This window comes from Schistocerca cancellata, chromosome 6 (genome assembly GCF_023864275.1).
Source record: "Schistocerca cancellata isolate TAMUIC-IGC-003103 chromosome 6, iqSchCanc2.1, whole genome shotgun sequence".
Lineage (NCBI taxonomy): Eukaryota > Metazoa > Arthropoda > Insecta > Orthoptera > Acrididae > Schistocerca > Schistocerca cancellata.
In genome coordinates this window covers 367,130,440-367,257,226 of record NC_064631.1, presented here as the reverse complement: position 1 = coordinate 367,257,226, position 126,787 = coordinate 367,130,440, and the positions used below count along the sequence as shown (strand labels likewise).

At 40.2% G+C, this 126,787-nt stretch overlaps 2 protein-coding genes across 3 annotated transcripts; one reads left to right on the top strand and one right to left on the bottom strand.

Moving 5' to 3' along the window:
* Positions 1 to 7,939: 7,939 nt before the first annotated feature.
* Positions 7,940 to 9,666, bottom strand: LOC126190728 (modifier of protein aggregation 4). The gene is made up of 3 exons (XM_049931216.1): positions 9,514 to 9,666; positions 8,804 to 8,927; positions 7,940 to 8,487 (listed from the first exon to the last, which is right to left on the bottom strand). Exons 1-3 carry the CDS (start codon positions 9,518 to 9,520, stop codon positions 8,421 to 8,423), a joined length of 198 nt encoding a protein of 65 aa, XP_049787173.1. The 5' UTR covers positions 9,521 to 9,666; the 3' UTR covers positions 7,940 to 8,420.
* Positions 9,667 to 9,753: 87 nt separating this feature from the next.
* Positions 9,754 to 105,468, top strand: LOC126190727 (peroxisomal membrane protein 11B). Of its 2 annotated transcripts, XR_007538281.1 has the most exons (5): positions 9,754 to 10,011; positions 12,148 to 12,263; positions 24,335 to 24,885; positions 60,234 to 60,389; positions 105,379 to 105,468. XR_007538281.1 is itself a non-coding variant. In XM_049931215.1 (4 exons), the coding sequence occupies exons 1-3, from the start codon at positions 9,956 to 9,958 to the stop codon at positions 24,874 to 24,876; spliced, it is 714 nt and encodes a 237-aa protein (XP_049787172.1). In that variant the 5' UTR covers positions 9,755 to 9,955; the 3' UTR covers positions 24,877 to 24,885; positions 105,379 to 105,468. The 2 variants fall into 2 exon arrangements, 1 of the variants encoding a protein (XP_049787172.1); XM_049931215.1 differs by lacking the exon at positions 60,234 to 60,389 and having other exon boundaries at positions 9,755 to 10,011.
* Positions 105,469 to 126,787: the final 21,319 nt, after the last annotated feature.

Genomic DNA, 126,787 nt, shown 5'->3' with positions numbered 1-126,787 from the left:
GAAAAAGTAAAGACCAGGTGTAGTGAAGAAGCTGAGATATGAATTGTGATTTATTCATATCATGACTCACACTTGCAATACAACTGGTCTGCAACCAGGAGACATGTCAAACATTTATCTTACAATTACAATAATTGTTACACTAATAAATAGTATTATAACATTAAAATGAAATTTCAGTGAACATATTTATATATTTAATGGGATATGTAATAAGTTGTATCCCACTCAAATTACCAGTTCGTCCTGCATGAGTTCATCAGTGAGTAATAGCATTTCAGTACCTGTGCCTCGTGTGGCTTTCTTTTCGGAGGACGTGAATTCATCTCCATCAACTTGTTCCCTTTTAATTAATAATACATTTTCATTTCCTTTTATACAGTATGAGGTAGTGGGTGAGAAGCTCTTTCTTTGTTTCTTGTGTCAAGTATGTGAACAAAGTAGTTTCCCTCAAAAGCTTCCTGTTCTGTATACGAAAAGGTAACAGTCTCAATGCAAAATTGCTCAGTTTGTTAGCTAGGTACTCAAAGTGTGCCTGTCAGCTCAAATTTTTATCCATATGTAATCCTTAAAATTTGACCGAGTCTCTTTCTTCCTTATATTAGTTGCTCTGAATAATTATAATCTGCTTACTTTTTGACTGTTTGAGTGTGAATTATATCATGTTTAGATTCATCATGTGTTAGACTCAACCCATTCAGCTGAAATCAGGTTTATAAGGAACTAAGGATACTGTTCAATGATCCATAAATTTTTTTCTGCATTCTGATTTTCAATTAACACAGAAGTACTGTCTGAAAACAGTACTGATGCTTAGCTAATATTTGCTGGTAAATCATTCACAGAGAACAGAAATAGGACTGGGTCTAGTATGGAGCCTTGTGGAACACTGGGATGTTATTTTCCTCACTTACAATAATGCTGACTCTTTGCTTTATATTCCACAACTAGGATCTGAACAATTATAGGGCAATGCCCCTAGCACCATACTGGTCAAGTTTGAAAATAACCAAGGTAGGGTTTACAGAATTGTCAATGGCCTTGCCGCAATGATAATTGACAGGTCAGCTCACCAAAGTTAAGCAGTTAAGTGCTGTCGGGCTTGGCTAGCACTCAGATGGGTGCCCATCTGGGTCTGCCAAGCACTTTTGGAAAGTGGACTGCTCTCAGCCCTTGTGAGGCAAATTGAGGTGCTACTTGATTGAAAAGTAGCTGCTCTGGTCTCATAAACTGATAATGTTTCCCATCCAGATGTAAAAAGTTAATTACTGAATGATGCTGTACTTTCTGTCTTGGCAAAAACCATGTAGTACAGCTGGCTGAAGTAGCTGCCATAAACAAACTATTAATCAGAGTCATTATTGTTCTAGTTTTATGTAACAAGGGGTGGCACATGATTGTAACACCAGCTGGCAACAGCAACACCAGTCTTCAAACAGGGGAACTTATTGAATCATCTTCAAATAAGCCACCACCAATGCAAAATGTTTCACACTTCATAAAACCACTGGTAAATGTATAAAGAAGATAGTATTGCTTATATAAATTTCAAGCTATGACCAATCTAGTATGTGACTTGTCCAATGACGACATAAAAGAACATTGTCCAATATTCATTGACAAAATGTTTCTAAGTCAGCTCGATTTTAATGAATTTCAGGCTTCACAATAGTGGAACAATAAACAAAAACATTAAAGCAGAGTTGAATGTACTTGCCATTAATGAGGATATAAAAGAATACAGACACAGATGGAAACAACATGTGAATAGAATGAGAAATAAGAGACTAGCCAAGAAAATCCTTAACTACAGCCTGAAAGGAAAGAGGGGAATGGGTCAAACAAGGAAGAAAATGGATACACCCTTTGTGAAGACCAAACAGGCGGATGTGTAATCCCCCTATGTGTAAGATGACGATGTCAGTTGTGAAATCACAAAGGCACGTTTTTTGAGTAAATAAAAATAAAACAAATGGACATTTCTTAGCAATTTTATTTCTACATGGAAGCCTACATTTCAGTCTACTTTTCTACATAATCCCCATCAATATTGTCACTTACCATATCTTACAACCAGCTTTCAAATACCATTCTCATAGAAATATGCCACCTGGCATAACTTTCGATAATTGAAACATTGTGCAACAGTTGCACAAAGCACGCTTCATGACACTTATGAGTGATTGGATGGTATGAAAATAGGTGAGAGCTTTTAAAGATGACTGTGCAAGTGTGCACAGTGAGGAATGAAGTGGGAGAGCTTCAGTCATTACTGACAACTTGGTGTGGAAAGTTGGTGAAGAAGTGATAGTGAACATACCCTTTATGCTTTATGATTTCTACTTTGTGTGATAAGTTTCCTCAAGTGCCAAGAAGTTTGTTTCATGCAATTGAAGAACGTTCAAATTGTTGAAAGTTTTGCTCAGGCATAAGATTTCTACGAGGCTGGTATTCAAAGCTACTTGTATGATACAATAAGTGCCTTAATATGGGCAGTAATTATGTGGAAAAGAGCATTAAAGTAAAGCCTTTCATGTAAAAATAATATTGCTAAGAAAAGTCTACTTGTTTTATTTTTATTTCCAAGCAGTTGTTAGTTTAAAAAAACGTACTATGTTAAATTTGGGTCAGGAAATTTCTATGTTGATCAGTGGGAAATGGTATACAATGTATAAATGGTAGATATTTTATTCTCTTTTAAATATCCAAGCCTCCCAAGTTCATTCAAGTGTAGTAACATTACATTATGATAATGACAGTCTGTTAGTGCAATGAAAGAAAACTGTTGTTACCATGTGAAGATTGGTGTGATTTAGCTTCCTACACTAGTAAATCCCTTGCAAGTCCCTTCATGTCATCATACCTACTTGCATCTATTATTCAAGCTCCAGTCTCCTTCTACAATTCTAACCTCTTCCCTCTGTTACTGAATTGACTATTTCTTGGTGTCTGAAAGTGTGTCGTACCAGTCTATTCTTTCTTGTAGTCAGGTTGTGCAGTACATCTCTATTCTCACCAATTTGACTCAGTATCTCTTCATTAGTTACCTGGCCTATCAAACTACTCTTCAGCATTGATCCATACCATCACATTTCAAAATCTTACCTTCCATTCTGGTTGTACTGCTTATTGTCCACATTTCAGTTCAATAGAGGCTAAGCTTCAGATACATACGTCCCAAAAAGACATCTTAACATTTAAACTTAGGCGTGATGTTAACATGTCTCTTTTTTTCAGGTAAGCTTCTGCTATTGCCAATCTGCATTCAATATCCTTTTTACTTCTGCTGTTGCCAGTTACTTTGCGGTACAAGTAACTAAACTAATCTACTACTTACAGCATATCATTTCCTAATATGATTCTCCCAGTACCACCTGGCATAATTTGACTACACTATATTGCTCCCATTTTATTTATAATGATTTTCAGCTTATAGTCCCTTTTCAAGATGTTAGCCAACTGATCTTCCACGTCCTTTGCCATCTCTGACAGACTTACATCATCAAAACTTTTAAAGCTTTCATTTCTTCTCCATGAACTGCAATTCACTTTTCATATTCTCCTGTTTCTTTTATTGTTGACTCTACATGCAGACTAAATGACACAAGGGATCGACTACATCCTTGTCTCACAACACTCTCAGCTACCACCTCCCTTTCTTTCAAAAAAAAATGGTTAAAATGGCTCTGAGCACTATGGGACTCAACATCTGAGGTCATCAGTCCCCTAGAACTTAGAACTACTTAAACCTAACTAACCTAAGGACATCACACACATCCATGCCCGAGGCAGGATTCGAACCTGCGACTGTAGCAGTTACGCGGTTGCGGACTGAAGTGCCTAGAACCGCACGGCTGGCTCCCTTTCTTTCCTTTTGACTCTTATAACAGCAGTATGGTTTTTGTAAAAGATGTAAATATTCTTTTGCCACTGTATTTGTCATGACAAATTTGAGTTTTTGACAAAATAGTTTACAGTTCCAGTGGAATCAGGATTTTAACATTTTCATAAAAAGAGATTTGATGAAAACCATTTTGCACCCTTCTCACTTACTTAAAAGGATGTGATTCACACTGTCAAAACCTGTAACAAGTGAAACCATTATAATCTTTGGGCAAATAAATTAAGTAAATTTGTTGTATGTATAAACATGTTTTTATAATACTGAAATCCATGTCAAATCTAAATCGTGACATGGACAATACACTATTTGAGGTCAATATGTAAAATAAAGAAAAGGTAACCATTCACCTACAGCGGATCAATGCGTGGAGCAAAGTAACATAACAGAATTCACAGTCTAGCTTTTGAGTACCTGACCTTTTTCCAGCAATAGCACACAAACTCTCTCTCTCACACACACACACACAAAATCACACAGACACCCAAATGCCCACTCACGTGGCCAAGCCAAGACTTATCGTGGCCATTGGAGTGTGCATTTGGGTATCCCTGTTGTTGAATGAACTACTGCTAGAAAAATAGCTCAATAGCTAGAATGAATGCTGTTTGCTATGTGTGACTGTGCTCTACATATCGATCTGCTATAGGCGGGTGGTTGCCTTTCCCTTATTTTAGTATTGCTCTATCCAGAAAATCCAGTTTTTCTTAAATATTTGAGGTCAGATGGTTAAGCTTTTTCCTAAAGTTTTGAGAAAGATGGTTAAGTAAGAATGAATAGATTTTTATGGTGTTTCTTAATTCTTTTTCTTATACTAACAGTTAACTTTAACACATTTGAGACAATCATGGTGTTCCAGTGATAAATGACAGGTCAAGTAAATAATTTTGGATTTTATTAAATTATAAGAACATTTTTAATTAGCTTTGTTGATATAACAACTAGATTTTTTTTTTTTTTTTTTTTTTTAAAAAATTGGGAGATTTTCCACTGGTGACCTGAAAACTTTCAGTATTACAAGTGTTGTTTCCTGATCCACTATTGTGGCATACCATTCAAAGCATATTATTATTATTATTATTTATTCCCTCCTTCAGGCCACAATTTATTACAACAATGCCTAACCAATTGTGAGGAATGTACAAGAACAACTTTCTCCACAGTGTGCTGAATACCACTGATTCCATTTGTTCACATGACACATTACCCATTGAATATGCGTGAACGTTGTTGGTTGGAAACTTGTTCATCACATACCCCCAGCAACTGCTGTTTATGCTGTAGGGACTCAACATATAAACCATGTCAAGGAAAATATTTGGAACCTGTCTAAATAAAGAGTCAATTCAGTTTGTGTTGTGCTTGGACATAACTTTCAGTATTCGACTTCTAGACAAAAATGCCATCAATATTTTTGATCTTTCAAACTCCATTGTCTCACAGCACAATCTTGAATGAAAATGCAGATCATATCAATGATGCACTTAATAGTGAAAAACTAATAAACCATAAAATCAGTAGATTTGGTAATTGAACCTCCTGCAGAAGCATATTCAAGGACCTAAAGTCCATGCTGATACCTTAAAAAGTAAATGTTAATTGGGGCCTACAGAAAACTCTCATTTTAAATAAAATTCAACAGACAATATCAGTAGAAGATATAAAAATAATCTCTATGTGATCTCTGTTCTATTTTTGGGCAGAACAACATGCAAAGACATATGTTAGTCAAACCTGAATAAGATGCCTCTTTCAAGGATTGTTAACTGTGTGACAGACACTGGCATTGATTGTAAACATCCCTCTATTCTTATAGCATGTATACATCTGTTCAATAAGGCTGCTACAAACAGCATTCTGGTATTCATGGACATTTTTTAGAAAATGTCTACTCAGTGACTGGTCTCACTTAAACATGTGAACTATTAACAATACAACAATAGATTTAAATTTTCAGTGAGTAAAATATGAGTATCCATTGTAACACAAAATGGCACACAACATTCAAAGATGAGTAACAGCTGTGATGCCCAAAGGAGCCCATAAATGAGCAGGCAATTATGGGATAGCTCCCCTACAGCACACTTGTATTAGCAAATGATATGATGGTCTCTTAGTCAAGGCATAGTATCACTGGTCTACCATATAATGGACATCACAGCAGACACACACACTCACTAATCTTGCACTTAGAATGATGTCACGACTTACGACACTGAATGTGCAAATGTAAATGAACGTGAATATGCTAAAGTGTTACTTCAAGATGTCCAATGACAGAAAGTAAGTTGTACTGTACCCGATCCAACAGACAGACGATGTAAGTAATAGTAATGATAAAATTTGATGTAGTCATGCCAGCATCTTTCAAAATAGTGGTTACCTGCCATCACTTACCAGTTGTAACTTAGACATACATTATGCAATTTTTAAGCAGTTTTAGGGGGAACAGCAACTGATAAAGTACAACTGGAAAAAACCAACTGTTTTTTTGTAATACTATCAGCCATTTAGATACCAATATAGTATGAATGATCACTGTGGTTGTAACTATCTACCACACTTCATTCATGAATCCTCTACATCTGATCATGAAAGCAGAGTGGGTCGCAGTACATCTTAACACAGGGAAGCTAGTGTTAGAAAAATGCATAAACTCCTTGTGCTTACTCAAATTAAGGTTCACATCTAGAATTAGCAGGGAAGCCACTAATTTGAAAAATGTACTACTTTTATTACAAGAGTGCTCTTTCCTACTGCAGGTAATATAATACATGACCATACTAATGCGTACCATGAGCCTATGTGGAAGAATAGAAACCTGTTTATAGTGAATAAATTTGTCCCACAATTTATAAGTGTGTTACAGAAGGTAAGTTTTCAGTTTATTTTGGGCTTATACAGTTTCAGAATTTCACTATTCTTACATTACGTCTGACTGGAGTTTGCACATTTGCACCACAGTAAAGAAAACCTACAGACTTAATGTCTCAGTTTAATGAATTTGACTCTATACAGCTGTCCAGAATTTGAAGAACTGCATATTCTTTATCAGCTGTACAAATTTGTTATTCATTTCTACTGGTTTCAATTGTAGGAACTAGCTTCAAAAGAGGGGGAGGGGGACAAACCTGTACATTATATGGATATGCAATTCAACTTTTCACTGGATGAATTAAAAACAGTCTGAATCTGTAAATGTTTTGTAAATCTGATGGTTTTCAATTTGTCATCTGGAAAGTTGAACTGCATATCCATCCAATGCACGACTTTGTTTTCCTTCCTCTAAGATGACTGCTATGACGAAAACTGGTAGAAAATAAATAATGAATCTATACAACTTACATGTAGTTATTCAAATTATTTGTCTATTGGTTTATACTCTAACACATTCTGACACCTGCCTTTCTCAGTTTGTGTTATTTAACATTAAGTTTTATTCCAAGAATGACTACAAAAGCTAGTAGTTTTGGAAAGTTTATCACTTCACATTACAACATTATTACCTCTCTTAATCATTATTCTTACCAATAATACTTCATTATGCAAATATCACCGAGAATAAACATATGTCATAAAGAAACAAAAGTTTATAACAAATGGAGTTTTGCAAGGGCAAGGCTCTAGCAATATACAGAACATTCACAAGTTGCTTCTGCAGATTAAAACTGTCTTAAGAGCCCTTTTTCCTGGTATTTTGTGTGTCAAGCCTTTCCACATTCCTGCAATTTCATTGTAACAGTGCCTTCAGCTTATGCACGTCAATACATGAAAGTGTCACGAATTTAACATCATTATGCAATTCATTAGTTGAAGGAAACTGAAACAGTTCTCACAATTGATATTTCTTTGAAGTCACAAAACCTGAAATACCTAAAAAAAATTAAAAAACCTCCGTATCTGTTTATTTCCTACTTTTTAGGTCCTGTTAACTGTAAATGAATCATCCTTTCAGTTTGTAGTAGAGAAAGAAAATGCTCCCCACAAAAATCTGACTACTTTTTCTTACCATGGGTGGGTCGAAGTACAACAGTCATGTAACACTAATGAGATTTATTAATTTTTGGTACACTCACAATAAAAAGAATTTGTAAACAATATTAACAACATCCAACATTACAATAAAAATGAGAAGGGTATCTTACTTACACAAATGCATTTTTAAATCTACTGTTATCAAAGCATTTAAGGATGAACCCATTAGAAAAAAGATCTTTTACACTTATCCACATGTGCATATCTTTATTGAATTGGAATATTTCCTTACAGTTAAATATTTATTGAATTTACTGCACCTTGCACACAGAACAAAACAAATGTGTTTAGAGTCATATTTCTTTAGGCACTAATCCAATCTTTATTTCTTGACAGTCATTTTTATTATAAAAGTAGAACAAATGCGAATTTTCATCAATTGCCTCAGCATGCCAAATCACACTGGAAGAAGAGATCCTGCCATCAAATGTTAGTAAAAAATAATTTTTTGGTAATAATGTAGAAATGTCAGTAATAGTTATGTTTAACTGGCAGCAGCACCCTCCTTTTGAAGGGCTTTCATTTGTTTTTGGCGCATAAGTTCTGCATCCCTGTAACAGTGAAAGGTTTCTTTTATGAGCATTTTGAACCAATAAACATGTTTTCCTCAATATACAAATTGTCTTATTTGGAATGGAATGAAAGCGATCTGGTAACATTCCAACAGGGTGGCAAGTGTTCTCTGAAATCTCACCTGCCAAAAGGCAGTAGTAAGGATTGCCTGTCAAAAATTTTAATCGTTTGTTACAGATACTCTCATGACAGAAGTATCAAGTACTAGCATCAATGCCACGAGAAAAAAAAAAGGCATTAACATACATTACAATTTTCCTCGAGAATATTAAGTATTATTTTCAGGATACTAACCTTTGTTTGCGCTGTTCAAGTGACAGGCCTTTATTAGAATCTTTATCATTTGCACCTTTCTTCTTTTGTATTTCTTGCATTTTCTTCTGGTTCTTCAAACGTGCCAATTCACGCTGGTTGCCACCTTTTCGCGAACAGAAATATATTATAACAACTCATTTAAAATGACTAATAATAAAAAAAAATCCAACCTGAAGACTCTTTAAATCTTTATTACAATACAGGCGTTCATTTCCTACAATCCAATCTGCTTAGCGTCGTACCTCAGTAAACGAATCTATGCAATGCAGTTTACAAAGTTAACTTTATAGTAAAAAACTACGTTTAATAGTAATTTTCACAGCTCCAAAAATCAAAATCAGGATCTAGTGCCTCTTTCAGTAAACAACTCTAAAGAATGTGTAGCATTGACGTAGGACCTTGAACAACAACTTTCACAACATTAACAGTTATTTGTGAGAGAGTTACACGCAATCACGGCTTTCTATATAGAAGGTTATTTCACTTTTACTACACATTAAATCAAATCCTCACATTACAGATACAACTGAAAGCACAAGAATAATAGTATACTACCACAAACATTCCACGGAAGCTTTTGGTGGAAAGATCTAGCAAGACGTACTGCAGACATAGTCAAAGTTTCACAATTTACTAATTTTAAATTGAAAATTGATAGAAATATTAACAACAAGCAGAACTAGACTTACGGGTCATTTTTACTTGGTCTCCGACTATCAAGCAGTAATGAAAAAAAAACCAAATTAATGGCTGGAGGCCACCGACGTCAACTACGTTACTGTACTGGAAACACTACCCAAAGATAACGTTCGCGGCATCTAACGCCCAATAAATATATGTGCAAAGACGACAGTAGCGACCTCAATTCCGTTTGAAGTTGCTTCGTCGATATGCTGACGGTGGCTTGAGGTGGTATTATATCGTTGGTTTACAACTGTCAAAGATCTGTCCGATACGGATGAAAACCAAAATTGTGTAATGTAGCCGGCTAACCGAAGTTGAAAGTCCTGAGGTGATAAGATATTAAAACAGATTACTGTGGCCATATAAATAACGACAGTCGTGGATATTTTAGAAGCATCAGTTGTCTTTTTCGTCTGTTTATTTTTCATTTATAAAGTAGTGTACGCTATGGAGGTAATTGTTAAGCTAAATTCGCAAACAGCCGGCCGCGATAAACTTGTTAGGTGAGTTACACATTTAATTAAGCCCTATTTACGAATTTTATAACATTTGTCATTAATCAGTGTTACGAAAATAGTAAGAGCATAAGTAATTTCAAGTATGTAGATGTAGACAGTTGATGGTATTCATTATGACAACGGATTTCGAGCCCATGAAATCCAGTGAGGGAGGAATATATTGACACTCGAAAAATTACTGCTGAGCATGTGAAATACTGTTGCTTAGCAAAAGGTTTTTTTTTTTTAACTTTTGAAGTATGTGACTAGCTGATGGTGGTGTTTGTGCAAGTTACATAGCTTCATAGTATGAACTAAACTGTTAGATCAAAACTTTAGTCTCACGGTGCCTTTTATCAGTATGGGTGCATTGCACTAGTCGTAAATAGTTGAGGTTATACAGAAGTGGCCATATTATTATGATAAAGTTGCTTGAAGCCGAAATTTTATTGAAAATTATGATAAATTCAGTGTAAGTTTACAGTTAATATGTGTGGATTCCATTAGCCTGTATTAACATCTTGGCGCATTTAGGCATACTTCCTACTAATTTTATAGCCGTTTTAAACACCTGGGTCATGTAACCACATTTTTATCATGAATTCGGTCGAACCATCCTTTGTTGTGTCTTCCGTATTCTGATTTTCATCCTAACTGTTGTCCAGACATTTTCGGTTGTGTGCATGATGGGGGCTATTCCCAGGCCATGGGAGCACAGTGACACCATTTTCGTCCAAAAACATTCCCACACTCTGCTTTTTGGCATGGTGCTCGATCATGCATAAAAACAGTCTTCGCCATTAAACCATTCCCTACTCTGTTGCAGAAGTCTCTCTTTTAACACTTTGAAATATTGTCCTCGATTCATAGAACTTTTAACAATGAAAATGTGCAGGTTTCCTGTACCAGCCATGGGAGGGGGGGGGGCGGCACTCCAGACCATAATTGAAGAGGGGTGGGTTGCTTCATAGTGTGGTGTACAGTTTTGATGAAACTTCTGTGATTCCCTTCTCTTCACATACTGGCTGCTTTCCTCTGTGATGCAGAACATTGATTGGTAAATCACACCTAAAAGAAAATATTAAGCCTTTTATTACTACCACACCTTGTATCACTAAAAATTTTAAGTGACAGTCCTATTCATAGGCAAGTTTTGCTAGTTGTATAGTGTGTATCCACAAATGTTCAAGATCATCTGGCAATATCAGTAGTTCAATTCTGTGGGTATTTTCCTCAGTTTAACTGCTTTGAGGCCGTTCTTGGAGTGATCTTGGGCTTAGGTTGGGATGGGTGTACTGACAGGCCAGTGTTGTACAATTGTATCCTTCCAGTTCTAGGTGACACAGTCATTCCGTAATAATCCAGCTGCACAGAGAGTTGTGTACTTGTAGCTTTATGATTGGAAATGGTGATATTTTGTCAATTTTTACTGAGCTCTAGGGCTCAATGTTTGTTTTCTTCCACATCTGCCTGTGTGTTGCTGCTGATCAACAAAGTTTTTGGATTTATGTTTTTTAATATTGATCACGGTCTGATGTGAAATCCTAGTCTGAAAGCAATTTGATGCTGTGTGTTGCACCTTTCTGCTAAGTGTCCTAAGAGTAGTAGCTGTTGTGGATGAAATATTTATTCCTACACATAACGTCTAATTGTATGACTCCAAGTGAACGGAATTAAATCACTCACCTGGCCACTGATCTGTTACATGGATTTAATTCTAATTAGTTCACTGAAGTAATCAGCAATAGAACAACAGATGATGGCTAATATTCCCAACAATCATTCATTGTAACACTGAAAAAAATTCACCTTAGATAATGTAACTAGGGCTGCAAAAACACCTGGTTTTCAGCTGTCAGTCATTGTAGCCAACCTATATAATTAAACACTCTCTAAAAATGCTGAAACTTAGCGCCAGACACCCCACGTGCACATCTGAACAATTTCAAAACATGTTGATGCTACAGCTTCACCATAACAATTTGGCCACTATTGTATCCTACGGAAGTAGTCTACATGGGTCGTCCCTGCTATTTAAAGTGTAATGTGACTCATCCCACATCCCCAAAGACTGTTCTTCCTGATAGGATTAATAAAAGGCTATGTATGAATGAATGAATGAGTGACAGTGTAATTTTTCAGGTTACTGCAGTATACGAGCAAATTCGCTTGGCATTATATGCAGGAAAAGCAGCATAGCAAACAGTCAGTAGATCGATTAAAGGATCTGGAATACACATTTAGTTCTTTCAGAAAATGTAAGTATTTTTCACTTAGGTGTCCTAGATACCATGAAGCTCTCATTGTAATCATCAATAAACATAATCAAATGAATGGTGTTTGTAACAGGCTTGTGGAATCATTGTTTCACTGTAGAGCTTGTCATTTTTCAGTGATATTTGGTGATCATGTAATACCAGGTACTTGGTGATGTGGACCAGTGGTAGGACACTGGATTGTTGGTAAGGAGGACAGTGATGAAATATCTGTCCTGCCACCCACACTTTCGATGAACTTCATAAATCGTTTAAGGTAAATGACCGGATATTTCCTTTGAGAAGGGTATAGGCAAATTCCCCCCCCCCCCCCCCCCCCCCCGTGCATTTCTGAGTGCGCCCTTGCATACTAATAAAGTAATGTAGTGGAGGTGAAGGGCATGATCGAAAATTTTCAGTGTGGCTGGGAGTTGACAAAACCAATAATGTAATATCAAGAGATAAGTTGCTAAGGTGCATATTTTCTTAGGTATACTTAGTATAATATACTCCTCCATTTTCCTCAGAGTATCTGAAAACTTCCTTTACTAATGCTGAAAATAACTTTGTTGTTATGGAAGGTCTTTGTCTCAAGACACTTGTTTAAACTATGATTTTCTCACCACCGTGGTGTAATATTGTAGGCTGTGTTGCATGTTCTTCTGTATATGTGCTTAGGTTAAATCAGTGCTTTGTTTCTGAAAGGCTGTTAGTACAGATTTGACACTGAGTTGTAAGCATCCTCAAAGTCTTCAAATCTTGGACAGAGTAGTGATTTGTACTTGCTGCTCCAGTCTATAATTTATCTATTGAATAGCAATATAGGCTCTTGAGTTTCAAATTACAAATTTTACTAAAGAAAAACTATTTGCTAGTCAAAAGGTCTTTTTGGTAAATCTTTCCACAGTAACAAGTCTAGAGCAATACTAGATGTCCAGTTAATAGCTTCAGCTTCTAATGATATGATATGGGAGACCTTGAGGCTACTAGGATTGAATGTAATGTGAGTTTATAATATTATTGAACATGTGCCTTCCCATAATTATGATATAAAACTTGTCTTATATTTGATGTTCTCCGTAAAATGTGCTTCTTGTACAGGGCGCCACAAATAACTTACACTATCAATGATTCAATTAGTGCTAAGCAGAGTAGGTGTGGTATTAATGCTATCATCATCATCCATCCCCATTACGGTCGGAGGAAGGCAACGGCAAACCACCTCCATTAGGACCTTGCCTAGTAAGGCGGTGCGGGTCTCCTGCATCGTTCCCCTACGCTCTGTAAAGAAGCATGGGACTTCATTTCCATTTTTTTCTCTAATTATGTATTATGTTCTTAACTTTTTGCAGTTAAGCAGATTCAGCTCATTCGAGCTTATATAAAAGTTCTGGAGGGAAGGAAATTCTGAATATGACTCAGTTATTTCAGCTGTTTATCACCATTATCTTAACAATCATTAACAGTGTTTGAGCCATACATTAAAGACTATCAATGTGGTGTTAATCTTTTTTAATAACTCAGTTGTATACAAAATTTTCTCATCAAATATTCAGAAAATTTCAATCTGTCTGAGACATAGCATTTGTTTGACCCCGTATCCTGACTAAGTATTGTAAGACAGAGATTTCACCAACTTTGAGACCCAATACCTCGTGGTACTTTTTTATTTAGTTATTTTTTAAAGTTAGATAACTTGTACAACGTTTGGTGCTCTTTTTAATGATGATAATTATTTTTTCTGTGCTCACTGTAAGTTGAAAAATTGTCTGTCAGCCTAAAAAAATTGGCACTCTTAAAAAGTTCAGAGTTACATAGCTCCTTAAATAATTAATAGATGTCAAATACATAGTTCATCTACAAGTTGGTCTTTCAAAATTTATAATTTGATGTTGCTAGCTATTTTTGTAAAAAGGCTAAAAATTGGGTATTTTCAGTCCCATGTTGTACAAAAGTATCTGCTAGTGGCTCTCATTGACTAACACTAGCATTCAGCGTCAGAAAATGAGGGCCAAAGCTGGACAAGTCACAGAATCCCATGTGCAGTACCGGTTTTCTTGGCACCATGCCGCCGTGTTTGTTTACAAATAGCTATTATTTTGATCTCAAATGTTCTGTGTAGTCTGTTTTATTTGTTGTTTTTTTTTTTGTGGTGGTGGTCAACACCAATGTGCGCATCCATCGCGAATGTCAAACATAAATGAGTACATATGTAACCTAGTATACTGATTTTGTGATTCACATTAATATTAATTTGCTAATTAGCTTAATTCAAAATGGATGTCAATTAATAATGATTATCCTGTAGCTGAATACACTGTTGGGTGCAAATTGTCATCAAAATACCACCACAGCTCACATTATTTGAACAAAGTAAATTGTTGGTATTGTTTATTCGAACAAAATTGGACTCATTTCTGTTAGCCAGACTGGGATGTTCAGAAATCAATTTAATTCAAACAGTGCTTTCACACTGACATCAAAGCACTAGAAACTAGTATCTTAACAGTATAGGACCTAATTGAAAAACTCTCAAGCAACATTTGGAGGCTAACAGGCCATCATTTTGTTGCCAAACATCAAAATAATACTTCAAGTTAATGAAGACTGACTTAAAAGAAACAGAATTGATAGTTCTGATGGACTTTGCTGAATACTATTCATTTGTAGTCAAAGATGCTGCCCAGGGCTTTCATTGGGAAAATTCACAAGCCACAGTACATCCATTTGTTGCTTATTATGTTGATAATGTGGGCTCCTTGCAAGCTGTTAACTGCTGCATGATTTCCAATGAATTGCAACACTATGCAGTGTCCGTACATGTGCTTATTCAAAAGTTTATCGAATTTTTGGAGGCTTGAGCAAATGTTACTAAAATATACTACTTCACTGATGACTTGGTGGCACTATATAAAAACTACAAAAACTTTATGAAATTACCCAGCCAAAAAAATGATTTCAATATTGGGGCTGAATGGAACTTATTTAGTACAATCCATGGGAAATCTCCCTGTGATGGAGTTGATGGAACAACTTAATGGCTGGCTGCACAGGCAAGCCTCCCAAGACTTCATCTGAACAGATATTGATGTCAAAGGATCTCTTCAACTTCTGTGATCAGATTATAAATGGAATTTAATATACTTTTGTCACAAAAGCTGACATTGAAGTAAGCAGAGAGTTACAGGAAGGAAGATGACGAGAAAGCAGCACGATAGCTGGAGCTAGATAGCATGACAAATTTGTACCATTTGAGTCAAACTTAATTTGTGTTTGCAAAGTTTCCAATGATGTGATAAATTTTGTTGCCAGAATTTCTGACGCCACTAGTCTGTATTTTAAATTGCCTCAACTGTCCCCAGGTTGTTACGTTGCCTATATTTATGACAACAAATTGTGGATTGGCCATGTTGCTGAAGTTTTAGTTGTGGAAAACGATGTGGTGATAAAATTTATGCATCTGCTAGGTCCTGCGCATTTGTTTTATTGGCCAGAAAAGCAAGATACAGCTTTGCTTCCAGAGAAACACTTAATTTGCATGCTCCCTGTCCCTTCAGTCACATCGTATGGCCCCCTGTGTCAATTTCCAGAAACCCCACTGGAGTAAGTGGCTTGTAAATTTAATAGAATGTGAACAAAGATTACTATCAATCAAAATCAAGCCATGGTCATTGGCTAGGCAACCCTATAAGATACCCAATGTCGGCAAGAGAACCTAGGATAAGATGCTAAATCATTGGCTTGGGAACCAGGCAGACACCCACTTAAAGCCCTAGAATTCGAGTAAGAAACAAAATTATAGGCTTGGGACCTGGACTAAGAAACCCACCTGTGGCTGGTATTGCATTGGTAATGATGATGATGATGATGATGATGATGATGATGATGATGATGATGATGATGATGATGATGAGTTTGTGGGGCGCTCAACTGCACAGTTATCAGCACCCGTACAAATTCACAACCTTTCTTCAGTCCAGCCTCGCCACTTTCATGACTGATGATGAAATGATAACACAAACACCCTGTAATCTCGAGGTAGGTGAAAATCCCTGACCCCGCTGGGAATCAAACTCGGGACGCCGTGCTCTGGAAGTGAGAATGTGACCGCGAGACTACGAGCTGTGGACTGCAATGGTATTGGGCATGACCCCCACGGCGATGAGGATAGTATTTAAAGTTTTTGAGCTGGTAGACACAATGTCACCATAGACCAAAGCAGTAGAATACTGATAATTTCTAAATAAATAAAGCATTAAAAGAAGTCTGAACCAAAAAACATAGAATTTGAATTCTAAATAAATTTGTATGGAAATGCTCCTTACTTTTACAATGCCAGAGAAGGAAAGTTGCTACTCACCATATAGCATAGATGCTGGGTTGTGATAGGCACAATAAAAAGATTCACACAATTAAAGCTTTCGGCCGTTAAGGCATTTGTCAGCAGTAGACACACATACACACACACACATAAATGCAATTTCACACACGTCTGCAGTCTCAGAGCTGAGACCACATTTACTTTTACCCTTTTCTTAAGGCACTGTATGCCAGAGTTGATCAAAACCAATTTTATAGGAGGTTCAAAACATGCTCTTTCTAATGAGAGTGGTTTTAAAACATTTTAGAAGATACTTTTGTGCAACATTGGATTGAAAAATACCCAATTTTTAGACTTTTTACAGAAATTGTAAACTTTACACTATATTTGTAAAGTAACAAAAGGAGCTAGCAACATCAAATTATAAATTTTAAGAGAACAACTTGTACAAAAACTAAGCATAAAATTTGACATCTATTACTTAATTATTTAAGGAGCTTATATCACTTAGAAATTTTGACCTTTTTTAGTGTGCCAATTTTTTAGGCTGACTTTGACACAATTTATCTACTTAAGGTGCACACAAAAATAATTATTATTACCATTAAATAGACTGCTAAAAGTTGTACAAGGTAGCTAAGTTTCATGGTATTCAATCAAAGAGATATGTTGTTGTTGTTGTTGTTGTTGGTGGTGGTGGTGGTGGTGGTGGTGGTGGTGGTGGTGGTGGTGGTCTCCAGTCCTGAGACTGGTTTGATGCAGCTCTCCATGCTACTCTACCCTGTGCAAGCTTCATCATCTCCCAGTACCTACTGCAGCCTACATCCTTCTGAATCTGCTTAATGTATTCATCTCTTGGTCTCCCTCTACCATTTTTACCCTCCACGCTGCCCAACAATGCTAAATAGGTGATCCCTCGATGTCCCAGAACATGTCCTACCAACCGATCCCTTCTTCTAGTCAAGTTGTGCCACAAATTTCTCTTCTCCCAAATTCTATTCAGTACCTCCTCATTAGTTATGTGATCTACCCATCTAATCTTCAGCATTTTTCTGTAGCACCACATTTCGAAAGCTTCTATTCTCTTCTTGTCCAAACTATTTATCGTCCATGTTTCACTTCCATACATGGCTACACTCCATACAAATACTTTCAGAAAAGACTTCCTAACATTTAAATCTATACTCGATGTTAACAAATTTTTCTTCTTCAGAAACGCTTTCCTTGCCATTGCCAGTCTACATTTTATATCCTCTCTACTTCGACCATCATCAGTTATTTCGCTCCCCAAATAGCAAAACTCCTTTAGTACTTTAAGTGTCTCATTCCCTAATCTAATTCCCTCAGCATCAACCGAGTTAACTTGACTACATTCCATTATCCTTGTTTTGCTTTTGTTGATGTTAATCTTATACCCTCCTTTCAAGACTCTCTATTCTGTTCAACTGCTCTTCCAATTTCTTTACTGTCTGTGACAGAATTACGATGTCATCGGCGAACCTCAAAGTTTTTATTTCTTCTCCATGGATTTTAATACCTACTCCGAACTTTTCTTTTGTTTCCTTTATTGCTTACACAATATACAGATTGAATAACATCGGGGATAGGCTACAACCCTGTCTCACTCCCTTCCCAACCGCTGCTTGCTTTTCATACTCCTCGACTCTTATAACTGCCATCTGTTTTCTGTACAAATTGTAAATAGCCTTTCACTCCCTGTATTTTACCCCTACCATCATCAAAATTTGAAAGAGAGTATTCCAATCAACATTGTCAAAAGCTTTCTCTAAGTCTACAAATGCTAGAAACGTAGGTTTGCCTTTCCTTAATCTTTCTTCTACGATAAGTTGTAGGGTCAGTATCGCCTCACGTGTTCCAACACTTCTACGGAATCCAAACTGATCTTCCCCGAGGTTGGCTTCTATCAGTTTTTCCATTCGTCTGTAAAGAATTCGCATTAGTATTTTGCAGCTGTGACATATTAAACTGATAGTTTGGTAATTTTCACATCTGTCAACACCTGCTTTCTTTAGGATTGGAATTATTATATATTCTTTTTGAAGTCTGAGGGTATTTCACCTGTCTCGTACATCTTGCTCACCAGATAGTAGAGTTTTGTCAGGACTGCCTCTCCCTAGGCCGTCAGTGGTTCTAATGGAATGTTGTCTACTCCCGGGCCTTGTTTCGACTTAGGTCTTTCAGTGCTCTGTCAAACTCTTCATGCAGTATCTTATCTCCCATTTCAACTCTATCAGCTTCCATTTCCATAATATTGTCCTCAAGAACATCGCCCCTGTATAGACCCTCTATATACTTCTTCCACCTTTCTGCTTTCCCTTCTTTGCTTAGAACTGGGTTTCCATCAAAGCTCTTGATATTCATGCAAGTGGTTCTCCTTTCTCCAAAGGTCTCTTTAATTTTCCTGTAGGCAGTATCTATCTTGCCCCTAGTGAGATAAGCCTCTACATCCTTACATTTGTCCTCTAGCCATCCCTGCTTAGCCATTTTGCACTTCCTGTCGATATCATGTTTGAGACATTTGTATTCCTTTTTGCCTGCTTCATTTACTGCATTTTTATATATTTCTCCTTTCATCAATTAAATTCAATATTTCTTCTGTTACCCAAGGATTTCTACTAGCCCTCATCTTTTTACCTATTTGATCCTCTGCTGTCTTCACTATTTCATCCTTCAAAGCTACCCATTCTTCTTCTACTGCATTTCTTTCCCCCATTCCAGTCAATTGTTCCCTTATGTTGTCCCTGAAACTCTGTACAGTCTCTGGTTCTTTCAGTTTATCCAGGTCCGATCTCCTTAAATTCCCACCTTTTTGCTGTTTCTTCAGTTTTACTCTACAGTTCATAACCAGTAGATTGTGGTCAGATTCCACATCTGCCCCTGGAAATGTCTTACCATTACATAATCTGATACCTTTTAGTATCTCCAGGTTTCTTCCATGTATACAACCATCTTTCATGATTCTTAAACCAAGTGTTAGCTATGATTAAGTTATGCTCTGCGCAAAATTCTACCAGGCGGCTTCCTCTTTCATTTCTTAGCCCCAATCCGTATTCAGCTACTACGTTTCCTACTCTTGAATTCCAGTCACCCATGACAATTAAATTTTCGTCTCCCTTCACTATCTGAATAATTTCTTTTATTTCGTCATACATTTCATCAATTTCTTCGTCATCTGCAGAGCTAGTTGGCATATAAGCTTGTACTACTGTAGTAGGCGTGGGCTTCGTGTCTATTTTGGCCACAATAATGCGTTCATTATGCTGTTTGTAGTAGCTTACCTGTACTCCTATTTTTTTTATTCATTATTAAACCTACTCCTGCATTACCCCTATTTGATTTTGTATTTATAACCCTGCATTCACCTGACCAAAAGTCTTGTTCCTCCTGCCACCGAACTTCACTAATTCCCACTATATCTAACTTTAACCTATCCATTTCCCTTTTTAAATTTTCTAACCTACCTGCCCGATTAAGGGATCTGACATTCCATGCTCCGATCCGTAGAACACCAGTTTTCTTTCTCCTGATACCAACGTCCTCCTGAGTAGTCCCCACCCGGAGATCCGAATGGGGGACTATTTTACCTCCTGAATATTTTACCCAAGAGGACGCCATCATCATTTAATCATACAGTAAAGCTGCATGCCCTCGGGAAAAATTACGGCTGTAGTTGCCCCTTGCTTTCAGCCGTTCGCAGTACCAGAACAGCAAGGTCATTTTGGTTAGTGTTACAAGGCCAGATCAGTCAATCACCCAGACTGTTGCCCCTGCAACTACTGAAAAGGCTGCTGCCCTTCTTCAGAAACCACACATTTGTCTGGCCTCTCAACATATACCCTTCCGTTGTGGTTGCGCCTACGGTACGGCTATCTGTATTGTTGAGGCATGCAAGCCTCCCCAGCAATGGCAAGGTCCATGGTTCATTGAGGAGGGGGGGGGGCAGCAAAGAGATATATTAGGTCTGAAAGTTGATGAAATCCCAGTGGTCACAGTATGGACTCAAATGAGAAGCTGTATCTCAACAAGCAGTCCACAGGAGAACCTAAAACTTTGCCAATTCAGCTAAATCCAAGAAGGTAGAGTGAGGAGCCTAGACCACTTGATGTGGAGTGACATGTCTGTAACTTGTTCTGTCATCATCTTAGAATTTAACTTCACTCGTCATAATATTTTTGGACCAGAGGTTAGATGTTACAGACATCTGCTTGTGACTGTATATGTGTGGATGGATATGTGTGTGTGTGCGAGTGTATACCCGTCCTTTTTTCCCCACAAGGTAAGTCTTTCCGCTCCCGGGACTGGAATGACTCCTTACCCTCTCCCTTAAAACCCACATCCTTTCGTCTTTCCCTCTCCTTCCCTCTTTCCTGATGAGGCAACAGTTTGTTGCGAAAGCTTGAATTTTGTGTGTATGTTTGTGTTCGTTTGTGTGTCTGTCGACCTGCCAGCACTTTCATTTGGTAAGTCACATCATCTTTGTTTTTTAGGTATATTTTTCTTTCATGGAATGTTTCCTTCTATTATAATCAATATTATGTCAGTTTTCTAAAGCATGCTTTGTTATTGCTGATTGCTGAGGGTGAAGGTGAAAACATCTCTCATGTTCTACACAGAGCTGTTCAATAGTAGGCACACTCTAGCTGACAAAACTGTCCACACCTGCATGGTATTTTCTTTACTCTGAATTTTTGAGGTCTACATTCTCTCTCACAGGCTTCATGAGTTGTCGAATTTTTGCTGGAACTCTAGAGACGATTTTATGCTTGTTAGGATCCAGCTAATCTTTCCTGTTACTGAGCTACATAATGACAAAAATGCAGCCCTCTTTGAGTCCTCTTTGGGGTCCTTCTGTTTACATGTTTTTAGAAAGATGAGTTGTGAAATCTGGTGGTTGTTGTAGCTGTTTTCCTTGAATACTTTCTCTAAGTGGCTCAGTTCCTTTGCCAGATTTTCAGCATCAAAGATGCCATTTGCTTGATGCATCAAGATCCTCAGAACATAATGTTTTTGCAATGAATGATGATAGTTGTTAGCTTGCAGATACTGGTCTGTGTGATTTAGTTTCCTGTAAGGAAAACCTCGACTCTCAAGAAGTCTTCACTGGAAGAGTGCCATTAAAAATCTCCTCCCTTGGGCAACTTGGCCACCTACGTAATATCGCCTTCCAAATGTTCACAAGAACAACACATCTGTACATCCCATCATGAGCACAATTGAATTACCGACTCATGAAACATCTGGCCAGCCTCATTACTTCACATGTTAGTCACTGTGTGGGCCACACAAAGAACATGACCGACTTCATCGGTCAAATAAAATGCCTGTCTTGGATAAGGAGATACTATGATCAGCTTTGATGTGGTGTCATTATTCAAGCGCATTCCCTAGTAGATTCTCTATACCTGCTTTGTTATTTGACAGCACTGTTGTGGATTTATTTAAGTACATTCTGACGTCGTCGTTTGGAGACTATTTTCACCAGACAAATGGCGTAGCTCCAGTTATACCCAATTGTGTGTGGAATACTTCGAGGACATCGACTTGGACACAGCTCCTGTAAAGTGTAGATGCTTTTTATCATTACATCGATGACATGTTTGTTGGCTGCATTCATGAACATGAAAAGCTGGGAGAATTCTTGGACCATGTCAACAACATCCATGACAGCACCAAATTCAAGGAGGAGGTAGACAATTTGTGCCTTACCATTCCTTGATGTCATCATCTGCTGTAATGCAAATGGGTGCCTCAGCCACAATGTTATCACACAATGTTATTGCCACACAGGGGCAATACCTGCATGCTAACAGCTGTTACCATCTGTCACAGAAACATTCTTTTCTGAGGTCCTTGGTGCATCGAGTGGAAACCATGTCAGACACTGAAAACCTGGCGAAGGAACTGAGCCACTTATGGAAAGTATTCAAGGAAAACAACTTCAACAACCACCAGATTTTGCAAGCCATCATTCCAAAAACACTTAAGCAGGAGAACCATGAGGAGGACTCTAAGAAGGTAGCACTTTTGCACTCAATAAAAATTGACTTGGTCATCTATGTGTGTGTGTGTGTGTGTGTGTGTGTGTGTGTGTGTGTGTGTGTGTGTGTGTGTGTATTTTGTTGGACAGACTGCGTATGCTATTGTACAGAGCTGTGTAGAACATGTGAGATGCTTTCGCCTTGGGTTCCCTGAAATCAGTGAGAGCAGAACATACCACAAAAAACGGATATTGTATTACATTTGACAAGACATCCATCATTGCATGGGCTAGTGTAATAAAGAAAAGATAAAGAAGAAATTTGTGACCACACTCTTGTTAAAAATGGCAGTGTGAATCTAAGCACGGTTTAGGACCTGGCCATTGGAAGGTTGAAGCGGGCACAGCAGATGTGCAACAGAAACATAATCTTATGGTACTGGAGTGAGCATCACTGATGTCACAGAAGGCAGTGTGGTTGTATAAGAATGGAAGCAGTAGCCAAAAGACAGTCTATACTTGACAACGACCAGGGAGTACTCGGCTGAGAGCTTGTGGATTTTAAACCATTTGATGCAGCAGGAAGCTAGAGAGAATTTTATCGTTATTGTATAATGTACACTTGTCACTTGTTTATGTGTCTTTCCTTGTCATGTATGTATTTGATGAAACCTGTATCATGTACTATATCAATGGTTGATATATGAATATGAAAAGGATCACTATAAGATGTAGTTTCCAGGATACCACTCCATTTCCCATGGTATCTTCTCTTGGAGTAATGTTGAATGATATGGCCAATAGTCTGTTCTGATGCTCCAGTCACTTTTGGGGCTATTAACAATACCTCATTTGTTTCGGACAGCCACAATTCTGGCATGGTCCACTGACACCTTATCTTCCTGCATAGTTCATCCTCTGATAATTTTATCAGATCTTTATTGTTCCCATAAATGCCCATCATGTGATTTGCAAATACACCTATCAGATAATATGACCAGAACATGACTTGTACTTTATTTTACCACGGTAATGGGAATATAATTTTGTAGTCCAGGGAATTGAGGAATAAATATCCTTGCAACATGTAAGAAGTGTACCTCTAACTACATGCTAGTATGTCAGTCCCATAAAGCTAAAAAAGTCTCTCACTATGAACATTATTGCTGGCAATAGTAGCAGAATTTTCTAAATTAGTTTCAATACATTCAGACAGTGCCTAATGCCCTGTAAGGCTACTCTTTGAGCTTAGAGATGCAGGTGATTTATGGACTTCAGTTTTGTGTTTATGTGGGCTCAGGTTAGCTCAAAGTGACTTTCTATACAATTAAATATTAGCCACTAAACTATTAAGCATAGGTTGTTCAGTTACATTACAGCCATATGTGATACAATGTTATTGGTCTGACAGTACCTTATTTTGCTAGGGGTTTTATATGATCGTGTGATGAACGTAGGATTCATTTGCAATGCCTTGTGGTTAATATTTACAATATGTGATATTAATTGCATGTCATTTTATAACATAAATTTTAAATTTAATATTAAATTCTGGCATGTAAGTGTACACAGACTGGATGAAAGTCTAAAATTACTATTTTTTGTTTTCCTCTTTCCCTTTTGCCCCCCTCCCTCCCAGAGAATCTAGACTTTTGGAAACTAAATTATTTTCCATTTTGTAATAAACATGAATAGTCACCGAGGCTTTAAATTTATACCCATTGTTCTTGATTTTGTTTATTTTTTACTTTGCAGTGTTGCGTTTGGGCAGGTGTTTGGATGTGCTTTACGGGGCTTTGTCATCTGTGCAATATCCTGATTTGACCCTGAGGATAACTTGTACACTGTCCAGAATTGCTAATGCCTTGTACTTGTTGGCTGACCATATTCTTTGGTTTGGCAGAACAGGCGTGTTAAATATCAACAGTGCCAAATGGAATCAAGTTGCAAATAAGTATTGGCTGTACTCTATTGTCATGAATTTAGTGCGGGATGTTTATGAGATACTGCAGATTGTGAAATATGAGACTCATAACTGTATAGGACTTAAACGCATGGGTAGCCCTGATTACTACAGAAAGCCTGCAACAGATAAACTATCTGTAATTAAGTTTGTGCAAGAACACAAGGATGTTGTTATTGACACAGTGAAAAATGGTTGTGACTTCTTTATTCCAATGTCTGCTCTGGGCTATATCAGATTAAATCCTGGTACAGTTGGTGTACTTGGTGTGATTTCTTCAGTGGCAGCTATCATAAGTCTCGTCGATCCTTTCGCCCGGCTTTCACCAGCATAACTCAGTACGGTAAGTATTTTTATTTTCTGATGTACACAACAACTTGTTTGTAGATATGACAAATTTTACAACAAACATTTAACACATATAACTCCGTTAATGCTAGTTTGAGTGGATGATTGTCCTTACTTATCTCATAAACTGAATTCTTAAGTTCAGAAATAGTTTTCCTTTGTTTTACGTTTTCTGTCATTCCTTACCTGCTTCTATGTTGTTGTTGTTGTTGTTGTTGTTAATCTGTATGGCAGAAATACCTGGTGCAAGTTTTTCAGTTTGATCCCATGTTCTGACTGGAGAGTTTCTAACCTGCGTTAGTAATCCTACCACAATGAGGAGCCTAAAGTTTAATTTGGAATCCGAACCTTGTGTCATTATGGTAAATCTTCATGTAATTGAGAAGTGAAGTCTAAGTAAAAGGCAGACTGAAAATGCCATGTGGTATGACCAGAATTTGATATTGGGATTAGTTTGTTTTCATGCATATTTTGCCACTAGACCTCTAGGTCCAACGCAGAGGATATGCCATCAGTGATCGAATAGCATTGCTGCATGATAGTGGCAGACAGCACAGGGTGGGCAGGCTTGTGAGATAGTTCACCGCAGGCAGGGAAGATGTGATGAACAAGGCAGGGAAGATGTGATGAACAAATGTTTACTAATATTAAGTGCCAGGGAAAATGTATTAAACCCAATAATGTATTAGACCAATTTGGGAACATGCTATTCAGTAGGCACACAATTTCCACCCTAAACTTTTAGTGTGTAACCGGAAAGAATCGCACATTCTCCATTCACACTGGACTTCCATTGTAAGAAACATGTGGTAAGCTGATTTAGTGTGGACAGACTCTACGTACATGCTACAAAAATGATATTGCAAGTATCTTCTGAAACACCAGACAAATGTGTCTGATGACTCATAGAGAATACATCACAGTTAAGTACCAATGTAGTGTCATATAAAAAAATAATAGAAATTGCCATTCTGTTTATTTGCTTTAGTGGCACATCAGACTTACAATATGCTGAAGGATCTAGTTAAGGCTCCATCTTTAATAAATGAGATGTATGAGCTGATTCAGCAGAGTAGCAATAAATTGCCAGCTAAATTGGCCACACTATTTCAGAAGACATATTTGTGACAAGATATTGACATGTTTTTATTTATTGTGTGCAATGTACATTTTTTCCCCTAATTTCCATTTCTGCATATGATTATCAATGGCCCTTGAATTTTACTTATATGATGAACACTTTGCTTGAAATATCATCAATTAGAGCAAGGAAATACTTCATTAGGGCACTTGAACAGGGAGGGGGGGGGGGCTATGGAATTGCTACTACACAGATAGAAAATATTGACCTAGTATTTGTGTGGACCTGTGTAAACCATTTTGATGCTGTTAAGTATTTCCTTGCCTTAATTGATGATTAAGAGAAACATTCAGCATCACCTGAAATAAGTCAGACACATTACTAATCAGATTTGAGAAACTGTTGAAAGAAAAATGGGGTGGGGGAATGTGTATTCCACATATAGGTGTGTCAATGATGCTCCGAGAAATTTCGTTATGGTGGGAAGGATCTCTCATGAGAAAAGTTAAACATGTGCTGGAACAAAGTGGTGTTGCCAAAAGGAACAATCAGAGTAACTGAAAATTAAAGAAAGAGGGAAATAAGATTAGAGTTCAATAGTCTGAGTGCTTACTGTATAAGCCTTTGTGATTCTGGCAAGAAGCAGGTTTAGTAGCACTATATTTGTCCCAACAGACAGAAATGGGCCTAGAAATACATCAGTTTCATCCAAATATGGTATTGTGACAATCCGAAAGCCTTCAGATTACTTAAAACCCCACTGAAATTCCAACTCACCTCTGATAGTTCTAAGATTATTGGCAAACCTCAATTTTTACCACTTCTCCTTAAACTAAAATTCTCTTTTCTAATTTCTCCTCAGTTTCCTTCAGCACTTGCACAGGTTAAATGTCTGAGAGGCTACAACCCTTTCTCACTCCCTTCTCAACTCTTCCTAATCCTTTCCTGCCCTCTGACTCTTATAATTACAGCGTTATTTCTCTATAAGTGGTAGATAACATTTTTCTTCTGTATTTTACCCACTATAGCTTCAGAATTAGTGTGTATTCCAGTCAACACTGTCAAAACGGTTGTCTGAAGCTACAAATGCGGTAACTGTTGGTCCGCCTTTTTCCAGTCTATCCCCTGAGGTAACTAGTGGGGTCAGCATTGCCTTGCATGTTATGCATTTCTCTGGGACCCAGACTGATTGTTCCAGACACTGACATACCACAGAAATTTTCCCATTTATTCTGTAAATAATTCATGTTAGTATCTTGTAGTTGTAGCTTACTAAACTAATAATTAGGTAATATTCATAACCGTCAGCACATACCTTCTTTGTTATTGGTATTGCTAGCCCTCTTGAAGTCTGACAGTAGGTATTTAGAATGTCTTGTATACCAGGTCACAGTTTTGTCAAGGCTGGTACTGCCAAGCTCCAAGACTACTTCAGGGACTTTCTTTGACTTAAATCTTTCAATGCTCTGTCAAATTCTTCTCATAGTATTATCTCTCATTTCATATGACATCTGCAACACACTGTGTACCATCAGATCACATGGAATAAATAACTAAATCTAGTTTTTCTGTACATAATATTGCCCTTAAGTTTGTTTTCTTTTTATAGCTCTCTTATATATTTCCTCTGCCTTTCAGCCTGCCCTTCTATCCTTAGTACTGACTTGCCATTTGAGCTCCCACTATTCATAAAGCTGTTTCTTTTTGACCGAACGTTTCTTAACTTTTCCGACAGATGACATCTTTTGCCCATAACAAAGCATGCTTCCATAGCTTTCCTTTTCTTGTCTAGTCATTCCTCCTTTGCCATTTTGTACTTTATCAGTCTAATTTTCTAGGTGCCTACAGTCCTTCACGCTTGTTTCGTGTACGGTCTTTTTCCTTTTGTTAATTACATAAAAGATCTCGTGCATTTTCCAGAAACTGTTACTGCACTTTGTCTTTTTGCCTATTTGAGCCTCTGCTGCATTCACTATTTCACCTCTCAAAGTTATTCATTAATTTTCTGTTGTGTGAGAGGTAGTTGCAAAGTTTTGTGACCTCAGAAGAAAGGTTACATAATTGAATTTTTGTTGGCAGTTACTTGTTCACAGTTTTGGTAAATATTGAAGTCCTTGTGCCACAGTACCATGTTGCTCGAGGAACCAAAAAAATGTCGCGCATTTCACTGATACAGTTTAGTGTAGAAATTTTTTTTCTGCACTTGACGGGAATAACACTGGGACAATCCTTTCTGAGGTGATGGAAGTGTGTCTCAGTGATGCACCATTGTATGGCACAGTGGTTAGGTGGTATGGACATTTCTATTGTGGCTAAACTAGTCTGAAAGGTGCAAATAATAATAATAATTCCCGTGGAGGCCCAGGAAAAGAATAGGCCTCCGGTATGTTCTGCCAGTCGTAAAAGGCGACGAAAAGAACAAACCACTAATAGGGCTAACCCCCCTTTTAGTGTGATTACTTGGTTCAGGACAGAACTAAAGAAGCCTCGGACAAGCGCCATCATGGTCGGGGACGACGCTTGAACCCTATGCCCGCCCACAATGGTAACAACACTGCTAGCCAACTGGAAAATGATTTAAATCCAAATAGAGGTGTTTTACAGGATATGCTTCCAGCAACCACCCTAGAAGGAAAACAAAGACAGAGGATGAGATGGTCAGATGAAGTTAATCGACACCTCATGTTCTGTTATTACCAAGCAACAAACCTAGGAACCAACACAACTGGATACAGATCACAAGTATACACAACATTTATTACCAGATACCCGGAATTAAAATTTTTAACAGAACAACGACTAGCTGATCAGATCCGTGTAATAATAAAAAAATAACAGGACACCCCAGTCATAATTAGAAAACATCAAACAAGTACAACAAATACTGGAACAAAATAATGTGCAATAAGAAGAAGAAGAAGAAGAAGAAGAAAATACAGTAATAGACTCAAACATCCCAGAGCAAACAAAGAAAGACCAACACGCATCAATTAAACAATCAGAGGAAAACGAAATCTTAAGACAGCCGCCAGAACAAGCACAAATAGAACACGAAGAGACACACGTGTTAGATATAGAAGAGAAATTTCAGCTGACATATATAGAATACAAAGACACAAATACAGACATTAGACCATTCTTGCATAGACCGCCAAATAACCCACAAGTCGAAACAACAATAAAAACTATCAACACAATCATACACAACAAAATAAATGAAAATACAACTATGGAAGAGTTACAACTACTGATTTATATAGGAGCACTCACTACACTAAATATACACACTAGGCAGAGATCAGAACAAACCAACACACAGAAGAAACCCACAAAACCAGCATGGCAACACAGGCTACAGATCAGAATAGAAAAACTGAGAAAAGACATCAGACAGCTAACACAATTTATAAGAAATGAAATATCAGACAAAAAACGAAAAAGGTTACGTAAAATCTCACAACAAGAAGCAATAGAGCAATTAGATGAAAAGAAGCAGAAATTACAAGCATTGGCCAAACGACTTAGAAGATACAAAAAAAGTGAAAATAGAAGGAAACAAAACCAAACATTCAACACAAACCAAAAGAGATTTTACCAAACAATAGATAACACACACATTAAAATAGACAATCCACCAAACATAACAGACATGGAACACTTCTGGAGCAACATATGGTCAAACCCGGTACAACATAACAGGCATGCACGGCGGATACAAGCAGAAAGAGACACATACAAGATGATACCACAAATGCCTGAAGTGATAATTTTGCAACATGAAGTCACCCGAGCAATTAATTCTACACACAATTGGAAAGCCCCTGGAAATGATAAAATAGCAAATTACTGGCTAAAGAAGTTCACCTCAACACATTCACATCTAATTTGCAGCCGTTGGTTGCGAAAGCTAGAATTTTGTGTGTATGTTTGTGTTTGTTTGTGTGTCTATCGACCTGCCAGCGCTTTTGTTTGGTAAGTCTCATCATCTTTCTTTTCTTTTTAGATAAATTATTTAACAGTTACATTGCAGACCCATACACATTCCCTGATACACTTGCACATGGAATAACCTATCTGAAACCTAAAGATCAAGCAGACACAGCAAACCCAGCTAAATATCGCCCCATAACATGCCTACCAACAATATACAAAATATTAACTTCAGTCATCACACAGAAATTAATGACACATACAACACAGAACAAAATTATAAATGAAGAACAAAAAGGGTGCTGCAAAGGAGCACGAGGATGTAAAGAGCAACTGATAATAGATACAGAGGTGACATATCAAGCTAAAACTAAACAAAGGTCGCTACACTACGCATACATTGACTACCAAAAAGCCTTTGAAAGTGTACCGCACTCGTGGTTATTACAGATATTGGAAATATACAAAGTAGATCCTAAATTGATACAGTTTCTAAACATAGTAATGAAAAACTGGAAAACCACACTTAATATCCAAACAAATTCAGATAACATCACATCACAGCCAATACAGATTAAGCGTGGAATATACCAAGGAGACTCATTAAGTCCTTTCTGGTTCTGTCTTGCTCTGAACCCACTATCCAACATGCTAAATAATACAAATTATGGATATAATATTACTGGAACATATCCACACAAAATCACACATTTGCTATACATGGATGATCTAAAACTACTGGCAGCAACCAATCCACAACTCAACCAATTACTAAAGATAACAGAAGTATTCAGCAATGATATAAATATGGCTTTTGGAACAGACAAATGTAAGAAAAATAGCATAGTCAAGGGAAAACACACTAAACAAGAAGATTACATATTGAATAACCGCAGTGACTCCATAGAAGCGATGGAAAAAACAGATGCCTATAAATATCTAGGATACAGACAAAAAATAGGAATAGATAATACAAATATTAAAGAAGAACTAAAAGAAAAATATAGACAAAGACTAACAAAAATACTGAAAACAGAATTGACAGCAAGAAACAAGACAAAAGCTATAAATACTTATGCTATACCAATATTGACCTACTCATTTGGAGTAGTGAAATGGAGTAACACAGACCTAGAAGCACTCAATACACTTACACGTTCACAATGCCACAAATATAGAATACATCACATACATTCAGCAACAGAAAGATTCACATTAAGCAGAAAGGAAGGAGGAAGGGGATTCATTGACATAAAAAACCTACATTATGGACAGGTAGACAATTTAAGAAAATTCTTTCTAGAACGAGCAGAAACTAGCAAAATACACAAAGCAATCACTCATATAAATACATCGGCTACACCACTGCAATTTCATAACCACCTCTACAACCCTTTACATCACGTAACATCAACAGATACGAAGAAAGTAAATTGGAAAAAGAAAACACTACATGGCAAGCACCCGTATCATCTAACACAGCCACACATCGATCAAGACGCATCCAACACATGGCTAAGAAAAGGCAATATATACAGTGAGACGGAAGGATTCATGATTGCAATACAGGATCAAACAATAAACACCAGATATTACAGCAAGCATATTATTAAAGATCCCAATACCACAACAGATAAATGCAGACTTTGCAAACAACAAATAGAAACAGTAGATCACATCACAAGTGGATGTACAATACTAGCAAATACAGAATACCCCAGAAGACATGACAATGTAGCAAAAATAATACATCAACAACTTGCCTTACAACATAAACTTATAAAACAACACGTTCCCACATACAAGTATGCACCACAAAATGTACTGGAGAATGATGAATACAAATTATACTGGAACAGAACCATTATAACAGATAAAACAACACCACATCACAAACCTGACATCATACTCACCAATAAAAAGAAGAAATTAACACAACTAATAGAAATATCCATACCAAATACAACAAATATACAAAAGAAAACAGGAGAAAAAATTGAAAAATACATCCAACTGGCTGAGGAAGTCAAGGACATGTGGCATCAGGGTAAAGTTGACCTTATACCAATTATACTATCAACTACAGGAGTCATACCACACAATATCCACCAGTACATCAACGCAATACAGCTACATCCAAACTTATATATACAACTACAGAAATCTGTAATTATTGATACATGTTCAATTACCCGAAAGTTCCTAAATGCAATGTCACATATACCGTACAGTTAAAAGGAAGTGACGCTTGATCAAGGTCCGCGTCACTTTCCATTTTTAACCAGACATAACGTCTGAGAAAGGAAAATACACTCCTGGAAATGGAAAAAAGAACACCTTGACACCGGTGTGTCAGACCCACCATACTTGCTCCGGACACTGCAAGAGGGCTGTACAAGCAATGATCACACGCACGGCACAGCGGACACACCAGGAACCGCGGTGTTGGCCGTCGAATGGCGCTAGCTGCGCAGCATTTGTGCACCGCCACCGTCAGTGTCAGCCAGTTTGCCGTGGCATACGGAGCTCCATCGCAGTCTTTAACACTGGTAGCATGCCGCGACAGCGTGGACGTGAACCGTATGTGCAGTTGACGGACTTTGAGCGAGGGCGTATAGTGGGCATGCGGGAGGCTGGGTGGACGTACCGCCGAATTGCTCAACACGTGGGGCGTGAGGTCTCCACAGTACATCGATGTTGTCGCCAGTGGTCGGCGGAAGGTGCACGTGCCCGTCGACCTGGGACCGGACCGCAGCGACGCACGGATGCGCACCAAGACCGTAGGATCCTACGCAGTGCCGTAGGGGACCGCACCGCCACTTCCCAGCAAATTAGGGACACTGTTGCTCCTGGGGTATCGGCGAGGACCATTCGCAACCGTCTCCATGAAGCTGGGCTACGGTCCCGCACACCGTTAGGCCGTCTTCCGCTCACGCCCCAACATCGTGCAGCCCGCCTCCAGTGGTGTCGCGACAGGCGTGAATGGAGGGACGAATGGAGACGTGTCGTCTTCAGTGATGAGAGTCGCTTCTGCCTTGGTGCCAATGATGGTCGTATGCGTGTTTGGCGCCGTGCAGGTGAGTGCCACAATCAGGACTGCATACGACCGAGGCACACAGGGCCCACACCCGGCATCATGGTGTGGGGAGCGATCTCCTACACTGGCCGTACACCACTGGTGATCATCGAGGGGACACTGAATAGTGCACGGTACATCCAAACCGTCATCGAACCCATCGTTCTACCATTCCTAGACCGGCAAGGGAACTTGCTGTTCCAGCAGGACAATGCACGTCCGCATGTATCCCGTGCCACCCAACGTGCTCTAGAAGGTGTAAGTCAACTACCCTGGCCAGCAAGATCTCCGGATCTGTCCCCCATTGAGCATGTTTGGGACTGGATGAAGCGTCGTCTCACGCGGTCTGCACGTCCAGCACGAACGCTGGTCCAACTGAGGCGCCAGGTGGAAATGGCATGGCAAGCCGTTCCACAGGACTACATCCAGCATCTCTACGATCGTCTCCATGGGAGAATAGCAGCCTGCATTGCTGCGAAAGGTGGATATACACTGTACTAGTGCCGACATTGTGCATGCTCTGTTGCCTGTGTCTATGTGCCTGTGGTTCTGTCAGTGTGTTCATGTGATGTATCTGACCCCAGGAATGTGTCAATAAAGTTTCCCCTTCCTGGGACAATGAATTCACGGTGTTCTTATTTCAATTTCCAGGAGTGTAATAATATTAATCATGAAGTGGCAGAGCACCTCTCTCTGAACAAGTGGAAATAGGAAGAGGAATGAAGGCCCTGGTACTTAACGAATGGTTTATCACAATGCAGGCAGTAGTGAGGAAAGAAAAAGCAAGTCAAGGACTAGTCTTTATTATCTTCCACGACATTCTGAACACAATTGTCATCACTCATGAGTTTCCTCCCCTACCCCAACCACTCAAAAAGCCTGCCGAATTGCAGCAGTAGAGGAAATGTTACAGCTGTCAGGTCAAGCCAGATGACTTCTTTTCTTCCTAATCATAAAGGACAGCTGGGTGTGTCAGTATGACCCAGAGGTAAAGGTCCAAAGTAAGCAGTGGAAATTTGTGGATTCACCACCACTGAAAAAGGCGAAGGCAGAGTCATCTGGCAAGGTGATGCTGGTGCGATACCAACAGATTATGATTTTAAGGGACAAACTGTCACACAATCATACTGCCTAAAATACATGATGAGGTTATGGTACACATTAAGTGAAGCATTGTGAAAAGTTGTCCAAGAGAAAGTTTTTGCTGAATCCTTAGGTGACTGGGCTTTCTGCAGGACACAGTCATACATGCTGTTTCTTTGAGCTCTCAAATTTTTGCTTCACTCTATTGTACAGGTCAGTTTGTGACCCCTAGGGTGGCAGGCGGATTAGGCTGACTGTATGTCAGATTGTAGTGCAGTTACCCTACTGAGATGTGGACTGTGGTGGCAGTGGCAGGGGTTGAATTGTGGACCATCAAGAAAACATCCCTTATTAAGAAAGCCATTTATTCGTAAGTTAAAAGACAGTATAGAGCTGGAGAGACAACCATTTCCTTGCTGGGCCTGCTAGAATTTCCCAATGGCAGCACCCTTCTCCTTTAAGTCAACAGGTGGGACGCCAGGAACACTTTTGGGCTACTATGACTTCATCCATCCTGGTGTTCCTGTGTAGACAGCTCCTTTTGAGATCCTGCCTGGCATTGTGGATGTTACAGCCTTGCCTTTGATGTGCTGGCCTCTATATTCTGCAGCATCATCGCACTGAAATGAGTGGTAGGACGACATTCTGCTTAATGGACACAGTAGTAAATTTCTTCATTTGTGTGGCCATATTGTCTAGCACACGATGACTTCTTCCTCTTTCTTTGGATGAAGAAACATTGCATGACAGGCATTTACATAAAAAGATAGGAGATTTTGGAGATGGACTAGTTCCCAAACAACCAGAATTCAGGTTTCTGCTTCAAAAACTTTGCCTACTCATCCGTAGCTGGGAAAAATTTGTTTGCACAGAAGGTTGAATATGTCTTATTAATGCCATCACAAAATTTTATTTGACTTTCCCTCATATTTATGTCACCTGTTTTGGGTAATTGTTCCATAATTCTCCTTTTGAAAATCTCAGCAACCTTTGTTTCTTTTAAAGTTATCCAGGTCCTATCTCTTTAATTTACTACCAGTTGGCAATTTATTCAGTCACATTCTACAGTTTGTAATCATACATTATCAGTGTCCAAATCTGCCCCTGTAAGTGTTTTGCAGTTTAAAATTTGCTTTCAAAATATGTCAGTCTTACATGATCTAATCTGAAACCTTCTGGTTCCTCCATGCATATAACCTTCTTTCGTGCTTTTTAAATGAAGTGTGTTAGCATTGGTTAAACTGTACTCCGTGCAAAATTCTACCATGAATGGCCACCAGTTTGTTTGACATGTGGGAGAGTTTGACAGAGATGCCAAAGAAACTGAACAAATCAGATTTAAATGATGAATCTAGGAATAGGCAACAACTCCCTGTGTGTCACTCTCACAGGGCTCATGCGGACGAGGTTGCATAAACCCCTTTGACATACTTTGACGAGTCTGACTCATGTAACAAGTTTGGACCAAACATGAATATCTTGAGGCAGACTTGTGGAAACAATAGCATGCCAAACATAAACATTGGGAGTCTTTTGAGACAACTTGTCAGTTACAATTGTGGTTTAATTCTTACCACTAACCTGTGAGAATTTATAAAAATTTGTGAAATCTACATGTTTACACAACAAGCTTGCTAGTTGTTTTGTTTTTAATCTTTGAAGAAAAATTTATTAAACCCTTAAATAATATTAATAGAGGAGCATTTACATATACTTCGTGATGAAGAATCCAGCGATAGCCATTTGATTGTACAAAGTAGAAAGTGTGGCGATAGTGAAGAGGAAAATTCAATAACAAAATCATGTGTGTTTCGGATTTGATAGAAAGCAAGAACACACCAATCATTTGGAAAAATTTTGAGGCTCGTGGTATAAAAGCACCTGTTTCAAATTATCTAAGTGAACACCCAGGGTTATTATAACTGTTTTCTATTCTACATCTACATCTACATTTATACTCCGCAAGCCACCCAACGGTGTGTGGCGGAGGGCACTTCACGTGCCACTGTCATTATATCCCTTTCCTGTTCCAGTCGCGTATGGTTCGCGGGAAGAACGACTGTCTGAAAGCCTCTGTGCGCGCTCTAATCTCTCTAATTTTACATTCGTGATCTCCTCGGGAGGTATAAGTAGGGGGAAGCAATATATTCGATACCTCATCCAGAAACGCACCCTCTCGAAACCTGGCGAGCAAGCTACACCGCGATGCAGAGCGCCTCTCTTGCAGAGTCTGGCACTTGAGTTTGTTAAACATCTCCGTAACGCTATCACGGTTACCATATAACCCTGTGACGAAACGCGCCGCTCTTCTTTGGATCTTCTCTATCTCCTCCGTCAACCCGATCTGGTACGGATCCCACACTGATGAGCAATACTCAAGTATAGGTCGAACGAGTGTTTTGTAAGCCACCTCCTTTGTTGATGGACTACATTTTCTAAGGACTCTCCCAATGAATCTCAACCTGGTACCCGCCTTACCAACAATTAATTTTATATGATCATTCCACTTCAAATCGTTCCGCACGCATACTCTCAGATATTTTACAGAAGTAACTGCTACCAATGTTTGTTCCGCTATCATATAATCATACAATAAAGGATCCTTCTTTCTATGTATTCGCAATACATTACATTTGTCTATATTAAGGGTCAGTTGCCACTCCCTGCACCAAGTGCCTATCCGCTGCAGATCTTCCTGCATTTCGCTACAATTTTCTAATGCTGCAACTTCTCTGTATACTACAGCATCATCCGCAAAAAGCCGCATGGAACTTCCGACACTATCTACTAGGTCATTTATATATATTGTGAAAAGCAATGGTCCCATAACACTCCCCTGTGGCACGCCAGAGGTTACTTTAATGTCTGTAGACGTCTCTCCGTTGATAACAACATGCTGTGTTCTGTTTGCTAAAAACTCTTCAATCCAGCCACACAGCTGGTCTGATATTCCGTAGGCTCTTACTTTATCAGGCGACAGTGCGGAACTGTATCAAACGCCTTCCGGAAGTCAAGAAAAATAGCATCTACCTGGGAGCCTGTATCTAATATTTTCTGGGTCTCATGAACAAATAAAGCGAGTTGGGTTTCACACGATCGCTTTTTCCGGAATCCATGTTGATTCCTACATAGTAGATTCTGAGTTTCCAAAAACGACATGATACTCGAACAAAAGACATGTTCTAAAATTCTACAACAGATCGACGTCAGAGATATAGGTCTATAGTTTTGCGCATCTGCTCGACGACCCTTCTTGAAGACTGGGACTACCTGTGCTCTTTTCCAATCATTTGGAACCTTCTGTTCCTCTAGAGACTTGCGGTACACGGCTGTTAGAAGGGGGGCAAGTTCTTTCGCATACTCTGTGTAGAATCGAATTGGTATCCCGTCAGGTCCAGTGGACTTTCCTCTGTTGAGTGATTCCAGTTGCTTTTCTATTCCTTGGACACTTATTTCGATGTCAGCCATTTTTTCGTTGGTGCGAGGATTTAGAGAAGGAACTGCAGTGCGGTCTTCCTCTGTGAAACAGCTTTGGAAAAAGGTGTTTAGTATTTCAGCTTTACGCTTGTCATCCTCTGTTTCAATGCCATCATCATCCCGGAGAGTCTGGACATGATGTTTCGAGCCACTTACTGATTTAACGTAAGACCAGAACTTCCTAGGATTTTCTGTCAAGTCGGTACCTAGTATTTTACTTTCGAATTCACTGAACGCTTCACGCATAGCCCTCCTTACGCTAACTTTGACATCGTTTAGCTTCTGTTTGTCTGAGAGGTTTTGGCTGCGTTTAAACTTGGAGTGAAGCTCTCTTTGCTTTCGCAGTAGTTTCCTAACTTTGTTGTTGTACCACGGTGGGTTTTTCCCGTCCCTCACAGTTTTACTCGGCACGTACCTGTCTAAAACGCATTTTACGATTGCCTTGAACTTTTTCCATAAACACTCAACATTGTCAGTGTCGGAACAGAAATTTTCGTTTTGATCTGTTAGGTAGTCTGAAATCTGCCTTCTATTACTCTTGCTAAACAGATAAACCTTCCTCCCTTTCTTTATATTCCTATTAACTTCCATATTCAGGGATGCTGCAACGGCCTTATGATCACTGATTCCCTGTTCTGCACTTACAGAGTCGAAAAGTTCGGGTCTGTTTGTTATCAGTAGGTCCAAGATGTTATCTCCACGAGTCGGTTCTCTGTTTAATTGCTCGAGGTAATTTTCAGATAGTGCACTCAGTATAATGTCACTCGATGCTCTGTCCGTACCACCCGTCCTAAACATCTGAGTGTCCCAGTCTATATCTGGTAAATTGAAATCTCCACCTAAGACCATAACACGCTGAGAAAATTTATGTGAAATGTATTCCAAATTTTCTCTCAGTTGTTCTGCCACTAATGCTGCTGAGTCGGGGGGTCGGTAAAAGGAGCCAATTATTAACCTAGCTCGGTTGTAGAGTGTAACCTCCACCCATAATAATTCACAGGAACTATTCACTTCTACTTCACTACAGGATAAACTACTACTAACAGCGACGAACACTCCACCACCAGTTGCATGCAATCTATCCTTTCTAAACACCGTCTGTGCCTTTGTAAAAATTTCGGCAGAATTTATCTCTGGCTTCAGCCAGCTTTCTGTACCTATAACGATTTCAGCTTCGGTGCTTTCTATCAGAGCTTGAAGTTCCGGTACTTTACCAACGCAGCTTCGACAGTTTACAATTACAGTACAGATTGCTGCTTGGTCCCCGCATGTCCTGACTTTGCCCCGCACCCTTTGAGGCTGTTGTCCTTTCTGCACTTGCCCGAGGCCATCTAACCTAAACAACCGCCCAGCCCACGCCACACAACCCCTGCTACCCGTGTAGCCGCTTGTTGCGTGTAGTGGACTCCTGACCTATCCAGCGGAACCCGAAACCCCACCACCCTATGGCGCAAGTCGAGGAATCTGCAGCCCACATGGTTGCAGAACCGTCTCAGCCTCTGATTCAGACACTCCACTCGGCTCTGTACCAAAGGTCCACAGTCAGTCCTGTCAACGATGCTGCAGATGGTGAGCTCTGCTTTCATCCCGCTAGCGAGACTGGCAGTCTTCACCAAATCAGATAGCCGCCGGAAGCCAGAGAGGATTTCCTCCGATCCATAGCGACACACATCATTGGTGCCGACATGAGCGACCACCTGCAGATGGGTGCACCCTGTACCCTTCATGGCATCCGGAAGGACCCTTTCCACATCTGGAATGACTCCCTCCGGTATGCACACGGAGTGCACTTTGGTTTTCTTCCCCTCCCTTGCTGCCATATCCCTAAGGGGCCCCATTACGCGCCTGACGTTGGAGCTCCCAGCTACCAGTAAGCCCACCCTCTGCGACTGCCCGGATCGTGCAGACTGAGGGGCAACCTCTGGAACAGGACAAGCAGCCATGTCAGGCCGAAGATCAGTATCAGCCTGAGACAGAGCCTGAAACCGGTTCGTCAGACAACCTGGAGAGGCCTTCCGTTCAGCCCTCCGGAATGTCTTTCGCCCCCTGCCACACCTTGAGACGACCTCCCACTCTACCACAGGTGAGGGATCAGCCTCAATGCGGGCAGTATCCCGGGCAACCACAGTCGTAGTCCGATCGGGGGATGCGTGGGACGAGCTGGCCGTCCCCGACAAACCCCCATCCGGACCCCCACAGTGATGCCCATTGGCAACAGCCTCAAGCTGTGTGACCGAAGCCAACACTGCCTGAAGCTGGGAGCGAAGGGATGCCAACTCAGCCTGCATCCGAACACAGCAGTTGCAGTCCCTATCCATGCTAAAAACTGTTGTGCAAAGAACGTCTGAACTAATATACAGAGAGCGCAAACAAAATGACACAAAATTGAAACGGTTATTAAAATACAAGATTGCCTAGTAAATGCAGTAATGCTGCCACTTGTGCACTGCTGACACACTGCTCGGCGGCGGAAGGAGACTACGCGATTTAACACTATTCGAGTACTAAAACGCGATGCTACAACTCTCAAATACTATAATACGCCCGAAATTTATGAATTAAACAATGCAAGTACCAAAAACACGCAAAGAAATTAAGAATTAAACTATGTAACAAATGAGTGAGCTAGGAGTATACGACTTGCTGCTGCAGCTGCTTATCCAACGGCGGCAGGGAGCACATTTCTGAAAATACTTGTTATGGAAACAAACCTTTCTGCACGTTAGATAATAGAAAACAAATAGAAAAAACAGGAAGTGGTCGGTAATCTGTTGAAATGAACAAAGTGGAGACTGTGCATTTTGATGGCTCATCTCAGAAAACCAAATATCAAAGTGTATTGGTCTAAAAGACCAGTAGTAAAAATGCTGATATTTAAGAAAGTAATGCCTTTTGAAAGTTTGAAACAAGTTTTGAGATTACGAGGTCTGCCTAAAAAGTATTTGACCTCTGATTTTCCCGCGCAAAAGAGAGATGATAGTGTGGCGCCACTGTACACAGTAAAGGAGACCTTTATGCCCATACGTGAATTTTGTCCCTGCCTTCCAGCGCGTCAGTAGCTGCCTGTCGGTCGCTGAGTGAGGTCCTACACAACGTATTCGTCAGATTACCAATTCTTTAAAGATGACTAAACGTGTTGGGCAAAGACACTGCATCAAATTTTGTCAGGAGCTTGTTGATTCTCAAAGCAAAACAGTTTGTAAGATTCAGCAGGTGTTGGAGAAGATGCGATGGGTGTAACACAAATTAAGAAGTGGTTCAACCGATTCAAAAACGGCCGCACATCGGTAGAGAGGGACCAGTGTTCTGGCAGGTCCCAAACTGCTCGGGGTGCAGTTGTTGTTGAGAGATTGCAAAATTTGGTGATGGCAGATCGTCATTTGACCATGCGGGAGATTGCCCAAGAGGTTGGGGTGAGTAAAGATTCTGCACATGCAATTTTGCGTGATGATTTGTACATGCATCGAGTAGTTGCAAAATTCGTGCCCAAGTTGTTATCGCCGGAACAAAAAGACATGCATTTTGATGTTGCAAAGGACCTTCTGGACAGCATCAACACTGATCCAGTGACAACTGGAGATGAGTCATGGGTGTACAGGTATGACCCAGAAACAAAAAGACAGTCATCACAGTGGAAGCATCCTGAGTTCTCCAAGGCTGAAGAAAGTGTGGCAGGTGCAAAGAAAAATCAAGGTGATGCTGACTGTCTTCTTTGATGTCCATGGAATTGTGCGTCACGAATACGCACTGGAAGGACAAACAGTGACTATAAAGATGTTCTCCAGAGACTCTGTGACGCAGTTCGACACAAAAGACCAGACATGGACAGCAAAAAACTGTCAATTGCATCACGACAATGCCCCTGCACATTCATCCCACTTGACCCAAAATTTCTTGGCCAAACAGTCATTTGCCTACCTCCCTACTCTCCAGACATGGCTCCTTGTGACTTCTGGTTGTTTCCAAAATTGAAGATGCCACTGAAAGGATCCCATTTAGAGTAGAGAAGAGATAATGTGGAACATGATAACGGAGCTGAACACCATTCCAAAAGGCGACTTCCAGACGTGTTTCCAGCATCGGTGGGCTAAGTGTGTGCAAGCACAAGGGGCCTACTTTGGAGAAGGGGATTAGGGTCCCAATCCTGTCAGGGTTTGGAAATATTTTTGTGGCCAAAGGTCGGATACTTTATCTGGCCTAGCATATTTTAACAATAATGAAACTGCTGACAACACTGATCAGCTTCGAAAGATAAGACATATCATCAACATGTGGAATGAGAAATTTACACACAAGGTAAATGACGGTATAGATATGTGGTGTTGTCCAAAGAGCAAGGTGCCAAAGCAAGCTGCAGTGGCTGGAGGTGGACAGCTACCGTCCCATTAGTCTCACCAACGTTATTTGCAAGTTGCTTGAACGGATGGTGAGCCGGCGCTTAAATTGGGTGCTGGAGTCTCGGGGCCTTCTGGCTCCGTCTCAGGGTGGGTTCCGTAAAGGCCGCTCCACCACCGACAATCTGGTGAGCCTTGAGTCGGCCATCAGTACAGCCTTTGCCCGCCGTCAGCACCTGGTCGCTGTCTTTTTCGACATGCGGAAGGCGTACGATACGACATGGCGTCATCACATCCTTTCTACGCTTCATGGATGGGGTCTTCGGGGCCCTCTGCCGATCTTTATCAGAAATTTTCTGTCGTATCGTACCTTCCGCGTGCAAGTCGCGGCCTCGTATAGTTCCTCCCTCGTCCAGGAGAACGGGGTACCCCAGGGCTCTGTCCTCAGTGTCTGCCTGTTTTTAATTGCAATAAACGGTCTCGCTGTGGCAGTAGGAAATTCTGTCTCCGCTTCCCTGTATGCTGACGACTTCTGTCTTTACTATAGTTCTATTAGCATTGCAGCAGCTGAACGTCAGCTACAGGGCGTAATCCGCAAGGCGCAGTCTTGGGCTGTAGCGCGTGGTTTTCAGTTTTCGGCTGCCAAGACCCGCGTTATGCATTTCTGCCGGCGCCGAACGGTCCATCCTGAGCCGCGGCTTTATCTTGCCGACGAACTTCTTGCTGTGGTGGAGACCCACAGGTTTTTGGGTGTCCTTTTTGATGCCCGGTTGACTTGGCTGCCTCATATCCGGCAGCTTAAACAAGCGTGTTGGCGGCATCTCAGCGCCCTGCGTTGTTTGAGCCACACCCGCTGGGGCGCCGGCCGATCTACCCTGTTGCGGCTCTACCAGGCGTTAATCCAGTCTCGCCTGGATTATGGGTGCCTAGCTTATGGCTCAGCATCCCCATCTGCGTTGCGGGTGCTGGACCCAATTCTCCACAGCGGGATACGCCTTGCCACTGGTGCTTTCCGCACCAGCCCTGTGGACAGCGTCCTAGTGGAGGCAGGTGTACCTCCACTGCGGTTCCGACGCCAACGTTTGCTGGGCGCTTATGCTGCCCATGTTTTTAGCTTGCCCGGGCATCCAAATTATCGTGTCCTGTTCCCGCAGTCAGTCGTCCATCTGCCAGACCGTCGGCCCCGGTCGGGTTGTCCGATCGCCGTACGCATCAAGGAGCTTCTCTGCGGGCTTGGGTTTTTCCCCGTTCCACCTCCTTTCCGGGCGCCTCTGCGTACACCCCCGTGGTGTGTTCCTCGCCCTTGCCTTCGGCTCGACTTGGCACAGGGCTCGAAGGACTCGGTCCCTCCAGAGGCCTTCTGCCGCCGCTTTTATTCCATCCTGGCCACGTATCAGGGCTCTGGAATTGGTTACACCGATGGTTCGATGGTTGCTGGTCGTGTCGGGTATGCGCTAACTCTAGGGGACCATTCCGAACAACGGTCCTTGGCGGCTGGCTGCAGCGTTTACACTGCTGAGCTAGTCGCCATCTTTCGTGCCCTAGAGTATATCCGCTCCTGCTCAGGTGAGTCCTTCGTTATCTGTAGCGATTCCCTGAGCGGTTTACGAGCTCTCGACCAGTGTTTTCCTCGTTCTCGTCTGGTGATGGCTATCCATGAGTCCCTGCATACTCTAGCGTGTTGCGGCCGCTCTGTGGTCTTTGTGTGGACCCCCGGTCATGTCGGTATCCCGGGCAATGAACATGTTGACCGCCTGGCGAAAGAGGCCACGAGTAAACAGTCTCTGGACGTTGGCCTCCCAGAGACTGATTTGCGGGCAGTCCTCCGCCGAAACGTTTTTGCGCTTTGGGACGCTGAATGGCGCAATCGGATCATGCCCAATAAACTCCGTGCCATCAAGGAGACGACGACTGTGTGGCGGTCATCCCTGCGAGCCAACCGCAGTGACTCTGTCGTCCTTTGTCGGCTCCGCATTGGCCACTCCCACCTGACACACAGTTATTTACTGCGCCGGGAGGACCCTCCTGTATGTCGCTGCGGGGCGGCTTTGACAGTGGCCCACATTTTGTTGGCCTGCCCCCTTTTAGCTGTGGTCAGGCAGACATTTGCGCTGCCTGATACGCTCCCTGCCCTCTTATGTGATGACCCTGGTATGGCTGACTTAGTTTTCCGTTTTATTCGGGCAGGGGGTTTTTATTATTTACTCTGAGTGTTTGTTCTGTTCGTTTGTGTTGATTCTGGCCATTGGCCTACGATTTTACGCTGAGTTTTTAATTTGTTCTCGGTGGTTGGCTTTTCCTTTTTATCTCTATGGTCGGCCAACCACTGTCACACTCTGTGTGATTTTAATTTGTTTCGTCTGATCTCTGTAGGGGTATTTCTTGTCCTGTGTCGTCTGACGTCTTTCCTGTTGTTCGTTTTTTTTATTCTCTTTGGGTGGTTTTACTTTTTTTGGAAAAAGGGACCGATGACCGTCGCAGTCTGGTCCCTTTCCTCCCCCCCAAACCAACCAACCAAGCTGCAGTGGTTCTTCTACTTATGGCTGGGCATGGACCACTCAGCCCAGTCGGTGAACACCAGTAGCATTGTTTTCTAGTAGTCCAAGTGTGTGTTCTAAATATTAGGATGAAATCGGTGTGAAAGTTATTGTTAAAAGTACGCTGGAGTGAAGGGACTAGAAATGTGTATGTATTAAGTGATACATTAATGTTCAGAGACAGTTGTAAATAGTCATGATATTCCTATGGAAATGAATTGTAAAAATTTAAGTAATTTTTCTTATTGATATTGTAATAATGTAAACTAATATTTTGTGCGTTGTTTTATCCACTTGGTCTCCTCTCAGAGCAAGTAAAGAACCCACCATTGTCCAGTACCGCAAAATATAAAGTATATTTAGCATGTTGTTGTTGTTGTTGTTGTTGTTGTTGTTGTGGTGGTCTTCAGTCCTGAGACTGGTTTGATGCAGCTCTCCATGCTGCTCTATCCTGTGCAAGCTTCTTCATCTCCCAGTATCTACTGCAGCCTACATCCTTCTGAATCTGCTTAGTGTATTCATCTCTAGGTCTCCCTCTACGGTTTTTATCCTCCACGCTGCCCTCTAATACTAAATTGGTGATCCCTTGATGCCTCAGAACATGTCCTACCAACCGATCCCTTCTTCTAGTCAAGTTGTGCCACAAACTGCTCTTCTCCCCAATTCTGTTCAATACCTCCTCATTAGTTATGTGATCTACCCATCTAATCTTCAGCATTCTTCTGTAGCACCACATTGCGAAATCTTCTATTCTCTTCTTGTCCAAACTATTTATCGTCCATGTTTCACTTCCATACATGGCTACACTCCACACAAATACTTTAAGAAACGACTTCCTGATACTTCAATCTATACTCGATGTTAACAAATTTCTCTTCTTCAGAAATGCTTTCCTTGCCACTGCCAGTCTACATTTTATATCCTCTCTACTTCAACCATCATCAGTTACTTCGTTCCCCAAATAGCAAAACTCCTGTACTACTTTGTCTCATTTCCTAATCTAATTCCCTCAGCATCACCCAATTTAATTAGACTACATTCCATTATCCTTGTTTTGCTTTTGTTGATGTTCGTCTTATATCCTACTTTCAAGACGCTGTCCATTCCATTCAACTGCTCTTCCAAGTCCTTTGCTGTCTCTGACAGAATTACAATGTCATCGGCGAACCTCAAAGTTTTTATTTCTTCTCTATGGATTTTAATGCCTACTCCGAACTTTTCTTTTGTTTCCTTTACTGCTTGCTCAATATACAGATTGAATAACTGGGGATAGGCTACAACCCTGTCTCACTCACTTCCCAACCACTGCTTCCCTTTCATGTCCCTCGACTCTTGTAACTGCCATCTGGTTTCTGTACAAATTGTAAATAGCCTTTCGCTCCCTGTATTTTACCCCTGCCACCTTCAGAATTTGAAAGAGAGTATTCCAGGCAACATTGTCAAAAGCTTTATCTAAGTCTACAAATGCTAGAAACGTAGGTCTGCCTTTCCTTAATCTTTCTTCTATGATAAGTCGTAGGGTCAGTATTGCCTCAGGTGTGCCAACATTTCTACGGAATCCAAACTGATCTTCTCCGAGGTCAGCTTCTGCCAGTTTTTCCATTCGTATGTAAAGAATTTGTGTTAGTATTTTGCAGCCGTGGCTTATTAAACTGATAGTTTAGTAATTTTCGCATCTGTCAACACCTGCTTTCTTTGGGATTGGAGTTATTATTTTCTTCTTGAAGTCTGAGGGTACTTCGCCTGTCTCATACATTTTGCTCACCAGATGGTAGAGTTTTGTCAGGACTGGCTCTCCCAAGGCTGTCTGTAGTTCTAATGGAATGTTGTCTACTCCTGGGGCCTTGTTTCGACTTAGGTCTTTCAGTGCTCTGTCAAACTCTTCACGCAGTATCATATCTCCCATTTATATTTAGCATATAAACAACTTAATCCATTGAAGCGAGTTAGGTCTGGATTAAGAATTTACAAACAGAATGTTGTCATGGACTTTCCAAAATTTGTATTGAATGAGTGATCTACTTTGTTTCTTGGCAACAGGTTTTCCTCCCCCTTCCTCGTTTTAAAATTACACCAGGGAAACATGTGTTAGTGGGATAGTAAACGCCAAAAAAAAGTTAAAGAAAGGAGAATGTTTATGGAGAAGTTGTAATAATTTGTAGACACTGAGATAGACAAGTGTGATGTATATATGACATTAATGAAACACAGAAGTGTCAAGATGGTTGAACCTATCGACAATCTGATTAGAAAAACAATGAAGCCCAAATGCATCATCAAATACAGAAAGGGAATGGGTGAAATTGATCGTCAAGATCAGATGTTGGCCTGTTTCTGAATCATAAGAAAAAGTCTTCAAAGGATACAAAAAATGTGTTTTTAATAGGTTGGCTATGGATCTGTTCAAAGCATACATTATCTATATAAGAATATAGAATTAAAGGGAGGAAACAGTTGTTGATTATCAAGTAAATATAACAGAAGTGAATTTAAGAAGTGTCGAATTCCCAGACTATGAAAGGCCTAGAAAACATTCACTAGGTGAAACCTGTCTTAGACTCAAAGTGCAATATTGGGTCCATTGCCCATAAAATGTTTATCTGACAACTGAAAAAAACATGCAGTAAGGCTGTGCAAAATTTGCATAAAACACACAACATGAGCGAAATGACATGGGAATGCATGGAGGGTAAGTGGTTTTACATCTACCATAGTGCTTTGAAAACTACCACATTATACAGTACTACAAATTTTTGGAGTTGTAAGTACTTTCCTACTAGGAATTAATTCAAGGGCAGCATTTCTTCATGTAATTAAATTTTTTGTTGACAATATCTACTTTTAAGGAACAAGAATTAAATTAGTGTTCATAAAGAGCAGTATCATTTGAAACAAATGTGCACGGCTATGTAGTAACTATGCACATGTCAGCTTGTATTGCAGTTGTTTCGTGCATCACGCTGGCCCATTTAGTGAACATTATCTCCAACCGATGGGGCACAGATTTTGTCAAACTAAATGGTACGAGAAAGGTTTAATTACAGTTTACAGTGTGTACAGAGGCAAACAGTTATTTGTCATGCTCTCAGTGCGTGAAATAAATTGGAAGAAATCTTAACTGGTACCCTCTGCCATGCACTTCAGTGTTTTGCAGAATATGAATGCAGATGTAGAATCACATGTTAGTCAGGCCTCTCTACAGATGACTCTACAGTGTACAATCACATACTGTATGGCTATCTGTATCACTGAGGCATGCAAACTACACCACTATGGCATGGCATGGACAATGGCTAGTGCAGGAATTGGGATGCTAACCTCTCAAAATAATTATTCATGTTAACTGTTCTTTACCATAAACAACAGCATACTGAGTTATTGCTACAGTGTGCTATGGAAAACTACTGTAGCTAGTGTTAGCCTACTAAGGTGATGTGAGAAAATCATATAATGTTTCAATCAAACAATGGAAAATCCATGATGGAATAATGACAACATTATGGATAGGATAGATTGTCACTCACCATATTATAGGGATGTTGAGTCGCAGACAGGCACAACATTTATTGTGGTATTACGTGGTGCGTAGCAATGTATCGTTTTCATAAAGTTTAATTCAGAATGATCAAAACAGGAAATAAAAGTTAGCCCTCTTTAAATCTAGAATTTGATTTCTGCTCTGTTTGATTTGTAGTATTACAGCAAAAGGTAATGAATACTAATAGACTTCTCAAAAATAGCAATGTGTGTTACAAGAAATTCAGTTTGTGCTTCAATAAAAGGGCTGCTTCGTAAGAAAAGAGATCTTCTAGGGGATTGTGAGTTAGGATGACATTCTTATTTGATGGCTTATCTTCGTGATTAAAATGAAATGCCATGAAGGCATCTTGTTACTGTACAAACGAAAATAATGTTTACTTCATATATCAACTGTCTCTCAGACGATATTATTTTAAAGCAAGTAAGTAGCCAGACAACTTTAAGAGCTTTCCTCCAGTATCATTGTTGTCACTGTCTGGAGATCTTCGAATGTCTGTCCTCAAACAAATTACATTTAATTCCTCGGCCAGCTGTTTTTCAACCTGGGAAACAGTGCTGCAGTCAGATATTGAACATTTCAACACATTGAGAATGGTTTCAAACAGGCTAAGATAAGTGAAGTTGCCTTTGTCAGCTTAACAGCTCTCGAAAAAACTATCAGCCATAGAAAGTTGCTGAAGAAAATTTACCAGCTCACCAGTGGACACCAGCATCATCCCTCTTAGGCACTGTCCTGTCCTGTCCTGTAGAATAGGAGGTTATAGGTCTTTCTCCAGGGTAAGAAAAGTACATGACCTGTACAAAAGAACAGCTTACCTTAAGGCAGTGTTCTTGGTCAGTGATAAGTCAATTACTGAACATTCCGATCATATCAATTACGCTGATGATACAACACTTGCTGCCCAAGGAAAGACATCTGAAGAGGTAGAAGGAAAGTTGACTTTGTTTTTGGATATGCTTGGCCTTTACACTGCATGAACATTAAGCTGTATCTGGTGATTGAAACACAGAAAGATTTTCATCGTTAGGATTCAGCCACCAGAGGGAACGTAAAAGTCTAACCACACCACCAGATGGAAGAGCAAGCTGTTGCTGGATATCCCTGCAAAGGAAGAGCTAGCCCCAACCCCATTTGGAGATAATTGCCTTAGAGTGGGTGTCCTTCCCCTCCCCCTTGCAAGACCAACATGCAAAAATGGGTGATCCTTCCAGCTGATGAAGATGTGTACTGAGTGTGTTGAACAACCTAACATCTGTACTGAGTGTGTGGTACAATCTAACATCTGTGTCACTTGCTCATATGCGCTTTACTGGAACAACATTGAGCAACATAGAACTTGATTGAGGCAAATAACAAAGAGATTTCCACCCTGTGGGTCCGGGGGTAAGAGTAGACCCAAGGTATTCCTCCCTGTCGTAAGAGGCAACTAACAGGGGTTTCGCACATTTCGACCTTTATTTGATGACCCCCTGTAGGGTTTGAACTCCATTTTTCAAAATTTTCCCGAAAAGAAAGCAGTGAAGCTTATTCACCACGGTACCTCATATGTACGAGAGTTGTTGGGGAATCTTTCATGTCCATGAAGCCTCAGCTTTTTGTGGAGCATTTGGAGGACGAGTTGGGGAGTTTGAGGGCTTGTCCAAAATGTGCTCTGGGTCAGTTTTGATAGAAACAGCATCCTCTGCCCAGTCATGGGCATTACTCGCCTCTGGCAAGTTGGGGGATGTTTTGTTACCATCACGCCTCAAAAGTGCTTAAACATGGTCCAGGGTATCATATTTCACAGGGACCTTCTTTTGCAGTCTGACAATGAGCTGCGCGCCAATTTAGAGCGGCGAGATATTCATTTTATCCTGCGCGTCCGTCGGGGTCTCGGGGATAACCAGGTTGCCGCTGGTGCCTTCATCTTGGTCTTCGAGAGTGACACATCGCCCGAGAACATAAAGGTGATGGCCAACCACTGTGACATTGAGCCATATATACCTCCCCCAATGCGGTGATTTAAGTGCTGTAAGTCCGGCCCATGTGCCCCACCTCCCATATGTGTCAACTGCGGAGAGCATCATTCACCTTGCTTGCCAGACTGCAAGGTTTGACAGAAAGAGGAAAATCATGGAATATAAGACCTTGGACCAACTGACCTACACTGAGGCTAAGAGGAAATTTGAATGCCTACATCATGTGGCCATGACCACCTCACATGCCACCACTACGAGAACAGTTCTTGCCCCATCAGTTCGTCAAATTCCTGTTGCCTCTCAGAACCGGCAGACCCCCTTGATGGTGGGGGGTACTTCCCTCCCTGTTACTCCCACAGGACCTACTACAGGAGCAACACCCACCATCCCCGCCCGCCCCCCCCCTGCCCCCCCCCCCCCAACCATTGGGGATTTCAGTCCCCACTTCTGGGCCAGAGAAGCATAAGGCTTCTTCAGCTCCTCTCGCTAGGAAGGGGTCCCTTGAGTCACTCCCTTCCCAGGTTTCTGCTAGTGGGAAGGATGACACCTGCCAGTGGCTGAACAGCCCAAAAGCAGCTGGTCGTAGGGCTTCACGCACATCCTCAGTCCCGGAGACTGATTCAGTGAAGTCCTCCCAGCCAGGCAAACCCAAAGAACAATGAGAGAAATAAAAAAAGAAGACCTCTAAGAACAAGGAACTTGCAGTGGCACCCACACCACTGCTACCTACAAGCTCTGTGTCTGAGGATGGGGTGGAGATTCTGGCATCTGCTGAGGACCTGGATCTTGCCGGACCCTCGGACACAATGGATATAGATTGCTCAGGCAAAAAGTCAGTGGCAGCAGGTGACCCAGAGGTGTAAACTGCCTCATTGAATGTTCCGTGCCTTCCCAGTCTCATGCTGATGTCATCCTCCAGTGGAATTGCGGCAATTTTTTCCATCGCCTGGATGAGCTACGGTAACTGTTAAGCTTTACACCTACTTTCTGCATTGCCCTCCAGGAAACCTGGGTCCCGGCAATGCAGACCCCTGCCCTCCGCAGCTATAAGGGATATTACAGGAACCGACTGTAGCGACTATAATCGAGTGTAAGGTGGAGTTTGCATTTGTCTTAAACTCAGTCTCTAGTGAACCTATGCCCCTTCAAACCCCTCTTCAAGCTGTGGCTGTTGGAATACGGACAATGCAGGAAATAACTGTCTGCAATGTATATCTTCCTCCAGATGGTACAGTATCCCAGAATGTATTAGCTGTACTGATTGATCAACTCCCTAAGTCTTTCCTACTTTTGGGAGATTTTAATGCCCATAATCCCTTGTGGGGTAACACCGTGCTTACTGGCCAAGGCAAAGATGTCAAAACTTAGCTGTCTCAGTTCAACCTCTGCCTCTTAAATTCTGGGGCCGCCACACATTTCAGCATGGCTCGAGGTAGTTACTCGGCCATTGATTTATCAATTTTCATTCCAGGACTTTTCCCATCTGTCAACTGGAGAGCACATGACGACCTGTGTGGTAGTGAGCATTTCCCCCATCTTCCTGTCACTGCCCTGGCGTCAAGCCCACAGATGCCTGCCCAGATGGGCTTTAAACAAGGTGGACTGGAAAACTTTCACCTCTGATGTCACCGTTGACTCTGCCGCACATGGTAACATCGATGTGATGGCTGAGCAGGTGACTACCGCAATCATTGTTGCGGCAGAAAACGCAACCCCTCGCTCTTTAGGGTGCCCCGGTGAAAGACAGTCCCTTGGTGGTCACCAGATGTCGCTGAGGCAATTACAGTGTGTTGGTGATTCCTACAGCGAGCACCTAATAGCGTTTAAGCGGCTCTGTGCCTGAGTTTGCCTGCTTATAAAACGACAGAAACAGGAGTGTTGGGATAGGCACATTTCGACCGTTGGGGGCCACAAGTCAGCTTCCCAAGTCTGGACGAAGATCAGACGTCTTTTTGGGTACCAGACCCCAACAGGTGTCCCTGGTGTTACCATCAATGTTGTACTATGTACCGATGCAAACGCGATTGCCGAGCACTGTGCTCGAGCTTCTGTGTCAGAGAACTGCCCCCCCCCCCCCCCCCCCTCCTGCCCCAGCCTTTCGAACCCACAAACGGCGGATAGAAAGTAAGTCCTCTTGTTCACTACATGCCACAGTGAACCCTATAATACCTCTTTTACTGAGTGGGAGCTCCTGAGCGCACTTGCATATTGGTCCGACACAGCTCCGGGGCCAGATCGGATCCACATCTCTCGTCTGTCTACAAGTGCCGTCTCCTCGTCATCTTCTTCAACCAGATCTGGTGCACTGGCGTCTTTCGATTGCAATGGCGGGAGAGCACCATTGGTCCAGTGCTCAAACGTGGCAAAAACCCCCTTGATGTGGATAGCTATCGGCCCATCAGCCTCGCTAACCTTGTTTGTCAGCTGCTGGAACATATGGTGTGTAGGTTGGTTGGGTTGAGTCCTGGAGTCTTGTGGCCTACTGGCTTCCGCCAGGGGTGCTCTACCACTGTTAATCTTGTGTCCTCGAGCCTGCCATCTGAACAGCCTTTTCCAGACCAACACCTGGTTGCCATCTATTTTGACTTGCGTAAAGCATATGACACGGCCTGGCAACATGTCCTTGCCACATTGTATGAGTGGGGTCTCCGAGGCCCACTCCCAATTTGTATCCAAAACTTCCTGTCGCTTCATACTTTCCATGTCTAACTTGGTGCCTACCATAGTTCCCCCTCATATCCAGGAGAATAGGGTCCTGCAGGGCTCCGTATTGAGTGTATCACTACTTTTAGTGGCCATTAACGGTCTAGCAACAGTTGTTTAGCCGTCCGTCTCATCCTCTCTGTTTGCAGATGACTTCTGCATTTCCTACTGCTCCACCAGCATTGGTGTTCCTGAGTGGTGCCTACAGGGAGCCATCCACAAGGCACAGTCATGGGCTCTCACCCACGGCTTCCAGTTTTTGGCCACGAAACCGTGTGCCATGCACTTCTGTCGGCGTCATACTGTTCATTCTGAACCGGAACTATACCTTCGTGACGATCTACTCACTGTAGTGGAGGCATATCAACTCTGCTGCAGCTCTACAAAGCCCTTGTTCAATCCCACCTTGACTATGGGAGTCCGATTTATGGTTCGGCGGCCCCTCATCATTGCGTGTACTCGAGCCAGTGCACCACTGTGGCGTTCGCTTAGCGACGGGAGCTTTTTGAACGAGTCCAGTGACCAGTGTCCTGGTGGAGGCTGGAGTTCCTCCATTGCAGATCCGACACAGCAATTCATCTCCAGCATTGGCAGCCCAGGTCAGGGTTAACGATTTGTGTGCGAATCCCTTCTGTCTGAACTGGAGTCGTGCCATTTACCACCTCCCACTCCGGTCCGTCTGCATACACCTCCACGGTGTAAACCTAGGCCGCAGATTCGTCTGGACCTTTCGCACGACCCAAAGGACTCAGTTACTCCTGCCGCTCTCCACTGTCCCTTCCTCTCGATTCTCGATGTGTTCCAGGGCTCTGAAGTGGTTTACACTGACAGCTTGATGGCTGACGGTTGTGTTGGCTTCGCCTACATCGACAGAGGTAATTTTGAACAGCATTCCGTGCCCGATGGCTGCAGTGTATTCACTGCAGAGTTGGTGGCCATCTCTCGTGCACTTCAGTATATCCATTCGTGCCCCGGGGAATAGTTTCTTCTGTGTACTGACTCCTCGAACAGCCTACAAGTTATCGACCAGTGCTACCCTCGGCATCCTTCGGTAATGTCCGTCCGGGAGTCCGTCTGTGCCCCGGACCGGTCCCGTCGTTCGGAGGTGTTTGTGTGGACTCCGGGACACGTCGGTATCCCAGGCGACGAACTTGCCGACAGGCTGGCCGAACGGGCAATGTGGAAACCGTTTCTGGAAGTGGGCATCTCTGAACCTGACCTGTGTTCTGACTTACGCCGTAGGGTTTTTCGGCTTTGGGAGACAGAATGGCATAACAATACACACGACAAACTGCGTGTCATTAAGGAGACTACGAATGTGTGGAAGTCTTGCGTGCAGTCCTCTCGTAGGGAATCAGTTGTCCTCTGGCAGCTCTGTGTAGGTGTGGTGCCCGGTTGACAGTGGCCCATATTTTGGTGCACTGTCCTACTTTGACTGCCCAGCGACAAAATCTTGTGTTACCAGACTCACTGCAGCTAATTTTATCTGACAATGCCTCATCAGCTGATTTAGTTTTACGTTTTATTAGTGAGGGTGGGTTTTATCATTTGGTCTAAGTTTTAGTGCATATCCTTTGTCCCTGTGTGTCCTCCACCCTTGTTGTTCTAGGGTGGAGGTTTTAATGTGTTGCAGAGTGGCTGGGTTCTCCTTTTTTATTCTCACCGTTAGTGAGCCGTGGTAATCTGCATTGTTGTTTTAGTCTCTTCGTCCCATTTCTTGTGTTTCTTCTCCCTGTTTTTCCGTTTACGGGTTTGTTGCTCTTCATAATTATTGTGATTTTTTTTTCCTTTCATTCCGTTTTGAATTGTCAGTGTTGTTTGTTTTATTCTCACACTTGTGGCATTGTTTTATTCGGAACAGATCTGGTAATTTGGTCCCTTTCCTCCCCTCTTTTAAACCAACCAACCAACCAGCCAAAGCAGTTTGTGTTGCTATGTTCTGGAAATGCTGACTGGGCATGGAAACAATGACAAAGTTCAAATGCTTAGATAATAAATGTGTGATTTTGAAGTGATCTCTTGTTTGTCTTTATTTAGATGAATCTAACATCCTTATCAGGTACACTTTCATTTGGTTGGGAATTTTTTTCTCTGAAATGACTTCAAGGAAATGAAAGCATCTTAAACAAAATAGTTGTAGTAAACAGGCATAAGTTTTCATTTGTACATAATTCACTTCCAAATCCTCAACAAGCAAGTTCACATTGTCTACTTTAACAGATTTCATGTGTTTTGTTTATTTACATATTTGTCATTTATTAGTTGCTTATTACATTGCCAGTATGTAAGACTTCAGAAGCGATTCAAGTTAAAAGATTAACTCTAGAGATTATCCTCTGAAATAAATGGGCATACAGACGAGTGTTGATTGGGTAACAGACTATAGCCACTAAGATCCAAAGTTCATTTCTCAGTTGGCCAGAGGATTATTTGTCACTTACAGCTTATTTCACCTCTGGTAGTTCATAGACCTGAAAAATATGTTGTTGTTTTAGGGTTTGGAGTTCACATTCAGCTATGGCTACCCCAATACGTGGCTAGATCATTCAGTTCAAACATCAGAGGAAGGTAAATGCATACCACCTCAAACAGGGACATGCCTAATAAAACATTGTGGTGTTCAAACCAACCTTCAGATTGAGAGTTGTACCTCTTCACAAAGTTATCACTTATAATACAACCAGAACATCGACAAGAACTGTATTAAATTTTGAGCTAGTCATTTTTTATCAATTCTAGGAAGTATTTTTCTTTCCAGGAACAAAATTTCTTCTTAAAATAAATTTGTGCATTTCAAAAGTGCTTCCAAAAGTAATGAAATACCCTTGACCTTGCACATATTTTCCCATGCAAAATATTTTAATCAACTGTTTCCATTACAGTCACATATTTTTAAACTGTTATCTTGATAGGTTGTGTTGTAGATGCTTGAAATTCTGTCAGTTCCCATGAAACTGAGAACTTCTATATTTTCCATAAAATTTTTTCTGGAGCAATAAGTTCATGTACCGTTGAAATATTGTATCCCGGCTGAGACACAATTGAAATATGTATCCCGGCTACGACCCAAGTTGAAAATATGCTCACTATTTTTTATTTACTTAAATTTGCCATATTTCGTGACAGTACCTTTTCCGTTAGATGTTTACACGGCGATATTAGTCTTGGCTTCAGTTGTCTAAGTATGATTCCACAATGCATCTTTGTCGGTTGCAGAATTGACGTGGTTCAACGTGTTTCCCTCATGTTGGTGTTTCAAATACCAATTCTTCAAATGTAGTTTCTTCTTATAGTTAATACAAAAAAATAGTAACATAATTCAAAATTATTTATGATGGCGACCTTCACATTGTTCTACAGTCAACACACACCAAGAGTTAACTGCCGACTGACTATAGTCAAAGACGACTCCAGTGTCAAAGATGTTTTACACAACACACAAACTTCCACTTGTAATCAGTCTCTTTGCTATTCTTTGACACATTTACTAATAGTAATCAATATGCTTTCACTCTCAAAAACATAAGTAAATTAACATATAATAAGGCAAATTATAGTAAATTCTGACAAAAAATATAAGAAAACGTTTACATTTTGGTATCGGCAAATACAGTAAAAAAAATAATATCTCCCAGATCCATTACACCGTGTAGATGTAAATCTAGGAAATGTAGGGTATTGCACTGTTTATTGATTGCACATGATTATTAAAGAGTTGGCACACTTCTTATGAAATCCTGAAAGTAAATGTTAAGAATTTCAGTGTGACTCTTGCTTATTTTAATTTTTCTTTATTTGTTGTAAAATTCATAGAAGGTATATACATACTTGTATCCACCATTTATCAACCGTAAAGATTGCTTGCCTACCTCATAAGCTATCTACAGTGACTGTGTGTTTTGTCATCCATTTAGATTTAACCCCCAGATGTCTTAGATCTTTCATGATTTTTTTCAATAGTTTGCTTCCTGAATGTGCGAAGAATATGTTCCTTCCGGTCTCCCTGTCACTGCAACTTTGGCTCTAATGTTTAGATGTACAAACCCCATCTTTGGACCATCAGTGCCTTCTTTCTTAATTTTCTACACTAGTTATGTTTAACACAGTAGATCGTATATTTCCTGGATCCTCCTCCTCCAGCCATTCGCATCTTGCACTGGACCAAGTATCCTCTGAAATTACTTGTTCAGATGCTGTTCTCTTTGTACACATTGGTGGTACTCAGTCTCAGTTCTATACAATGCCACTGGAACTAATATTTCATTATATGCAGCACATGGTGATCTCATTATGTTTCATGATGAAGTATCTTCTGGGGACATTAACTGTAATCTGCAGTTTTCTCTCAGCTGCAACTTGTCATTTTTAAACCAGTTGGCCAGGTGATAAAAATTTTCTGTGTAGGCCAAACTAGGATCTTCAACTTAGAGGGACTCTCAGCACTGTTCCTCTGGATAGCTCCAGCACTTAGATTTCAGCACTGAGTCAGGGTGACTTTGCTTACATTTTGGACTAAGGCCCTCACTGTCTTAAAATATTTCCACTTCAGACTGCCAGGGCTGTAATCAGCATATGCTAACAAATATGTTCGTTCTTTTGGATTGACATCTGTCTCACTAGTTACAGCGTTCTACAAAGATGAATTACAGAGCAAAACACCTAAACTGTTCACTTTTAATGTCTTTTGATATACCGATATATTGTTACTGATTTCATCCAGATGAACTAAAGTGACAAGATGAATTTACATACTTAACTTTCTTTCTATAATTCCCTCCCCTATAGAAAAGTATATGCCCCTATGTTGTCTCCTGTCCCCTGCACATCTAATTGCAGTTTTGAAATGGTGGTGGAAATATTTGACCAGTTAACTACTGCATAGTGCTTTCCAAGAGTTGAATAAACAAAACAGCTGTGCATAAGAAACTTCAGTCATCAGTAATATTTTCTCCTTCTCTATTTACAACAATCTGCCAACACAGGGGGTAACTTCTCATTTCCACAACTGTAGAAATCACATTGTTTTAAGGGGAAGAACTCGACAAGCCATGTTCAAAGCACATTTTCATCTGGAAAGGAAGTTCCTTGAAGACTGTTTGATAGAGAGCGGAAAAGGAGAAAATCTGAGGATGCGAAGATTAGGTGAATTAAGTTTGGTGTGGAAGTCATTCCACACCCTACCTCCACATAGTGTTTTCTGCCAGTCCAGCAGAATGTGGATGGGCATTATTGTGTAGTAGCATCACATCACTCAGTCTTCCTGCTCGTATCTTGAGTTACGTCTGCAAGACATCTCAGTTGTTGACAAAAATGTCAGCATTGGTGGTGGTTACATCTTGGGAAAGCACTTCGTAGTACACCACACAGTCAGTGTTCCACCAGATGTATAATGTTATCTTTTGTGGATGCACATAGATTTTTGTGCATGGAGTTGCTGCTTTGTTTGGGCTCAACCGTTCCTTTCTTCCCCTTGTATTAGCATAAAGACATCATTTCTTGTCACCAGTGACAATACAGGATAGGAATGGTGAGTGTTGTTCATGAGCCAGAAGAGATGCACATGTGGCCATCTGCTAATTTTTATGATTTTGTCATAGAGCATGCGGTACCTGTACACTTGATTTTTGAATCTTTCCCGTTGCATTCAAGTGTTGCATCGTAGTGGAATGATGACAGTGCTTCGTGTTTGTCAGTTCTTGAGTACACTGAGTATAGATTACTGTGCATTAAAGCATTTAAATGATCATCAAACCCCGAAGGTCTTCCTGATTGTGGAGAGTCACAAATGTAAAAACGATCCTCATCAAAACGAGAAAACAGTTTTCTTGTTATACTCTGTCCACTGGCATTATCCCCATACATGACACAATTTTTTAGGCTGCTTCCGCTGTGTAACCCCTCCGTTGAACTCTTAACAGAAGAGTGTATGTCAAATATTCAGATTTCTCCACTTGGTACTCAATGTTCGAGCGTCCACACCATCTCTAAATGACAAAATAACTATATATGAATTGGGATAGTAACAGTGAACTACAAATAAAAACTGTCAGTCAATAATTAAACCCATAGTAGCTGCAATACCAACATGCAAAACAAAAATGCTATGAACTTGTGCATCAACCTAATATTTATATTTTGCTGCACTAGATTAGTTATGTACCAAGTGCACAGTAAATGGCATGGCAGTGGAGATTGTGTCTTAACCTAAAGTAACTGTCCTGATTTCTGTCTCCCATTTCTTGGATGTGGAGATGGAAAATTGAGAGAAATTGTGAATGTTTGCTTCTCTAAAATAGTGGCACATTCTTAACTGCCATGTCATTTACTGGATGGTTCCCAGTTTTCAATGAAGCCATCATTAGCAACTGCTTTAAGAATTCTTTGATATGTGATAAAAGACCTTATTAAATTCAGTACAGATAGTAGTATGAGGTACTCAACCTGTGTATCAGCCAAACGTGTATTTTTTGTATTTTCTGAAAAGTTTGCTTTAAACAATAATTTGTTGCTGTTAAAATTTGATTTACTGAAAGAGTATGTCCACCATGTATTTTTAGAAAATCAAAATACAAAATGTAATACTTAATTTGTTAACTGAATAATTTTTATTTTCTTCTCATGAGTTTTCATAAATATGAGGGCAAGCTGAAAAGTAATGATTCCAATTTTTTTTTCTGTGAAAACCTTTAAAGAGTTTTAAATAAAAGAAACTTTTCCAACATTCTACATCTTTGTTCCTCATGTCTACATATTTATTCCTGAATATAGTCACCCTGCCGACAGTCACATTTCTTCCAATGAAAGACCAGTTAGTTGATACCGTTGTTGTAGAGTGTTTGAAGTTGGTGACAGAGCAATAGCTTCATCTCCTCTTGCACCACTTCTTCACTATCAAGGTGACGTCCACAAAGGTGTTATAGTTTTGGAAACAGATGAATGTCAGATGGGCCCAACTTGGGACTGTATGGAGAACGATCAGTGATAGTGAACCCAAGAAAATGCCTCAGTGCAGCATTCGCTGTACATAGCTTTCATTCTTTTAAGGATTTCTATTGGAGACATGTTTTCTGCTGTTAGAAACTTGATTACAGCATGCTGTTTCTCATGCACCGACATAGTTAACTTACACACAGCCATGTTACATGCTGCATTGTAGGTCCCTGTAGCGGCAGAGGCTTGAAACTTAAGTCAGCAGAGTGGGAAAGTAGATAAAGTAATAGGCGTAACGTGTAATACCTTAACCAATATTGAGAACAGAATGGATAGTTTGGAGGCATTACTTCTCAGCAAGCCTTTGTATACATCAGGGTTTTTGTTTTAATAACTGGTCAAGATAGATGACCTTCAGCATGATGTATAACTTATTATTATGGTTACTTTCAATTTTCCTTCTGTGAACTGCACTTAGTATTTTGAAATAAAGTACACTCCAGAAAAATAATTTTTAAAATGGTATATGTTCTCCATATTTATAGATACAAAACTTTCTGCACAGTATAACTGTTAGTGATTTTTTAAATCTGGACATAATTTCAGAAATTTAGGCTTTTGCTTAGTTTATTATTTATTTACAATTTTTTGACCACATAATCTTGTTGCATGCAATGTATCATTGTTGTGCAGGGTGGATTCCACAGAAGTGTGGTATTACAGAAGATACTCGAGATTTTAAGTAAAAGGGGCTTCTAACAAGAGTCCTGATGCTAACAGTTACCAGGCTGTAGGTAACACGCACCTAGGTATTGCTGTTTGAAGCAGTCAGTGGCAGTTGTGGAGAAGGTTGTATACAGATTTTTATTAAAACTGCTGTGAATTAACATTTATTTGGTGATAGTGAAAGAATGACTTAACATCAGTTTCTTCATTAACATGCTGCCTCCTTGTAGGCTAACATTCTACCTCCTTGTAGGCTGTCTTTTAAGGTGTTGATACTAATGTCCCAATAACTTAGTAATTTTTGGGTATGCATCTGGGACATCAGTCCTGGACACATGCTTGAAAAATTATTATTGCATATTCTATCCGCAGGAGAAACTTGAAAAATCACATCCCAGTAATGTATACAAAATCAGTATACATGCATGACCTTACTATTGGGTGATTGCTGTAGTGATGGTACTGATGCAGTCTTTGAAAAGAACATTTTGTATTGTACAGAACAGTGAAGAGAACTATTTTTGAGTGTCATTCATATATTGTGTGGATGTGGGTAACCTGATTATTCTTAATGCTTGTTCAAAATAGGCCTGAATATAGGTAATTGACTGATTTTTATTAATTAATTCATAAAGATCCACAGATACCATCAAGAAGAACCTTCAGGCATGTAGAATTAATCAAAATATACATTAAGAAAACATAAACTAATGATAGAAACCGAATCTGTGGGCTTTATTAACAATAAAATTTCACTGTACTGCTTAATGCTATTCATTCTTATGCCAGCTAAATATATCCAAGTAGTTCAAAAAGAAAGAGGCTACTTTAAAAAAAAATCCTTTGCTAACATTGTATTCTAAATAATAAGTTACTTACACCTGTAAATACTGAGCCCTCGTTGCAATACATTGGTTATCATTCCGGTGTACAGACAACATTGTTACTTGCTGCGTAACTAACAGAAATCTTCGAATCTTGCTATATGGATAAATTGTAGAAAATATCGCTATTGAGATTTGTTTTAATTATCTTTTGAATTGGTTGCGATTCACTTTTTGTTTCATATAGGAGGGGAGCTCGATGATGCCTTTTTACCAGAATACATAAATCCACTCTGAACCCAAGACAAAGGAAATAATTTTTGTGTCGTATTGTGACTGTATATATCACAATTCAAGCAAAAATTTTTAAGAAGTAAATGTGCTAGGAAACAAGTGCAAGAATTCAAAGATACAGAAAAATACTTCTGATAAATGTGTGGTTATCTACTTCACTGCCCATTTCTGTGGGATTCGCATGTTATGTTCACCCACTCTGTGTTTAGTTCCAGGCCTATAACTGTCAATGTGAACCTTGCATTTTGTTATGAAGGTAAGGCTTTGTCCATCCAAAAGGGTTACATTAATACTATAAACATTTACTTTGTCAAGGATAATTTTGTGATCGACACAAATGCTTTGGTAAGCTATCAGATGTACAATTTTTCCTGTTTACCTCCCCCAAGGTGGTGTTTGTGAGGTCTTGTTCTACTTTATCCGTGGAGAATGGAACACAGTTAACAAATTCAGTTCAGTTAAATGAGTCTGTATTCTCTGTTACTTTCTAAAACACGTTCGAAAATATTGGAAATAGTGGAATAAGTATGTAATTGGAGAGAGCCTCTTTGTCTCTAGTTTTTTAGCATGGATGTTACTACTACCATATATTTTAGTTAGGGCATGATCGATTGGGAAAATAGCTTAAGCGTAAAGCTTATAAAGTAAGGAAATAATTTTAATATTATTCTAAAAATACAACCATTGCTGCTTAACCTCCAGATAGGTGTGCTTTCTGGTCGCACAAGGGCAGTTATGCATATCTCTCAGATACTACTTGTTGTTAATAAACTTAATGTCTCTTTAAACACTAAATTTTTATCATAAAGGTAATATTAGGTATTATTCATGGGCTATACAAACAAAAACAAGGTAAAAATTTTATTTAAAAATAAAGTTGCTATATTTCAAAACACACATTTTCTTCTCACAGCTTCTCGAGATGCTGATACTTACCTTTCCGTGTATAAATGTCAAATTTGTACAGGATTATGCTTGAAATTTTGGTTTCTCAATATACTCAAGTTATTTTGAAGTTGAAATACAATCAATGCAAACATTTCTTGAATGATGTAAACAAAACATTCCGTCAACATATCTCACATTTGAAACTGGTGATTATTTAGAAGCTGAAATATAATCATTGCAAACAGTTCTTGAATGTTGTAAACAAGTAAACTGTTCACATATTTCACATATGAAACTGGGGATTCTCATTTTCTTTCTAACTAAACATGGCCTACACATTTTCTTCAAAGGCTCCTGAGCTTGATCTTCTTCTCCTCTTCCTTCTTGCTGTTGGTGTTCATCTTTTGTATACGACACATTTAAAACTTTTGTATGGAGGTCTCAAGTTACTTTAGTACTTCTCCTTGTTACATGTTGCTGCACAAGTTCGTTAGAAAGATATTTGATATATTTTCTTCTCTTGAAATTATTACTGGTGTTTCCTTTCCAAATTATAAATGAATTTATGGCAGCAACATTCAACATCGAGAAAAACACCATCAAAGGCCATTGACTTGTGTTCACCGCAACATTGATAGACCCAAAGTGTTTGTCGACAGTATCAATGCCTCCTTTTGTGTGACTGTAAATAGTTATAATTTCTGGTTTCTTGAGATCACCTGTTCCTTCATAGATTTTTCCATCACTGTGAAAGCTGGATATCAACAAAACATTCTTGTACTTTTTTGGCACTTATGAAATAAGTGTTGCCTCTTTGCGAAAACCCGACAGACTTGACTGGGGCTCTTGTTTTCTGCTCGCTGTGAATTCTGGAGGGATCTGAGGCTTATTTTTATGTAAAATGCCAATACATGATTTTTTTTTATGCCTATTCCTTTACCAAATAGTAATCTGTAAACCAATTGTCAGCCGTGATATTTCTCCCACTATAGAAAATGGATGCTGCTAACCTTTTCACAATGTCAGATGATTTATTACATACACTAAATGGACCTTCTGGTTGGCATCCAGCGCATATTTCCATATTACATGTATATTATAGCAAAGTGTCTACCAAAGCATACATTTTTATGCCATATTTGCTTGGCTTTTGTGGCACGTATTATATGAAGCCGCATGTACCTCAAAAAGCCTAGAGTTTTTCATCGACTGTGTCATCTTCAGCAAGTGAAAAGTATTTTTGACAGTTCACAACAAATTCTTCAAAAATAATTGTCATAGGAGCTAGGCGGTCAGTTTTTCTTCGTTTTCCTCTTGTTTCCACATCATGAAAATGAATAGATCACATTAAAAACTTCACTCATGACGATTAGGAAGTCATCCATCCACCATAAGTTGTCAAGATTCAGACGATTCGCGTGGTATATCCCCAGCAAGATAAAGTAGCCCGACTAGGGCTTTCATTTCTGCTGTGTCTGTCTTTTGAGTGTCCCTTGAACGAGAATAGTTATCTTGTTTCGTAAGAATAAATTTGTTTGCATTTTCTACAGTACATTGAATATTAATGTCAGAGATCAGGCATTTCCATAAATCTAGAATATTAGTCACATTTTTCATAGGTCCGATTACTCCAGGCAGATGAAGTAAAAATTTTGTTTACCTCGTCTTTGCCTGTTCCTTGGCTTTTTTTGCCATGACCAAGCGTCCGTTACTGTTTTATTTTTCCTTTGAACAGCTTGAGATGTCGATTTCTCATCTTCGTCATCTTCTGAGCTGGACTGACCACTCAGTTTCATATCAGAAACTCCATATGTTTCCGATACGTGTTTTTCTTCATCAGTGTCGCTGTCCTCTATAAAACTGATGTCCTGATCATCCTCATCATTGGTATCGTGCAGAATTGCATTTATCACAGCTTCAACACCCACAGGATTGTTTAAATTATAAATCTCTTTGTCTCTTATAGCACGTAAGAAATAAATATGAAGTGACACTGAATAAATAAAATATGCAAGCATTGAAGGTCACGCGTATCTGATACATACAATTTAATTTAATTTCATTGTCTATTCAAGACACATTAACACACTTTAAATTACTAATAAGCATTAAACATTCAACAATAAATAATGGAAAATGAAAAGTTAAAAACTTACACAGAGGGTCGTGCGTATTCCTCAGTTACGAAACATATGGTACTAGCTTGTTTACAGTAGCGGGCAGAGGCCAGGACTGGAGTAGGATGGGGTCAAAAGAGGAAGCTAGAATAAAGGAGGGATTTCCCTCCCTCTCTTGCAAGAAAAGGTAACAAACATTATCACTGCGTATCTGATAAATATGCATGCCTATCGGAAGGTTAAGAAAGATCTAAACATTGATAAAATGTACATTGTTATAATCACGGAAAGTAGAAAAATATGTAGTATTTGAACTCATTGTTGTTAATATATTGGGGAAAAGCTAGTGCAGAGACAGCACAGGGCTAATTTCAGAATTACTGATCCATTTCATCCGTCAAAAGTGCTTTTCATTCCACAATAATATTTTGTTTCAGAGGTTCTATGTAATCCTCACACTACTGCAAAGATGTTTGATATAGGTGTTAGTGTCAGTGATATTGAGAAACAACTAAAATCACAAAAACTGACCGAATCTCTGGGACCAATAAAATCCCCGTTAGATTCTATACAGAATTTGCAGCTGACTTAGCCCCTCTTCAAACCATACATCCCTCGAACACAAAAAAAACAACAACTTACCCAATAGCTGGAAGAAAGCACCAGTATCCTTGATCTTCATTCTTTGTAGAATCAGAACACATTCTGAACTGAAATGTAATAAAGTATCTTGAACAAAATAACTTCCTCCGAGGATTTCGTGATAGTATGTACCATGTTAACTTTGAATAGAGAGTCATGAACATAACTTAGTGTGTGCTCCAGGGAAGTATGATGGGGTCTTTGCTGTTCATGTTATATGTTAATGACCTTAAGGACAATGTTAATAGTAATGTCAGACTTTCCACAGATAAGGCAGCTGTCTGTCATGAAATACTGTCTGAAAAAAGCTGCACAGATATTAGAAGATGTTGATTAGACTTCATTATTAAGGGTTTTTCTGGGTACTTGGCTGTGCAGCGAGCTACGTTAATTTAAGTATTAACTGTATTTTTCTTACTTGTCACTTCCTCTTCCATGTGTTTGCTTTTAGGAAGCTTTAATTTTCGAGTACTAGTAATAATGTTCCGTAGATTTCGTGTTTATTTTGAATACAGTCCAGAGACAAGTAGTGCTTATTTTCATTGTTTTCAACAAGAAGTGTCCAGTAACCACAGTTTAGACAGCTATCAGCCGCCTTTAGTGAATTAGCAGTCTAGTTAAAAGTTGATTAACTCCCTACAGTAAATTGATTTCTTAGGATGGATACGATGTGTGACTGCTGTGTACGGACGTGGGAGGAGCTGGCCGCTGTTTGCAAACAGCTGAATGTGTTGATGGCCACGGCCAGCCGTCTTCAGGCTGCTGCCTCGGACTGTAGCAGCAGTGGGGAGTCTGCTGCGTCGCATGGTACACCCCAGGTGTTACATGTTTCGCCCACAGTCCCTGCTGTCGAGACATCTTCGCGCGCAGTTGGGCCACCCTCTCCCCAAGGGGAGTGGCGGGTTCAACGGTGTTCGCGTCACACGAGGCCGAGGGTCAATGTGGAGGCTGGCTGTGTGGCATTGCCCGCTCAGCCTGTGAGTGGACATGTGGCCGCTCCTTCAGCAAGGTCCAAGCAGGCATACAGGGGGACGGGTTTATTAGTGATTGGGAGCTCCAACGTTGTGCGGGTGTTGGAGTGCCTTAGGGAGATAGCAGAAAGGTTGGGGAAGAAGGCCAGTGTTCACTCTGTTGGTTTGCGGGAGGGTGGGGGGGGCGTCTCATCAGAGATGTGGAAGAGGCCCCTGCCGGCGGCGATAGAGCACTGGGTGCACCGGACTGCAAATTGTTGCTCATGTCGGCACCAATGACTCATGCGGTCTGGCTTCGGTCATCCTCAGTTCATACAGACGGTTGGTGGAGTTGGTGAAGGCGGAAAGCCTCGCTCGCGGGGTGGTATCTGAGCTAACTATTTGTAGTAGCGTTTCCAGAACCGATCACGGTCCTCTGGTTTGCAGCCGAGTGGAAGGCTAAAACCAGAGGCTGACGATTCTGCGGAGATCTGGGGTGCAAATTTCTCAATCTCTGCTATCAGGTGGAGAAATGTAGGGTCCCTGAATAGGTCAGGCATGCACTACGTGCAGGAAGTGGCTACAAGGGTAGCGGATTACGTATTGAGTGCACATGTGGGTTTTTTAGGTTAGAGAATTACCTCCCTAGGCCCGACAAGACACCTCCTGAGACGCAACGAAGTAGTAGTAGGCAAAACGCAATGGGGAGTAACAATATTAATGTGCTAATAGTAAACTGCAGGAGCATCTATAGAAAGGTCCCAGAACTGCTCTCATTAATAAACGGTCACAACGCCCACATAGTACTAGGGACAGAAAGTTGGCTGAAACCAGATGTAAACAGTAATGAAATTCTAAACTCAGATTGGAATGTATACGGCAGAGACAAGCTGGACAGTGAATGGGGAGGCGTGTTTATAGCGATAAAAAGTGCAATAGTATCGAAGGAAATTGACGGAGATGCGAAATGTGAAATAGTTTTGAAGTTCACAGTTAAAGCAGGCTCAAACATGGTAATTGGATGTCTCTATAGGCCCCCTGGCTCAGCAGCTGTTGTGGCAGAACATCTGAAGGAAAATTTGGAAAATATTTTGATTAGATTTCCTGATCATGTTACAGTTCTGGGTGGAGATTTTAATTTGCCGGATATAGACTGGGAGACTCAAACGTTTATAACAAGTGGCAGGGACAAAGAATCCAGTGAAATCTTTTCAAGTGCATTATCTGAAAACTACCATGAGCAGTGAAACAGAGAACCGACTCGTGGCGATAACATATTAGACCTTCTGGTGACAAACAGACCCGAACTATTTGAAACAGTTAACGCAGAACAGGGAATCAGCGATCATAAAGCGGTTACTGCATTGATGATTTCAGCCATAAATAGAAATATTAAAAAAAGTAGGAAGATTTTTCTGTCTAGCAAAAGTGACAAAAAGCAGGTTTCAGAGTACTTGACGGCTCAGCACAAAAGTTTTGTCTCAAGTACAGATAGTGTTGAGGATCAGTGGACAAAGTTCAAAAGCATTGTACAATATGCATTCGATGAGTATGTGCCAAGCAAGATCATAAGAGATGGAAAAGAGCCACCGTGGTACAACAACAGAGTTAGAAAACTGCTGCAGAAGCAAAGGGAACTTCACAGCAAACATAAACGTAGCCAAAGCCTTGCAGACAAACAAAAATTACACGAAGCGAAATGTAATGTGAGGAGGGCTATGTGAGAGGTGTTCAATGAATTCAAAAGTAAAGTTCTATGTACTGACTTGGCAGAAAATCCTAAGAAATTTTGGTCTTATGTCAAAGCGGTAGGTGGATCAAAACAAAATATCCAAACACTCTGTGACCAAAATGGTACTGAAACAGAGGATGACAGACTAAAGGCCGAAATACTAAATGTCTTTTTCCAAAGCTGTTTCACAGAGGAAGACTGCACTGTAGTTCCCTCTCTATATTGTCGCACAGATGACAAAATGGTAGATATTGAAGTAGAAGACAGAGGGTTTGAAAAACAATTAAAATCGCTCAAAAGAGGAAAGGCCAGTGGACCCGATGGGATACCAGTTCGATTTTACACAGAGTATGCGAAGGAACTTGCCCCTCTTCTTACAGAGGTGTACCGTAGGTCTTTAGAAGAGTGTATCGTTCCAAAGGATTGGAAAAGGGCACAGGTCATCCCCGTTTTTAGGATGGGACGTCGAACAGATGTGCATAACTATAGACTTATATCTCTAATGTCGATCAGTTGTAGAATTTTGGAACACGTATTATGTTGGAGTATAATGACTTTTCTGTAGACTAGAAATCTATTTTGTAGGAATCAGCATGGGTTTCGAAAAAGACGATTGTGTGAAACCCAGCTCGCGCTATTCGTCCACGAGACTTAGAGGGCCATAGACACAGGTTCCCAGGTAGATGCCGTGTTTCTTGACTTATGCAAGGCGTTTGATAAAGTTCCCCAGTCATTTAATGAACAAAGTAAGAGCGTATGAACTATCAGACCAATTGTGTGATTGGATTGAAGAGTTCCTAGATAACAGAACGCAGCATGTCATTCTCAATGGAGAGAAGTCTTCTGAAATAAGAGTGATTTCGTGTGTCCGAAAGGGGGGGGGGGGGGGGGGGGGAGAGTGTCGTAGGACCGTTGCTATTCACAACATACGTAAATGACTTTGTGGATAACATCAGAAGTTCACTGAGGCTTTTTGGGGATGATGCTGTGGTGTATCGAGAGGTTGTAACAATGGAAAATTGTACTGAAATGCAGGAGGATCTGCAATGAATTGACACATGGTGCAGGGAATGGCGATTGAATCTCAATGCAAACAAGTATAATGTGTTGTGAATACATAGAAAGAAAGATCCTTTATTATTTAGCTACAAAATAGCAGGTCAGTAACTGGAAGCAGTTGATTCGATAAATTATCTGGGAGTAGGCGTTAGGAGTGATTTAAAATGGAATGATCATATAAAGTTGATCGTTGGTAAAGTAGATGACAGACTGAGATTCATTGGAAGAATCCTAAGGAAGTGCAATCCGAAAACAAAGGAAGTAGGTTAAAGTACACTTGTTTGCCCACTGCTTGAATATTGCTCACCAGTGTGGGATTCATACCAGATAGGGTTGATAGAAAAGATCTAACGGAGAGCAGCCTGCTTCATTACAGGATCATTTAGTAATCGCGAAATTGTTACGGAGATGACAGATAAACTCCAGTGGAATACTTTGCAGGAGAGACACTCAGTAGCTCGGTGCAGGCTTTTGATGAAGTTTCGAGAACATACCTTCACCGAGGAGTCAAGTAAGATATTGCTCCCTCGTATGTATATCTCGCGAAGAGACCATGAGGATAAAATCAGAGAGATTAGAGCCCACACAGAGGCATAACGACAATCTTTCTTTCCACGAACAATACGAGACTGGAATAGAAGGGAGAACCGATAGAGGTACTCAAAGTACCCTCCGCCACACACCATCAGATGGCTTGCGGAGTATGGATGTAGATGTAGATGTAGGTACTGCTGTCATTTCAGTCTTCTTCACATTAATCCGCAGTCCACTCTCACTGACATTATTTGTTAAGTCCTCTATGGTTTCTGCCACCTCTTCCTTTGACTCTGCTATGGCTGCATTGTCGTCTTGCATATCCCAATAGTTATGTTCTTCCATTTAGCTTCACCCCTTTACCTTCTCTTTTTATTTTCTGTATGACTTTCTCCAGGATATGGAATGTAGCCAAAGTGGAAAATTTGAAATACCTTGGACCCCAATTCAACAGGTATAATAACCTAAAACAAGAAATTAACTGAAACTTACTACAGCCTGAAGCAGATGTAGCATTATATGAGTATGTCCAATATAGTCGAATCCACTTTGTGTCACGTGAGTGTAGGGAAGTCGAAAGAAGTAGTGACCCATGACATCATATCAACTTGAGATTTTTTTTATACATTTCTAAATTTTATTGATTATTTGCAGAGTAAAGAATTTAATTATGCACAACATGTAATAAGTACCGAGTTTTAATGAGACAGATATAAATATGTTTTGACATAGCAAATCCCCTTGTTGCATTATACATGATATGATTTCTCTTTGAAAAAACAAAACATTCCATGTTGCTCGAGTGTGCGATCAAGTAGTCGTTGAGTGCGGATCTTCTGTAACTTTCATGAATGGGCATCGATTGTTAATTTACAACCCATAGTTGATTTAAAATTTATTCTAGGGAAGCACGGCCCGGCTTTGGTGCAAACAAATCATTTTCGAATTCTCAAATATTGGGGCGGAGCTTAAGACACGCAACTGGATATCAGGCATTGTCGTCATGTGTTGGATTCAGTAACAATAACCACATTTTATGGACATTAGCCGGGTAATAATTGTCAAAGATTATATGAGCAGTGTAGTAATCGTTTTGATGCTTAAAGAAAGCAAGAAGCAATTTACTGTTGGGATACGACAAATATTAATCATTGCATAGTCAGCTTGTTGATACGTTGTTTAGCAACTCATAAACAGACAGTGATAGAATTACTGAAACGATTTTTTAAGTATCAATGACCACTACACACACATCAGAAACTAATTACTCTGTGAGTGACTTCTGGATTGGATGAGTTTCTTTTATTTCATCTAATTGGTATTAATAAACTTCATTCGAGGTTGAAACTTCATCAATGGTGTCACGCTCATTCAGTTGAGTAGAATGATAGATGATACTAGCTATGCTACTATTTATAGTTTTAAAAGAAAAGAGAGCACATACCTGTTTTTCTTTTGAGAAATGTTTGTACTTCAGTCATCAGTCTTCTCAAACCAGAAGTACAAGTGACGCTCCCTCACAGCACTATGATATCATGAACCACCACACACATGTGCCCCCTTCTCACTACATTTCTGCATTGCAAACCCCGAGATATAGTCGCAGTATGAAGGAAGAAATAAGAGGAAAGATCAGCGAAAGAAACGGAGCAAAGAGAGAATGGGAGGTCACAATGTCATCAAAAAATCTTTCAGTTAAGACCAGACTTAAAGACTACAAATATGCTGATAGTACCAGTGTTGTTATATGGGACAGAAATGTGAAGCACAAAAAAGGAAGAGAACCTGCTCGTCTTTGAACAGAAAATCTTGAGATTTTTATGCCAATATGCAAAGAGAACATGTGGAGATGTAGAAAGAACTAGCAACTGTACAGCCTAATGAAACAACGAAACATCTTGCAGAAAATGAAATTGCATGGAATAAACTAACAAGGCACATTACTAGGAGGCCAGAAACATGCCAAGCTAAAGCTGGGCTTATGTGTAAACCTGATAGAACTTGTCCAATGGGTAGACCAAGAAAGCAATAGGAGGATAAACTGCAGAAGGATCTTCAGTGGTTGGGTGTCCATGAGAATTGGATCCAAAGGGCACAATATCTCCACATATGGAGGAACATTGTAAGGTCAGCAGGTAAAATATCAAATCGCAGACATTGCAGTGCCCCTAAAAAGATCCTGCAAGAACGGGACCAAGGATGACTAAAGAGAATCGTCCAACGTGACACAAGTGCAACCCTTCCACAAATTACTGCAGATTTCAATGCTTGGTCCATCAAAAAGTGTCAGCGTGTGAATCATTCAGCTTTTGGAGCCGAAGGCCCACTCGTGTACCCTTGATGACTACATGACACAAAGCTTTATGCCTTTCCTGAGACTGTCAACTCTGACATTGGACTGCTGATGACTGGAAACATGTTGCTCGGTTGGGACAAGTCTCATTTCAAATTGCATCAAGTGGATGAACGTGTATGAGTATGGAGACCACTACATGAATCCATGGAGCCTGCATTTCAGCAGGTGACTGTTCAAGCTGGTGGAGTTGTAATTGTGTTGGGCGTATGCATTTGGTGTGATATGGGACCCCTGATAAATCTAGATATGACTCTGGCAGGTGACACGTATGTAAAAATCCTGTCTGAACACCATTTGTGTCCATTGTGCATTCCGACGTACTTCGGCAATTCCAGCAGGACAATGCCACACCCTAAACGTCCAGAATTGCCACAGAGTGGCTCCCGGAAAACTCTTCTGAGTTTAAACACTTCCACTGGCCACCAAACTCCCCAGATATGAATGTTATTGAGAATATTTGGGATGCCTTGCAACGTGCTGAACAGAAGAGATCTCCACCTCTTTGTACTCTCATGGATTTATGGATAGCCCTGCAGGGTTTATGGTGCCAGTTCCCTCCAGCACTACTTCAGACATCAGTAGAGTCCATGCCACGTCGTGTTGCAGCACTTCTGCATGCTCGTGAGGGCCCCCCACGATATTAGGCAGGTATATCAGTTTCTTTCACTTTTCAATGTATGATAAGTAGACCTCAGACATTTAAGTTCTAAAAATCTTAAATTAGGTACCTAAAATAGCTTCTATCACTTACAAAAATAGGTTATGAAAATCAGAAAATAGGTGAACAAAATTAGACATTTTACTGTCTAGAGATAGACAAAAATCCACATTATATTATTGTCCATGTCCATAATTACAGTCACAGTAAATAACTAACACTTTCTCCAGATTTTCCGTTGAGAAACTGCATCTCGCCTGTTAACAGCATCGTACATGCTGAGAATGAGCGTTCCACATCAACAGATGTCACCAGAGCATATTTAAATGACAGTATTAGGTGCACACTCATGTTCTGTTGATTTACCTGTTAAGATGTCAGCCACTGTGCAGAGGGTGGTCAGTCTGGGTTTTTTGGTAGCACTGGCTTTAGTTTCTCAATAACTTTCATACCATTAGAACCTGGGGCCAAGTTGATTTTTTTCTGTCACCTCTTCTATGAATCGCAGTTGTGTGTAGACTGCTTTGCCTGGACATTCTGGAGTTTTAATAATAGGGACCAAAAATGCGTAATGAGATTTTACGTATCCAATGTCTTTGGAAATTGTTGGGTCCTTTAGAAGATCTTTAACTGAAGTAATGCTCACTGCCTCCTCTTGCAATTTAAGGGGACCACACCCTGCCTATCTAACCCATGTTAATTTAGGCAAGTATTTGACCCATTTCTGAAAAAAAAAAAAAAAAACTATTTGATGCAGGACCTTAGTATTTTTACTGTATGTTACATGATGATAAGTCAACTGTACTAAAATCTACTTTATCCATTTTATAGTTTTTAAGAAATACTTTTTAGATTTATTAACAAAAAATATAAAGCTTTTTTTCTGTGGAAAATATTTTTTGTGGACTTTCTAATGGGGGAATATTAATAAATTTAGTACCAAAGGTGGCTTTTTATGTTATGTGGAGTCCCTGAAAATTTCTTTCATCTATCTATGATGTTGTTGTTGTTGTGGTCTTCAGTCCTGAGACTGGTTTGATGCAGCTCTCCATGCTACTCTATCCTGTGCAAGCTTCATCATCTCCCAGTACCTACTGCAGCCTACATCCTTCTGAATCTGCTTAGTGTATTCATCTCTTGGTCTCCCTCTATGATTTTTACCCTCCATGCTGCCCTCCAATACTAAATTGGTGATCCCTTGATGCCTCAAAACATGTCCTACCAACTGATCCCTTCTTCTAGTCAAGTTGTGCCACAAACTCCTCTTCTCCCCAATTCTATTCAATACCTCCTCATTAGTTATGTGATCTACCCATCTAATCTTCAGCATTCTTCTGTAGCACCACATTTTCAAAGCTTCTGTTCTCTTCTTGTCTAAACTATTTACCGTCCATGTTTCACTTCCATATATGGCTACACTCCATACAAATACGTTCAGAAAAGACTTCCTGACACTTAAATCAATACTCGATGTTAACAAATTTCTCTTCTTCAGAAACACTTTCCTTGCCATAGCCAGTCTACATTTTATGTCCTCTCTACTTCACCCGATTTAATTCGAGTACATTCTATTAGCCTCGTTTTACTTTTGTTGATCTTCTTAATGTTCATTGACTTTACAACTTTTGCAATATTTAGACATTATCTCCACATCTAACACTTTACTGGTGTCTACACTTGCGGCAGTCAGTACTCCATTCAGAGAAGTATGTCCTCTTTTCTGCCAACTTCTATCCAGTGCAACTGCAATATCTGAACATTCATTATTTTCTTCCACTGCTTCCCTAGCAGCCAGTTTCATGCTTTCCGCACTGACCTCACTTACAGCTTTCTCTAATATTGCAGTCAGTTTTTCAAATTTATTTGGTGGCTGATGTAAGTTCATCACTGAATAAAATGTTCTCCCTGCTGCCATGCCCTTGCCAATGGATCATAAGGCATAAACTAATCTAGTATTGATTTCATAAGGGCCACTTGCATCTGGTTTTGAAGAACTCATAAATGAAATCACAGCTGAGCATTTAGTGCAAATTAAATCCAAAACAATTTCTAGGCCTTATCTCCCACTGGCACTCTCACAAATTTTCTCAGTCTGTGACTCACCACCCTGTCTACATTGTACACATTTAGAAATTACATCTGATAATATTCTCATATTTATAATAATGTTACTGCACCCCTTGTCACTTACAGTAAATTCGTTGTACCTCTGTTGAAATGGTGAGAGCTTCTTTGATACTGCACATGTTGAAGAATTACAATTAGAAACATCGTTGCCAGGTGACATAACGTCTTGTACAGAAAGCTTTCTAAACTTGTTTCCTCTAAATTGTCGTTTCTTGAAAATGCTTTTACGTTTCGTCCTCTTCAATAAACACAACAAAACACATGTAAACAAGCACTGCAAATGGAAGTATAACTACTACTCTCAATCACACTTGAACAAAACTAACCGCGTGTTTGAAAGTGTGTTGTTTACAAACAGCAGAAACAAAAGAACAAACTCGGGAGTAAAAAAAAAAAAAAAAAAAAAAAAAAAAAAAAAAAAAAAAAAAAAAAAAAAAAAAAAATCCATAACGTGCAATGTAGGGAAATAAAGATCTAAAATATATGCAGAAAAGTGGGCATGGCACATAAATACACGTGGTAGGAAAATGCTTTTTAAATGTTCGAAAAAAAAATTTTCAGCAAAATCCTCTTCAGAATACTTAAAACCTTAATGTATCAAAATGTGCGGAAAACCGAAAATCATTATTATTATTATTATTATTATTATTATTATTATTTTTTTTTTTTTTTTTTTTACCTGAACCACAGTGTGGTCCCCTTAAGATTAATGTTCTTAATGTCTTCCAAATGCTCGCTGTAATATTTCATGGCCTCTAGCCACATTCCCCAGTGAGTAAGTATGAGTTTTGGTGGAAGTGGTATATTGGGAAGTTCCTCTCGCAATAACTGGATTATTGCAGATGCTTTAATAAAAACCTTTTTGATGGTTGAAACTGGCTTATTTACATGTCGAAATTCGAGACATCGTCTCAACTACACGATTCGTGACATGGGCAAGACGTGATATGGAGGAAGGCTGAGTAAAATACTTTCAACAATTTAACAGCAGCAATCATGTATGTGGCTGCATCAGTGTAGATTACAAGTACTTTATTTTCATCTAGACTTGCTTGAAAGTAGTGTACAAAATGTAACAAAATGAGCAGTTGTTTCCTGGTTAATCTTTTTTAGCTCCTTGTTGCAGATTAGATGAGGTACAGTGTCAGGATCTAACTTTCGAACAATCAAATTAGCAACATATCAACTTTGTCTGTCAGTTGTCTCATCGACAGAGATCCACATGTATGAATCGTCTATATATCTTCCCTTATTCTGCGTATGTATTATCATATAAAGTAGCTAAATAGTTCTTTCTCAGTGTGGATTTTCATGGAATGCTGCATTGACGCTATGTCTCTAGAAAACTTTTGAGCTGGCTATTTTTAACTGCGTTGAGTGGTATGTTTGCTGCAACATTGGCTCGACACAGGTCAAGATTAAATTAGTTTTCGTTTGCTGCATTTGGTTTACTTACAAATGTATGTTTCAAGTTTGATTTATTGTTAAAATTTGCCTTGTGTTTAATCCCTGCAACATGCTGACTTAAATATTACCTCTGTTCAGAACACACCTAAAAACAAAAAGAAATCAGAGAAACTTTGTGGAAGAATTTACATACCTGATGTACTTAGCAAAATTAACCTACATTAAGGGCTTAGAAGCAATATTTTTGCATTGGCATGTGTCTGGTCCAAGTTAACTTGGGAAGAACAGTGGCATCACTGTTCTCTGAGTGGGCGTAGGAGATAAAAGGTTAACATTTTACTTAAGTCTTTGTTGCACACATTGCAGTGAATAACTCTTCCATCTGTAGAGAAATCAGGAAATTCTTGTAACTACTGATGAATCGGAGATGATTTGGAGCTGGCTAGTGTTGGCATGCTTGACTTTCCACAAATACACTGTTACTGTCATCGTCCGACTCATGATTGGGGTTCACGCACGCAGACAAACCAGTTATCATTCATTTACTGATTTCAAAGTAGCTGGGAAGACCAGAAGAGTAGTTAGTCATACAAATTTAATTATACTGGATTTTTAAAAATTAGATACAGTCAGGTTCTAACATGAAATTTGGTATTTTGAGTACTATAAAATTACAGTTTTCCATGAAATATTTGCGCAATTCTTAGCTGGGAGGACTACAAGAGAATATTAGTCATAAAATTTTTTATTTAATTGGATTTTAAAAATTTAGGTACAATTGGCTACTAACATGAAATTGGGAATTTTTTAGATGCAATAAAACTAGTGTTTTCGATCATAAATGCACGTAATTCTTGTATTTACAACTTTTATTGCCTCTATTTAATGAGGAATAAAATAGGTTTTTCCCTAAAATCCTGGATCTAATGATAAGCTTTCAAAGTGGGCTCTCACTTCAGACTTCAATGAAATTTTCCGGGCCATCACATCTAATCCTGGTACTATTGATCCCTCCAAAAAATTGAAGTAATCCTCTTGTCACTCAGTATTATCATGGCCTTGAATGTGTTAATCAGCTACTTCATTAAGGTTGTGACTTCGTAATATTATAAAGACTTCCCTCCTATATTCAAGACACCAACCATTTCCTAGATCATGTGAAATCTGTGCTCATCCCACTCACACCACACACCTTGCTTGCCACCATTGGTGTCGCCTTTCTCTATACCAACATCATGTATGTGATCTGTCTGCTGCTGAACATTGCCTCGATCAGTGCCCACCTGATTCCAAAGCTATGACATCCTTCCTGTTCACCTTAATCACTTTGTTCATACCGACAACTACTCTACCTTTGAGTGTCAGACAGACAAACAGATCATTTGCATGGACATGGGGACCAGGATGCTTCCTTCCTATGCCAACTTTTCGTGGGTCACTTTGAGGGGGCTTTCCTGGGACCCATAAGCCTCCTGCCCTTGGTTCGGGTTAGGTATTTTGATATGTGCCATAAAGACTCATGGTGAGGATGACCTGTTAAAATTCTTGGAATCTCTAAGTACTTACTCCAAATTAAATTTCATGTGTTGCTATTCTGAATCCCATGCCACTTACTTGATCCTCACTGAGAGGTCAGCTACACACGTCTGTTCACCCGAAACCTACTAACAAACAACAGTACTTTCATTTTGACAGCATCCTGTGTCAAATGTTCCCCCCATGCAGTCCTGGCATTTGAGGCAAATATATTTGCTCAGATACATACTTTTTACAGCAGCCTTCACGTCCAAACCTGTTACTGCTGATCGCTCCAAAAAATGACTTTGAAGTACACCTCTTGTCACTCAATGTCATCGTGGTCTTGCTTGCATTGATTAGCTACTTCGTCAAGGTTGCAACATATAAAATCAAATTCTGAAATTAGGACCATTCTGTCAGACAGTTTCCCCTTCACACACACATTAGCTTTTCCTCACCCTCCCAATCTCCACAATATCCTTGTCAGACTCTCTACTGCCAAAGGGGGAGCCACCGGTGAAATGACCCTTGCCATGTACCAGCTGTTATGGAAATAATGTTCAGCCTTTACAACCACCAAGTTATCAGATAGGAATAAAGGACATAGTCAGAGGGTGAATAATGGAATCACACAATATCATGTTGCAGAGCATGCTCTCCAACATGCAAGTCATGACCTTGGTGCCTGTTTCACCACATGTGCCGTCTGGATTCTTCCATCAGACACCATTTTCTTAGAACTCTGCAGGTGGAACTGGATTTACAATGTGTCCTTGATTCTTGCCACTCATCTGCCTTAACTTGCATTCCTTTCTTAGCTCTAAGCTGTTGGGTCTTGCTCACTCGTCTCGTGCCTAAGGGATGCTATAGCAAATAATTTCAGTAGTTTTATTTCTATAAAGCAGATTGACTATATTTAACTTGGGAGAGGCAATATGCAAACAGTAAAATTCTTCGCTATAGACAAAGTTCCTGCAAGTTGACTCAAGTCACTGATACTACTCTGCGAATCCTGTTCACTAATTTCCTTATACTGAGGCTGGCAGGAGCGATGCTTGTATTCACTTCGGTTTGAGGGCGCTCCTGTTGTGATGCGGTCTTATTCCATACACCAATGGCAGTCATTGTTTCACTGCCTTCTCTGGTCTTGCTTTCTGCATCTTTGTTCCGGCACTTGTGGTTACGCCAGAACGTTTGTGCCCCCCCCCCTCCAAAGTGACGGACTGTTGTCCTGCATGGAGTGTGACCATGGCAAGGATGCAGGAGTGTGGGCACAAAGTTGGGCCGGAAGCTGTGGGTGCAGGGGACCGGCCGTACCCCACCATCTGACCTGCTCTCTGGCGGAAATGTCCCGTGCAAAATGACCAGAAGGGTAACGTCCACCTCCTGCTGCAATGAACCACATGAAGAAGATGGCGACTGATGTAGAGGCGGATCCAGCTCCATCAGTAGGATGAGGGGAGGCGGAAGCAGCGAAGGCTCCGTCTCCATGAGGTCATCCTGCAGTATCATGTTGAAACCGTCTGGTAGCTGCTGTGGCTGCACTCTCCTCTGGACCCTTGAATCTGGGGGAAGAGAAACTGAAAGATCATCGTGTATAAGACAGAGGCAAAGTTGATTTTGATGGCGGAGCTGCAAGCCATGTGGACCTGAAAGAAGATACATGCAAGTGACAAGTCGAGGGGGGGAAGGGGGGGGAGAACCAATATTTTGCAGTGCAAAGTGATACTTGCAGCCTTCCTTTGGTGCAGGATGCTGAGGAGGTTGAGCAGTGTGCGATGGCAGCGGCCGTGAAGCATTTCCGCTGGCGATGGTCCATCTTGTGGATGCGAACAGTAAGAGGCGAGGAACAGTTGCAATACTTGATCTCTGGTGTGTGTGGAGCGAAGTTAGGCTATCTGCTGCTTGAACGTTCTGACAAAACATTCCGCTTTGCTGTTTGACTGTGGATGGAACGGTGCACTAGTTAGATGCTGTATGCCATTGCGCTCACAGAATGTTTCAAATTCATTTGATATGAATTGAGGGGCTGTTGTCTGACACTATTACTTCACGTAAATCTTCTAGGCAAAAAATCGATGACAACACCTGAACTGTGCTACGTGACATTGTCGAGTTCATTGGCACAGCAAAAGGAAACTTGCTATACGAGTCAACCACAATCAACCAACGAGTGTTCCAGAAAGGTCCCGCAGAGTCCTTTGCACACGTTGCCATGGTGAGTGCAAATTAGGCCAAACAGAGAATTTTTGTTGCAGAGCAGACTGGTTTTCTTCACATGCATGGCACTGTGTTGTCATCTGTTCTATTTGGGTTTCCATACACTGCCAAGTACAGTGTTGATGTGTGTTTCGTACAATCCATCCCCCAGTGTCCTCGAGTAACTCCAACACTTCTTTTATCGAAGCTTTAGGGATCAACACGCATGACTGTCCACTGTCATTCTGAACAATCACACATTTCTGTACAGCGTGACTACACCGACATGCTAAATATTGGTGCACTACTGAGTTCTTTATGCAATGCAGGGAACAAGGCCAAGATGTACGAATGTAGTTGAGCAAAATGTTCAAATCTGGCTCATTTCCTGTGGCCTGTGCAATTTTCTTGTAGTTCAGTGGAAAAGACTGAAGCAATTTGGAATCCTGAGCATCAGTGTGACAACAAGGTACAGCAGAAGTGTCTCTGGGCCAATCAGAAGGCATGAAAGGGTGTCCGCATTACCATGTTGTGCTATCAGATGATACACAATCTCATACTGGTATTGATGTCCCAATGCCCACTTTTGCAATTTTTAGGCAATTCGTACCGGGACTGGTTTTGTTGGATGACACTAGGACTGCAAAGGGTTGTGATCCGTTATTAAGTAGAATTTGCTGCCATACAAGTAGTGGTGGAATTTGGTGGAACCATACACAATAGCTAAAACCTCTTTTTCAATTTGTGAATAGTTACAGAGAGCTTTGGGCAACACTTTTGACGTGAAAAGAATAGGCCTGTCTTCGCCACCAATTCAGTGTGAAAGCACTGCACCAATTCCATAAGAGGAAGTGTCAACTTGCATTACAACTGGTTTGTCCGAATCAAAGTGAACTAAGCATCGATCACTGAACAATCCATCTTTAAGTTTTCGAAAAGCTACTTGGCACCTATCTGTTCAAACAAAGGGGACATTCTTGCGATGCAATGGAGCTGTGATTTATGCAGCATTTGGTATGAACCGAATATTCATTTTCCCTAAAACTGACTGCAATTTTGTGATATTGTGAGGAACCTGCAAATTCTGTATGGCTAACAAATGCGACTGAAGAGGATGTACACCTTGCCTGTTTGACATGACCAAGATACTACAACCCAGATTTTAAAAAAATCACACTTGTCCAGTCAACACTCTAGGCCTGCCTCAAATAGCATATGAAAGCAAGTAAATTTTCAGTATGTTCTTCAGTTATACGACGTGCTACTACAATATTGACCAAATAGTTTGAACAGTTTGACACTTGTGTAGTCAGTGGGTGTGGAAACACTGCCAAAAGGCAAACGCAAATATTTAAACAAGCTCATATGAGTATTTACTACACACTCTTTTTGAGATTCTTCATCGAGCAGTATTTGAAGAGATGCACCGTGCAAATCAATTTTTGAAGAGTTGCGTTCAGCGCCTAATTTGTCCATGAGATCTTCTGGGTGTGGCAATGGATAAGTATCAATTACAGTTTGTTGGTTGACTGTAGATTTAAAGTAGACACAGAGGCGAATGCGACCTGAAGGTTTGGGGAGCAAATCTGGTGGACTTGCCTATTGACTAACTGATGTGGGTGCAATAACTCCGTTATCTTGCAAGTCTTTAAGTTCAGCAGCGACTTTGTCCCATAATGCAGTGGGAACAGGTCTGACCCAGCAAAAGTTTGGCTGAGCATTGTCTTTCAGCATAATATGTGTAACAAAATTGTTAGCTTTTCCTAAACCTTCAGAAAATAGTTCCAGGAATTATTTTAGCAAGCTAGCTACACTGTCTTTTCCATTAAATGCAGACTGCAGACACTGACAAAACATTGTCCTGAACGTTAAACCCAAACAAATCAAATGAATTAAGACCAAATATGCTCTCACAATCGCATGACTGTAGCACTGGAAAGTCACTGTTCACGTATGCAAGTGATACATGGCAGGCAAAGTACATGTTCTGAGAATGGGAATGTCTTGTCCATTATCCGTCAGTTGGGTGCCAGTTTTGGACAGGCATGGGGAGCCTTACAGTTCGTATGTGTGACGATTGAGCAACATGACAGAGGCACCTGTGTCCAACTGAAATTTCACAAGTTTCCCACAAATAAGTAAATAAACAAAAAGTTTGTTTGTCTGGCGTATCACTGTAGAAACAGCACGTTTGCAAGTTGCAGACTTGGAATATACTGCATTAATGACATGGTCCTTGTGACTAGATTTTTGTGAGTGGGTTAAATTCTTATGTATGTTCTGTTGCAAACATGCAGACTGCATATGTTCTTTCCGACCACAAACGTAACACTGAGCTTGTCGGGAGGGGCAGTCTTGGCATTTGTGCCACGTATAAAAGCGAGGGAAGACTTGGTTCTGTTCGCCTGCATAGCCGCCTGTGTAGCGAACTGCTTATGTGGCCTGGTGGTCTTTACTTGGCTTGGCTAGCGCAAACCGCCGGTGTGGAATGGGGCAATTGCAACTAAGGGACTCGACAAGACAAATAGCTGCTTGCTCAAATGTGTGAACTGACAAGGCACTGGAATCATACTGATCTAGTATTTGCACTACCTGCTGAAATGATGGATCGGACTGTTTCAAAATCTGTTCCCTGAGTTTGACATCAGGCACACTGTACACGATTGCATCGTGCAACATAATATCTGAGTATAAAGCACCGAATTTGAATTTGCGTTTCCTTGTCATACACTGCAAATCTGTTACCCACTTGTGATAAGTTTGTTCTGACAGTTTTTTGCAATTAAAGAATTGATACCTAGTTCCTACCACATTCACTTGTTGGTCATAATAGTTTGTTAGCAAGGCGATCACATTGCCATATGCAAGTCCACTCGAGTGGCATTAGAAAAGAGTTCCTGAAGTAATCTGAACACCGCACTTCCTACTGTGGATAATTTATAAGAAAGTTTCTTAGTACCTGTTGTATTGTGAGCTAGTAAATGTGCCTAAGACTGTGCTAACCACTCAAGCCATTCCTCTTCTTCGTCACAAAACTGTCGAAAAGTTGGTATAGCAGCTGTAGTAGGCAGTGCTTGTTCTGTCGGGTGCGCAGTGTTGGCCAGTAACTGCTGCACCATGTTGAGTAGTGCTGATATTTGCTGCACCTGAAACTGAAACATATGCATTAGCTGTGTGGCATCTAACACTTGCAGCTGTGGTGCCTGAGCAGGGGGCAGGACAGGATTGGTGGGCATGTTGGAAGACACAAATGCAAAAAATATACAAGGCAAGCAATTTAAATAACGACAAAATCAAAGTAAAGTTCTGCAACGCCCACCTGTAAACACTGATCAGCAAAAATGACAAGAAACTGGTAACGCAATAAACCCCTGTAAAGTAAAGACAAGAGAGAATTAAGGTGCCAGCACATAAAAAAAAAAAATTGTGGCCATCGGGCACAAGGTTTGTTTGTGGCATCTCGTTGCCAGTTGTTAGTCCTTGCCCACTCATCTCGTATAGGGTGCCTAAGGGATGCTGTGTTCTCGGAGTGCTGTACAACAATCCAAGCAAATAATTGTATTAGTTTTATTTCTGTAAAGTAGAATTGACAATACTTAACTTGGAGCTTTACAAGTAGTAGTCGCAAATGAGAGATGACATGCAAACAGTAATATTCTTCACTATAGACAAAGTTCCTGAAAGTTGACACACGTCACTAATACTGCTCTGCGAATCCTGTCCACTAATGTCCGCTAATGACCTTATAACGAGCCAATCTGACCGCCCTAGGCTGGCAGAAGCGGTGCTTATATTCACTTTGGTTTGAGGGTGCTCCTGTCATGGTGTAGCCCTATTCCGCACACCATTGGTCGACGACGTTTTACAGCCCTCTCTGGTCTTGCGTTCTGCATCTTCGTTCTGCTACTTGTGATTATGCCAGAACATCAGTATTTCTTCTCAGTAACTATTCCTTTCCGCACTACCTTTTAGTTCTCTGTATCATTTATTTTCTGACCTGTCTATTTTTTCACCACCTCCCTCCTGTACCATGTGTAATGCACTTAGCTTTCCACTCTTATTGACCTTCATTTTGTCAGTAATCTGTCATAAGTATTACCTTTCACCTTTAAGCTCTATGGTTTTCAAATCTCTTCCAGTGCAGTCCCCAACAATCAGTCTTTCTTTTCATCCCATCTGGTAAATCTCCTCTGACGAGGGGTTCTGGGTGACTTTCCTGCACTCGCCTGATTTCCTAAACCTCACGAGTCCTTTTCCTTCACACTGCTTCCTTCCCCTTCAAACCTTCTACCAGGAGCAACTGGCTCCAAAAGCTTAGAAATTTCAGTACCTTTGTGTGTTTTTTCCGCTGCTGCCACTTGGGGAGTAGATTTTTTTTTAATCTATCAATTCACATTATATTTTCAAAATTTGATTGTTTTCATTGGTGTAACAACCTTACAGCTTGAATAGTCCATCAGAAGCAATTTGTCATTTGTGGTACCTCTGGTGGAGGAACTTCAGAAAAACCAAGTGTATGTGGTGTCTCTAGTAGAATAAGTGTGAACTTGTAAAGCTAGTTGATCAAACAATGGAAAATCCAGGATGGAATGCAACAATATTATGAGAAGGAAAGTTGCTACTCACCATGTAATAGAGATGCTGAGTCGCAAATGGGCACAACAAAAAGACACTCACAATTAAAGCTTTTAGCTGTTAAGGCCTTTGTTAGACAGACTTAAACCCCCCACTCCCTACACACACACACACACACACACACACACACACACACACACACACACACACATTACCTCTCCCTACATGTCCTTTCTGCATGGATAGTGAGGAGGGGGGAGATTAGATTAATTGCAGCATGTACAGAGGCATTTAGATAGCCATTCTTCTCATGCTCCATATCTGATTGGAACAGAAAGAAGCCCAATAAATGGTACAAAGGGAAGTACCGTCTGCCATACACTTCAGTGGTTTACAGAGCATGGATGTATATGTAGATTTGCAATCAAGTGGTTGGTTGCCTCAGTGACTGACATAGTAGCATGAAATTTCTAACACAGGTTAGAGTGCAGAAGCCTGGTTGTGGAGACACTGATCTGTAACATAGCCATAAGCCTAGGTTGGTGTGGAATCCAACACTTCGGTTACAAATACGATAGCAGAAAACCTGGCTGTGATGACAGACTAATATGTAGCGTTAGCCAATGGACTAAGTTGGGTTGGAATGCAACACTTTGGTTGAGAGTTGGCAAAGCCAATAAGTGTGGGAAAAAAAAAAAAAAAAAAAAAAAACAACATTGTAGTGACTGACTGGTCTGTGGCTTAGTTTGTCTGCACTAGGACAGAAGGTTACATTTCAGCTGTTAGATGTTAAACTTCAATTATGCTATTTGAAATATGTTTCAAATGCGTGTTATACCCAACCAGTCATTTCCAGGCCTATATTACAGCAAAAGTTTCAACTTTCCCCTGGATGGGAACTGAACTATCAGATACAGGAGTGGTATATATTTTATTGCATCTATATCATATAACAAGGATAGTGGAATGTAGTCGAATTAAATCTGGTGATGCAGAGGAAATTAGATTAGGAAATGAGGCGCATAAAGTAGTAAATGAGTTTTGTTATTTGGGGAACAAAGTAACTGAGGATGGTCGAAGTAGGGAGGATATAAAATGTAGACTGGCAATGGCAAGGAAAGCGTTTCTGAAGAAGAGAAATTTGTTAACATCGAGTATAGATTTGTGTCAGGAAGTCGTTTCTGAAAGTATTTGTATGTGGAGTGTAGCCCTATATGGAAGTGAAACATGGACAATAAATAGTTTAGACAAGAAGAGGATAGAAGCTTTTGAAATGTGGTGCTACAGAATAATGCTGAAGATTAGATGGGTAGATCACATAACTAATGAGGAGGTATTGAATAGAATTGGGGAGAAGAGAAATTTGTGGCACAACTTGACTAGAAGAAGGGATCGGTTGGTAGGACGTATTCTGAGGGATCAAGGGATCACCAATTTAGTATTGGAGGGCAGCGTGGGGGGTAAAAATCATAGTAAAAATCATAGAGAGAGACAGAGAGATGAATACACTAAACAGATTCAAAAGGATGTAGATTGCAGTAGGTACTGGGAGATGAAGAAGCTTGCACAGGATAGAGTAGCATGGAGAGTTGCATCGAACCAGTCTCTGGACTGAAGACCACAACAACTACTATATCATGTTATATTTTGTATTAGTAATTTCAATCTCTAAAAGCAAGCTGTATCTTGTGGTGATGTGTTTCCAATATGCAATGTTCTCTTTATATTTACAGTTTGTGATCAACTGGAAATGTTGGTGCTAAACATTTGATCTTTAGTTTCTTTCTGTGATGTCACTTGCATTTTCTTTGGCTACTTTTTAGGAGCAAATAGTTTGGAGGTGTTCAGATACTGATCAGTTTCAAATACGTGGTGAGTTCTTGTAAGAATTGCCAATCTGACCCAGAAAAATGATTTGGAGTTTTTCTGTACTTTCAAAAGCAAATCTTATACTACATTGGTGCATGACTAGTGGTTTCATCGCAAAAGAGGAGTAGTGAAGTGTGATAATCAAAAATGAAACTGGTACTGAAGAAGAGTATGAGTGCCAGTTTTATATGGTGGTGTCACATAAAAGGAAATAATTGGCACGAGAAACAGTGCTTAGCAGAGAAAGGTTTTTGGTTTGAAGTTAGCAGAGTACCAACAAATGCCTTTTTACAACTCACATAATTTTGGATGTTTAAATTTGGCAGCAGATATATGTCTTAGGAGTTACAGCTTGCCAATTAGTATAGTTGATTGGAACCAGTACTGTAGATCAGTTTTGATGTGTTGGCAGATGTGCCAACACCTTGTAGTTAGAGGAGGCCGAAATGCACGCTATAATCTAACGCAGACTGGCATGAGGTCTGGAACAGGATACGTAATGAATGCCATAAAGAAAAGTACGTAGCTGCTGGAATACTTAACTTTAATCCATCATTTGTGTACAGCATTCTTGATGATACAAGTGAGACTCTCTCTAGATATGGTTAATGGCGCCTTGCCAGGTTGTAGCCATGGACTTAGCTGAAGGCTATTCTATCTATCTCTCGGCAAATGAGAGAAAGGCTTCGTCAGTGTAGTCGCTAGCAAAGTCGTCGTACAACTGGGGCGAGTGCTAGTATGTCTCTCTAGACCTGCCGTGTGGTGGCGCTCGGTCTGCAATTACTGACAGTGGTGACACTCGGGTCCGACATGTACTAATGGACCGCGGCCGATTTAAAGCTACCACCTAGCAAGTGTGGTGTCTGGTGGTGACACCACAAGTTTGTATCTGTGTTTAGAGAAAAATTGAAAACTTGTTGAGAAAGATGGTAATTATGTATATTGATGATTTTCTATTTGGGAAATGAACATTTGGGAGAGGCAATAATGCTCAGGGCGATGGGCATTTGTCGCTTTTGAAAGAGGGCACTAATAAGGTTTTCTCCTTGTTGCCGAAGAGAATACCAAGGAGGTATCTTTGGACCTAATAAAGGAAAATATATCACCTGGAACAATAGTGTGTATTTCAGCTCGTACAAGTGCCCAGAGTACAAAGGATTCAGTCGCCTCTCCATAAACCATAGCCTCCATTTCAAGGGTCCAAAACCAGGAGCACATATAAATAGCTTAGACGGAATGTGATCTGATATTAAGAACCTTAAAAGTACCCAGGCAGTGCAAAGAGTTGTTTACTTCTAATTTATTTCAATATATATGGAGAAGACAAAATAAAGACATGTATTGAATGATGGCAGCTCATAAATGACTTTATTTGCAGGTATACCATTAATGAAATGAATAAGTCTTTAGTAGTCTACAGTTTGCTCTATATGTATTCAAAACAATTATCAATGACAATTTTTCACTTTTAATAGCAGGCCGCATTTTCTGTGTTGTTTCTATTTGCTCCAGTATTCATTTCCTTGAAAGTTATATGATTTACGATGAGGTTCTGGGATCTTTCGTACCTACACAAACTGAAGCAGTGATATACCAGGTGATCAAAAAGTCAGTATAAATTTGAAAACTTAATAAACCACGGAATAATGTAGATAGAGAGGTAAAAATTGACACACTTGCTTGGAATGACATGGGAGTATTGCTAGATGCGTGAAATATCTCTTGCGCGCGTCATTTGGTGATGATCGTGTGCTCAGCCGCCGCTTTCGTTATGCTCGGCCTCCCAGGTCCCCAGACCTCAGTCTGTGCGATTATTGGTTTTGGGGTTATCCAGAAGTCGCAAGTGTATCATGATCGACCGACATCTCTAGGGATACTGAAAGACAACATCCAACGCCAATGCCTCGCCATAACTCCTGACGTGCTTTCAGTGCTGTTCACAACATTATTCCTCAACTACAGCTGTTGTTGAAGAATGTTCATGGAAATATTGAGCATTTCCTGTAAAGAGCATCATCTTTGCTTTGTCTTACTTTGTTATGCTAATTATTGCTATCCTGATCAGATACCGAGCGAGGTGGCGCAGTGGTTAGACACTGGACTCGCATTCGGGAGGATGACGGTTCAATCCCGCGTCCGGCCATCCTGATTTAGGTTTACCGTGATATCCCTAAATCGCTCCAGGCAAATGCCGGGATGGTTCCTTTCAAAGGGCACGGCCGACTTCCTTCCCTGTCCTTCCCTAATCCGATGAGACCGATGACCTCGCTGTCTGGTCTACTTCCCCGAAACAACCAACCAACCTGATCAGATGAAGCGCCATCTGTCGGACATTTTTTGAACTTTTGTACTTTTTTGGTTCTAATAAAACCCCTTGTCATTCAAAGCATGTGACTTAATTTGTACCTCTCTATCTACATTATTCCGTGATTTATTCAGTTTTCAATGAACGCACCGCTGTTTGACTGTATTGTTCTTTATTTTATTCTGACCAGGTTTCGGCACTTTTATGCCAAGTACTCGAAAATGGCATAAAAGGCCGAAACCTGGGTCTAATTAAATAAACAACAGTACAGTCAAATGGTGACATGTTCGTGTTCATTTAAAAAAATATACAACACATCTTTTGCTGTTTCTGAGATTATATTTTATGCATCTGTCACATGCATTGATGTATATAAAATACCATATTTGGGCAGTTATTGTGTATGGGTAGTATATACAAAAAGTATAAAATTGTAAAATATATACAAAAATGGGTAAAAACAGATATCATTTGTCACAAAACCACTCATAGAGTGAGTTGGCCTTCATGCAAAATCTGCATCTATTGTACCCTTACACACTAATTGTTCAAACATGGCATTTTACATATATGAATATGAATGTGTGTGTCACAGATGTATGCAGACTGTTATAAAGTGTCCAATATTTTGAGTGGTCCAATAAACATCAACTCTAAAATGCATACCTTAAGAGTTATGAGCACGTCTTCAGTAGAAGAAATCTTACGCAGTAGTGGAAAAAATGCTCATAGCTCTTATCGTATGCATTTGAGAGCCTTTGGACTTTTTTCCTTATTTTGGTGGGTACTAACAGCTACATCTGTCTTTGTAGTCAGTTTCTCACTAAAACTTTTACTTTTCGCATAAAAAACTCAAAAACACGTTTTGAGATTTGTGCATGTTCTCCATTATGCAGGCTGTCTCATCTGATTTTGAGATAACTATTCAATAAACATATCATACAGTCTGATGTGACAGTTTAATACTTAACTGGTTTCCTATTCAGTATTGTTCATATTTATTGTGATAATTGACATATAAGTAACCCACTGGGCATAGTTTGAAAAAATTGCTGTAAAGATGGTAGTTGCTGGTCTGTTCACATTTGGTGGATTTTAGGAGATAGATTGCTGCATACAAGTAACATATTGAAACTATTTTTGACAGTGAAAAGCCACGAAGAAGCTGGCAACTCTCTCTCTCTCTCTCTCTCTCTCTCTCTCTCTCTCTCTCTCTCTCTCTCTCTCTGTTACTGTGCTGCCAATTCTGGCAATACCCTTAGCTGGAGAGACTCGGCTACTCATTGTCTATTCTGGGTCTGATACAATCTTTGCCAAGGGTTGGTCACTTTTTAAAATAAAAATAAGCAGCTTCCATATGACATATGAACCAGATAAAGAAGCTACTGTTAAGTTGAACATAGGTGCATCCAGTGTTAAATAACATACTCCAATTAAAATTGTTAAAGTTTAACTAATAAACTTAATTGTCTATAAATTCATAATGTAATTTGTAAGCTGGTGACAAGGTACTATGTTATTAAGTGAATTGAAATTAACTCGAGTCCCCAACAAAGTGGTTAGCAAACTCATTATATAAAAAATAAATAAAATAGCTGTAAAATATAGACAGTGCTCACAGTTAAAATTAACTGAAGCTAACCTCCACACTAGTTCAACTAAACAGGAGTCTAATCAACAGACAACATATTAAACGTGTCAATTAGTAACAGAAAATGTTCAAAGTTCCTCACTGGCAAAATGAGTTAAGTTCAGACTCAGTGCAATTAATTAAGAGTACATATCATCTTAACATGCAAAATTAAAAGTTCTGCTAAACAACTAGTGAAAATAAAGAGTTCTGACCCCTTCAGACTGACTCTTAAGTCCCTGATGAATTCATGCAAAATATTTTAGTGTTATGAGCAACAAAACAAAAAAAAATTTATCATGAGAAACACGCAGCTGGATCACAGCCCTGACCAGCATGCTTCTTACCTCTCTAAACCCAATCAAAACAGTGCCAAAGAGTAAGATAACCACCACCCTTTTAAGTAATTGGCCCTCGCCTCCCCTACGCAGAAACACCCTGCATCCATGTTATTTAGTGCACCTCTCTGCCATCTACCTGGATAGCAGCCTGTGATGTGTAGTGCACTCCTGATCAGTTCAGGGGCACCCTAGATTTCTTAACTCTATGGTGCAAGTCCAGGAAATCACAGCCTGGCTTGTCACAGAACCTTTGAAGTCTCTGGTTCAGTCCTTCCACTGGACTGAGAACCAGGTGGCCATGATTAGTTCCAGGGTCAGTGGTGCAAATTGAGAGTTATGTTGAAACTCCGTGTGCAAGGATGGTCTTGTCAGCTTTCTTTTTCAGTCGCTGGTATGACCCAAGTATGTTATTGTAGCCCAGACTATAGGTATTGTTTGTTCTGCATGCGACACAATCTGTGGTTAGTTGCACTCCGTTCCCTCAGTGGCTGCCAGAATAGTATCTTCAACATGTTGAATAAGGCCCACAGACACCTGGTATTCTTTCCTGTCACTTGCTTCATTTCCTTAAGAGGTACTATTATTCACTGTACATCTGAACTGCCCCCTCTTGACATGGGATGAAACAGATGAAGTGTGTTCCCTGGGCTCAGTTTCAGTGCAACACAGCACCTCGAACTTGTTGGTTAGGGGAATCAGTCTAACAACCAGAGTCCACCCTGTTCCGACATGCCGCTCACTGTCAAGTAAATGAGTAATGATAGACCCCCTACTTCCTGAAGAGGGAAAAGGATCCAAAGGAGAGGATAGTATTTGAGGTACCTTTGGTACCGGTACTGTCGGTTCACGATTCTTGGGAGCTCTTCACACACACAGATTTGCAGCAGTTGCGAATCATTTGCAAGTTATCAGGGTGATTTTTAGCTGCTTATGAACATCGACCAACTCGTCCCCGTGTTCAAAAATAGCACTCACAGTGCAACTGCGTTATGGCTGGTGCAGTGTATTACAGGACTGTGAACAAATAACTTTAAACAAAACCTGCTGACTGTCTTCCATTCTGTTGAGCTAAAAAATTGCCAATTTCCTATTTCTGTTAAGGCATCAGAAAAAATTTTGATAAAAAATACTAGTTCCGTAAAACTTCCCGAGGTTACTTATGGTCATCAACAAATTTGAAATAAAGTTAATACATGATAAATGTAGATAATATATACTCCTCTTGAAGGGAACCCTAGATGTAACATAATGTTAGTCACAATATCTGAATGCCAATTTACTACAGACAGGATTAAGCACAGGGAAATAGTAACTTCAGAAAATTCTCAAAAATATATGTTTATTTGCATTTATATAAAACGAAATTCAATGCGATCTATTCTTTGGTAGTAAATATTAATCGCAAACAATGTTTTTATACAAAATAAGTTATCCATAATACTTGTACTGGTAACTTGAAAATTTTTTCAAAAATATAGCTTCATAAGTATCTGAAAGTTCTTGAAAATAAACTGTGTCTTGTGTAATTATACAATGAAGTTAGAGGACTATGGTTTTGAATGTGGATAGGCATACCAACCTCAAAAATTTTAAAAGAGCACAAATAAGTTTAAGCCTATAATTGAAAATAACAGTACTTTACTGCAAATGTTTGAAATTCTGCAATACAAACCAGTATTGATATAATTGATGAGATTATGCAAAAGTGACATGAACAGTAAAATGTTGCAAATTTGAGAATATCAAATCAGCACACAAATCTGGCATATGCGGTCTCACACACAGACGTTCAGATCACATATTTACTTCAAACTTTGCGCACCTTCAATAGTTTATCAGGTCAACATAATGTGCAAGTAGAAAGACATACTACTCAAACATTTTTTAGAAAATCTCACGTTTTATGAATCAGTGATTTACTGGTGCATTGTGACCCTGAGCACAAGCTGGCGGCTGTTGTGTGGTAAGTGTTCAGACTTTGTAATAAGTGGCGTAATGGATCAAGACCTTCTCATATTTTTTAATTTATATTTTTTTCTACACTAGTCATGTTATTTCATGTATATTCTATTTGAAAGGTAATAAGATGAAAAGATACGCATATTTGCATTAACTTTTATTGAATTTTCATTATAAAAATAAATAGTATGCGACTTTTATTTTTATAGGCAAGTTAAAAATTTTATCGACTGCCTTCAAACATGTTCATATTTGACTGACAGTGAACGAGAATTGCTTCTCTTGAAGATGCTATTAAAATACTTTCAATTGTACATCACCGATTTTGGCACGAATATTTGCAAAAATGTTCCATTACAAGTCGTTTACCAAATTGTCAGAAAAAAAGAGAAATTTCAGTATGCCAGCGAGCTTTGTTTTTCTTAGAAACTCTGAAGATTCCTTTTCCACACAGGAAAACTGCATTCATTTGACAAAGAAGATGCTGTTTCGCTTTGTTTCCCATGTCTGTGTGAAAAATATCATCCTGCAACTCATAATGTTGAAAGCACATAAAACTATTAATCAATACATTACCCTCATATTCTGGCACATTTTAACCCCGTATTATTGAATAAAGTTATTTACACTTTTATTTATTGTGATTTACTTGGGCTTCCAAGCCTGTACCTCATCATTGAACCTGTCTGCAGTTCGAAGTATCCACGTGAAAAGTTGTTCTCTGTACCTTACCTGATCGCTGGTATAAGGGATTTCAGAAGTCATGACAAGCATACATTTTCAGGAAAACTGTATTTGGTCATTGGTTCTCAATAATTATAATATTTGTTGTGATTATAAAAATTAATAAGCAACCAAATAACACTGGAAATTCAATAAAAGTTCATGTGAATACTCCTGTCTTTTCATTGTATTACCATTCAAGTGTAATATGTATGAAATAATATGACCTCTAGTGCTGGGAAAAATAAAAATTGAGAGGGAGAGCGCGCAGGACTCAATGCATTAGTCCAATGATTAGAGCTTGAACTTAACCACACTGATGTGTGAAACACTCTTGCAGGTTTTTCCTAAATAGTACTTCGTGCTCGTTATGTTGTCCTAATGGACTACTAAAAGAGTACAAAGTTTGAAGTAAATCCGTGATCCAAACGTCGTAACGTCCCTTTGTTAGCTGATCCTGACAAAAATTTCTACACTGCTATGCTGAAGATGATCAGTGCAACATTAGTTTCTCAGTGAAAGTCACGAAAATATGCACCACCGACAAAGCACACCTTTTGTTTGGAGCATTTAAATTGCAATTGTTATAACACTTGGTGGTCTTATCAGAAATAAACTTTTCATGGTGGCATTTTTGTCATTCATACACTTTTGACTAACTTGCTTTGTTGTTGTTGTTGTTGTCCTCAGTCCTGAGACTGGTTTGATGCAGCTCTCCATGCTACTCTATCCTGTGCAAGCTTCATCATCTCCCAGTACCTACTACAACCTACATCCTTCTGAATTTGCTTAGTGTATTCATCTCTTGGTCTCCCTCTACGATTTTTACCCTCCACGCTGCCCTCCAATACTAAATTTGTGATCCCTTGATGCCTCAGAATGTGTCCTATCAACCGGTCCCTTCTTCTAGTCAAGTTGTGCCACAAACTCCTCTTCTCCCCTATTCTATTCAATACTTCACCATTAGTTTTGTGATCTACCCATCTAATCTTCAGCATTCTTCTGTAGCACCACATTTCGAAAGCTTCTATTCTCTTCTTGTCCAAACTATTTATCGTCCACATTTCACATCCATACATGGCTACACTCCATACAAATACTTTCAGAAAAGACTTCCTGACACTTAAATCTATACTCAATGTTAACAAATTTCTCTTCTTCAGAAACGCTTTCCTTGCCATTGCCAGTCTACATTTTATATCCTCTCTACTTCGACCATCATCGGTTATTTTACTCCCTAAATAGCAAAACTCCTTTACTACTTTAAATCTCTCATTTCCTGATCTAATTCCCTCAGCATCACCCGACTTAATTCGTCTACGTTCCATTATCCTCGTTTTGCTTTTGTTGATGTTCATCTTATATACTCCTCTCAAGACACTGTCCATTCCATTCAACTGCTCTTCCAAGTCCTTTGCTGTCTCTGATACAATTACAATGTCATCGGCGAACCTCAAAGTTTTTATTTCCTCTCCATGGATTTTAATACCTACTCCGAATTTTTCTTTTGTTTCCTTTACTGCTTGCTCAATATACAGATTGAATAACATTGGGGAGAGGCTACTTGCTGTACAAGTTAAAAATTTGTGTCCTACTTTGTCAGGCTAGCTGATACTAGTTGCTCTGAAAAGTGCAATTTTGGAGTTTATCTCATTGAGTTTTTCTCATTTTGGAGTTTCTCTCATTGAGACATCGCTAGTAACTATGAGACATCACTAGAAACTGTAGCCACACTGTTTGCTACTTATAGCATTGTATGGGTGCACCCAGTACTTTATTTATTTATTTATTTTTTGAGCCTTAAGCAAGAAGCCACAATGTCTCTTCAAAAGAGCCCATGATTGCAACAGAAACAGAAATGAGATTTTGTGAGAGCGCCTTGCTTGTCATATCATCCCATTGGGAACAAAACAAGAATGCCACAGCAATAAATGTTACTCACTTGACATTTATTGCTACATGTTGTATCGTGTGTCATATCATCTCTCTGAATGGCGCAGTAGTTAATTTTAACGCAGTTGGTTTTTTCACTGGCATTAGTAATAGGATTTTCATCCTAACTATCCTATTGACAGGTGATTGCGTGACAGCTTCAAGCTCTGGTTGAATTACAGAAAAAAATGAAAAAGTATAATTTTGAAATCTTGTAGAGAAAAAAACAATTTGGGTCAGTAGTCTGTTGCAAATTGATTGTAATAACAAACGTGTTAAAAGCCTAAATTCTTTGGCTGTGCATTTTTACTCGCAGAGAAAGCTAATATTAAACATACAATCAAGAAATGTAACAGCATTTGTGGAACAATAATTGGGAAAGAATGTTGAAATTTTAAGGCAATGGTGGTATCACTAGGCATGCATTATTGTGAAACATCTTTCTTTACTAGAAAGGAAAGGAAAGGTATAATCTTGGTCTCAGAAATTTATCATTTTACTGATTGTGGTGTAGTGAGAAGATACAGATTACATAATGAAGCTGTGTTAATTTAATAAGTTTTACTGTGTAAATTAGAAAATAAATGGAATATCATTAGAATCGAAGTTTCATACAGTGCCAATGAGTGATGCATGTTTACAAAGATCAGTGTAAATACCAGCCTGTTGTTTCCACAGACTAGGGATACCAAAAACCAACAGTGAATGGGGTTGCAATAGTTTGGGTGGCCTGATATTTGAAATTGGCAATGAAGATTTTAGATTTTCATGTATCTCAATTTGCCCCGAGTACTCTGTTCACATTGTACGGTTCTCTCTCACACATTTCTACAAGCTTTGTTCAGTGTTTCACAAGTTTTTTGATTCCGTTGGAAAAAAGTTTTTTGTTTGCACCTGTAGCAAATTTTACCACATCAATGACTTCGGCACTGGTTACAAATGTTCTTCCCCTGATTGCTTCCTTCAATGATCCAAACATATGGAAATCACTTGAAGCCAGGTCTGGAATGTATGGAGGGTGTTCCAGCAATTAGAATCCCACCTCCTTTATTGTTTCGGTCGTCCATTTGGCAGAAGTGACTGAGTGTTAACTTGCTGCAGGATGACGTCTTTTCATTTTCCACCACATTTGCATCGGATTGCATGTTTCAGTTTAATTTGCAACACATCACAATAGTTCTCACTGTTCACAGTTTCACCTCTTGGGGTGAAATTAATGGCCACCACATATTCCATGTCCAGGAATAGTGTTAGCGTAATCGTACCAGCTGATGGTTGACATTTAAATTTCTTAACTTCTGGTGATGGGTGTTTCAAAGCCATGCTTGCAGCCTTGCTTTCTGCTTCATGACAATGCACACGCATTTCGTCTACAGTAATGATTTGATATAAAAATCCATCTCTCTCACGATGATAATGGGCTAGACGTTTACAAGAGATGTCCATCTTTTGCGCCTACCTTCTGTGCCTACCTTGTGCACACATTCCAAAAATTTAGTCCGTGTGCGATGAAATATGCTGAACAATGATGGATATGTGAAATATTGGCCCAGTATCACACCCTCGATGACTTCCAAATTATCCTCAGTTGTTGTCAGAGGCCTGCCTGATCTCTTCTTGTCACGCAAAGTAGTTCTTACCTGTTTGAAGTGCTCTATCTATTTATAGATTTTGCTTCATGATAAACAGCTGTCACCATACTGTGCTTGCATTCAACGAATAATTTCCACAGGCTTAACACCTTTTGAAAACAAAAAGTGAATACTCCCCTTATTTCCTCTTTAGTGCGGATTGACAGAGGAGCTGCCATGTTTGACGGTCTGCTACAATACAACAACTAACACGGGAATAAGAGTGATGGGAGAATGATATGTTGTGTAAAATTGTTGCAGATGACAGCAGAAGTCCCTCTACTTTTTGACTTTCCCTCTTGTTTGACCTGTGGAATCATATGAGTTTGTAACTTGCTGTTTCCTTACACACCTAAGTATCCTTTTTGCTGTATTCAAGTGGCTCATATTACATTTTGAACAATATTGTGACAACTTTGGCACAGAGAAAGCTATCTCTGGTAGAGTCCTCCATGAAAGCTAAATGAGTTGACCATTGAGCTCACTTCTCATTAAGGAAATTTTGTTCGATTTCCATTGGGTCATGGCTCTCTTAGCATTGTGAAGTATAAACCTGTCAAGTAGTTGATTAATATACTCAATCTCGCTAACTCGGTTCGCATCTGCACCCAACAATCGCAGCCCTGTCCATACTAAAGTCCGTGGAAAACTGAACTATGCAGATAAATGGACTATCAGCACATGCTGCGCAACTCTACTGTAGACCCAGATGAAAATGCACGAACTGTGCCTAGTAATACACAGATACTCAAAAGCCTAACTACTGAAGCATTCAGGTGGAATTAAATAATTTGCCCCTGATTAGGAGCTTGTAATATGTCACAAAATCAGTTTACTTTCTGACACAAATGAAAACGCGGACAACTGTGGCTATTAGATATTAAATTTACATGGAGAAACTCAAGAAACTACACTATTAAAGCACACAGATGATATAATAATATTCACTCCTGGCTAGGAACTCATAAATATCACAAAAGCGGTTACTTCCCTGTTTCTGCATCTGTCTCGGTCGGCTGCTACTGCCTGAGTGAGTTACTCGGTACATAGAAACACAGCAGAGGAAAGGAAATAAATTACTAACCTGACTATAGCAGATGCTGAAGTTGACCACCATTCACCTCTTGGCACTTTTGGTCTCTGTTTAGCAAGTTGCTCAAGGTGCATCGAAGCTGAACTGCTGCAGTTGCATTCCAAATGTTGTGTTGCAGGTCGTGAAGACTAAGAGGGTTGCTGCGATTCATCATACATGTGAGGGCTTCCCACACAAAGCAATTGTACACTTGACAGATCAGGTGACCTGAGCGGCCAGCTAGGACCGCTACCAGACTGTCTTCTGCTAACAACTGTCATGCAGAAAGATTGTGCAAATTTGCTCCAAGGTTTGGCTGATTGTATGGGTAGTTGCTCCATCCTGTCGGAAGTAACTGTAGGTCTTTTTCTCCTCTGTTAGTGCTGCCACAAATAGTTTCAAAATTTGGGCCATGTAATGTACTGAAGTCAGCATCTGATGAAAGAAGATGGAACCAATAATACAGCATGCAGACACTTACCACGCAATGGTGTTTTGTGAAAGCTATTTGGATTCTTCGGTGCCCAGAACCTATGATTCTGTGAGTTGACAATCAGTCGGGTGAAAAGGCTTCATCAGACGTAAAGAACAGATCCATGTCCAAGCCATTCATTGTTATCTCCGAGAACAGCCACTCACAAAACAGGAGGCACTGAGGAGCATATGCTGGTTTTAATGCATGAACAACTGACACTAAGTACGGATGCAGGTGGAGGTCCATGTGGAGTATTTGTCCCCATGATCGATGTGATATGTCGGTCTCTTGTTACAGACATTTCGTGGATTTGGTAGAACTCGAAGCATTTTCTGGCGAACTGCAGCCAAATTTTCTGGTGTGTGGGCATGTTTCAGAATGTTTTTTAACCTGTTCTTGGACTAAATGTTGCATGGCACTCTGTGCTGGCTCTTTGACACTTCTCAGCAATCAACTGACTGCACCATTTCCACAACTTTGTCATCACAACAAACACCTGCTGCTCCACTGTGAGTACCATTGTCCTTGTACTGCTCCACTCACACCAACACACCCGGTGTGGATCCCATGGCAGGTGTACACGTGGTGTGTGTGTGTGTGTGTGTGTGTGTGTGTGTGTGTGTGTGTGTCACAGGGTGTGGTTATGCATTCATTCACATCTAACAGTATCCACTTGTCTGGGCCAATTCTTCAAATTATTCCTTCTTTTTTGTTAAGAAGTGCACAAATATGTATCTGCTTGCATCATTCAAGATTCTCATTAAATATATATTGCCTGCCAAACTTGGTACATCAGTAGATCCAATGACATCTCAGTAGATCCCACGAGATCACTGTGGACAAGTTCTAAAGTGACTGTTTGTTCCTTCGAATCTGGTGATACAGTTTTGGAAACAGTCTTAATGTCAATTTACCTTCCACACAGTCTTCACGCACATTTATTTTATCCTTTTCGCAATCTGATCCCAGAACTGATTCCTATTTCATCATGTTATTTGATTGTACTCTTCCTAATGTACATCATTCAGTGATGTTGGAATATCAACATCCGACATATCTGTTGTCTGCCCATGGCTTTGTATTTATGTTGAGTTCTTATGAGTTATCTTCCAGAGTCATTGTAGATCTTGCAACCGTCTTTATCGAAAATAATCTTTCTATTGTTTGCAGTGAGCTGGGACACACAAAATTTTGTGCTCGATCTCGGGCACAGATAGTGTATTCTTAACTACAAATTCTTTAGGTAACGTTTGTCATTAACAATCTTTGCCCTTACCGTATCGTTCTCTGTGGCTTCTATTTTTCTGCATTCACCTGTAGTTGTGTCTTCAGTTAAAATATTTATCATTTTTATCAGCAGCTGAAAAATAATTTTCATCTGGAACCATGTGATGAATTGCCCCAGATCCACTATTCAGTTACCATTATTCATTGTAAGTGTACCACAGGAAGCATTCGTACCGACAGCACCTAATTTATTTTGATATTTTTAAAATTTTTCATTTTTAGGATGGTTATGTGACCAACTTTGTGGCAATTGCAACAAATAAGTTTGTGTGTGTTGCTTCTTCCTTCGTTAGTTCAGTAAGTGGTATTTTTCAGTGCCTTTGATTACCAGTATTAGCTTTCAAGGACACTACAAAATGTTCAACTACATTATATTAAATATATGTAGCTTTTTCAGCTAGCAGTTGCATTTTAATTGTAGCACACTTAAAATCATTATTTGGCTAATTGCACAAAGCTGTAGCTACTGCATCCCTTCATCTGGAAGTCTTCATAGAATGGTCATTGCTAAACCTCAGTCTTCTGTTTTGTTACCAGTGTTCACTAGATCCAGTACAATTTTGTTCATCAGTCCTAGATAATTTTCTATATAAATTTTGTCTCAGTTGCACAGTGCGAAATTTGCTATCCTTTAGCACATATAATTGTTATGTTCTTTCCCATACTGTTTTTGGATATGTCAGATATTGTATAAACATTTGCTGTTCATTGCATATGGAAAGTACAGTTTTTGGTAGTGAATTACTGTGATATGACACACACACCTTTTCATCAGCAATTTATGCAGCTTCGAGGTTCCATATCACCATCTCAATTACAATCCACAAATCAGAATCTATTAGAAACAAAATGGAGTGAATTACACTTCCTGACTGTATCAAATGAAAATTATTCTTAGTGCTGTGTCTGTCCTCGGTCGTTTCTGTATATTTCACTAATTGTCTTACAAACAATTGAAAATTCATCTACATCTACGTTTATACTCCGCAAGCCACCCAACGGTGTGTGGCGGAGGGCAATTTACGTGCCATTGTCATTACCTCCCTTTCCTGCTCCACTCACGTATGGTTTGCGGGATGAACGACTGCTGGAAAGCCTCCATGCATGCTCGAATCTCTCTAATTTTACATTCGTGATCTCCTCGGGAGGTATAAGTAGGGGGAAGCAGTATATTCAATACCTCATCCAGAAACACACCCTCTCGAAACCTGGACAGCAAGCTACACCGCGATGCATAGCACCTCTCTTGCAGAGTCTGCCACTTGAGTTTGCTAAACATCTCTGTAACGCTATCACGCTTACCAAATAACCCTGTGACGAAACGCGCCGCTCTTCTTTGGATCTTCTCTATCTCCTCTGTCAACCTGACCTGGTACGGATCTCACACTGATGAGCAATACTCAAGTATAGGCCAAACAAGCATTTTGTAAGCCACCTCCTTTGTTGATGAACTACATTTTCTAAGGACTCTCCCAATGAATCTCAACCTGGCACCCACCTTACTAACAATTAATTTTATATGATCATTCCACTTCAAATCGTTCCGCACGCATACTCCCAGATATTTTACAGAAGTAACTGCTACCAGTGTTCGTCCCGCTATCATATAATCAAACAATAAAGGATCCTTTTTTCTGTGTATTCGTAATATATTACATTTGTCTATGTTAAGGGTCAGTTGCCACTCCCTGCACCAAGTGCCTATCCGCTGCAGATCTTCCTGCATTTCGCTGCAATTTTCTAATGCTGCAACTTCTCTGTATACTACAGCATCATCCGCAAAAAGCCGCATGGAACTTCCAACACTATCTACTAGGTCATTTAAATATATTGTGAAAATCAATGGTCCCATAACACTCCCCTGTGGTATGCCTGAGGTTACTTTAACGTCTGTAGACGTCTCTCCATTGAGAACAACATGCTGTTTTCTGTTTGCTAAAAACTCTTCAATCGAGCCACACAGCTGGTCTGATATTCCGTAGGCTCTTACTTTGTTTGTCAGGCGACAGTGCGGAACTGTATCGAACGCCTTTTGGAAGTCAAGGAAAATGGCATCTACCTGGGAGCCTGTATCTAATATTTTCTGGGTCTCATGAACAAATAAAGCGAGTTGCGTCTCACACGATTGCTGTTGCCGGAATCCATGTTGATTCCTGCAGAGTAGATTCTGGGTTTTCAGAAATGACATGATACGCAAGCAAAAAACATGTTCTAAAATTCTACAACGGATCGATATCGGAGATAAAGGCCTATAGTGTTGCGCATCTGATCGAAGACCCTTCTTGAAAACTGGGACTACGTGTGCTCTTTTCCAGTTGTTTGGAACCTTCCGTTCCTCTAGAGACTTGCGGTACACGGCTGTTAGAAGGGGGGCAAGTTCTTTCGCGTACTCTGTGTAGAATCGAATTGGTATCCTGTCAGGTCCAGTGGACTTCCCTCTGTTGAGTGATTTCAGTTGCTTTTCTATTCCTTGGACACTTATTTCGATGTCAGCCATTTTTTCGTTTGTGCGAGGATTTAGAGAAGGAACTGCAGTGCGGTCTTCCTCTGTGAAATAGCTTTGGAAAAAGGTGTTTAGTATTTCAGCTTTACGTGTGTCATCCTCTGTTTCAATGCCATCATTCCAGAGTGTCTGCATATGCTGTTTCGATCCACTTGCTGATTTAACGTAAGACCACAACTTCCTAGGATTTTCTGTCAAGTCGGTACATAGAATTTTATTTTCGAATTCACTGAACGCTTCCCACGTAGCCCTCCTTACGCTAACTTTATTGTTTAGCTTCTGTTTGTCTGAGAGGTTTTGGTTGCGTATAAACTTGCAGTGAAGCTCTCTTTGCTTTCGCAGTAGTTTCCTAACTTTGTTGTTGAACCACGGTGGGTTTTTTCCCATCCCTCACAGTTTTACTCGGCACGTACCTGTCTAAAACGCATTTTACCATTGCCTTGAACTTTTTCCATAAACACTGTCAGTTTCGGAACAGAAATTTTCGTTTTGATCTGTTAGGTAGTCTGAAATCTGCCTCCTATTACTCTTGCTAAACAGATAAACCTTCCTCCCTTTTTTTTGTATTCCTATTTACTTCCATATTTGGGGTGCTGCAACGGCCTTATGATCACTGATTCCCTGTTCTGCGCTCACAGAGTCGAAAAGTTCGGGTCTGTTTGTTATCAGTAGGTCCAAGATGTTATCTCCACGAGTTGGTTCTCTGTTTAATTGCTCGAGGTAATTTTCAGATAGTGCACTCAGTATAATGTCACTCGATGCTCTGTCCGTACCACCTGTCCTAAACATCTGTGTGTCCCAGTCTGTATCTGGTAAATTGAAATCTCCAGCTAAGACTATAACATCCTGAGGAAATTTATGTGAAATGTGTTCCAGATTTTCTCTCAGTTGTTCTGCCACTAATGCTGCTGAGTCGGGAGGTCGGTAAAAGGAGCCAATTATTAACCTAGCTCGGTTGTTGAGTGTAACCTCCACCCATAATAATTCACAGGAAGTATCCACTTCTATTTCACTACAGGATAAACTACTACTAACAGCGACAAACACGCCACCACCAGTTGCATGCAATCTATCCTTTCTAAACACCGTCTGTGCCTGTGTAAAAATGTCGGCAGAATTTATCTCTGGCTTCAGCCAGCTTTCCGTACCTATAAAGATTTCAGCTTCGGTGCTTTCTATCAGCGCTTGAAGTTCCGGTACTTTACCAATGCAGCTTCGACAGTTTACAATTACAATACCGACTGCTGCTTGGTCCGCGCATGTCCTGACTTTGCCCCGCACCCTTTGAGGCTGTTGCCCTTTCTATACTTGCCCAAGGCCATCTAACCTAAAAAACCGTCCAGTCCACGCCACACAGCCCCTGCTACCCGTGTAGCCAACTGCTGGGTGTAGTGGACTCCTGACCTATCCAGCGGAACCCGAAACCCCATCACCCTATGGCGCAAGTCGAGGAATCTGCAGCCCACACATTGCAGAACTGTCTCAGCCTCTGATTCAGACCCTCCACTCAGCTCAGTACCAAAGGTCGACGATGCTGCAGATGGTGAGCTCTTTCATCCTGCTAGTGAGACTGGCAGTCTTCAGCAAATCAGATAACCGCCGGAAGCCAGAGAGGATTTCCTCCGATCCATAGCGACACACATCATTGGTGACGACATGAGCGACCACCTGCAGATGGATGCACCCTGTACCCTTCATGGCATTCGGAAGGCTACTCACTGTAAACATGACACTTTGAGTTGCAGACAGGCACAATGGAAAGACTGTTACACATTGAGCTTTTGGCCAAAGCCTTCTTCAGCATATATATTTTCATTCACATAAGGAAGCATACCTCACACACACGACCACCCTCTCTGGCAGCTCGGACTGGAATGCTGCCCGAGATGGCAGCCATTTGTCTGTGGGTGAGCTTGTGTGTTTGAAATATATGCATACATCTGTCCTTTCCCTTATATTGTTGTTCTAACCTAGAGTCTTTTCATTTTATCGATTTACATTTTCATCTATTATTTATGTTCCACATCTTGTGTGAATTTTGTTTTATTTATAATCCCTTCTTTCATATAAATCTTCATGTGGGCTGTTATAACCATAATAAATATTTTAAAATTAATGTTGGTAATAAGATATATTTTGTCAAAGCAGATATGATGAGATTTGCAAAACTGAGCAAATGAGAAAGTTAATGGCATGCTTAAGATGATACTGCGAAGGATTAGAAATAAAAATTTAAAAGCACGATAGGATTCAAACTGACACCCTTCAGAATGAAGGGAAAGTATTTCAACTAGTACTCTACACCACTGCTCTGAATATCACTGTCATTTTTAATGCTGTGGTGTACCATGCAGAATTCTTTTTCATTGATTACTCGCAAGCAAACCTTGGGTGAAAGGCTGGATCATGTGCAATACCTGGGACCCTAACCTAAACCATAGTAGAGATAGTTTCAAGAGGGCGATTCCTCCCTTGGGGTCCTCTCCTTGATAGTATTGTGCCAACAATGTTGTACCCTGTATCTAATAACTGCTGTATCTTGTACCATTATCAAGGTAGTGTACTACACTCAAAATCATCAGTACACAAGAATATCCTTCCACTTGACATTCATTTGTGCTTTCCCATGAGAGTATATCAACAGAAATCTCCAGCTGTATGTAAAGTAACTTTTCTGTGGAAAATTGTGGTATTGTATCACATCACGTGTCATGACTTGTACTTTTGTAGTAAAAGCATCAATATGATTTGGAAATAAGAGCATGACAGAGAGTATTAGGTGCCTGTTGCTATTGCAGTAGGCACTTCAAAATATTTATTCACATTATTAAGTACCTTCAACATTTCGTGGCCCTGTCAGCAACCGTATAAATATTAATTTTAATAAGCAACAGCCTCAGTTGCACCGTTTACCTAGGTTTTAGTAGGGACAACCCAACCTTCTTCAGAGTAACAGTAATTACTGTTTGTCCATAGTGGACATCGTCAAGCTAAAACTACAAATCCATAAATTATGGGTACCAGTACAAGACTCATGGCTGCCGCATCGCGGTTGCGAAGTGGGGCCAAGGCAGTTTCAGATAAGTTTTACAGTCTGACGATAATTTATGGATTTGTAGTTTTATCTTGACGATGTCCACTAGGGACAAACAGTAGTTACTGTTATTCTGAAGAAGGTTGGGTTATGCCGACTGAAACTTGCATAAATTCTAGGTAAATGGTGCAAATGAGGCTGTTGATTGTTAAAATTAATCCACATTATTATACTGCATTGTTAATGTTTATTAATTTATGTAATTTTGTATTGTCATTCCACTCAGATTCTGTTAACTACACACACACACACACACACACACACACACACACACACACACACACACAATCAATAAACAGTAGCAAGGTATTTACATGTCTGGCAGTCTTTGAATGAGATACCAGTTTATTCATCTGTTATTTATGATATGTTGTTCTTATCTTTCTGACAATGGAATTGTACCATTTACAGGTGTGATGGTATACCTCAAACAACAGCAGCATGCTGGCAGTATATAACAACTTGGAACACAGAATGGTTGAGATGCTGCCCACAGGAAAGTTAGAGAGGAGGAAAAAAATTGATTTTAAATCATTCAGTGTTATTTAATAGGTAACTTAAGCCATTGAATTGTATATGTACAGAAGTTTCCAAAGTGGAAACTATATAAATAATTATCATTACATTGTCACTATAGGCTGTGAAGTGTTTGCCATCCAAATGTAATACATCACAAGATCATGTTATAAAAAAAATTGTAGAAGAGTATTTTTAATGGGAATTCCTTATGGTGGTTCATAAATTACCATTCTCCATGTCTCAAGTTGCCACTGTTTAGTCATAATGACTTGACTTGGAGGACTGATATGCATACGGCAAATGGCTACTCTTGTTTGTGTTTAATTTAATTTGTTGTGAGTTGGTTATATAAATTTTAAATTCATGACCTATATAAAATTAACCAAAGACACTTTTACATTAACTGGTGAATCAAATTGTGGATGTATTTTGGAGTTAAAGAATGCTTGCCATTTAATACTGACATTCAATCAAAGATAGAGCATTACCCATTCTATAAATATGACAACTATTAATGAATGTGGGATAGTATTACTGACTGTGCTTTAATATTTCATAATTGGTTATGTCAGCTTCTGCATATGTATCCTTGAACTTACATACTTTGTCTTTACTGTGTTTAGGAGCTGCTCTTTCCTCTGTAACAAAAGTGAAAGTCTCCTTGCAATAATCTGTAAATCAACTAACATTAATATGTATTGTATAAAAAGATTGTTCAGAAAAGTATCAAAACAACAAAGACTGCAGTACTACATCCAGGAAGGGCAATTCCCAGTACTGTCAATAGGCACAAATGTAGATCACAGCACTCAAAGCTTTTTGAACAGTAGGTACCTGTCATAAAAGTGTGTCCTTATAGCTTGGGATTTAAATGACCTGATAGGCCTCACCTTCCTTCATATTCAATTTAAACTCCCCAAGCAATATCTCTTTCCTGCACAAGGACAATTTCATTGGGGGGGGGGGGGGGGGGGGGGGGAGATAAGAATGCTGTGTCGTTTTTGGCAGTACTAGAAGTTGCACGTCTTGGAAGGTAAATACTGGCCAGCCTTTCTCATTCTGTGATTCACACACACACACACACACACTCACTCACTCACTTTATCCTAAATCAGCTAATTTAATTTTTGCGATTTTCCACTGTTTCACCAAAATTGACAGTTTATACTTTTTTTTTTTTTTTTTTTATTACACTACATATATGTACAAGCATGACAAGTGTGTGTACATTCATGCATATGTGCACAGAAAATGTTGGTGTTTTTTAATGTTTTAATCAATAAAATATGACATTCCACTCATTGTACAAGCTTCAAAATGCTATTTCCTTAATTTTTCCATGATTTGAATTTAAAATTTTGCATGTAGCTTTTCGTGAAAATGCTGAGCATTTTAATGTGTTCAATTAACACTTCTGTTGCAAAATCGGTGCAGCTGCACAGCTCTCCAGTGCAGCCCGTCAACGTGCGAATGCCGGCCGGTAACACTCTGAAACGGCAGGTACCGCTCGGAGCCGATGCTCCTAAGTACACCTGAGCTACAGGCTGACATCAAGACCTTGTAACATCTGTAGGATCATGTTCTGTACTGACTTAATGATGACACCTTAGATGCTTTACTTCAAATACGCTTCGATTGTATTGTGGTCATGTTTTAAAGTCTGTTTGCTGTCTAACACCTATAGGGGTCACAGGCATCATTCAAATGTTCGTGATTTGTTGATAATGTAACAATAAATACAATTCAAACAAGCAACAAATCCACTGCATTCAGGAAAAACTTGGATTCCAAAACTCAAATTCTTAAGAAGGAAATAAAGGAAACTGGATTCAATTGAAATTATATTTACTTCAAATGCGCATTTTTTAAGATTGACTCTGATAGAGGTCGTCAGTTTAGTAGCGGATCTTACCAGACAAAATTACAAAATTTTAACTAGAAACTTACAACAGTGAAAAATCCCTTATTATTATTATTATTATTATTATTATTATTGCCTCCCCTGGATGTCCTGGAGTGTATACACCCTGTGTACATACTTCACATATTTGTTGGATCTCTTCAGCTGTAATATATGGAGAACTCTGGAGCATGCCTTTATCCAGCAGCGAATGTTGAATGTCAGATGATTTTGTGTGTGTGTGTGTGTGTGTGTGTGTGAGAGAGAGAGAGAGAGAGAGAGAGAGAGAAATTTGTGTCTCTTCATATCTGCTTTGATATAAGAGACAGAATGGCTCCCCACTACTTACCTCCGATAATGTCAGTGCTGCCAATTCACACCTGAAATAACATACACTATCCTGGCTTTCAGAACTAATCATTCCTTCTGCTGCATCGTAGTTGTATAAGGCTTATTGAGGCAACTGGGGCTCTATAAAGGTGTGTTGCCCAAGTTACAGCTGTTGCTTGCAGTCATGGCTGAGCCTGCCCACTTTTGTTGCTCAGAAATATGGCTACTCTGTTGTAGCTGCTGTTGGTTCCCAAGGCGTCACTGCAGCTGCAGTGGGCATTTGGCAGCAGCATGGAGAGAAGCTTGACCAAATTGGATTTTTCTTTGAACTACGTAGATATTTTACCAAACAATAATGTTATTGTGGCTCTTCAATAAGAGGAAGAATATTAATATTGCGGCGGCATATGACGGTGGAGGTTGTTATAAGGGTAAGCACTAATTGAGATGCGTATAGCATGTGACGCGATCCTGTGCACACTGCGACGGGTACACGTACTTCGCACACGCCGATTGACAGAACTGAAGCACCTGCACCCTGAAATCTTTCTCGAACAATTTTACAGAAACTATTCAGTGAAAATATTTGATTTTGCCTTACTTGTAGCATTATATGTTATTGTCGTGGCGAAATGCCCATCACCTCGCTAATGGTCATATTTATTGTGATTATATACATATAATTTATTTTAGTAAGACACTACACAAAATTCGAAAAGTTGAAAAATAGAGGTCGCTATGATTACACCATACTGCTGCATATGAAATTTAGCTAATGTATCGAATTTTTGTTTGGACTTGGGAGGAATTCTCTGTCTGTCTCAGATCTCGAGAAAATGGATCCTATGTAGCGTATTCACTCCCAATCTCATGCCTGCGGGAATGAAATATTCACGACATCCCTCATATCTCCTAAACCGCTCGAGACATCGAAAAGATATTTTGGCAAATGCTGGCACCGAAGAAGAATCTTTTTCCACTTCATAACCACACTGAACTTTATCTATTGCAATATAACAGAAGTTGTACTTTCTATTTCATTTTTTTCATTCCAGTGACTGCAATTCTTTAAGTGTTACTGACAGCTAGTGAAACGAGAGTTTCCTGGTATGAAAATAAACGTGAAATTTCTTCTCTTATGTTACCACAGACAGACACAATGAGGTATTTTGTGAGCTACTGAGCTCTCTGGTCGCCAGTTACTTGTTTAATGAGACACACTGTTTCAGAATTCTCTCACAATAGCTGCTGCAAAAATGAGTTTGTGCAAATTATACTGTGTTTTGGCGAAACAAGTACAATTAAACCTGTCAACAAGAGACATGTGGCTGTTACATAAATGCTGATGCTTCTCCAAATGAGAAAAGGTTAATATTCACACAAAAATAAATCTGCAATTTTGGATGAATCCCATAACCCATCATATTTTTAACACTGAACGACTGGAATGGAAACTTACCATAAGATTTTATTCCTTTTCTTCATCTGAGCAGTATTAAAGTAATGACAAGCGTACCCTTCAGGCGGAATGACGTGCACATGTCAGACACTGGTTATTCACCTACAGCTTGCCAAACTGACAATGTGTGGTTCGCGAATAAAATAGTTGATATTGAGAAAAGTAAACAATTGACACATGGCACAACATAATGGTCAGTGTGTCACCAGCAATACATTTCAAAAAATTAAATACATTAAATCACCACACTCTTTCAGGATAGTAATAATACCAACCACTACTTCGTTTGTGTAGCCTGCTGTGTAATTAGTTTATTAACACTGACAGTGTGTATGCAACCACTGAAATGCTTTTTTCGTGTCACGATGAGCCGATTAAAATATCACTATTTTTGATGGCTTCTAGACTGTTTCCAGCTTGCAGTGGAAATGTGATGTCCACATGTACGTAAATTGCCTCTCATTACACCCGTATCCAAATAATGATAGTGAAACTTACGTACTTCATATCTTGGACGTTTTCTGCTTACCGGGAGCGCAAAGGGGTGATACCTGTGGAAATTACGCCTTTTCGACTTTTTGTAACAGATCGTGGAGATACATCTGCATAACAGGCAGCAAGTACATAACCTTGTTTTACTTTCCTGCCTCGCTTCTAGATCACATGATTTTATAGTATTCCTCACTTCCTTATTCACTACCATCACGATGAATCGTCTGTCCCTTCTTATGATCTGAAAACATTGTGGAGGCAGAAGATACAATTCCAGTGGCTAATGGCTCTTCAGTTATTTAATTGTGCATTGTTCTTGACAAAAGAATAAACAAAACAAGAAAGTATACAGATATATATGTAACGAAAACTATTATGTACTAACGAAATGAGATGGAGCACTTAAACAGTGAAAAACGAAACAGTATTAAGTGACAACAAAATTCAATATACCGTAAGGCTGTATTTTTCGGATAGGTAATACTTTGTGTGCCGATATGCAGCATGTTGAAAGGTTATACATGTTTTAGACTGCTCAGCGAATTTTTACTTGCGAAAAAGATATATCAAAGAATTTGCATTAAATTTTGCTTGAAAAGTTGAATCAGTGCAGCACCACACTCAAAATGGTGACTAGGGCTTTTGGCAAATCTATTATGGGTAAAACAACAATTTACAACTGATAACATTTCAAACAGGTTCGAGAAGACGCTGAAGATGACAACTGCCCTGGACGCCATCAATTACTGATGACAGCTTGGAAGACAAAGAAAATGGTTCTGGAAAATAATCAAATCACCAGCAGAACCCCCTTCCCAATGAACCATGGACCTTGCCATTTGTGGCCCTCAGCGATACAGATAGCTGCACCATAGGTGCAACAGAGGCCAGACAAAGGTGTGGTTCCTGAAGAGGGCAGCAGCCATTTCAGTAGTTGCAGGGGCAACAGTCTGGATGATTGACTGTGTTGTGAATTGGCAGGAGCCAATTCACGGAGTTTGGAGGAAGCCGAAAGGCACGCGATTAAGCTCACGCAGGCTGGCGTGAGGTCTGGAACAGGTCAGAGAAATAAGACTAGCAAAACAAGAGTAACTGGTAGAATACTTAACTTTAATCCATAATTGGTGAACATCTCTTGTTACTGTACAGCTTCATTAGATACATAGCAAAGGATAAATGGCACCTTGCTAGGACGTAGCTGAAGGCTATGCTAACTATCGTCTCGGCAAATGAGAGCGTATTTGTCAATGTAGCATCGCTAGCAAAGTCGGCTGTACAACTGGGGCGAGTGCTAGTACGTCTCTCTAGACCTGCCGTGTGGCGGCGCTCGGTCTGCCACCACTGACAGTGGCGACACGCGGGTCCGTCGTATACTAGCGGACCGCGGCCGATTTAAAAGCTACCACCTAGCAAGTGTGGTGTCTGGCGGTGACACCACAGACTGATCTGGCTTTGTAACATCAATCAAAACAGCCTTGCTGTGCTGGTACTGTGAACGGCTGTAAGTAAGGGGAAACTACAGCCGTAATTTTTTCCGAGGGCATGCAGCTTTACTGTATGGTTAAATGATGATGGTGTCCTCTTGGGTAAAATATTCCAGAGGTAAAATAGTCCCCCATTCGGATCTCCGGGCGGGGACTACTCAGGAGGACGTTGTTACCAGGAGAAAGAAAACTGGCGTTCTACAAGTTGGAGCGTGGAATGGCAGATCTCTTAATTGGGTAGGTAGGTTAGAAAATTTAAAAATGGAAATGGATAGGTTAAAGTTAGATATAGCGGGAATTATTCTTTCTATGTATTCGCAGCACATTACACTTGTCTACATTGAGATTCAATTGCCATTCCCTGCACCGTGTGTCAATTCATTGCAGATCCTCCTAAATTTCAGTAAAATTTTCCATTGTTACAACCTCTTGATGTACTACAGCATCATCTGCAAAAAGCCTCAGTGAACTTCCGATGTTATCCACTAGGTCATTTATGTATATTGTGAATAGAAATGGTCCTATGACACTCCCCTGCGGCACACCTGAAATCACTCTTACTTCGGAAGGCTTCTCTCCATTGAGAATGACATGCTGCATTCTGTTATGTAGGAACTCTTCAAAATCCAATCGCACAATTGGTCTGATAGTCCATATGCTCTTACTTTGTTCATTAAATGACTGTGGGAAACTTTGAACGCCTTGCAGAAGTCAAGAAACACAGCGTCTACCTGGGAACCCATGTCTATGACCCTCTTGAGTCTCGCGGACGAATAGTGTAAGCTGGGTTTCACATGATCATCTTTTTTGAAACCCATGCTGACTCCTACAGAGTAGATTTCTAGTCTCCAGAAAAGTCATTATACTCCAACATAATACGTGTTCCAAAATTCTACAACTGATCGAAGTTAGAGATATAGGTCTATAGTTCTGAGATATAGGTCTATAGTTCTGCACCATCTGTTCGACGTCCCTTCTTGAAAACGGGGATGACCTGTGCCCTTTTCCAATCCTTTGGAACGCTACGCTCTTCTAGAGACCTACGGTACACTGCTGCAAGAAGGGGGGCAAGTTCCTTCGCGTACTCTGTGTAAAATCGAACTGGTATCCCATCAGGACCAGCAAGCTTTCCTCTTTTGAGCGATTTTAATTGTTTTTCTATCCCTCTGTCATCTGTTTTGATATCTACCATTTTGTCATCTGTGCGACAATCTAGAGAAAGAACTACAGTGCAGTCTTCCTCTGTGAAACAGCTTTGGAAAAAGACATTTAGTATTTCGTCCTTTAGTCTGTCATCCTCTGTTTCAGTACCATTTTGGTCACAGAGTGTTTGGACATTTTGTTTTGATCCACCTACCACTTTGACATAAGACCAAAATTTCTTGGGATTTTCTGCCAAGTCAGTACATAGAACTTTACTTTCGAATTCATTGAACGCCTCTCGCATAGCCCTCCTCACACTACATTTCGCTTCGTGTAAATTTTTGTTTGTCTGATAGGCTTTGGCTATGTTTATGTTTGCTGTGAAGTTCCCTTTGCTTCCACAGCAGTTTTCTAACTCGGTTGTTGTACCACAGTGGCTCTTTACCATCTATTACGATCTTGCTTGGCACATATCTAATGCATATTGTAAGATGGTTCTGAACTTTGCCCACTGATACTCAACGCTATCTGTGCTTGAGACAAAACTTTTGTGTTGAGCCGTCAAGTACTCTGAAATCTGCTTTTGTCACTTTTGCCGAACAGAAAAATTTTCCTACCTTTTTTAATATTTCTATTTAAGGCTGAAATCATCGATGCAGTAACCGCTTTATGATCGCTGATTCCCTGTTCGGCGTTAACTGTTTCAAATAGTTCGGGTCTCTTTGTAACCAGAAGGTCTAATATGTTATCACCACGAGTCGGTTCTCTGTTTAACTGCACAAGGTAGTTTTCAGATAATGCACTTAAAAAAATTCACTGGATTCTTTGTCCTTGCCACCTGTTATAATCGTTTGAGTCTCCCAGTCTGTATGTGGTAAATTAAAATCCTCACTCAAAACTATAACATGATCAGGAAATCTAATAAAAATATTTTCCAAATTTTCCTTCAGGTGTTCTTCCACAACAGCTGCTGTGCACAGGGGGCCTATAGAGACATCCAATTACCATGTTTGAGCCTGCTTTAACCATGACCTTCACCCAAATTATTTCACATTTCGGATCTCCGTCAATTTCCTTCGATACTATTGCACTTTTTATCGCTATAAACACGCCTCCCACTTCACTGTCCAGCCTGTCTCTGCGGTATACATTCCAAACTGAGTTAAGAATTTCATTACTGTTTACATATGGTTTCAGCTAACTTTCTGTCCCTAGTGGGCATTGTGACCGTTTATTAATGAGAGCAGTTCTGGGACTTTTCTATAGACGCTCCTGCAGTTTACTATTAGCACATTAATATTGTCATTCCCTGTTGCATTTTGCCTACTAATACCTTGTTGCGTCTCAGGAGTCGTCAGACCTAGGGAGGGAATTCTCTAACCTAAACAACCCACATGTGCACTCCACACGTACTCCGCTACCCTTGTAGCCACTTCCTTCATGTAGTGCACGCCTGACCCATTCAGGGGGACCCTACATTTCTCCACTCGATAGTGGAGGTCAAGAAATTTGCACCTCAGATCTCCGCATAATCGTCTGAGCCTTCCACTCGGCTCCAAACCAGAGGACCGTGATCGGTTCTGGGAACGATACTAAAAATAGTTAGCTCAGATTCCACCCCGCAAGTAAGACTTTCCGCCTTCACCATCTCTGCCAACCGCCTGTATGAACTGAGGATGACCTCTGAACCCAAACGGCAGGATTCATTGGTGCCAACATGAGCAACAATTTGCAGTTGGGTGCACCCAGTGCTCTCTATTGCCGCCGGCAGGGCCTCCTCCACATCTCGGATGAAACCCCCCAGCAAGCAGACAGAGTTAACACTCGCATTCTTCCCTGATCTTTCCGCTATTTCCCTAAGAGGCTCCATCACCCGCCTAACGTTGGAGCTCCCAATCACTAATAAATCCGTCCCCCCGTGTGCCTGCTTGGACCTTGCTGCTTGGACCTTGCGGCCACATGTCCACTCACAGGCAGAGTGGGCGATGCCACATGGCCAGCCTCTACATTGACCCTCTGCCTTGTGCGCCGTGAACACCGCTGAACCCGCCACTCCCTTTGGGGAGAGGGTGGCCCAACCGCGCCCGGTACCTGTGAAGATGTCTCGACAGCAGGGACCATGGGCGAAGCATGTAACACCTGGGGTGTACCATGCGACACACCAGACTCCCCACTGCCGCTACTCTCAGAGGTAGCAGTCTGAAGACGGTTGACCGCAGCCATCAGCACGTTCAGCTGTTCGTGAACAGTACACAGTAGTCACACATCCTACCCATCCTAAGAAATCAACAATTTAGTGTAGAGTGTTAATCAGCTTTTAACTAGACTGCTAATTCACTAAAGGCGGCTGATAGCTGACTAAACTGTGGTTACTGGACACTTCTTGTTGAAAACAATGAAAATAAGCACTTCCTGTCTCTGGACTGTATTCAAAACAAACACTAGCACTACTGGCACTACAGCTGACTAAAGGGACTCTCTCTGACTGTATTCAAAACAAACACGAAATCTATGGAACATTATTACTAGTGCTCGAAAATTAAAGCTTCCTAAAAGCAAAAACACACGGAAGAAGAAGTGACAAGTAAGAAAAATACAGGTCTACTGCCGGATGTTTGTGTCACTCTGGCACAATATTTCGGCCATGTAACTCGTTGCCTTCTTCAGGTGCCACCTGAGACTGCCGTGTTGGAGGATCTTGTCCAGTATTTATGCCCAGAGGGCGCTGGGTGTTCTCTTTGCCGTCCGCGACCGCCTGGCGCTGCTTGTAAGGTGTTGCCTCTTCCCCGGTGTTCCCTCGGACGTCCGCACCCGACTTGTACGCCATTTGTGGCAGCTCTCTGAGGCCTGTCTTTTGTTGGGCGCTCCATTCGCGGTCCGCGCCTGCCTGGCGCTGATCCTGCGGTGTTGGCACTTCCCTGGTGCTCCGACGGTCGTCCGTGCTCGGCTTGTCCATCATCTGCGGTCGTGGCGGCTGTCAGAGGCTCGTCTTGCGTCGGGAGTTGCATTCGCGATCCACACCCGCCTGGCGCTACTCCTGCAGTGTTACTACTTCTTGAGGAGTTTGTTGGTCCATTTCGTTGAGCCCTGATAAGCTCCAGAGCCGGACTCTACGCCGAGCTGAGCTGGTAACCGCTGTCTCGGTTTATTAGGTTGTCTGTGACCTTGATCTCGATGGCCTCCTTTATGACACTGGCCCAAAATCTTGATGTCTGTGTCACAATTTTGGTGTTGTTATAGTCCATTGAGTGGCCGAGCTCCAGACAGTGCTCTGCTATGGCAGACACCTTACAAGCAGCGCCAGGCGGGTGCGGACGGCAAAGAGAACACCCAGTGCCCTCTGGGCATAAATACTGGACAAGATCCTCCAACACGGCAGTCTCAGGTAGCACCTGAAGAAGGCAACGAGTTACGTGGCCGAAATATTGTGCCAAAGTGACACAAACATCCGGCAGTAGACCTGATTACTCCACATGTCAAGATCTCGCCGGGAAAGCCTGAAGAGTTACAAGGAAAATACAGTTAATACTTAAATTAATGTAGCTCACTGCACAGCAGATGTGAAGCAGACGGCAGTTACGACGACCTTAAGTCGAAACAAGGCCCCACGACTAGACAACATTCCATTAGAACTACTGATAGCCTTGGGCGAGCCAGCCCTGACAAAACTTTACCATCTGGTGAGAAAGATGTATGAGACAGGCGAAATACCCTCAGACTTCAAGAAGAATATAATAATTCAAATCCCAAAGAAAGCAGGTGTTGACAGATGTGAAAATTACCGAACTATCAGTTTAATAAGTCACGGCTGCAAAATACTAACATGAATTCTTTACAGATGAATGGAAAAACTGGTAGAAGCCAACCTCGGGGAAGATCAGTTTGGATTCCATAGAAATATTGGCACACCTGAGGCAATACTGACCCTACGACTTATCTTAGAAAATAGATTAAGGAAAGGCAAACCTACGTTTCAAGCATTTGTAGACTTAGAGAAAGCTTTTGACAATGTTGACTGGAATACTCTCTTTCAAATTCTGAAGGTGGCAGAGGTAAAATACAGGGAGCGAAAGGCTATTTACAATTTGTACAGAAACCAGATGGCAGTTATAACAGTCGAGGGCATGAAAGGGTAGCAGTGGTTGCAAAGGGAGTGAGACAGGGTTGTAGACTATCCCCGATGTTATTCAATCTGTATATTGAGCAAGCAGTAAAGGAAACAAAAGAAAAATTCGGAGTAGGAATTAAAATCCATGGAGAAGAAGTAAAAACTTTGAGGTTCGCCGATGACATTGTAATTCTGACAGAGACAGCAAAGGACCTGGAAGAGCAGCTGAACAGAATGGACGGTGTCTTGAAAGGAGGATATAAGATGAACATCAACAAAAGCAAAACGAGGACAATGGAATGTAATTGAATTAAATCGGGTGATGCTGAGGGAATTAGATTAGGAAATGAGATGCTTAAAGTAGTAAATGAGTTTTGCTATTTGGGGGAAAAATAGCTGATGTTGGTCGAAGTAGAGGGGACATAAAATGTAGATGCACTAGCAAGGAAAGCGCTTCTGAAGAAGAGAAATTTGTTAACATCGAGTATTGATTTAAGTGACAGGAAGTCGTTTCTGAAAGTATTTGTATGGACTGTAGCCATGTTTGGAAGTGAAACGCGGACGATAAATAGTTTAGACAAGAAGAGAATAGAAGCTTTCGAAATGTGGTGCTACAGAAGAATGCTGAAGATTAGATGGGTAGATCACATAACTAATGAGGAGGTACTGAATAGAATTTGGGAGAAGAGAAATTTGTGGCACAACTTGACTAGAAGAAGGGATCGGTTAGCAGGACATATTCTGAGGCATCAAGGGATCACCAATTTAGTACTGGATGGCAGTGTGGAGGGTTAAAATCGTAGCTGAAGACCAAGAGATGAATATGCTAAACAGATTGAGAAGGATGTAGGTTGCAGTAGGTACTGGGAGATGAGGAAGCTTGCACAGGATAGAGTATGGAGAGCTGCATCAAACCAGTCTCTGGACTGAAGACCACAACAACAACAACATGCAGCATGCCAAAGTGAGCATTTGGCTGGACTGCCTCTCCCCCCCCCCCCCCCCCCCCCCCCCCCCGCCCTGCCCCCTTCCGGCAGCGCACTGTGACATGCAGTGTGGGAAACTGTGCCCCAACCACAAGCCGGGTGACTTGGTGCAGGCGCATGTCACGTCGCAATTTGCGCTGTCTCATTTGAACCTGTGAAGTTACAAAAAAGCGTACTGCACTGCGTCGCGCCACACGCGCTATACGTGATTGCAGATGAAAAACACAGTGACGCTAATTGTTCTCTTCTGTTCCACAAATTTTTGGCTAAAATTAGTTAGAAGTAAAATTTTTACCACTGTCATAATGGTGTAAAATCTCAACAATTTTACACATCACGGAACATTAAGTTATTCCTCATTTCTTCTTAAGTGTGAATGTTTATGGATGGTAACTGAACCACTTCCAGTTACATGCTGTCATATTTCTCGTTTAAGTTAAAGACAGTGGAATGTTTGGAAGTTGGCTGTTTCTTGGCAACTTTCCATATTATTTAAGCATTAACTTCTGCATAGTATTGATTCACAGAGTAAATGTTGTCATTTACTCTCCCACCATCAATAGGTTCACAGCAATGAAGGAAGAGTATAATAGAATCAGTATTCATTAAAATGACCAGCTGCTTTTAAGAAACTTACAAAAGTAGTAAAAAATTAAACACTTTAATTTTGTATTAAAAAGGTGTAAATGATGCTCCTAAGACCACTAGTCTCAAATAATAGCAGTCTGTTCTGACAGTGTTTGTCATTTTTTAGTTGTATAGTCATCATTAAATTCCACATGATCTTTATTTTTCTTTCTTTTTACTAAAGTAGTGAGGTGGGATGTCCTCATAGCTGTACCCATACTTGGTAGAAATAGATTTACGAGGGTAAGTCAATTGTTATCCACAATTTAATTGTATTTTTGTTTATTTTGGTAGTACTGTCATTTTACGTGGGTGACGCATACTTTGTTTATTTGTTGTTATATCTTTGCAATTTTCAAGCTGCTAGGTTAGTTTCATTATCACTGCCGTGCTGTTAATCATGGCTGTTCATCTGTCTATTTGCACCAAAGAAGAGCAACATTCAATGATCTGTTTTCAGTGGTCAGAAGGCGTATCAGGGGCTGAAATTCATCGAAGACTTTCGGTACAGTACGAGAACAGTGTTTTGCCACAACGGAGTGTCTACGAATGGATTGAAAAATTCTGAAATGTTCGCACTGCATGATGAAGGAGCCGGACAACTGTTTTCTGCCCCAAATGAAGAAACCACTGAGTATTCACGTGAAATGATTCTCTTAGACAGACTATGAACTATTGACGAAGTGGCATATCGTCTGCAAATTAGTCACGGTTCTGCCTACGAAATCATCCACAACAAACTTGGGTTCCATAAAGTTTGTGCAAAATGGGTCCCAAAACAACTCACACAGTTGCATAAACAAACACACTTGGACATGTGCAAAAACATTTGAATCGCTATAGTAATGAAGGGGACAACTTCTTAGACAGTATCATTACTGGTGATGAAACATGAATTCATTATCACCAGCCGGAGAGTAAACGGCAGAGTATGGAATGGAAACATTCAAATTCACCTGCAAGAAAAAGTTCAAGACCCAACCATCCGCAGGAAAACTGATGTTTATGGTTTTTTGGGACGCCAAAGGTCCAGTACTGGAACATTATGGGGAAAGAGGCACAACAATAAATGGTGTGCATTAAAGTGAGATGCTTACTGCCAGGCTAAAGCCTGCAATTCGAAGCAAATGCCGAGGATTGCTGTCAAAAGGTATTATGCTGTTGCATGACAATGCCCGTCCACATACTGCAGCCCACACTGCTGTAACACTCCAGAAACTCAAATTTGAAGTACTGGATCATCTTCCATATAGTCCCGATATTGCCCCTTCTGACTATCACTTGTTTGGTCCACTCAAACAGGCATTAAGGGTCCGTCGATTTGCCTTGGATGAAGCAATGAAAGAAGCGGTGCATTCCTGGCTCGCAGCTCAACCGAGAACCTTCTTTTATGAAGGCATCAGGAGCTTGTACAACCATGGACCAAGTGCGTTGAAACGCAAGGAGACTATGTCGAAAAATGATGTTCTTGCAAGTTTCCTATTCGATTACAGTACAATTTTATAACTACTTTATGGATAATAATTGACTTACCCTCATACATCCTCTTCCTTCCTAGTTGCCTCTAGGTATTGTATTTTGAATTCTATGGCTGCTTTCTCCATTTTTTGAGCCGGAGATACATCTTATCCTCACCACTCATCATCTTCCTCTTAAGTAAATTTTTCACGCTGGGATAAGAATCTTCGTTCGTCTATATGGAAGTTGTATGTTCATCAGAAACATTTGATCGAACTTGCCCATCTATCATCTCAGACACTTTCAGGTTAAGTGATATAAATTCATCTTCTGATTTGAAGCAATACTGTCAATCTTTTCTTCTGACAGAGAGTAAAACATTGAAGACAGGTCTGCAACAAAATATTTCTTGTTGTACTTCTTTAAATGTGTCAATAATAGACCAGATTTATTTTTCTCAAAGGCAAAAACTATACAAATCTGTAATGTTCCTCTATCTATTCTTGAATATTTGCCTCAAAATTCTATTAAGTATAGCCTTTTCTTTTTTTAAAAAAAAAAAGTACATCAGTTTAGTTATATTTGTTTATGGTCCTTTGCTACAAGAGATTGTTACCGATCTGTACTATCTTCCTTCCAAATCTGTACAGGATGTATCAGTTGAATTGTAGTCGTATTGTGCACATTTTTCTACAGACATTTTACTATTTACTTGCCACTTCTTAAAAATAAAAACACCTTACAGAACAAGCAAAGAAATTTTCAACCAAATGGCAGATTCCCAACTTTGATGGTGCTGGAGCAAAGTGTTCTTGTATGTATGATGCTTTAAATCACAGAAGCAGTGATGTTGTGACACCAACTCACAGAGCATAAGTTCCTGTTGATGGCTTCCAGTTTCCTTTGGCTAGACATCTTGCAGCAATACTACGTAGATGATGTCATCACACTATTTATGTTGCAGCACTGGTCACTGATGCAGTACTGTGGTCACAGCTGTACAGGCTACTCATTACAGCCCAAACTCAAACTGCGAATGTGTGTCCATGCAATCCTTGTTGCATTGCGGTGTCCTGTTGCAGCCCCAAGGTATGGTTGCCAATTGGACAAGGCACCTTAGAGCAGTTGAGAAATGAGACACTTGGTTGAAATATCACATTCCCAACAGGCAAAAAAATTTCAGGCAGCTATGTGCCTAGGGCATGAGTTATAAAAACACAGCTGCTAAACATATAGAACTATAGCTAAGATGTTGTCATGCAGAGTTATTACAGACATTCTGAAACAAAAACACAAAGATAAGAGGGCTCCAGGAGCGATTGCTATCTACTATATTCGTTATTTTTTTCAAGTAAAACTAGTAAAAACAGATGCTTTTGTACTGAATTTAATAGCACAACACTTTCGAGCGCATCTTTAAAAGTGAGTCCTTATATATGCAATTCAAATGTTTTAAATGCCAGCACATTTGACTCACCACTCTTAGCATGTAAGGGAGTAGCCATTTGCGGCAAATTGGGTAGGCTGCCCACAAGTCATTTATTCATCTTCTTTGAGGTGTATTAACTCTTTGAGGGTCGAGAACATTTTTAAAGGAAAATACATGATTTTGTCAAAATTATAAAACTTATTAACAAACAAAACTGTTTATTTTAGTCAAATTTTACAGTACTTTACTTACTTTTTAATTACAGCCAATTAATTGTGGTTACGTCTGTTAACCACTGCCCATAATACTCACTAGTTATTCATTTGTTGACGAATTATGAGAGGTAAAATGAAAAATGTTTCTTATGGAATTATTTACACAATCAGCTCACAAGTACATTGTTATTGAGAATGAAATGTCTGAAAGCAAGTTTTGTCTTTTCTTAGACAAAGAGGCACATTACATGCCGATCACATCTTCTAGATGTGGCCTGTTTTGTCTGATATGCACTACCTTAGAATCTGAATTGTTTGTCCACATGTTACTTTCTCCACCACAGTCTCTGGTGAGCAGTACTTCGTACACTTTCCTTCAGGAACCTGTATTTGTGAACTGCTCCATTTCAGTTTCTTTGTGTAGGATAAAAGCATTCACTTCACGTACATCAATAAAGTGAAACAGCGTATGACACCATTTTTTAGTTTTTATCACAGCCATAGTCAAAATTGCCAACAAAATTCATGCTCCTCTTTAATCACTCAGTACACAGGGGCGTGCCACTATAGTAGTTGATCTGATTCCTTCCTATTTTCATTTGTGATTTCACTCAGATCATGCACAGACCAGATCAGGTCCACAGCTCATTTGTCCATCTACTTGTAAAATGCTACACCATGTTTGCAGAATCTGCTGTCAAAGTCCACTAATTTCATCCTTTTATCTTCCCTTAGTTTTGGGAGGAATTCACATGTGGGGTTCAGTGTTCCAACTGCTAATTTTTTATGGGCTTTTAGTAGGACAAAGAGATTTCTGATAGGACTGATAGCATGCTACAATCCTTATACCATAAAGTTTATCACATAAATATGTCACTACCTACGCAGTTTCTGGCTTCTCGTTAGCTAATTTTCCAGTATAAATTAGGAACTTTAAACCATATGCAAATTCACCACACAGCATCCATATTTTATAACCTGTTTTCACAGGCTTGTCCCTTGGGTACTGCTTCGTTGAGCTCCTACATTTAAATTTCACCACTGAATCACCAATTGCAGCTTTTTGATAGGACTGATAGCATACTGCAATCCTTTTATTCAACTTGTCAACAAGTGGCCTTATTCTATAAAGCTTGTCAAAATTGACTTGTCCTCTTTTAGGCATCTTCAAGTTATCATTTGAATGGATATGACTCAGGAAGAAACTTAATTCTTTTACAGTCATCAACTCACATACATGATTCATTTAAATCTGGAGATGATGAACAATAATTTTGATAACTTGGCAATACACTTGTAGATAAATTGATAGATAAGAAAACTCTGAACTCATCTTCAGTAGTTGGTATCAAAGGTTTTCCTTCTCTGTGATGTAAAGTTGGTGTGAAATGTTACAAGTTTTACCATTTCATCACTAAAAATTTCACAAAATACTTTGTGGTGATGGATTTGACATCTGTAAAAATAGCTGTAGAGCTGCTGCTTTCCAAAACATTAGGCAGTGCTTCAACTCTGTATTTCTGGCTCCATTGTGGAGGTTCATTCTGAACAAAAGGAACACTTGGAGTTCCAACAGAGATACCAGAATGATTTGATATGTTTGGTTGTAGTCTGCAGAACTAATTCCCATAGAAAGCTGTTGCTATAGCCAGTGGTGGTACTGAACTTACAGGCAAGGACAGAGTAATTGACTCAGAGGCTAAAGAAATATCAGTTGATGGAGTTAGCCATGGAATGTTGTTTATTACTGCACAAGTGATGACTATGCTTCACTACATTATCACTGGAATCATTTGCTATTTTCTTCTGAACATGGTAATATCATATCACAGTCGGGTTTGAATGTAGCGTCACTATCAGAGTCCTGAAACCAATTTATTTCACTATCTGACTCTGATGGAAGGTCCTCGAAAATAAAACACCTCCTAGCCATAGTGAATGAAAGCTGTATCCCAGATATGTGATAATTGGCAGTGCTAACCTATATTAAATTAACAAATATATGAAATAAATAAACTTGTTTCACACAAGTATTGCACTGAAGTTCATTGGCGGAAACTAAATTTACTTCAAAATAAAACTAGCTTATGTGTGTCAAATTTGATCTTCAAATGTAAACAAACTAAATCATGCAAGAATGCTGCAAGCCAACAAACTAACTGTAATGCACCAACAAAAGGAAAGTGAAATACTTGATATCCAATGCTCTGCCATCTAGTGAAAACTCTCCTCAACTAACTGTGTGACTCAACAAGAACTGCTGCCCGATTCAGCTACCAGGCATCTTAAAATAAGTGGTTAATATCGATAACCAGTGCCCCTGAAAGAATTGTGCTCTGGGGCCCACCATGACTGGAGCAGAGGCTGCACTGAATACCCAGAAGAAACAAATATACAGGAGGTGAAACCTACAAAGCAGATTACGTATGGTGAAGCAATAAGGGTCTACAAAGCTATGGAGTCTCCTACTTAGCTACTTCATTTGCTCTAGCTCTTGAAAAACTAATGTGAAAAGCTGCATCTATATCTCTTCAAACACACACACACACACACACACACACACACACACACACACACACACACACATATAAATAGTGCTAAACACAAACACATGCAATCACAAAAGTGTTATTATCTCAAAAGCTGCAGTTCCCTACAGACAATCAGAATTGCCAGCATTCTACGGCTTCCAGCATGGTGACAGGCAGAGTCAAGTGAACAGACAATAATATGGTCCATTATAGCAAGTAAAGGGAAGGACAATACATGACTGTATAGTTACACAAAAGTTTCCCTCACTAGATGTGTGGGAATGACCTTGGAGCACATAGTCAACTGGTACCTTACTTGGATTTTAGAATCCAGGCAGTTTGTAATCACCATTGATACCATGATTCTGTTGGAGGCAGCTCTACAGCAGGCTCTCTTGCCAAGGCACCACCTAATAGATATTTTCTGTAGCTTTAAGAAGACATATGATATATACTTAAATGCATGATATCCTGGACAACTCCACAAATGGCCCAACTGGGGATTTTTACCTATATTCCTAGGTTCCTACCTCCCCCCCACCCTTCTTATTTTAACTACAGTCAGCTATTATGCCCCAGTGTTTCAAATAAGAGAACAATGTCACTCAAGGTAGTACTTTTAGTGTGACAATGTCTGCAATTGCCATTATCAATATTATGTCCACGATAAGAATGGATGACTTCTCTATTTTTATCTCATCTTCCAGAATTGCAGGTAGTATGTGCCAGCTACTGGCTGAATGGGCAGATAAAACCAGTTTTAGATTTTCAACTGAGAAATCTATTATGTACTTACTAACCATTCATGCTCTCTTATAATATGCACTGGTTGAGTATGAGGAACACCATTTTAAATTATCTGTATTGGTTGTAGGCCTCACTTATGGTGAAAATTTAATTTGACTGCCACACCTGGATGATTAAATGAATTATGAGACACAATTCCTTGTGTGTCAGGATGCAAAGTGTGCTGGCAGGCAAGTTTGTATCATTTACATGGTCTACAGCAGTACTATAAATTTCGCATCCTGAAGATCAGAACTGGCCAGAGAGAGAGAGAGAGAGAGAGAGAGAGACTATAAATCCATATACATGTGAAAGAGACACATGAGAGACACTTTCTAGTTTTGGAATGAATAGTTCCTTCAAGTGAGGTTACATCCAGACCTGTGTCAGGATGCAAGGTGTGTTGGCAGGCAAGTTTGCATCATTTACATGGTGTACAGCAGTACTATAGATTTTGCATCCTGAAGAGCACAACTGGCCAGAAATACTGTATCATAATTCATTAGTCTTGTCAATTAAATTTTTCTCTGATATGATTAAACACCTGAAGGAGTTGAAGACATGTGCTTACAAAGCACTATATATTTTTAATGTGTTAGCTGCAGAGTTTGGGGAGCAAACAGAACTTGTCTGCTCCAGTTTTATCAAATCTTTGTATGATCCCTCCTCAAATAAGGATGTATAGTTGTATGGGTCAGCCACAAAACTGTATGTAAAGATGTGGAATGCTTTTCACCAATGCTACTGGGGCATTTAAGACCTGTGCTGTGCCATTCCCAGACTATTCAGGGGCTGGTCATGTGCCACTTGACATTAGGTGGGTTTCTTCAGGCATACAAAATGTGTTCCTATCCCCTCTCTCGCACATACCACCATGTTACTTTTGGTGTGGGGGGGGGGGGGGGGGAGGAACCCTTGGCTTCTGAAGAGTTGACCATGCTCAGGGGTGAATGATGAATGCACTCCAGTTTTAATTTTTAAGTCTGCTTTTGTAAGATTTTAGACAAGCAACACAATTTTTACTGAATTATATACAGATTACTTAGAACAAGGTAATACCCCTGGCTGCTCTGTTTTCAGTAGTATTCCCATCTGTCTTCAGGTACTGATTTCCCAATTAGTCTAATTTTTAGTACTGAGTTACATGCATTTTTTTAGGCTCTGAAGCAGGTGAGGTGTCTTTAAAGCAATAAGTTTCTCATCTGCTCAGATGCCTTTAGTGTCATGCAAAAATATCAACGAATGTACCCAGCAGAGAAATTGGCCAAATTAATATAGAAAAAACTGTTTCTCCTTCAACAGCAAGGGAAGTAGGTATCATTGCGCAAGGTACTACAGCATGTAAGAATTAAGAAAAACGAGCTAGCAGATATAGCAGCCAAGGACTACAGGGATCTTGTTGTGGCTACTGCACCATTCCTCTGCAAGCTGTCAGCTCTCTGTTGAGTCAAAAAGTTGTGCAACTATGGGAGGAGGAGTGCCAGGCAATGAGGAACAGTAAACTGCAGTGGGGATCTGCCATCTGTGTTAGTGAATGAGGCAAGTCTAGCTGAGTTTATAAAAAATTGTGTAATGTCTTCACTCCAGCCCAAGCTTTTCAGGTGGAGATTGTTGTGGGCCAATTAATTCCTTTTATTCCAGTATACAGCCAGTCACAGCTATCTGCTGTACTCAGTCGTTTAACATGTTGACTGTCATGTGGCAGTGGCCACAGCAGAGCTGTCTGCTGTGACCCCTGCTGGCATCATGACAGTCAATGTGTTAATTGTGTTAGCTGTATTTATGCTTTTTATCGTAGGTTAAAACTGATTAAATATGATTTTTAACAGTATAACAAAAAGATAGATTGCTACTTATTGTAAAGATGGCACATTAAGTTGCAGACAGGCACAATGAAAAGTCACCTACACATTAGCTTTTGGCCAAAGCCTTCATCAGAAAAGGAAGCGCACACACATTCAGTCCGAGATGGCGGTCATGTGTGCTTGCTTGTGTGAAGAAATGTTTTTGTGTTTCCTTTTTTGACAGAGGCTTTGGCTGAAAGCTAATGTGTAAGTGTCTTTCCGTTGTGCCTGTCTGCAGTTTAATGTGTCATCTTTTTTATGGCAAGTAGCAATTTATCTTTTTCCTTATACTGTTGATATTCCAACACGGAGTTTCCATTTTTTAAATATGATTTCACTACTTTGCAACTTTTATCCACAGATGTCTCGAAATTTTTTTAGTACTGGCACTAAAGATATTGCTGCCATGTGTCCAAACCAACAGATCACCAGCTGACTCAGATTTCTTGGGGGAATTTTGGGAAAGTGTGGTACATCTGTAGAGGAATCCATCTGTGACTGCAGTTTGA

Excerpts from the sequence above, each read along its gene's own strand:
- LOC126190727 (XM_049931215.1), top strand. The coding sequence starts at position 9,956 with ATGGAGGTAATTGTTAAGCTAAATTCGCAAACAGCCGGCCGCGATAAA. Across the intron at positions 10,012-12,147 it reads GGCCGCGATAAACTTGTTAG|GTTACTGCAGTATACGAGCA; the intron begins GTGAGTTACACA and ends GTAATTTTTCAG. Across the intron at positions 12,264-24,334 it reads ATTTAGTTCTTTCAGAAAAT|TGTTGCGTTTGGGCAGGTGT; the intron begins GTAAGTATTTTT and ends TTTACTTTGCAG.
- LOC126190728 (XM_049931216.1), bottom strand. Across the intron at positions 8,488-8,803 it reads CTTGAACAGCGCAAACAAAG|GGATGCAGAACTTATGCGCC; the intron begins GTTAGTATCCTG and ends TCACTGTTACAG.